At 44.1% G+C, this 144,179-nt stretch overlaps 5 protein-coding genes across 9 annotated transcripts; 3 read left to right on the forward strand and 2 right to left on the reverse strand.

Moving 5' to 3' along the window:
- Nucleotides 1-7,879: 7,879 nt before the first annotated feature.
- On the reverse strand, nt 7,880-28,348 carry ube3d (ubiquitin protein ligase E3D). The gene is made up of 10 exons (XM_079503037.1): nt 28,032-28,348; nt 26,501-26,700; nt 25,110-25,200; nt 23,320-23,545; nt 22,153-22,225; nt 21,888-21,966; nt 21,549-21,657; nt 20,062-20,252; nt 16,357-16,495; nt 7,880-8,145 (listed from the first exon to the last, which is right to left on the reverse strand). Exons 1-10 carry the CDS (start codon nt 28,109-28,111, stop codon nt 8,125-8,127), a joined length of 1,209 nt encoding a protein of 402 aa, XP_079359163.1. The 5' UTR covers nt 28,112-28,348; the 3' UTR covers nt 7,880-8,124.
- A 155-nt stretch (nt 28,349-28,503) lies between these two features.
- Nucleotides 28,504-73,613, forward strand: dop1a (DOP1 leucine zipper like protein A). Of its 5 annotated transcripts, none has more exons than XM_079503032.1 (38): nt 28,504-29,328; nt 30,987-31,176; nt 31,831-32,012; nt 32,311-32,481; nt 33,744-33,933; nt 34,847-34,945; nt 35,543-35,642; nt 36,060-36,169; nt 38,517-38,631; nt 40,389-40,509; nt 40,590-40,709; nt 41,442-41,559; nt 42,616-42,645; nt 45,021-45,290; nt 47,376-47,898; nt 48,561-48,844; nt 49,527-49,679; nt 50,133-50,233; nt 50,394-50,662; nt 51,046-53,182; nt 54,493-54,604; nt 55,992-56,180; nt 62,271-62,396; nt 63,893-64,033; nt 64,202-64,257; nt 64,802-64,906; nt 65,477-65,543; nt 65,943-66,087; nt 67,111-67,190; nt 68,783-68,892; nt 69,165-69,314; nt 69,462-69,523; nt 70,437-70,589; nt 71,081-71,217; nt 71,362-71,417; nt 71,595-71,759; nt 72,063-72,192; nt 72,965-73,613. In XM_079503032.1, the coding sequence occupies exons 2-38, from the start codon at nt 31,039-31,041 to the stop codon at nt 73,274-73,276; spliced, it is 7,527 nt and encodes a 2,508-aa protein (XP_079359158.1). In that variant the 5' UTR covers nt 28,504-29,328; nt 30,987-31,038; the 3' UTR covers nt 73,277-73,613. The 5 variants fall into 5 exon arrangements, with proteins under 5 accessions (XP_079359158.1, XP_079359159.1, XP_079359160.1 ...); XM_079503033.1 differs by having other exon boundaries at nt 41,445-41,559; XM_079503034.1 differs by lacking the exon at nt 42,616-42,645.
- Nucleotides 73,614-76,248: 2,635 nt separating this feature from the next.
- snap91a (synaptosome associated protein 91a) lies at nt 76,249-117,540 on the forward strand (the record flags this gene model as incomplete). Its single annotated transcript, XM_079502980.1, has 9 exons — nt 76,249-76,378; nt 104,717-104,859; nt 109,866-109,941; nt 110,218-110,320; nt 111,418-111,511; nt 112,468-112,579; nt 112,959-113,065; nt 113,154-113,195; nt 117,475-117,540. The coding sequence occupies 9 exons, from the start codon at nt 76,249-76,251 to the stop codon at nt 117,538-117,540; spliced, it is 873 nt and encodes a 290-aa protein (XP_079359106.1).
- Nucleotides 117,541-118,348: 808 nt separating this feature from the next.
- On the forward strand, nt 118,349-133,706 carry LOC306925106 (clathrin coat assembly protein AP180-like; the record flags this gene model as incomplete). Its single annotated transcript, XM_079503785.1, has 18 exons — nt 118,349-118,377; nt 119,072-119,084; nt 119,246-119,466; nt 119,947-120,035; nt 120,993-121,193; nt 121,829-121,906; nt 123,561-123,815; nt 126,123-126,206; nt 127,248-127,316; nt 127,585-127,710; nt 128,970-129,299; nt 131,607-131,807; nt 131,915-131,933; nt 132,133-132,223; nt 132,377-132,448; nt 132,664-132,783; nt 133,110-133,198; nt 133,638-133,706. The coding sequence occupies 17 exons, from the start codon at nt 118,349-118,351 to the stop codon at nt 133,188-133,190; spliced, it is 2,079 nt and encodes a 692-aa protein (XP_079359911.1). The 3' UTR covers nt 133,191-133,198; nt 133,638-133,706.
- A 2,321-nt stretch (nt 133,707-136,027) lies between these two features.
- On the reverse strand, nt 136,028-141,358 carry prss35 (serine protease 35). Its single transcript, XM_079504146.1, has 2 exons — nt 141,147-141,358; nt 136,028-138,543 (listed from the first exon to the last, which is right to left on the reverse strand). The coding sequence occupies exon 2, from the start codon at nt 138,522-138,524 to the stop codon at nt 137,238-137,240; it is 1,287 nt and encodes a 428-aa protein (XP_079360272.1). The 5' UTR covers nt 138,525-138,543; nt 141,147-141,358; the 3' UTR covers nt 136,028-137,237.
- Between the last annotated feature and the right edge of the window lie 2,821 nt (nt 141,359-144,179).

Consider the following 144,179-nt stretch of genomic DNA (forward strand, 5'->3'; position numbering starts at 1 on the left):
TGTATTGTTTCAAAGTCGTCGTAGTCAGTAGGGTATATATTGTTAAGTTAAGTTGTCACGTGGCGAGTCCTAGTCGGGTACAGGATGGTTCTACACCTGGTTGCTTTCTTTCTCAAGATCTGGCAACTCAGCTGCCTGTTTGTCTCCTAGCAGTTTCATTCATTTTGGAGCAAGACTTCAGTCACACTCTGCTTACCAAAGTATTCCTTAAAACACTTTCTATATGTGCTTTGGAAAGTGTTGTCTGTGAGGTAACTACCTTAATTGCAATCTTGATATAGGTTGGTGCTTTTGTAGCCATGTGGTGTTGAGGCTTCCTCATTGCCATGAGGGTTTGTTCATGCTAAACTAATGCTAAAGCTAGCACCCTTTTGCCTGTGATTTATTATGCTTCAGTTTTATGCCTGGTTAACACTAATACATTTATGCAGCTCTAGAAGAGCTTTCTGACTGTCAAGTCATATGTGGCATAGTTATTAATCTTAAAGTTATTCCATGTTTCCAATTCATAAGGACAGTATCATACGTTATGGTTAATTCATCTCAATCCATTTCAGTTATGTGCAGCGTCATTCTAAAGTAGGTTAAAATTGCAAATGCATTTGCAGTAATCTCATGTCAAGTGACATAGCCTACTGTCTACTGCTGTAGATCTGTAGATTTGTTTCTAGCTGTTTATTTTCGGACGTATTTCTCAATGGGCATCATTTAATTAGTGCTTTCTTTTCGTTGTATCATGTCTCAGCTTCACTATCCGGGTTGAGCTGTCTTGGAGAAGAGTTAAAAGCCTTAACAAACTGCTGCCTCCGTCCGCCTCTTAAAGCATATCCAGCTGTCGGTCTAGTCACTCCAGTGTATACCCCCCTCACTCTCTTTGAGGTCAGAAGTTCAGATCAATATATATATATATATATATATATATATATATATAGCGTCTTGTCACCGTGTGTCCCATTGCCCATTTGTCACCTTTAATGTTTCAGATTCATATTGTATGTTCTGTTGATCAGTCCTTGAGTAGGACTAGGTAATGGCAGTTGCTTTGTGGGACTGAAGATGTTTCAAAAGGTGGTAGGCTAGCAGCTTGCGTATTGCTTCATTTCTGCACAACTAACATCCACTGCCAGGAGCTCTAAAGTGAAACTCCTAAGCATTAATTCATCACTTATCCGTGAGGGGACCTGGGATGAAGGAAGGCAGCCATAGACGTATGTCTATGTTCGCAGCAAGCTTGGCTTCCGTGTCGCAGTGCTTGTGCGACCTATAGCGTGTGAAAACATGTACGTCACCAAGAGGGGGTGGCGTCTGAAAAGCTTGGGACGGCCCTCTCGTGGGCATTAAATTCTAGCCCACATCACTCAGAATAGAGTGACGGTGGTATGTATTTGTAAATATTAAGCTCGTTCTTGGCGACAACATAGTGAACCAACACCACGTCGGGCCCAAATACATTACAAGGACAAGTTAAATGTTGTGAACAAACACGGCTGTGCTTAGATACTTTGTTGAACATTATGTCTCTGCGCCCATGCGCCGATCCAAGCCATTCTACGTCTTTTGTAAACTCGTCAATCTGGGTTCCTTGATGCTGTCTCCATGCTGGAAAGCTGAACATCTAATTCCGTTTTCTGGCTCATTTCCTCGACGTGACCTGCTGTGGCACTTATTTACTGAGCAAGTCTGCACCATTGTGAGGTCAGTTTTGTTTTTGTTTTTCTCAATGCAAACAAGCCAGCAAGTATGGCGGCCGCTACCATGTGACACATGTGTTGATGCCCCCTCCAGGAGATTTTGGTACACCCTATTGGTTGTGTTTTCCCCGGTGCAGCCGGGAAATGTAGTCTGCCAGTTTGTATTCAGACCAGTAATCGATTTGATGTCGCTCAGTACCACTATAGTATTGAGTAACAGCATCAGGCAAATATCACAGTGATGACGTTTAATGTCTATTTAATTCCGCAGTGGATATATCATAAGTTTGGGTTAGTTGCAACTTGCATAGGAGGCCTTTGCTTGTTTCTCCAGTTCAATTGAAACGGGCCTCCACCCTCAGGGGGCCTCCGAGCGCTGGCTGACTGTCGGGTGTCCCCCGCCACCCTTGGCCTCTCGCTCACACGCTCACTCATATCTTGTTGTTAATCTACTTAACGTTGCAGTTAGTAGGGATGGGGCCGATTTTCTTCGTGGCCGCTTGGTAGCTACTATCAGGTGAAATATGTTGTAAGCCTTCATTTTCTGGTACCAGCTCAGGGGCCTCGCTGCTAGTCGAGTCCGCCCAGGGTCTGGGAGGTTGTGGCTCGATCACCGGCTGGGTCATACCAAAGACTCCGGGAAAATGGGAACCCAGTGCTTCCTCCGATCCTCGGCACTCTGCATCAATGGTCGGACTGGAGTAAGTCCCTGCGTCATTCCAGTGTCACGTCCAGGGGCTGTACGTGTACATCAATCCGCCTCACACTTCTGAATCAAGAGTTGGGCTCCTGCCCCGGGCCTCATGACTCTGCAAGGCTTGTTTTTCTGCTCCTCTTAGTTATTGCTTCAAATGGCATTGGATGGCAATCTAAATGAATGCAGTATAAGTTCATAGGTAATGGCATCGATGTCGTCAATTATCTGTCATCGCTTCCTCATAGAAGCTGTTTAGTGTCATGTTAAATAAATTAATACATGTATTAACATTATTAATTATTATAATAAAAATCACACCCGTGTGAACTGAGTGGTGCAAGGTCTTATATAGTCTGATCAGCTATGTCAGTGACGTCACACACTAACCATAGTAACCATGCTCACCTTTGCACGGACACGTAGGTATACAGGTACACAAATACAGACAAAGCTGGTTGTTGGAGTGGTTTGCACCACTCAAAAATAAGTGGCTATACAGGACAGGCATATATCTTGCTTTCTCTCAAAGCAGATCATGTTTTATCTATTATCTGTGGCTCATTTGTTCAACAGGTTCATGACCCTCAGATATTCTCTTGGTCCTAAGCTTTCTTTCAGCACAAGTCTCAGACGTCCTAAGGTCGCTCAGTCAGGAGATTCACCAATGCTTCTTCAGCTGGCGTTGGTCGGTTGGGGTTTCTTCGAAAGTGATGGTTCTAGTATCTTGCGAAGAAGTAAGTCCATCACCATCACCCTGACCCTGCAGCGCTGTTGATTCTGCAGCATGATTATAGATTGCTCGTATGGAACATAGTAGTGTATCTCATCCCAGTTCTGGACGAGGGTGGTCTTGAACAGTTCTCGGGTCTGTATGACATGAAGCTATTTTAACTTCTTTAAGCTCATATTCAATTGCTCAAAGGCCTCATGAAGAGCATATGCCGCTCATGTAAGTTAATTCATTAGGGGCATCTATCACGTGGGTGTCTAAATAGACTAGGATTAAGATCTAAGGCTTTTCTCTTTAAATATCGGTTTCTCTCTCTTTAAACGGCTTATCGGGCTCGTGTGGTGTGGGAAGTCTCTTCTGCTGATCTTGACCCTCAGCATGATCTCTGTTTCCGATCCGTGCTTAGGATCCCCTATTCACACTTTTAATCATTCAGCCAGGATGAAGTATAAGTAACTCTGTCTCTGCTTGTGTCTTTTAGTTCTGCATTGGGCAACCTGCTTTGGCTGCGTTCTGGACTCCGTAAGGTGGCGCGAGCCCTGCCTAAGCCAGGGCTATCGGTCTTCTCAGCTCATGCCCTCGCTACTCCTGATTCTACTGCCACGCTGATGCGCCAGTTGCCAACCAAACTCAGGCCATGGTCCTCAGCTGCCCATGAATCATTATGTGCATCTAATCAGAAGAGCTTCAGTTGTTTATTCAGGATGTAATGAATGCAAGTGCTGTATCCGATCAGGAATGGTAATCTTATTACCTTGCATATACGGTGGTCGCTGGGTGGAATGCTTACAGGTCGTTATCTCAAGCTTAAATGGCTATAGTAGCATACCGGTTCTCATCTCAAGCTTATGTTCATAGCGGCTCTGAAACAGCGGGCCGGTGGCGTTCCTCTTGCTGACAGAGGGCTGGTGGCGTTCCTCTTGCTGAGGACGTCGGCGTAACGGTGAATGGTTGCACTACACGCGTGTAGTGCAACAGCAGCAGCAGCAGCAGCAGCAGCAGCAGCAGCAGCGTAGAATATTCCTCTATAGTGGCAATAGCTCAAGCTTAAATGGCTATAGCAGCATACCGCTTCTCTTCTCAAGCTTGAGAAACAGCGGGCCGGTGGCGTTCCTCTTGCTGACAGAGGGCCGGTGGCGTTCCTCTTGCTGAGGACGTCGGCATAACGGTGAATGGTTGCACTACACGCGCGCAGCAGCGTAGAATATTCCTCTATTGGCAATAGAGGAATGGCCTATCGGCGAGCGCAGCCAAGCAGGCCTTTTTCAGCTAAGCTTAAGGTTAGTATGCCCCAGCCGATCCCAGATGGTTGTCTCTCATGCTGGGAGAAGAAAAAAGAAAAGAAAAAAGGGGATCGGCCGGGGCCCCACACATTATATTTTCTCAAGAGGTAAGCCTCACGGCTCGGCGTGCAGTCATGGCTACACATAGCTCACATAAAAGTTAAAATATCCGTGCAAAATCCAGAAATGCATAGCTTGCATTTCGTCACTATTCTCAGTGGGACATCTGCACGGATGTGTACCGGTTGAGTATTCCCGTAGGGCGTTCCGGTTCTGCTTTGTTGGGGGGGTTGGCATATCCGGCAGGTTCCAGAAATGCATATTTGCATTTCGTCACTGTGTATCCATAGTGGGTCACCTGCCCGGATCAACGGTGAGAGTTCACCGAAAGTATGTGTGTTGGGGGGGTTATTGTATATCTATCTCCCTGCTCTTTATATTCTGTGTTATTGCTTAACCATGCCGAGCAGGGAGAAATCCAGCAGAGCCGAACGCCAAATCTAATATCATATGCACACTTGTTACTCATTCTGCAATAAATATTGGTTTAACTATTCGTGAGTTGTCTGACTGAAATGAGACGTAGCTTGCGAAGTTAGTTCATTCAGACAACCTCAAGGGGGTTCATGCCATGCTCAAGGCGCATACTATACTCAAGGGGTTAACATGCTGCATTACTATGTGGGTGTACAGTGTGTGCAGTCCCTCACGTCATTCGCCGATGCGGCAGTCAGCTGACCAATTGGGCGGGCTACTTAAGCTCACCAGTCTGCATGCTCTTCCTGCCTTCCTCTGCATATGGTCCCCGGTTGTATGCGATGTTTTTTCCCACCTCCTCCCCAGCACCACCACGGCTCTGCTATGTATGTTCCCCATGGGGGGTTATTGTATATCTATCTCCCTGCTCTTTATATTCTGTGTTATTGCTTAACCATGCCGAGCAGGGAGAAATCCAGCAGAGCCGAACGCCAAATCTAATATCATATGCACACTTGTTACTCATTCTGCAATAAATATTGGTTTAACTATTCGTGAGTTGTCTGACTGAATTGTATATCAGCTGAATAGAGGCTCTATTCAAAGACCCCCCTTATTCTCATCCAGACGGGGGAAAAACTTGAGAGACACTCTTGTGCATGCTGACTTTCATTCTCCCAGGGTCACTCAAATACAGACCCTTCTGAGTCCCTTGCCCAAGGGAAACTATCCCTGTGGCAATTGTGCTCAGTGCAGCAATACTTTTAAGGCTGCTTCTTTCACTCATCCCCATACAGGCAAGAAGTTCAAAATTCAGAGTATAATCACTTGTATTTCCACACATGTGGTTTATATGATCCGTTGCCCATGTGGATTGGCCTATGTGGGCGGCAAAACCACTAGACAGCTCAAGCAACGAATTAGTGAACATAAGAGCTCCATTCGGAGAAACGACCGTGATTACCCTATTGCTGTCCATTTTTTTTTTTTTTTTACTTTGTTTTTATTTCAAAAAATGAAACACGAACAATGAAACAGAAATCAAACATAAATGTGAATACAAGAAAACAAAAATACATAACAAAAACAGAGACAATAAAATAAATCAAAGAAAAACAGAAAAACAGCTTGACAAACTTCAAAAATACAGCATTCGTCAGACAGTACAGGACAAGGCAGGGAACAGCAGGAGACATGACTCATAATATAATATAATATACAGCAGATATCCAACATTCAAAGCATTTTTATAGACTCAACAACCCCTACTCAGCACTCTTAGACCTCTACACATACACCGAAACACCCAAGTACAATATTACAGAAGTCCATTTAAGTATGAAACTTTCCATTTTTAATTGTAACCTTGCCGTCATTTCCTCCATTATATAAACCTGCTTCAGTCTCTGTTTCCATTGGGTTATAGTAGGTGGTTTTACCTCCCTCCAATCAGTAAAAGTATGCTTAATATGTAACTCCATCCACGCACCTCCTCCGGTATAATTCCCAGCAGAAATAACTCGGGTCCAGAAGGAATATTCAACCCCAAACATTTTTCAATTTCCTTTTTAACATTTTTCCAGAACCCTGAAATTATTGGACAATCCCAAAAAATGTGTGTATGGTCTCCAACTCCCCCACAATTTCTCCAACATAATTCTATGGATGGTGTTTTCACGTATGAAGAAATGACCAGAGGAGTATTGAAATATCTAGTTTTGAGTTTCCAATCAAATTCCTTCCACAACTGGCTATTTATTCCCTTGTGACAACCTTCACACATGTCCTCCCAGGTTTTGTCTTCAATTATTATATTTAATTCCAATTCCCATTTATCCTTAATGTACCATGTATTTTGAGAAACATCATCCAGCGCTTTATATAAATTAGAAACATGTTTTTTAGTTGGGAATTTTTTTTCTGCAATACCAATGAAATACACCTCAATTTCGTTTGGGGTTTTCCTAACCAGCTCTCTCTCTCTATGATCCATGATATAATGCCTTATTTGTATTGCTGTCCATTTGAATGACTCTAAACATGATATTTCTTCTTTTCGTTTTATGGGTATAGAACAAGTCTGCCTGCCCAACAGAGGCGGTAACCATGACCTGTTACTCAAACAACGTGAAGCATATTGGATCCATACCCTTCAAACCCTTAATGATGAACTGTTACTAAATGTCATGTTATAAGTTTGCATGTTTTTCAGTACTCTATAGTTGAGTGTCTCATCACCCTTACGGCCCTATTTGGCTCTACAAGACCCCCCCCCCCCCCCCCCCAACGCTATTTACTAATATGTAAAATATATAAGCACTTTAATTCAGAACTTCTTGCCTCGTTGAGTGAATTTGGTTTGTGTATGTATATATATTCTATGTATTTTTCCATTCTCATTGTCTGTATGTCATGAGAGCAGGACCTAGTGACTTTTTGTCTCTTATTGTTGACTATGTTGATTTCCTAATGTATTTGTACAACCATTAGTCTTTACATCTTTTCTCGTATGAGTTTTGAGTGGTGTAAACCACTCAAGTTCACACGGGTGTGATTTTTAGAATGAAACTGAAATGATGTAAAAGTTATTTGGGGTCCTTGTGCCTTTAAATTATCTATTGTGATTGGTTGATTCTTTTTCAAATGTTTGTATATAAGTAACTCTGTCAAAATGATGTGTTATGCCTGAGGAAGGTCCCTAGTGACCGAAACGTTGCTTCATTAAATAAGACAATACTCTTGTGCCGAGCAGATAAACAGTGTGCGGGTGTACCTTATTGCTTTCTCCAATACAATACTTAAAATAACAATTTGGACAATAGCCAATGCTGATTGGCTATGCCTTTACTTTGGCTATATTTTGTTTTGGGCATTATTTATTCCCCCATTTTCCCAGGGAAAAAACTAAGTAAGTAAGTAATATTCCACAAGAGGGTGTGCTTTACCGTGATTATTGGCACGCCAGCGATGTGATCAAGAACGAGGCTTTAGCAAGCATCACTGAAGTGTCACCTTATTTATTTTCAGATGGCAGTCAACAGGGCGAATATGCAGCCAATACCGATGTAAGGCTGATATATCGTTGCAACGCACGCACGCACGCACGCACGCACGCACACACGCACACACACACAAATCAGAAGGAGGAATGCTAAATCAGAAGGAGGAATGCTAAATCAGAAGGAGGAATGCTCCTGCAGCTGTGCCAGCCTCCTCTGTGGATGGGATCTGCTGATCTATGAACTCTCACAGCTTCAAGTACGCCACCTGTGGAGAACAGACAGAAAAGGGGCAGTTCTTGAAAAAGACATACAAATTGAGGATATCTAGCAACAAGATTAATGCAACTTATCTCTGCCAGGCAAAGATACCGGTAATCGTTCTCACCCATGTGTTTTTTCTGCAGCTAAAGTATTTCACAAATCAGCATCATATTTCATGTGCCACTATTTACAATAGACTAGGGAAGAGAGGCAGCTGCCTCCACAATTCCCTTTGAAAAACACTGACTGAGAGAAAAGAAGAGAGGAAAATAAAATAAAAACACTAAACCTGCAAACTATTAGTGGGCAGTGGATTGGCTCCTTGCCCATTCTGTATTCTGTAGCGCGACCCTCACCCATAGGAATGCAAATGTTTGCCTTTGTCTGATGGGGTGCCAGGTGTCCCCCAGACCTGGCATGCCATGAGACAAAGGCCTACATTTGCATTCCTTAGTGACTAAGGAATGCAAATGTATGCCTTTGTCTCATGGCATGCTTAGTCAACACCTGTACTCGCCTGGCAGCCAGGTACAATCTCTTTGAAAACCTGTTTAGGTGTTTGATTGTGAAACCACGAAATGCAATTGAAAAGTGTGACGCAAATCAAGTTAGAACAGCCTGTCAACACTTTGTTTTCCCACTCAATTTAAGCACAGTGTCATATACTTCCCTCTGAAAGCGAACAAGAGTCAATTGTGACGAATTACGCATCATGTTAAAACAGATAGTAGACGGACAACCTCTCGCCTAAATAAGTCTGTGTCTCTTAGTATTTGAGAGATTTAACTTAAGGTCTGAACTATTCAGTTATATAGATAATTTCAACTGCAACCCCCGCCATCTAATATTGCTGTTGTAATTGCAATGTTGAAATGAGTCACACATTTGATGAAAATCCATTAATTGATAACACTTGCATATTACCTTTATTAACATTTTTTAATTTTGTATTGTTTTTTCTTCTTTTTTGTTGTTGCGGACATGTTTGTTGCCCACGCAGGGGTCAGTGGTGACACAACAAATTTTCCCTCCCTAAAATGTCATTTCTGGAGATGCCTCTGTACTAGGCAAAGAAAATTCCCAAATATATCTTTCAAATCTGTCAATGACAACTACTGTACGTATGTTATATTTGTGAATTCATAATCTCAGACATAATCACCGTCCCTCCAGTCCAGGCTACGGGAAACATGTCTGCAAGGCTATGGAGTGGAACAAGCCGATCAGGCATCTACTTCTAGCCAATTACAACTGAAATGCCAAAAACTGGAAGAGATACTGAAGCGCATTTATGAATATATGAGTGATGAGTGATCAAAGCTACTGAAGCAGCACATGAAATAATGATTTGATCTTTATTTGAAAATAATGCATGGACGACAACAAACATGCATTCTTTGATGGTGTGGAAAATACACCAGTGCGCATACTGATTATCTGCTCGATACATGAGTCAATTCTTTAATAAAGGCAACGTTTCGGTCCCTCCAGACCTTCCTCAGTACTGTGATGCCCAAGATGACCTGCTTGTTTTCTAAACAAAACTAATAAAAATAAATCTAAGTGCATTATAGAGAAATACAGTGTCCAATAATAGAGGCTATGTGCGTGACATCGTACCCGGAAGTTATGTGGGAACGAGTGTCAAAAAAACACTTCTAGCCTTGACTGACCATACATCCAAACAGAAAAGTCCTGGTTGTATTAAACAACGTTAAACTCACCAACATTGCAGGTGTACAGAAAGCTTGAATTATTCTCTTTCTATCTGCAGTTTTTGTTTCATAAAAATCCACCGTAGACATGTTATGAGCTACTCTGTTTTTCCAGAGTTGCAGGAAAAAAGGACAAGTTGCGTTTTTTGGGCTTGTTTTGAAGATCTAACAAGCCAACATTTATTTGATACTATAATTCCCCATAGGTTTGGGAGTAGTGTGAATCACATTGAGTGACAGAGTCTGGTGTCTCTACGTTTTAATGCCCTGGCTAAAGTATGTGTTGTAATGTTAAATGACCTAAACATCAAATATTAGTATTTATTTATAATGATAAATGCATTGAATCTTTTTTATTAGGATTATATGGCCATATTATTGGGCTTGTTTTTCGAGGGGAGATTTGGCTTATTTATCTCGCAAGAGTTTTGGAGGTGGGTTGGCTTATTTTTCCTCACTAGAGTTGGCAGCACTGGTGCATACGATACAACATGACATCTGGAGGACGGAGGAAGGGAGCAGGCATTGGAGTATGAGGCTATATCAGTCCAACCTGCTCAGTTCCTTCGGACCGGCATCCAATCCTCACCTCCTCGCTCTGAGGTGGGACTACAACACGTGTGGAGAACGCAAGTAGAGTATTGGATTTAGGCGAGAGAGCAAGTGAGAACATCAACAACACACACAAATGTAGCACTATCGCCAATTTGCCAGAGAAAGGAGAGTGTGGTAATTGTGTTGTAAATCAGACATAACGGAATAACGTCTCTAACCGCTCCACTGAGCACAACTTTGTAATTTAGCTTTGTGGTGCGCTGCAAATTGACGATTTCTCCGACTAAAAGCTGAGACGTCTCTTTCACGCTCTATTAGTTAAATATAGCAGCACTTCAACACCTATTACAGTACCCATCTTCAAACAAAAAGCCACAGATGGCAGTGATTTAATGAACTTCATAACGTGAATTCACATAAAAACACAGCAAAAAAAAAAAGAAATCCCTCAAATTAACTCCCACTTCACTCTCATTCTTTCCCATCCGCTATTCCTGGGTCCTGCAGGGTCATAACAGTGCTGGGTGTGCTCCTGTGAGAGCTCTATATTGGGATGATGGATGAGGGCATTTGCACACACTCAAGGCCTCCCGTCTACTCTGCCTCTGTGCCAATGTCTGCTCTACGCTCCAGTGCATGAACGGTAATTCATACAAATGATAAACAGCGACCAAGAGGTGAAGCTCTGCAAGAGACGATACGTTTCTGTCTGCTACTAGTTCCTCCCCATCTATAGAAATGATAACCCTTTAGTCATAGAAGGAATGTACAAAACGTGGGCTTATCTCGCGAAGAATGTACCGATACAATATCAGGAGATGGGTATGAGGAGCCAGAGGCTCTATAAACCTTTCCCACAAACAGTCATTCTTTGATGCTCACAGGCAGGCATTCTGTTATCACAGCACTCAAAACTTGGCAACGTGGCAGGGGAATATTTCTCGACTTGAAGAGTGAGAGAGCGAAAACGAGAACTAGACAGAAAGGGAAAGGGAGAGAGAGAGATTGACATTAGGTGAAAAAAAGGATAAACTGTGAGCACAGAAATGTGGAAGAGATTCTAAACTCAATCCAGCTGCACAGAATACTAACCCATGCCCTATGAGGAAAACAAGTCAAACAGAATTTCTGAGTCATTACGGAGGTAGTGGAAGATTTCAGAAGGCCAAGGAGATTGTCCCAGCAAAGTGAACATAGCCACTGACCCACATAATGATGTGGAGTCTGGGCCCAATCGTCCAATCGTCAGATCATCCTGGGTGTGAGAGACCATTACGTTAACACCGAAGGGAAAAGAGGTCCCACTATTAAATCCAATTGCTTCTGGGTTTGTGATTCCATGGGATGACTCAAGCATGTCATTAAATTCTGCAGTCATTGAGTGCTATTGACCTGAACCGTGATTGTTTCTGCACCTACAGTATGACCAACAACATACAGGTAGCACTGCCTTGCCGGACCATATCCCAGCAAATTTAGAACCCATTCCTCAGTGTTCATTTAAAAATAATTTTTCTTTTACACTTTCAGAGTTAAATATTAATGAGCAAGAAATAAACCAGTAATGTAAGGCTTTGGTGGGAGTCGGTGCAAACTGACATGGGACATGTCATCCTCAAGTCTTCTTCCCATTAATGTTGATGTAAACACTGATACGACCCTGTGTGACAGCAGCAGCGCTTGCGATGCATTCCCGTCCCTATGCATCCGTTGGGCCACGTCTAATGAACCCAGACGTGTTTCCTGGGGTGGGGAGTAATTAATTTCAACGATGTGCAGCGGCTCCAAGTGTGACGTCTTGTGGACTGAAGGAATGTATCGATCAAACTCGTCCTCAGTTTTAGCTGCCCAGTCTATTCCGGGCCACGTCTATCTTACTTACCAGACGGTTCTGTGTGTGTGGGTGGGGGAGATTAATGAGGTGGGGTGAGGGTGGGGTGGAGGGCAGTCTTCTCTTTGGTGCAAGAGTGACACTTCTGAGTTGGGACTACTTTACGCCTCATTACGCTCCCCATTAAGGACGGAGGGCAGACCACGACCGGCCTGACCGGAGGTCATTACACAATACACATCAGAAGCGATGTGATTAAACGATACGAAAAAGCGATGCGAATATATATTTCACATCAAACTTTTATTTTAGTGATGCCTCCATTCGTACAGGTAGATGATTTTAATCAGGCTGAAACATTAACCCTGTTTCGAAACAATCTCCTCATTATAATCGCACTCAGTGTGCATATACTCATAACACCAATTAATCGCACAAAATAATGCATTGCATTTTTATAATGAATTGCATTTTTATAGCGCTTTTCCAAGTGCTCAAAGCGCTTTACAATGGTTCATTCATACATTGGGAGGTGAAGAGGCGAACAGTCAACACCAGTGTCCTCAAGTCCCACATTCATACACCAATGGTGGCGAGCTCACACCGACCGACTCATTGGAGGCAATGTAGGGTTCAGTGTCTTGCCCATGGACACTTCGACATGTGGACAGGAGGAGCCGGGATTCGAACCACCGACCCATGGATCATTGGACGACCTGCTCTACCTCCTGAGCCACAGCCACAGCCACAGCCACATCCACAGCCACAGCTACAGCCACAGTCACAGCCACCCCAAAATAAAACACTCCCGGTGTACGGGTGCGGACCTCAAGACAGCACATTCCATGCACAGTGTAATAACAGGCTGTTTTAGGCTGCAGCCTTTCATCTAGTTAAAGTAGGGACTCAAGCAAAGACATGCACACACCATTACATTAAACCTCACTCATACACACCCATGTATGTGCGTGTAATGCACACTTTGTTTCCATGGTGAGAGACAAACACACTTGACTTCATTGCTACTTTGTCTCCTCCTCTGTCTCTCTCTCTCTCTCATATCACAGATCCAGTGCTTCAGATCCTTATCAACCATACCCACAGTGCTATCCTGTTTAATGTCTCCTCCATGCCCAGTGTCAGTGTGTTGGAAGTGATTTGAACAGCGGAGGAACCCAGACTCTCCGAGACCATCTCCGGTAACTGGAGATAACCCTATGATCACATTACCCTATGTCCTCCTCCGTCTGCGGCAGAGCAGGCTACTATGTAGGAAGTGTTTGAGTGGATCCATTTATCACACTCTTTTTTTTTTTTACCATTGTCCCTTCTTAGTTGTCCAGACAGACACCAGCTGCAAAACCTCCTTCCATTTCAGTGCACCGTAATAGCTTCTCCCATTGTCGTGTGGCTGCCCAGATGATCGAAGGCAATCCCAATCCCCAATATAAGGATTTGCTCATGGGTTCTAGCCACAGGGTTTGATATTAGAGGCAGTCAGGAGTGTATCAGTCTGCAGTGAGACAGGGCCTGTGAAATTTAATTAGTCACCATCCTAGAGGCTTGTGGTACAGAAAACCCACTAGTAAGCATTTTAAGTATTAGCCTGCAGCGCAGCACCTTCATAATAACACAGCAACAACAGAATGACATTCTTATAACACCTTCACTCGCTTTAACCCATTAAGACCTGGCTGAGGACCATTCTACAAATGCCTTCTGAATCAGTGAATCTCAGATTTTGACCAAAGAAAAAATCACACACGGTGTGAAGTGAGTGGTGTAACTCCGTGTGGGGTCCCCGAAAGTTCCAGACGCACAGGAACGTGCCCAGGGTGACGGCCTGCGAGCCGCTCCGCATCCGAAACGGTCCAGAAATGACAGAGTTACCGTGTGGGGGTCCCCAGGGGGCTCCGGGGGGTCCCCGGAACATCCAGACCCCCAGGAATGTGCCCAGGGGGCCGGCCCGGTTGCGGCGAGCCTCCCCGCGTCCAAAATGGTTGAGAAATGACAGAGTTACCGTGTGGGGGTCCCCAGGGGGTCCCTATACTGTACTGGTCTGTCACTGTACTGTACTGTCACACCAGAAATCATCATATATATTGTTAATATGTGCGTGTGTGTTAGGTTGCACAACAGTGACCCTTGGTGGTGAAAACCAACCAAACGCTATTTCCGTGCTCGGCCGGACCCAGGGACGGACCTAGGGACACACATAGCTGTCTATAGGAGTGGTTGCACCACTCAAAAATCACACCCTTGAAGTGAGTGGTGCAACTTCGTGTGGGGGTCCCCGGAAGTTCCAGACCCCCAGGAACACGGCCAGGGTGCCGGCCCGGTTCCGGCGAGCCGCCCCGCGTCCGAAATGGTTGAGAAATGACCGTGTGAGGGTCCCTCTATACTGTACTGTACTGTACACCCCAAATCATATATATAGTTAATATGTGTGTGTGTTAGGCTGCGCAACAGACTGACACTTGGCTGTGAAAAACAACCAAAAGCTATTTTCGTGCTCAAACACAGCCAGCCAGCTTTCGTGCTCGGACACAGCCAGCCAGCTTTCGTGCTCGGACACGGACACAGCCATCCAGCTTTCATGTTCAGACACAGCCAGGGACAGACCCAGGGACACACATAGCTGTCTATAGGAGTGGTTGCACCACTCAAAAATAGCAGATGTACAAGCTTGCAGCACGGCATGAAGTGACGTGCTGCAAGCTTGAATATCTACTATTTTTGAATAGGAAAAATGTAACATGATGACAAAGACTCTTTCCCTGTTTTAACGGTTTCAATTCTGTAATTTAGATTAGATAGATCGGCTTCTATTAATGGTTAGATCAGCTTCTATTAATGGTTATGTGTAAAAATAATAACGACTCATAATGTCCCAGTCTCTGGCCCGCTCAGATCCTCTCTAATGAGAGCCACAGTCCATCCATAAGCTAGTTCAACAGACCAAATAATTGGAGCTCCACCCGACAGCTGCTGTGAAAGAAAAAGCTTACTGCACAGCTTTAATGTCACTTGGAAGAGAAGAAAGTGCCAGAAGTCACTTCCTTAACTTTCTGCACAGGACGTAGCAGATAATGTGGTGGTAATTACTCTGTAACAGTCAGGAAAATAGCTGGAAGAATAGTGTTGTCAGCACAGTTAACACCGCTCATTTTTCTAGTCAAACAGTTTTACAGTAGCTCTGGCAAAATGTAATTGCAACCATAGGTCGCAGTTCACCATGAAAAGAATTTTGTGTCTGTCTCGTGACACGCTCCATATATGGCCGCCTCAATATATGAAGATCACGACACTGACCTCATCAAACCCTGGATAGCCATACATGGAGAAGACTGGATCATCACCTAGATCTGCATATATGGAGCCGGCCAGCAACTCTACATCTGGCCTCACGGACACCATGTTGATCTGACCTCATCAAACCCTTAGATCTCCATATATGGAGCTGACCTGTTCTGACATTCCATATGTTGATCCTCCCCACCCGTCCATCCTCTTCGATGTCTCTCTTTTGACCGTTACCTGTCCCTTTAGGGCGAGGTCGCTTCTCGCCCTCAGGGCGTCTTACTGGTATTAATACTAATATTTGTCATTGTTGTTAGTTGTAGAAAAGGTATGGTGGGGAGTGGGGACCCCGAAAATATCGTATGCAAGTAATCAAGACTATATGAACAGGAGGCTCTGAATCGCGTAATAAATTGAGGAATAAAAACACTGTAAAACACTGGAGAGTTAGGGAAAACGATGTAAACAACAATAATGAGCTCTCCTCTCACCACCCAGAGTCCCTGCTGTGTGGAGCTATTGCTAATATAAAACTCAAGACAGAATAAACTTATCTGGTAGATTCTGTCAGATCACACATGGACACATGGCATCAACGCATGGTGTTGTGTGCTGGCACACTATACACTCTGTCTTTCTTTTTATCATTCATTTTTTAAGAGCCTGCCCAGGGACTACAGATGAAATTTAGCTTTGGCTAACTCTGGCCCATTTACATTGAGGTGAAAACTGACATGTTGATTAATGAGCTTTGTCCCTGTCAAATAAATAAATAAATAATCACATGACATACTTTATCCTTTGGTTGTCTCACCTGGTACTCGTTCATGCAACGCAATGATGTCGGAAGAGAAGAGTTGCTGTCATCCATCAATTGTTTTAGCTCTTCACATGCCTTCACTGGCAGGACCAGAGGATGGCCAATGGCACTGACCTCCCAACTGGTTAAGATTCTGAAAACACACATGCACAGTGCATTAGCTTTCGCCCCAAACAACAGCTAGTCTTCCTGGTGTCCAAGACATTACAATACAAAACATTACAATCACTGTGTAAAAAAAAATCACACGTGCTCTTGTCATACATCATCCAATAAAAAATGAATATACTTAATGTAGAAATTTGTCAACTTATGTTATCTTTTAACCATGATACAATGTTTAAAAAACTCATAGTCAATGGCAAATGTGACACGTGTTGGCACAAAGCTGTATATAGGAGGGGCTAGCACCCCTCAAAAATAAGAGGGTGTACAGTACAAGACCAAGACTTATTTTCAGAGTATGAAACAGCCAATATGGCTCAGTTGAAGCATAGAAGAGGCATATAAATTCAAGGCAGAAGCAATGAGTACCATTTTAATATTTAAATATCTTTAAATCCCTCAGAAAACAGGATGAATGGCTTCTGTGACGTGCACTGGTGCATGCATGTGTGTGAGCAAGAAAGGAAAAAGGGGATTGAGGAGAAAGAAAGAGATTTAGAGAGGAAAGATCGATGGCCCGTCTGAGCTTGAATGGCGCCGATCCAGTTTCACTGGGGGTGACATTTAGCCATCTGTGTGCCATTCCTTGGAGGAGCACACGTCTCACCTTCTGGAAGTGACAGATAACGGCCTCTCTCTCAGCCTATGTCCACCATGGCAGACCGCAACATGGTGACATGGTGGAAACACATGCATCATACAACAACAGTGGTAAACAACACCATAGGACTAAGTCACCCAAATAGATGATTACCTACCGACTGGCAAACCAGCTGGCAAACCAGATGGCAATATGGACAGTTATAGGGGATTGTGCGAACTAGTCCAGTGGGTTTTTTTGACAGTCCATTAGACCTTATTTGGAATTATTATATTCTGTTTCTGTACCAGGTTAAGCAACACAGGCCACATTCCTGTGGCACAGAGTATCATATGTGTTGGTGCTGTAACGATGATAGCGTCTTTCAATCAAGGCATAATTGAATAATTTGACAGTGGTTACAACCTGTATTAACCTGGCTCATTGATTCTGCGGTTAATTAGGAGTCAAACTTAACAGTGCCTCTGCAGTTAACACCCCGATCGCCCAGGACGAAGTTTTATCCAAAAGACGAAGATTATTGATATCAAAGCCGATCGCATCGCTCCACAGCCTAGGAGCGCCTGTTGCGCAATACTCGATGTTGTGTAACAGTGGGACGTCATCGAAAATGTTCCCCTCCTGTTTAGCCGACGAGACCAAAAATCTTAAAACGTTAATAACTCTTGATCTAAATCATCTCGTCCAATTCTAAGAAAAGATCATGTGTTAGACGGCCCACCGCGGTCCCGTCGCTAGTCGCGATAGAATTAATCATACCTCCCGTTGTTGTCGATCGGCTCTAGAGTGCTTTGGCTACATTTAGCTGCTACATCCACATCCGGGATAACATCCGGTCTGTCGGTAAAAGTGCTCCGCTGCTATACATCGCCGGGCGCTATGATTTAATGGATTAAATAACCCCGGGCAATCGGAGTGTTAAGTGTGCCCCGATTGTGACGGCCTCGATCAGAGTCATCCACCTCCCTTCACATCACGTTAGAATCCAAAAGGTCAAAGATGAGTGATTAGGTGTTATGTAGTCTCTCGAGACAGACTGTTGACTCCATCAAATTCAAAGGAAAAGAGGGTACTGTTTTTCCTTTATTTTTTGACGATGGGTTCTCAGATTGGGTGGAATGGGAAAGTTACAAGGGGAAATGGCAGCTGGACATAACATTCCCTGCAATTGAATGATGTCCATTCCGTGTCACTTTCTGAAAATTAATGGTTTGGAACTGAAAAACTGTTTAAGAGCCAACAAGCAAACAACCTCAGCCCCGATTTGATGAAATATGTAACAACAATGTCCAGAAATTCCTCCTGTGTGCTGGAACAAGCACATTTTCCTCTGCTCCAAATTGCTTCTTAATGGAGCTGTATCTCGATCGAGGACAAACTATTTTGTTGTCAACAGAATATAGTCACTTGGATAAATGTATCTCTTCTATGGTAATAGAATAAAACCATTCAGTGATATTAATCATATACAGGATTGTCATGACTGGAGGAATGGAAAAGGTACCACTTCTCTAATCATTCTCTTATTATCCTTGATCAGCTTTTGAAGTACTACAATACATTGTTTTCTGCTTTCGTCCAGTGGTGATCCACAACAATCAGTCCTTACAAAACCCCAGCCCCTACAATATGAACTACAGGGTAAGAGGTGTTGTCAGATAGCTAAATTGACAAAACCGCCTCATTTTGAGGGGCGCTATAACCCCTCCAATGTATGGCTTTCAGAGGTGATGTCATGTGGGAGCCAAGTTTATGGCCTTTTAATGTTTGTCTTATTCATGCTCCCCCAAAAATCAGCATGCCCCCGGCCGTGACGTCATGCGACAGCCAAGTCTATGAACTTTTTATGTTTGCCTCTGAAGCCAAATTCCAATACCCCAAATCTCGGCCACTCGCTCACTCACACTCGGTCACTCCAGCATGGCGGTGTTACGGTGAAATTGGTGACCTGCTGAAATATGTGACAATCGTGTTGACATCACTATAATGTCAGTGTCCGAATGTAAATCATTGCAGTTTGTTCATTAGCAGAGTTCAACCTATATTTAGGCCACGTATTTAAAGACTTCCATGTAAGTTGTGTGAAGTCCACAAGATGGTCACATATTTCGGCAGGTCACCAATTTCACCATAATCTGCCATGCTGGAGTGACCGAGTGTGAGTGAGCGAGTGGCCGAGATTTTGGGTATTGGAATTTGGCTTAACCATGCCTCCCTGTGATGTACAAAAGCAAACAAAGGCGCCCCTCACTTCAAACAAGTGTGATTTTTAAATAGAACAGAAACTCGCTTAATGTCAGGACAAATTCAGGGAAATCAAAGTTGTTTTGAAAGGCGTTTTCAAGATGCCTCTTGGAACATTCTAGCATTCTACACTACAGTAGGACCAATATTACAGCTCAATCTAAAGAAAAAAATCTAAATATTTACTGTTTTTCTGGATTTGGGTAAAGAGGAGGGGGACCAGATGCAGAGTGTTGATTCCAATTAAAATAATGAGGATGGAAGATTCCACCGGTGGGGTGCATGAAGAGATGCACTCATGTGCGCACAGACGCACACCTATTATACCTTTCAATGTATGACAGCAGGCACACAGAGGCTCGCCCCTTTCATAACAAATCCTACAGTGCATTGAACGGACACTGTTAAATCTAATGTGTTCTGACAACTTGGGAGTTGCCTTTGAATTGGTGGGTTAATTTGCGAAATGACAGACAATTAGGTTTGAATACACAATCGTAGTGAGAAATGTGTAGTTTCATCTCATATAAACAAATCATAGACTGTTATGTTCCCTTCCTCGCTGTGAGCCGTGAGACAGGTGGTTGCTTAGTATGGTTTGCGAAGGAAAGATAAAAGGAAAATATTAAGGACAGGGAAGAGACATGGATTGAGGGGGAGTGGGGGCAGGTTGAAGAAAGTGGCCTTACTCTCTTTGGCTTTGCATGAGGTCTTCATCAGAGCAAACTATGTAGAGGACTTTCTGGGCTCTGGCGGCTGTGCATGATCGAATGTCAGGCCAGAGCTGTTGGCCCGGGGTGACAGGTTCGTCATCATCATCGCCGACAGCCTGTCTCTCTGGAATGGATGCTGTGATGGAGTCGCTGTTCAACAGCCAGAGCTGCGGAGCGGACAAGTAATTTAACCCATTAAAACCGGGAACACATCTGTCTCATTTTATACACTTTATACCATGCTTTGATCTTGTAGATCAGGAAAATGTGCGAAAATCTTTATATATATTTTGTTTTTAAAGCCAACATTTTTAACTCAAATCTTTGCTTCTGGGGGTCTATATATTTTGAGATGAGGGTCCATGGCCAAATACATATAATTTGGGGGATCCTTCACATGAAAACGTTTGAGAACCACTAATCTACCAACATGTGTTTTTCAGAAAACTGTTAGAAGACAGAATTGGGTTCTCAGGTCTTAATTCGTTAACACAAACAGGTGTCATGTGTGCACCTGAGCGGTCAAAGTCACATTACAATTTACAATTTACAATTTAGGCATTTAGCAGACGCTCTTAATCCAGAGCGACTTACATTAAGCAATAACAAAAGCATGGCATACATCACATATATAAAAAAGTAGTTATCATGAATCATGCGTAGACTAAGAACGTAACAGTGGAGTATCTATGTAAACTATACATACTATACTATATAATATATTATACATGTGTACTATAAAGTGCTATGACTACATAAAGTGCAATTCTAGAGCTGTCTACGTAACAAGCTATAAGTCTGTTTAAAATACTATCTAAGTCTACATAATGTGCTATCTAAGGGGCTAATTCACATTCAGCGGCACACATGTCAATACATTCAAACCTTCACCGAGACAAACATCATAATACAACATTCACGTTACTCTTATGCTGTGTTCACTGGAAGGTACAAGTACAAGATACATTGCGACGCAGCATATCTGTAGCAGCTGTTGATAAACAACCACAACAGGGTCCCACCGTGCCTCAAGTCTAATTTAGGCTGGTCCGGTGCATCTCAGGAACAGGACTAGTCAATACATCTCTCGTCTGACGAAGATGCATTGACATCGAAACCTTGTCGCTTTTACCTGTACCCTGTAAATAAAGTCTGTAATTGTCTTCCTTCCACAAGTGTTGAAGATGAACAATGTCTGACGAGCGAGAAAAATATAAAGGGAAATATAAAGCTTGGGGTTTAAAAGAACACGGCCGACGACAGCAAGAATTGTGTGAGCGGGAAGGTGAGTGGAAATGGTTAAAAAATGTTGAAGCAGCTACAAACGTCAGGAGCCGTGTCGGGGGCCTCCATTGAAAATGAATGGCAGCCTGTAGCTTTGTCGCTGCCAGTCTGACTCTGTCTGAAGTCTGAACACAGCATCAACGTTACTTAAGCCTTCTAACATGTTGGTTTGTTCTTACCAGTAAAAAGGCATTTTCATCAGGTGTCTGGATAGTGAAGCGGAAGGAACTTAAAGTACTGGACAACGCCAGCAGCCTGGCTGCTATCGTCTGTTCCAGGAAACGAGATCTAGGAAAGTCGAGGACAGTGGACAAATAAAATGCCTGCATTTAAGCTGCACATTCCTCTGCTTTCATACCAGATGGCATGCCAACCTGGAGACTCGTCTTCTTCCAGTCATAAAGAAATCTCAGGGAAGCATCAACAGTAAAACATCTTTTCTTGTATATTCATCAGAACCAAGATAATGTGTTGCGAATAAAATTCATTTTCATATTCAAATATTAGATGAAACTCACCTGAGTAGGGACATGTCAGGTATGTAGTCTCCAACACTAGACTCCACCACTACCTCTGTGATGTACAGTTTCAGGGTTTCTAATATTTAAAAAAGGAGAGGTCATCAAATACTCCCAAAAATAGTAGTTGATTAATACAGTATGCTACTAATACATTATGCTACAGTATGCCCCCCCCGTGTGTGTGTGTGTGTGTGTGTGTGTGTCTGTGTGTGTGTGTGTCTGTGCACATGTGTGTGTGTGTGTGTGCGTGTGTAGAGCTAACCTGATGCAATAGCTTCTCCAAGTACTGATGAGCAGCTCTTACAGGAAATGAGCATGAGTCTGTGGCATGGCTTCTGAACACAAAAACAAACAAAAAATACATGGAAAAACAACATAAATCCACATCAGATTGGGAGGAGGCAGTGGAGAAGATAAAGAGATAAACAGACAGAGAAATAGCCAGATGGCCAAGAAATCCATTTCCTATTTCCCCCCCTTCATGTCAGTGATACCAACAACATTATGCACAAAGAGAGTGAGTGAGTGATAGAAGACCATCCAATCCACATAGACCACATGGAGGTATGTTGGTGTGTGCCAATAAAAAAGTGGACATGGGAGTACTTTGTCCTCCATTTATTTGACATTTTGGATGTGCTACCTTTAGGGGATCCCCCCCCCCCCACAAGATATTATCTTGTCCGGACGAGATAATAATTATCTTGTCCGGACGAGATAATAATTATCTTGTCCGGACGAGATAATATCTTGTCCGGACGAGATAATAATTATCTTGTCCGGACGAGATAATATCTTGTCCGGACAAGATAATATCTTGTACGGTCGAGATAATATCTTGTACGGACGAGATATTATCTTGTACGGACAAGATAAAATATATTTTGAATGCATGGCCATTCAGGGGCTCCGTACATTAGGCCTGCATGTTCATTAATAATTACTGTATGTGTCCGGACATCACTATGCTTTAGCACACATCAATATGCTGCAACAGCTCGTAAAAAGAATGACCTCCCAAATTAACTGCAGTCATCCAACTCAGAATTCTACTTTGGAAATTTGGGGTAAAAAAACCTCAGATTTCCCTGCCCTGGGCAAAAGATAACGGCATAGCAACCGAAAACATTGCTTTTAAACATATAACTGGATCGGTTATACGAAAGCAATTTCTGGGCGTCCCAAATGTTCTACAGTAGTGGTGAAAATAATGAGTTCTGATTTGTCCTGATTACAGCAATAAGCTCTGACATTTGTGCCATTTGTTCCCAGCCACCTGTTTTATACTTGCTCACGCATCATGTCGAGCTCCAAAATTAGTCAATCTATAATGCGATGCATTGTGAGCTTGCCGATGTACTATTTGGGGTGCGTAACACCGGCATGCATGCAGCCATGTATAAATCAGTCTTAGAAGAGTGTCTCTCACCTTCGGATCCTGGCTGCCTTCTGTGCCGACAGGGCCTTGTTCCTGGGTGAGAGTCTCTTCACAGCCACTGTCTCTGGCTAGAAGGATGAAGGTGTCACCTAGTAAACAGTCCTCTGGACGGGGCAGCAACTTCTTGTTGTTAGCAAATGGGTCTGGGTGACAGCACCAGTCATCTACAATGGCATTCCAGTTGCCATTAGGAAGAGGGAGCACTCGCTTAAACACCCTTAGGAGTGAAAGAGAATTAAATAACAAGTTATTCATAAGGCAACAGCCAATATTTGCTTCTATATATTATAATATTCTGGGTATGTTGGCAAAGTACAGTTGTGTACATTAGGATTAGGGCACAAGCACATATCACCAATCAAATCTAAGCCCCTTCAGATTCAAAGAAACTGACTGACTTCACCAAATTAATGAGAATGGAGACCATTGCATTTCTTAGTTTGGAACTGTTTCATAGAAGAGCAATAGCATGATTGTCCTGAATATTAAAAAATAGGAATACAAAAAATTCCAAAAAGGTAGCATATCCAAAAATTAAACAAACGGCGGACAAAGTACTCACATTTCCATTTCTTTATTGGCACACACCAAAAAGGAACGCTTACGCGTTTCGGCTATGCAGCCTTCATCAGAGCATTCACATCAAGTGAATTCAAGTCAATTTATACAAAAGGGTCAGAGTTCACCGACAGCTGAAATCTCAAGTCAATCAACAGGGTCCAATCACAAACTGATTTGAATAAGCATTTTGAGGCATAGTATATATCTCAGTTACACATCCAGGCATTAAAGCCAATCTTAACCCAAAAAGCATTTTAACCTATAGTCATCATTCAGTCATTGGGTGTCATAGTATTGAGTGTATATATCCACTGCATTTCTCTTTGGGCTAGTCTCTTTAGAATATCACCCTCTCTGCTGGGCATCTCGATTCTCTCAATCCCACAGAATTTTAATGAAGAAGGTGAACCATGGTTTGCTTCAGCATAATGTTTTGCAATGGCATAATCCATATTTCCTGTACGGATTGCAGTTAATGCCTGGATGTGTAACTGAGATATATACTATGCCTCAAAATGCTTATTCAAATCAGTTTGTGATTGGACCCTGTTGATTGACTATTGACTTGAGATTTCAGCTGTAGGTGAACTCTGACCTTTTTGTATAAATTGACTTGAATTCACTTGATGCTTGAATGCTCTGATGAAGGCTGCATAGCCGAAACGCGCAACCGTTCCTTTTTGGTGTGTGCCAATAAAGAAATGGAAATGTGAAAATTTGTTTAATTTTTGGATGTGCTACCTTTTTGGAATTTTTTTAATTCCTATTTTTTTAATGTATACTGGATTTGGGTTTGGCTGAATCCAGGTCTGGTGAGTCGCGGGCGTGTGCACGTAACGAGCACGCGCGCAACAAATTCACGGGACCGCGCTCACGTAAATACGCTTGCGTTGACGCACCGCGACTTCTCTGAGCAAAAACGCAGGTCTCATTGAAAATGAACTATAGGCACGTTTTATCGCTCCCCGTTTGCAAGGCCCTTTATGCATTTGACTTTTAAACTTCAATGACCTTTAAGTACTCCAATGACCTTTCTTATCAGCTTTCAATTTTAATTTATACACAATTCTATCACACTAAAAAGGAGATTCTTGCTACTGGGAGGAATAAAACCCTGGGGTTTCATCCACGGCTCCAAGACATCAGTCAGAGATGTTGTGTTTCTCTTCCTGTAGACAGAAGAAGTCATAAATAAACCTGTTTCCCATCAACAGCCACACCTGTCTTCCAGTATCCTGGTCTGGCAGCCCTGGCAATAGAAGCAATAACTCTCCTTTACCCGCAGTCTCTCGATCACATCGACTGAAGCCTCTGAGGAAAACACAAACAAATAAACAAGCCAAACTCAGTGAGAGGGTGTTAAGCTTATACTAGAGCACCAAGTTGATGAAATACTGGATGGGGAAGGCAGCTTGGGCAGCAACTGCACAATCAATCCCTGTGTGATTGGGTTTGTCAACGAAAACTCCCCCGGATGTGCTTCACCGTAGCATCCTCTCAGGGCAAAAGTTGGTGGGAGTGATTGTAAATGACCAACTTCACAACATAAAACAAGTCTGGAAGCACAGTGATGAAGGCATGGTTGTGATTCTGACCTTTCCACTGGATAGAATAATGAGCAAACCATTGTTCCTATATCATCCTCAGTGGAATGTACTTCGAATATATTTCACAATGAGCTCAAATAAAAACCCAGCCCTGCCCACTTCACCTTTAGGCCTATAACTCTTGAACCGTAGGTCGGACTCGGACAATATTCCCCCCCCCCCCCCCGGATTCCTTGGATCATGAATCTGTGGAGTCACGTAATCAAATAAAGATGTATCGGTCAGATTTGTCAGATTGCGTTTCAATTGGCTATGAGTGCCTTCAAAAGGTTAGTGGTGCAGATGTTTCTAGCCGTAGCCACACAAATAGTTTTTCAGAACATTTTGAATTTCACTGATAACAAATAAGCTATATTACAGTTAAAAAAACCCAAAACAAAACAACACTAAATAATTCATGAAAACTACACTAAAACTAAGCCTTTGAATAGTCAAGTATAAACTAAACTAGCAAACGGTTAAAATCTGCTTTAAAAATTAAAAACTAAAAAACCTAAATGAATAAAAACAAGCTAATGCAAAAATCTCAAATTATAATAACTTTAATGTGAGGTCAAGCTGTTTTGAATGAAACGTGCACAGCTAATTAGAGCAGAATGTTCTCCCCAAGTTAACTTCACGAGTACCTTCTCCCCAAGGATGTGAGTCTGTTCTTGGCATTCTTGGTATGGAGAAACAGTGAGTCAGATCAGATGTGTGGGATGAGGAGACTCCAGAGGGCAGAAGTCCTCGTTCACCGTCTCAGATGACCATACAAATATGTCAATAAACCAGAAGGGAGCGCAATCTCCAAATAGTTACAATAGACTTTGTACTTCACAGCACAAAAAGGACTGCAAATAAGGATGGCAAAGCATAACTTTGTGTGAATGTGCTTTAACCCATTAAGACCTGAGGCTGTAGTTCTCAAACTTATTCATGTCAAGGATCCCCAACATGTATTTGGCTCTAAAATGACACATTGCAGATGCTTTCCTGGTTTTAATGGGTTAAGAGGATATTACCTTCATCCAAGTGTTGGTCAATGTTGATGCGCAGTCTAAAATGTATCTCTTCCCCTCCTGCTGTCTGGATGCTGGACTCCGGCTCATAGCTGACTCCTGCTGGCACCTCAAATCGCACGGAGGCTCGAGGAGACAGGATGAGGAGGGACGAATCTCCCGCTGTCACACGCACCTCGGGAGGGTCACCAGCCACATCTTTCCTAGAAGACAGGGCGAGCAGGCAGGCACACACACACTTACAATTTACAATTTAGGCATTTAGCAGACGCTCTTAATCCAGAGCGACTTACATTAAGCAAGAACAAAAAGCATGGGAATACATCACATATATAAAAAGCATTTATCAAGAAACATGCGTAAGCTAAGAACGTAACTAGAACATATCTATATATAATGACACTATACATATAAGCTATACATATATATTATACTATGCTGTACTGTTATTGTGCTGTCTACATGCTATATGTCTGTTTCAAATGCTATCTAAGTCTAAAAAGTGCTGTCTAAGGGGGTAGGGTAAGTGCTATGGGCCATGGTGGAGTCTGAAAAGGTGGGTTTTCAAACTACGGCGGAAGATCGGGAGTGATGCTGCAGTTCTGATTGCAACGGGAAGTGCATTCCACAGTTTTGGGGCCAGAAGGGAGAAGAGTTTGGGACGTGTGGAGCGTTGTCCCGGCGTTTTTAGTGAGGGTACTTCCAGCTTCCCTGCGTTGGCTGATCTGATCTGACTTACTAATTTCTTCCAATACCAAATCTCGAATGTATCTCTATGTATATGTGTAACGCCCGGGATGCGGCTCAGAGCCTCTGCCTGATGGCCTCAAAAGTCTAATATCTTCCCCGGTCCAGAGGGATATCCCTACGCCGGAGGCCCGAGTTCGAATGCCGGGCATTACATTGGTGCCGTGGCCCGGATCGGGTTTCCCCGTGGGAGGAGGTCAAAAGGGAGGTGAGTGTAGCAGAGTGGCTCAGAGCCTCTGCCTGATGGCCTCAAAAGTCTATAAATATATCCTTAGTCTAGTGGTTAAGATGTTGGACTTTCACGCGGGAGGCCCGAGTTCGAATCCCAGGCGTTACATATGTATCGAAACATTATATTTCTACTCATGTCTCATAAATCAACAATAGTTATGTTGGACTGTAGACAGTAAATAAAAACCATCTAGTGCCAGTCATGTATTTCCATCACAAAACTAAACTGCTCTAAAATATATATGTAATAGCAACACCACCACCTGCTGGTGGTCCAGCTTTACTACCACCAATTTCAGTGATGGGTGCATCTTTAGCTCATGCTTTAGCTAGTATGCATGCACTGACTGTCTTACATGCTCAGCAGGGCAGTACATAAATTAAGAAATCCAGATTTAGTTTTTAGCGTATGTATATTAAATATGCGTACATCCGTTTATTTAATTTCATTGATTTTGTTTTACTTTCAGTTCCCTGATCAGAACTACTGATGTTAGCTTAGCTTAGGCTACAATGTTTGGCAAAATACAAGAGAACAACGTTACTATTAACTTACCCGACAATTAGAAGACCGGTTTGTAGTCGTTTCCTGAGCTCTAGGAAAAACCCAACTGTTTGTTTTGTTTTGGCTGACATGATTGTCCCAGAGGCGTGGGAAAAAATAAAAGAGTAGAAGACACGTGTAGTCTGAAACAACACCAAAAAATTTGTAAACTAACACGAGACAGGGCGGCTAGTTTGGACAGATAGAATAATTGAAACACAATTCAAAATGGAATGTTATTTTATTTGACTAAACTAAACCAATTCATTACACCGCTCATGAGGTCGGAACCTGTTTATTCCGCAGCAACAACAGGAGACTGGCGGACGATTGAGGGGAACGTGCAAGCAAATCTGCAATGCAGCCTGGGAGGCGGGAGCTCCCTGTCCCGTAAAACACAGATTTACAAGCTAACAACGCGTCGCGATCACAGTCTATGGTTGCAATATGCGACGCGCTGTTAGCTTGTAGATCTTCTCTTTTGGGGACGCTTGGGTCACGAAGTCTAACATCCCATGGTTTGGAAGGACGGTTGACTTTGATGTCACACATCAAACAAACCATTTTTTTTTAAAACAGTAACAAAGACAAATTCCTGTGATCATAATTATGTGGACGCCGGACCACAGCGAAATTGCATGATTTTAGAATATAGAATTTCAATTTAGAATAAGGTAAACTTAAAGACAAGTACTAAGTTGGTGTGAGTTTTCGAATCAGTCCAATGTTCATTTATTATTTCAAATTGTTCCTAACGTGGGCAATCTAAAAGAAAATAGGCTTTTAGATTCTGAGACCCACACAGACAAGATCTTGTGAAATGGGGGTTATATTGTGATATTAATGAAAGAAATTGAGAGAGAATCACATGGTTGCCTGACAACCAAGTATCCAATCACAACGCGGCCGTCCATCCGGGCTATAGTCTCTAATGTTTATAGGCTTTGTACTGCTGTTTTCAGGAAGCCACTGTGGCGGTCCAAAGTTGTTTTATTCATTCTTACATTTAGCGAAACGATGACTACATCTTGAGATATTAAAAGAACATGTAGAATTCCAGTAGCTGCTTATCTAACCCATGATGAGTTGACTAGTTGAGTGGGGTACAGTAGGGCTACAGCTGCTTGTGAAGACGAGAGAGAGCCGGTGGCGGCGGCCCAGCCATAGCAGCCCAGCCTCATCAGCATCAGTCAGATGTCCAGGTTGCTGCTAACGTCGTTAGCCTGCTGGTCATATTGATGTTGCTGTCCAGACTTTGTGCTCCATCATCAAGCCGAATGACAGTGTGTCTGACATCTAGGCAACGACGGTAGGCGTTCATATATGGTCTTCTTCCATCGTTTCTGTTATGAATGCAATGCAATGTTAGCTAAAAACAGTTGTACAGTGTACAGCTGCTGTATGGCTAAACATTAGCTGTGTCTCTCACGTCAGGTGATGCGTTGACGTTAGGACTAGGAGTCCTAGAGCAGTAGCTGTTGTTTGGATGCTGTTTTGGATGTATCGATTGGTTTTACCGTCAGGTGTAGTTCTTGTAAGGCATGTTTGTTTATCTGTACAGTATTTGTGTGCGTATGTCAGTTAGTTTGCTTCAGTAAAGGCCTATATAGCTCGCTCGCCTAGCTCAGCAAATGACAGGTGCCCAGGTGACGTCACTGACGTCCTGCTGTATACGGCAGGTGCGTCGTGTTACAGTATATGATAGATTTCTATATGATAACGTACATGATATTATATACAGTAGCTTGCCACACTATACAGTTTATAGATTAAAATGAGTGTGATTAAATACACCATATCACTGCTGATGACTTTGTTTTGTCTTAGTTTTAGCCAGCTCTCTAAACATCTCTAAAGTGTTTTTAATGATCATGTTAGCTTATTAGCATGGGTGTGACAGACACTACCTGACTACACCACTATGATCAAAAAGCTGGCTTAGTTTCCTTCCGGCCACCTGGACTTATTATAATCACTTCAGTCTTCACCAACAAGAGCCCATTTCATTGTGTGGTTGTCAGGTCATGTGATGTTACGTACCACACAGGCCCATCCCATGATCCCATGACTCCCTCCACAGCTCCACTGCTTATCATCCTCAGGAATTCAGCCTTCTTGGCCTGCTGCGTGAATGTTTTATAAACATCAGTCTCTTGGTGAAAGGGTGGGATTGTACTACTGCAGCGTGCTGCAGGGGCACTCTGGCTAACTTGATTATCAGTATTGTCTGAGGAAGGCATCTCTCTTCCTCTGACCTCCCTCCAGCCGGGTTAGTTTCAAATGGCATTTCATCAGTGGTCTTTTTCTCAGACTATTGTACTGTACATGCAATATGGTTATTTACTGCTGCTAGTACCACTTAAACTCTATCCTTAATTGACTGGATTTCCCTAGGGGTTTCCAAAAATAGCCAATCTACAAGCATAACACGTTGGGTTGTGAGCTTGTAGATCTGTTATTTTAGATCTGTTATTGTAGATCCCTTTATTTATGAGACATACAACGGAACGGAATTTCGTTGTATGTCTCATACAGTGACAATAAAGATCTTATCTTATCTTTTCGCCGGCTGTTCGCTCTGGGAAAGGGGTGATAAAGTTCAAGACAAGTCAAGTTCATGTAGTTAAGACATTGCTCCTCCTGATTTATGTTACTTTGTCAATAGACAGCCCTATACAGAGGGAAAACAACAACATAACCAGTTGCTCACAGGACAAAACGAGTAGTTAAAAGTATCAAAGGTGCTCCTGGATGAAACAAGAATAACACGATTTTAAACCATCTACAGTATTGACTGATTTATTTGGTGTGTCTGCAGCACTTTTGAGAAATACTCTGTATGAATATAACAAAGATCTTCTACTCAACAAGCAAGTGCGAAAAGTAAACCCTAATTATGTGTCCCTCCCTCCCACCGCCTCTCCCACTCTGATCCCTTCTCTGTTCTCTTGTTTCCCTTTGTTGTAGTTGTGATGTACGTATGTGAGCCTGGTGAGCAGTAACATTATCACCCAGGAGGATGAATGCAGAGGAAGTGGAGCTGCTCAGTGACTCTAAGTACAGGAACTATGTGGCAGCTGTGGATAAGGCCCTCAAGAACTTTGAGTACTCGAGTGAATGGGCCGATCTCATCTCTGCGCTGGGAAAACTCAACAAGGTACAGATGTTTCACAGCAATTTGAGCACATAGTTACAAATTGTATTAGCAGTTTGTAGAATTGGTACATTTCAAAGAAAGTACAGGTCAATACAAAATCTGCTGCAAGGATAAAAACTGCAAGGAACAAAGGTTAAAGGCTTTATTTTTATAACCTTTGGCTGATTGGTGACTCTTCTTAATGTTATTATTATTCAAAACAATTGGATTCAGTTCTAAAAGAAGCTGACTAAACAGATTGTGTTGTTGTACATCCCTTTTTTATATTAGTCTTGATTCCAAGTAATAAGTAATATAATATTATTACTTTGGAGTAATATGTAATAATATATGTAATAAGTAACACATTACTCTCTTGAGTAATATTGCCCAAAACTGGTCCTAAAGGTGGTTGCACACTGGACGCGTTTTTCGGAAAACCGACGGAAAAAACGCAGCTAAAAATCAGAAAACACGTCCAGTGTGCAGGGACCTGTCCTGAACGTCACCGGAGGAAGTCATCATGACGTCATTTGCCTTGCTGGGAAGTGACCACACATAGTATTGGAGGCCACCAAATTTCTACGAATCTCTACTAAGACAAAGAGGACCATGGTTATTGCTTAGAATATCGCTCTTGTTGTTTAATTTATTGAACTTTTTATTCTGCCAAAGGTATTGCACAACAATGCCAAGTACCAGGTTGTTCCCAAGAAGCTGACGATAGGCAAGCGTTTGGCCCAATGCCTTCACCCAGCCCTGCCCAGCGGCGTCCATCGCAAGGCCTTGGAGACCTACGAGATCATCTTCAAGATAATTGGACCCAAGAGGCTGGCCAAAGACCTTTTTCTTTACAGGTATTACTATGGTATCATTATCTGTTACTGTAGTATCTTGACAAATGTTGTTGTACAGTACAACATTGAGCTTGACATGAGTTTGTTCTGGATAACTGTGGCTTTCAAAGCATTGTCTCGCCTGGGAATCGGGAGGTTCCTGGTTTGATCCTGATTCCTACTGACATTTTGTTGAAGTGTACTTGAGCCACATGCCTAGCTCAGTAGTTCGGACATTTAGTTAGGATAAATTATGAGTATGTGGAAATTGTCCGTGGCCAGTGTATCTACCTACATCTTTGTTGTCCCGTGTCAACAGCTCGGGGCTCTTCCCTTTACTCTCCAATGCTGCTATGTCTGTGAAGCCAGTGCTGCTGGGGCTGTACGAGACCTATTACCTGCCTCTGGGGAAGACCCTGAAACCAGGTCTCCAGGGGCTTCTCACTGGGGTGCTGCCGGGTCTGGAGGAGGGCTCTGAGTATTATGACAGGTAAGAGGGGGGAGAGATGGGAAAAGAACAACCAGGGTCATATATGCATCAGATTAAAAAAAAAAAAATCCATAATGTAAAAAGAAATCAAAACAAGTTTAGCAATTTTGCATGAATAATACATGTTGTATGAATCACTGATTCTGCTCATTGTAAAGACACCCTGTGATGTTGTAGTGCATACTGTATATTGGAGCATTCGGAGCCAGTATCCATCTTGCTAATGAGTGGCTGCATGATGACTAATTTAGTCTTTTTAGACACCACTAGTCAGAGGATATTAATAAAATCTGGGAATACATTTCTTACCAAGAATTGTTTGTTTGTAAAGGTGTCCATGGCACTAACACATCCCACATTGGTTTCTATTCAACCACCCTAGGGGAATTTTTACAGTTTGACAGCTGCTGAAAGTTGGGGTACCATGTAACCATTATAAGGCAACATCTTCTAAATTTCATTATGCTTTAAGTAGCATGTGACGTGTCAAACTAGGGTGTTTTCATGATTCTGAATCCATTCCAAGCATTAGTTTTGCACGAAAAACACTCCTTGGGCTAAAAATGGCCATAGCCGTCCTCACAAATGTGATGAGGTCAGCACATTTGGGCATATTTGGGCAAGTGGCTATGGCCAAACTAGGGGGTTTTCATGATTCTGAATCCATTCCAAGCATTAGGGCACATTTGGGCAAGTGGCTAAGGCCTTTTTAAGCCCAAGGAATGTGAAAAGGGTGGGATATATTCCTCAGCCTACTGCCTAGTAGGAAAGTCTGTGAAATATTTCACGTAAATTGCACGCTGTGACGCTGCGTTCTTGATTTGAGGCTTTTTGTTTCAAACGGGCCAATCCTGCAAACTTTGAAAGTCTGGAGGAGTAATAGCAAAACAAGTTGGCCCCCTGGTGGCCAGAACAGGCCGTTTTTCCAGAACAGGCCGTTCTAGAAAATTTGGGGCAGAGGTTCATCGTTGGCATGCAGGGAGTGTGTGTGTGCAAAATGTGGCATCGGCCGGGTTAATACAATATTTGGTACTCAATACTCTTTCTGATTCGAAGAAGTATAAACAACACAAGCACTGCATGCTTTTGCTTGATTATGGCCCAATGCTGCTACTTGCCTATTCGTTCTGTGTTTAATTGACCACCGTTTGTAGTTTGAGATTCTGACCATGGTACAATATCCAAAGCACTGCGTATTACCGTACACAATATACAAAATACTGTGCTGGCCACGTTTGCCTGCCTGTTTCCTTCCTCTCTAGGACCAACACCCTGCTGGAGAAGGTGGCTGCTGCCGTGGAGCAGTCGGCCTTCTACAGTGCCCTGTGGGGTTCCATCCTGACCAGCCCCGCCGTGCGCTTGCCTGGGGTCTCCTTTGTCCTGCTGCACCTCAATCGCAAGCTCTCTATGGAGGACCAGCTCTACGTGATGGGCAGTGACATTGAGCTCATGGTACGTTTCAGAGACAATGCATTATCTACTGAACTCCATGGAGGGATAATAGACTAAGATGCGTGGCATATTGGTACGGCACTTTGATACATGAAAGCGTGCTTTGCACATGGCTGTTTTCTCAGTGGAATAATCTAATAATACGCTTGTAAAAGTCTGTTGACTTATTGTAGGTCACTTTTTTTTTTACATTCCAGTCTATCCTACTAGAATGTTAATGCATTCATAAGTAGGGATGGGACAAAAAAATACATCAATTTATCATACTTACTCTTGTGATATGTTATCAATACAATGGTGACAAGTACAGTATCAATATTGTATTACAACAAGCAGGGGCTCTATTATCCCTGGTGTACAAACTCACAAAAAGTACAAGAAGCCTGCGCGAGTAGGGTTGGGATCCAGAACCGGAATCAGTTCCATCACATTTGGAACCTTTTCCGGAACCGGTCTTTATCACACTGGTGGTTGTCAAACGTTTTAATTTCAAGGACCACAATAACTCTGAGAGTGTATAAGTGTAACCAAACACCCCGATAAGGCATAATGTGGTCAGCACGTTCTGTATTATATCTTATATATATAATATCTATCTTGCAAGTTATGTATTGTATCATGCCATTCATTTGTTCAGATTTATTCAGATTGACTAATAATCCGGTCAATTTATCTCTTGTTGCTACTAGAGATTGTTGTCGAGAGCTTGCATTGCTACAGTAGCAGCTGATTAAGATGGCTTAACATTGATCCCATCATACAGTATTTAACAATGTATTGGAATGCAGATTCAGAGTTTTTGATAGTTTGTGAATGCTTACAGAATGTAAAGTGTACATGTTTATAGTATATATTACGTGTTAACACCCCTGATGTTCAACATAGACCTGTGAAAATGTCCTGTTCCCTACAGGTGGAGGCAGTGAGCACTTCAGTCCAGGACTCCAGTGTTTTGGTCCAGAGATGCACTCTTGACCTGATTCTGTTCTGCTTCCCCTTCCACATGAGTCAGGTAAGGACATCCAGTGTCAGGCTTGATCTACTGCCCTGTCTGGAGATTTAAAACTCAAAACTCAAAATGTGTTTTTAACACATTTAGAGCACATCCTCTGTAATGTTGAGGCTCCTCTCTAACAATTTGTGCCAACTTTTTAATATATTTACCGTGTTGTGCCGAATATAAGACGACCACCATTTTTCAAGACTAATTTGTGGGAAAAGAACATTGAATGTCAAATAGACTAGTCCCCGATTATAATATGACCCCGTTTGTTAGGATATTTCCATTGGAAAAAAACACATCTTATAGTCTTATATTCAGGCCAATAGGGTAATTATATTTTCATTAAACGTCATTCATGTAATACAACATATGATTTATGCTTAATAAATACAATTTTGACTTATGGCTATTCTGTATGCAGTTAAATATACAATATGACTATCACATTACAAATGATCTCTTTTTTTCATCTTCTGAAATGATTTGAGGCAAGAAATAGGCAATGCAGTAGCAGATTCTTGATTCGTGTTTGTAAGCACTGTGAGTGAGAGAAAAGTGTTTAAGAAAAGAGAGTAAATAATTGTGTTTTTGATCTGTTGGGTTCAGGCAACTCGTTCGGATATGATCCGGATCCTATCAGCAGCGATGCATGTGGTTTTGAGGAGAGACATGTCACTCAACCGCAGACTGTATGCCTGGCTATTAGGTATGGTACAGTACACACACACACACACACACACACAAGTTACCTAAGTAAACGCACGTCTCACACACACACACACGCAGTGTTGCTGCTTAGGAGCTACAAGAAGTCTGCATTTCATATTGTGTACTGTATATTTAGCTTCAAATCATGCGGCAGTTTATGTTGCATTGTTCATTGTCTTACTTTTTCTCTTATTTGCAACTTGCGCGTTATGGATGAAAAATGCTGGTAAGTGTCTGCTTGGCACAGGATGGATAATGATTGTAACAGCAGAAAAATAAACTACCATTCGTCTTTTTGGCTTTTCCCCTTTGCTTTGTGTGTGTATAATACATACAGTACATGCAGGGGGTGCTTGTGTGTTAATGTATCTGTGTATTTCACTGTACAGGTGTATGTCATTCTGTGTCTTTGAAGGTTTTGATAACAACGGCGTGAGAACAGGCCCACGCAGCACGAGGCAGAGCAACCCGGAGGAATACGCTACACAGTACTTCAACACCTACTCCAAGGATATGCTGGTCCAGGTACAGCTTTACACATCAAACCTTTACCCCAATATACAGCAGATAAAACACGTTCTTATGTGTAAAGCTATTCTTCAAATTGTTTTCCCAAAACTCTGGGCTCTCCAGTGGGTGCGGCAAGGGTAGAAGGAAGGGTAGAAGGTTCAAATTGGGGCCCTTTTATGTCTTTGCGCTTGGCCTCTCCTTTCTCGGGTCTGCAATGATGTTGTCTCCCCCCTCTGTTGCCCCCCCCAACGCCTCTTATTCCCAGTGGCCTGGCCTGTTAATCCGCCTCCCAGTTCTTCAGCACGGTTAGGCCAGGATATCTCTCTCTCTCTCTCTCTCTCACACACACACACACACACACACACACACACACACACACACACACGCACACGCACACGCACACGCACACACACACACATGTATGCTTGTGTAATCCCCCTGTCATGTTTTGGAGACCTCAACTGTCTGAGGTTGGCAGGGGTTGGCAGAGGTTTGGACCGACCGACCAGGAGAGAGAGTTGTTTTTGAAAGTATTTCTGTGTATGTGTTGTATGCGCCATCTGGTCTAGCTTCCCCGGTGGGAGACACGGGTTACTGTGGGGACTGCCTGTCGCAGACCCATCTTGTGGCAGACGAAGTGTGAAACATGAGACAGACACACACACACACACACACGCACGCACACTCAAAACGAATGCAGTTTGAAGTAAATGCGGTTCACACTGGAAATACTGTATTGATCCTCTGCCAACGAGCACATTAAACAAAGATACAAAACAATAACAAACAGATATGACACTGATCTGTTATCCGTGGAAGAGAGAGATTTGGCCCCATATACATTTCACCCAAATACTTAACAATTTCCACAGACGTCCTGGGAATTACCACTATGTGGTACCCAGGACGTCTTTGGACGTCTTTGAAAAACAAACAAACAAACATTTTTCTTTTTTTTTGTGATTTTTATAAAAAATAAATAAAATGTCAAAAATAACATTGGGCACCCTGGGTCACTATTTTGAAAATGTTGAATGGGCACACAATGTGGTTTACCTAATCGCAAGTTATTTGTCATGTCTGCCCTGTGCAATTTGTGATTATGTAGCCTAAAAACCAAACACAAATTAAATTTGTATTCCTATGTTCCAACATTCAATGCCAAAAACAATAAAATTGTTAATCGCAATTGATCGTCAACTTAAATTTAGAGCTGGGACTCGATTAAAAAAATTAATCTAATTAATCAGAGGCTTTGTAGTTAATTAATCTCGATTAATCGCATTTTAATCGCATACCATTATTCAACCCGAGAACAGTGAGAAACCTTTTTTTTCAAATGTTTTTTGGTATCCCAGTGAATAGTGACTACGGGATTCCACTCATTTTCAACATTTTACTGTCATTAATATACCTTAGAGTTGTTGTGTGGATATAATAAGAAAGTCCCCCCCATTCTGTGTTGCCTAGAACTGGAGGTCTGAAAAAAATCAGTAACATTATGAAGTACATCTCAGTGACATCACAAAAATGTACTTCATAATGTTACTGTTTTTTTCAGACCTCCAGTTCTATAGGCAACACATAATGGGGGGACTTTATTATTTCCAGTGCACACAACTCCATAGAAAAATGTTGAAAATGAGTGGTATTCCCCTTTAAGCAATACAACTTTTTTTATCCCAACAGATAAACAAGAGCAGCAAGTGCCTATATAGTGTCTTCAGTGTGTATATGAATACTCAAATTTGCTTTACATGGCGGGGCATGAGAACAAATAAAAACAACTTTATTATGGGGGAAACATTTCACATGAGGTTGGGGCTGACCCACGCTTGCTACTTCAGTATGTTTCGCATCGAGGACAGCTTGACAGCGCGTCTCCGGTGGTCTGTGAGACATGTTAAACTGAAGCAGCTAGCAAGCCTAGCATATAAGCTAACGTTGGTCATAAATGGATCATTTCCCTCTGACATTGCACACAGCCATGCCGCTATCCACGCGTCCATCCGATAGCTTTTACATCTAAATGTCCCATCCATGGAGCAAAAGCGATATAAGCGGCTTCTTCATTCGATTCATTTGGGTTTGGGCTTTCTGACGGAGCTGTAGCCTGTAGTGCACTGTAGAGTAAACAACTGCTGCTGCTGCTGCTGCTGGCGTGCCGCAGCCTATTCAGTACTACTAGAAACGCACCCAGTGAGAAACGTTCCGCGGTGGAAAAAAAAGGTGCGATTAAATGCGTTAATTTTTTTAACGCGTTAATTTTTCTGTAGTTAATTAATCTCAATTAACGCGTTAAAGTCCCGGCCCTACTTAAATTTGTAAATTTGTTGTGTGCGTGCGTGCGTGTGTGTGTCAGGCGATGGTGGGCATCCTGCAGGGCAAGGCCCGTGGTGGGGAGGAGGAGAGCGTCCTGATGCATGACCTCAAGCCTTTCCGCATCCTCATCAGTCTACTGGACAAACCTGAGCTAGGTAACCCATATGTCTCTATCATCATCAGTCTACTGGACAAACCTGAGCTACAGTAGGTAAACCATATGTCTCTATCCTCATCAGCCTACTGGACAAACCTGAGCTACAGTAGGTAAACCATATGTCTCTATCCTCATCAGCCTACTGGACAGACCTGAGCTACAGTAGGTAAACCATATGTCTCTATCCTCATCAGTCTACTGGACAGACCTGAGCTACAGTAGGTAAACCATATGTCTCTATCCTCATCAGCCTACTGGACAAACCTGAGCTACAGTAGGTAAACCATATGTCTCTATTATCATCAGTCTACTGGACAGACCTGAGCTACAGTAGGTAAACCATATGTCTCTATTGTCATCAGTCTACTGGACAGACCTGAGCTACAGTAGGTAACCCATATGTCTCTATTGTCATCAGTCTACTGGACAGACCTGAGCTACAGTAGGTAACCCATATGTCTCTATCCTCATCAGTCTACTGGACAAACCTGAGCTAGGTAAACCATATGTCTCTATCCTCATCAGTCTACTGGACAGACCTGAGCTACTGTAGGTAAACCATATGTCTCTATCCTCATCAGTCTACTGGACAAACCTGAGCTAGGTAAACCATATGTCTCTATTGTTTACTCTAATCAACATGAAGTCATAAACACTATGTCTCCGTAAATGTAGCTTACAGTACATTTACATTTTAGTGTACATGACTTGTATCACCAGGATCTGAACTGCAATATGTTCTCGGATATAATGAAAATATATGTAAACTAGAAAAAGTGCCCTTCGGGGCACAGGTCTCCACCAGGGCAGGTCATATTGTGGCCTCCTGGTGGCGCTATAATAAGCCAATGTGAAAAGGGTGCCATTTCATTCTTACGCCTTTGATCGCAATTGGATGATTTGAGGCATTTTGTTCCAAAAATGTGTTTTGCAAAAATCCACCTGTTGGTGGCGCTATAACAGGCCAATGTGAAAAGGGTGGGATATATCCCTCAGCCTAGTAGGAACGTCTGTGAAAGATTTCATGTAAATTGCACGCTGCGTTCATGATTTGAGGCTTTTTGTTCAAAACGGGCCAATCCTGTAAACTTTGAAAGCCAATGTTAGCCAATCAGGATGGAATATAAAATATGACTATAGAGATAGTGTATAACGATTTGCAGGAATTTTGGACAAAATATGGAGGAGTAATGTAAAAAAAGACAAAAGTCGGCCTCCTGGTGGCGCTATAACAGGCCGTTCTGGAAAATTTGGGGCAGAGGTTCATCGTTGGCATCCAGGGAGTGTATGCACAAAGTTTGCCATCGAACAGGTTAATGGTGCCGGAGATTAGCTATACACACACAGACGGACGGAGTGCAAAACATACTCTCTCCCCATGTCAAAAAATAGTTTATGTGACATTTTGACTACTTTTTAACATTGTTCTTCATTTCTTATACATTGTTTGCAATCTAGAAACACTGATTAGACAGTAATTTAAATATACTTTGCCAATCAGATGTTTATTTTGTGCAGTGCCAGAACATATGGGCTAAAGTGGCCGGTGACTGGCACCATCTGTTGCAGGATGGATTCACATTTGGATACATTCTGTTGAGCTTTTCCTTTGACAAATGTAATCTGTGTACGGTAATATTTTAAATTGTGCAAGAGGCTTTATGGTGAAAAATAAACAAAAACCCCTAGGATTAAAATTAAATTGAATTTATACACTGCATACGACTGAATCGATTCCCCACCATGTCTCTTCAGGTCCAGCAATCCTGGAGGACGTGTTGATTGAGGTGTTCCGGACGTTATACACACAATGCCGGACTGAGCTTGACCTGCACACCCAGAGTCCATTTAGCAAAGACCACGCTCATCTCAGCAGGCAGGTCCAGTCTGCATTTAGACATTGTCTTGATGTGAATTGCTGTGTGAGGCAATGCTAATTGTGACTTTCGTTCTCAGCAAACTAAGAGAGAACAAGAAGACAGCAGAGCTAATTAAGACCGCCAACTTGCTGTTCAACTCCTTTGAGCCGTACTACATGTGGGATTACATCGCTCGCTGGTTCGAGGAATGCTGCAGGTTTGTTTCATGGCTTCATGATGTGTGTTTGGAAGTGATAAGAGAAATCTCACCCTACAGTCTTGTCTGCGTTATCACACTTGGAACCAGGACGTTTAAACATTTGTGTAGAAAAAAGCTCAACACATTGCAACTGTGTTGTCGCTAGCGGGTTTGTGCATGAGACAGGCTTGCACCCGCTTGTCACTCCGCCTGTCGGATTGCCAGCACCTCCCTACCTACCCGCTCGCCTCTGAAAATTGGCACGTCAAACCCTCATCGCCCTGTCAGATGGCCTCTACAGGTTTAAACATTCAGTTAGGTTGCGCTGCAGGCCACTCCCCAATGGCCCCCTGCTAAACCCCACCCCACCCTTGTCCAATGCTAGCTAAGCAACCGTTGCTAAACTGGCATATGATCTGGCATTGAATAGCAAGCTTCCGTCACCTGTCATAGCTGTCAGTGTTATTCCGCCCGCCACACACACACACACACACACACACACACACACAATTTACAACGTAATAGCAAGAATAGGAATATCACTAATGCGATGGTGACTAAGAAGTGAACCAGCAACCGATTCCACATGCATAAAGCTTGGAGGGTGTATTTTGATAGCAGAAGTATGTGCCAGTAACTTCTAAAGCCCAAGTTCCGAGGTCAACACACCAGAGTGGGTGGGTCTTAGTGAAGGGTCCATTGTGGCAACGTACCAGTTTTTACTCATGAATGTGTGAATGTTTTTTGCAGCAGGACGGAGAAGGGCAGCCCATGTGCGCCACGGCACACTGGGAGCATAGATTCTCCAGACCTCTCATTGGTGGAATTCTGTCAGCTGGTTGACTTCCTGCTGGATATTGTTTCCTTGGTGAGAGACAAGCGACCACACTTTCTTTCTTGTTATCTCTCTATCCGGTTTCTTTCTTTCTCTCCATCCTCTTTCTTGCGTTCCCTCTATCCTGTTTCTTTCTCTCTCTATTCCTGGTTCTCATTCTCACACGTCTTGCAGTCTACTCTCACGTAGCCAGATAATCAGAGGTCCCCGCCTACTAATACGTTGTCTAAGGAAATATAAATCCAATATATGGGCTAGTGCTACAACAACCTACCTAGACTCACTGCTTTGAAAACAAGACCCTCACGCCAACCCAAATCCCAATATTAAGGACCACCCTAAAGTCTTTGCATTGGTTCTGCAATGCTGTTATTAAAAAAAGATTTGAACTGTTTCCACGCAGTTTTAGCCCATTTGTTGAATTTGATGTCTCCAGAGACATAGGCAGAGATCTATGATTATCTGGTGACGTGAAACTACTTGCGATCAAGAAATATGTTCTGTCAGGAGTCAGGACCAGAGAGCTCTTCAAGGAAATGTGAATCTGGTGTCACAGCCGGCACATCGTGCTGTTTCCCTTGTGTGTGTGTGTGTGTGTGTCTGCGTGCGACGTGTGTGTGTGTGTGTGCGTGCCTCCCCCCTGTGCCTGTGTGCACACAATGCCTGTGTGTTTTATTTAGTCTTTCTGTCAGAGTATTTTATGCATTCTTTTAGAATTACGCTTCTGTGTGTGTGTGTGTGTGTGTGTGTGTGTGTGTGTGTGTGTGTGTGTGTGTGTGTGTGTGTGTGTGTGTGTGTGTGTGTGTGTGTGTGTGTGTGTGTGTGTGTGTGTGTGTGTGTGTGTGTGTGTGTGTGTGTGTGTGTGTGTGTGTGTGTGTGTGTGTGTGACTTGCAGTATAGAGTGGGTGTGTGTATGAGCAAGACAGAGAGTTCTGAATATGAGCGTGCAAGGGGGGGGGGCAGCATGCACATGTGTGCACTATGTACACTGTACAGTACTGTATGCGTCTCTCTCTGCATACAAAGTGTGTTGTGTGTCCTTATGCTCTGCTCCTGTCTGTTCAAACTGTGCTCTCTCTCTCCTTGAAGCCTACTAGAAGCATGAGGGTAATCTGTCAGGTAAAGTACTGGTCTTTCCTGCTTTCCTCACCTCATCCTGCTTCACTGAGGCGGTGATAACATCTCTGCAACATGACGCCAAACATCCCCATAAAAACCCATCCCACCATTCTTGCTTGTGCTTTCCTTAAACCCATTTTGGGCGGGAACCCCTTTTGGTGTTTTAATCATTATGTTATTGAAACATAATGCTGAAACATAGCAGATCTACAAGCTCATAGCGCGGCACCGAGTGCCACGCTACGAGCTTGTTGGTCTGCTATTTCTCAAAAATCTCGAAAATGTGGCTTCAAATCTTTGCTTCTGGGGGGTCCCTGGAAGTGGAACTACATATTTTCAGATGGGGGTCCACGGCCAAATAGCCGACAGATAATTCTGGGGGTCCTTGACATGAAAAAGGTTGAGCACCACTGACATAGAAGCATAGGTTTTTCAGAAAACCTTTAGGATTTAGAAGCCTTTTTTATCGGCCTCAGGTCTAAATGCGTTAAGACATCCGGTTGATTGGCTGATTTGGCCACTTAATTTTTGGCCAACCATTTTTTTAACAGTGCTATTGATCTACAGTCTCACCATTTTGCCGTTTTCTTTTCTTATGTCATTAAATTAACTTTTTAAGTAGTGCAACCACTTCCTTAAGTGACTATGTGTGTGGGTGGGTGGGTGACTGGGTGGGTGGCTGGCTGGGTGCGTCTGAGCCCGAAAACAGCATGGTTGTTTTTCACCACCTGTGCGCAACCTAACACACACACAAACACACATGCACATATTAACTGTATATAATGGGGATTTTGGGTGTGCCAGTATAGTACAGTGACAGTACAGTACAGTAGAGGGTACAGTATCGCCGGAATCGGGCCGGCACCCTGCGTGCGTTCCTGTGGGTCTGGAACTCCCGCCCCACACACGGAGTTGCACCACTTACTTGTTTTTTCTTTCTCGCCTACAATGTGGCATGCTCAGTAAAGTCAGCTGAAAGTAGCTAATTCTGTGACCAAAATAAAACTAAAGATGATCCCAAGAATTGGGCAATTAGGAAGGCAACAGTCATGAGTGGTGGAAACTGGAAACCCTGATATGTGTACTTGGTGTGGATGTTGTGGATATGACATCTCAGCACAGTGTATGTACATGTACTGTCTGCATTGCATGCATGTAGTCATTTGCTTCCACAGTATTCTGATTTTTTTTTTCTTTGCTCATCTTGGTTCATTCTTTTCATTCTTTTTCCTTTTCCATTTGTGTATATGTTTGTCCATTTAAAAACTCAAGATCAAACTTAGTGACAACTTATTTAAAGTGCAAAGTAACTGCTGTTCTCTAAAGATTACAAATTATAGATACAAAAAAGTGTTGACAATAGTCACAATACTATTAACTAAGCGTCTCCATTTGTTTTAACTGCACCTGTATTGGTAACATCTGTAGCTGTACTTTTAACCTTTAGAGAGCAGCAAACTTAAAAAGTAAAAGATGAAGGTGTCCTGCTCTGATGTTACTGTGTGCAGTACACAATGTGTTTCATACTCATACAGAGATGTGAGGAACATTATTTTGTTCTGAAACATTGTTAGAAAATGTAAATGCATTTAAAATGTATTAACCGTGAAGAAACAACAAAGAAATGGATACATTAACACTGAGGATTCAGTGTAAATTGATCAACTTCTTACTCTAAAGGTCCTCGACCCTCACACTGCTGCGTGTTTCGGTATTTTAGCGTTTTTCTGCCGGTTTTCCGAAAAACGCGTGCAGTCTGCAAGGACCTTAAGAGGTAAATTAACCCATTAAAACTGGGAAAGCATGTAATTTTGTATTTTAGCCATATTCTATATTTTTTTGGCTATTCAAAATAGCAGATATACAAGCTCGGGTGTCCCTTCGTGCTGCTCTACGAGCCTGTGTGCTATTATAGAAAAATCATGAATATGTGTGTAAGTGTTTGAATATATATAGTTTGTTAAAGCGAACATTTTTAACTCAAATCTTTGCTTCTGGGGGTCTCTGGAGCAAAATAGATGGGGGGTCGGCGGCCAAATTCATGTAATTTTGTGGGTCCTTGACACAAGTTTGAGAACTAGTCTCTCGAGACAGACTGCCAATGGGTTCCCAGATTGGAGAACTACTGACATAGAAACATACGTTTTTCAGAAAACTAAGAAGACATTGTAGAATCGGCCTCAGGTCTCAAAGTGTTAACAATAAGGATTGTACTGTGCACTGATCATAGCTCTACTGTTTTGTGGTATATTGCACTCACAAAACAGTGCGCATGCAGTACATATATGTCCTGTCAGGGTCGCCTACTCCCTAATGCCCACGTCTGTCGACATGACTCACTCACTGTGTTTTTCATACGCTATGCACTCATCCAGGAGACCTACATAGAGATCCAGACAGAGCACCTTCCCCAGCTGCTGCTTCGCATGGTTGCTGCACTTACCTCTCACCTCCAGACCCTGGGCCTCGAGGAGCTCACCCACTGCCTGCGTCTCTGCTCCAAGATCCTTAGCAAGGTGCAGCCGCCGCTGGTGTCCCCTCTGTCACTGCCCTCTGGGCCCCAGACGCAGGGTCTGTCCAACTCCACTGCCGTTCCCTCGACCACCACAAGAGAAAAGAGTGGAGATAAAGAGGAGGAGAAACGGGTAAGGAGGGAGAAAATGGACAAATAGACCAAACCTCAAACCAGGCACTGTCGCGGTAAAACAAAGTTCCCGTTTGTGCTGACCTTTCAAAGCGCAACCAATGTTTTTACGTAGTCAAGCGTTGAGGGGAAAATTATTTTACGCTTCCCCGAGGTCCTCTACAACAGAACATTAAAATAAAATAAAATAAAACCATCCATCATAAAACCATAGCATATCAAGGGGCTAGCTTCGTTCGTTGGAAATGACGGGTTCTCGTTGAAGCTGCTCTTCCAATTCATGGCCCAGCAGATGTCGCTATATCACATTTCTACTGTTTGCAAGTCATAATCTCAATGGGACTCAATCGGGTTTTGGGGTGAACTTTACACTTAATTTCATTACCGTAGTAAACCTTTTCATAAACACTATGTTTTCAATCGTTAGTTTAAAGTATTTTTTATCATATCCATTTATTTAGTAAATTGTGATCACATTCATTTTAAAATGGATGATAAAGTAAGGCTATGTTTCTAGTCATTTTACTGGTTCTACCGAGTGAAGAAACACCCTCGCTGCGGTTGCAGACGACAGTATTCATTTCTGGTTGTATTTCTGTTCTTGGTTAATTAGACTATAATTAAACCTTAAATGATGATTCATTTTAGGATGGATGTTCTTTCTGTGTGGGTTTGACTTCAGTGCCAGGCAGGAAGAAATACTGTGCTGTTCTGCCTGAAATTACCCTCATTTTTGCATTTGAAGATTATGTTTATGTATTTTGTTGATCGATAAAGGATCCCAGCATTTTACTTAATATTTGTATCCTCTCTGAGGCCTATCAAAACAGTAACTGTCTATGGCCATTGTTAAATTGTTCACAAACACCAAAAATCCAACTCTCTATGCAAACATTGTCTAGTCTTTGAATTCCAACCCCTCCCATGACTGGACTTTTTAAAAGTCCTTAAATAGACCAGGCCCTGTTATGATCACCTTAGAGACAAAACCCAGTTCAACACACTCCATCCCACGCCCAAAAACCAGACCACCTCAGGCTGTGATGGTGCGCCCTGGTTCCTGAACGGGCCCCATCTCCTCTACTCTCATTGGCTGGGTGATCCCATGCCCAACATAAGGCTTTTTGAAGAAATATTTTGAGTGCTCATGCCTCCTGCTCATTCCAGTCCACTACCTGACTGTTGGAAGCATTTGAGAGCTCATCGAGGCATGACTGAAAAGTTCAGAGACCAGACCTAGCAATGGATAGACAGACGGACGGATGGATAGATGGAGGTAGCCCCTGGGGACGGAAGAGAGAACAAGTAGTGAGACAAGGTGTTTAACCAACAGCTGAGCCCTGCTCTCTGTCTGTGTCTCTCTAAGGAGGAACAGGGAGAGACTAGCTTCAGTAACTCTCGGGAGGGCCAACTTCACTGGAGCGGAAAACCTTTCCCACCTCGTCCCTCATACATCGGTTGAATATAACCCCCCCACACGTTTTCCATCTGAGCCTCCGGAAAGAGTGTCACTGTCACCTCGACTAAAATGTATCATGGGGAAGTATTGTCGGAGCTGAGCAGTCTGTCAGCTGGCTGCTAGCTTGGTATACAGCTACATCTACACCTACAGAGACCCTAAGGTGTAAGCCCAACAGCTGTGCTCCATCAACCCTCGCTGAGCTGATTGTGTGCTGGAGCGAGGGAGGGGGGTTAGTGTATCTTTAGGGAGTTCATCACTCAGTTGAATTGATGATTTGCAAGTACTCTTGAATTAAGTTTAAAACATGTCTTGTACCAGTCAGGGGAAATTGATTGTGTCTCCCACAACATATAGTGCTATCCTCCATTAGTATTCAACTGGGTGGGAATTCCACCATGGTCTAACTAACCCATGTGTGTTTCTGCTAGACTGCAACAATGAATTAATTTTTATTCAATCCACCTTTTTTGTAGTATTTATTTTTGCAAGTTATTTTTTCCCCCCAGTATGTTGAGCATCTCAGCATACTTCCCTTCTGGTTATGTTCCTCATGCCTGTCCCAGGCTGTATTGAACCCCTTTCTTGTGTTAATGTACGTGTGTCTGTGTGTGTGCCCTGCCGTAGGCCCTTCCCGCCACTCTAGAGTTGCCTGGGAGTGGAGAGGTGTTCGAGGACACGGAGAACCCTCCCAACAGATGCTCCTCCGAGAGTGGCTTCACAGACTTTGTCCAGTACCAGGCAGACGGCTCAGAGGAGCCAGAACACAGCCTCCACCAACTTCAGTCGGGCCGTCGCTCCTCAGGCCAGGCCAAGCCACTGGACAAGCCAGTAATGCAGTGTTGCCTGGAGCATTTCCAACGTTTCCTCTCGCGCTTGATCACCCTGTATATCGTCCCTGGGGAAGGAGACGTGCCAGCGGCTGAGAGGGGAGAGGCGACACGCGCTGGCCCCGTCGCTCCAGACGGGATCCCACGGAGCGGCTGCGTGGACCAGCTAGCATTGCGCTTGGCTCCTCCTGGGGAGGGACAGAGGGAATGTGTGGCCGCCTACACCGCTGCCTGTCAGCTCTTCCTGGAGTGCGCCAGCTTTCCTGTCTATATTGCTGAGTGCAACGTCAAGTCTTCGTCCTCACAGGAAGAGCAGAATGGTAAGACACAAAAGTCAGTCTAATGTAATCCTCATTAATTTACTCAGTAAAGGAAACAAGACTTCTCTTTTAGCTGGTAATTACTGTGTGCATATTGTAGTGCTTTCCGTTACATGTCCCATTCCTTGCCTTTGTCCAGCATTTGTGAGGATATCATCAGCCAAAAGCTCATGCACAGGGATAAGCACTCTTAACAGAAACATTTATCATATGCACATAAGATATATTTACCGCTATTACACATTTATTTTAATGCATTTGTTTTATCAGTAAGCTGAAGCTTTTATCTTGAGTGGCTAAAAATAAATGGAAAGTAATTCAAAACATTGTACTGTACTGTACTGTACTGTACTGTACTGTACTGTACTGTACTGTACTGTACTGTACTGTACTGTACTGTACTGTACTGTACTGTACTGTACTGTACAAGCCCTCCTTCCTGGCCTGTGTGTCTGTGTGTTAGGCTGCACAACATTGACACTTGGTGGCGAACAAACGCTATAACGCTATTTCTGTGCTCAGACAGACAGACCAAGAGACGGACCCAGACAGGGACACACATTGATGTGCAGTGGAGTGTCTGCACCACTCAAACACATAGTTTGTAAAGGTTTTGCTGTGTTAATGCATGTAAATCTATATCATTCTCTCCCTCCGTCCAGACGGCGAGCAGGTGCAGCCGGCGCCGTGGCTCCAGACGCTGATGGACGCCTGCTGCCTGGCCGCTGACTTCAGCATGCAAGGCGTGGCCATCTCCCTCCTCATGGACCTGGTGGGCCTCACCCAGTCTGTCGCCATGGTGACGGCCGAGAGCTTTGCCTCGGGCACCAGCGGCGACTCCAGCCAGCCCCGGAGCCCCAGTCAGGGCCGAGTGTCCGTCGTGATCAGGCCACCTCTCACTCAGGGAATACTGAAGTACATCGCCGACAAGACTGACTTTTTTAAGGTACTGGAGCAGATGTGTGGTGGATTTGGTTGTTTTGGGAATTACCACTTGAACTCTTCTATTACTGCCATGTTGCGAGAGTATATATCGTTCGTGTTCGAATTACACTCCTGATGGGTCAGAGAGACAAGGAACTTGCCACCTTTGCTTGAATTCGGTCTCATGACGTTCGTCATATTCCACCTCTCAATCTATACTGTCATCCTCTATTATACTATCCTTTATTATAGAGACAACAGAAATTACTTTAAAAACGCATTTCACTGCCAGTTTAAGTGCATATATTTTGCGATACAGTAGGTCTTCTCCGCTAGCAGTCAATGAATTCTTGTGTTTCCAGATGTTATCTTACTTTTTTTTTTTAAGATTTTCTTTTTGGGCCTTTTGATGCCTTTATTGATAGGGAACAGTAGTCAGACAGGTAAGGGGGAGAGAGATGGGGAGTGACACGCGGCAAAGGCCGTCAGGCTCAGGAGTCGAGCCCGCGGCACGCACGGCTGGCTTGGCAGCCTAGGTGCCCAGACGGTTGAGCTAACCGTCTGGGCCTATCTTACATCTTCTGATAGTAGCGAACACCACACAGCGAAGGCAGGGTTTTCTCTCTTTCTACAACAATACAAATCACCTGCCTCCTATTACATTTGTCTGTGTCTCTCTGTATTCCTCTCACCCCTCTCCCCAGAACGTGGCAGTGATCCTTTGGGACCAGCTGGGTGAAAGAACACCTCAGCACCACCAGCGCAGCGTGGAGCTCTTCTACCAGCTCCACAACTTGGTGCCTTCCTCCAGCATCTGTGAGGACGTCATCAGCCAGCAGCTCATGCACAGGGACAAGGTCAGAGCTGCGCGAACTCGACTCAATTGTATTTATATAGCACATTTAACATGACAGTCAACCATAGTTCTGCACAGGTTAAAAGAAAAAGAGCAAACAATGCAATATAAACAGACATTAAAAGACAAATATAAACGGGCATTAGAGAAAAAAGAATGGACATATAAATGGTGCATTTATATAGCGCCTTTATCCAAGGCGCTTTACATACTGTAGATTGTGCATCGCATTTACCCATTCACACACGCATTCATACACCGAAGGCACCAACCAACCAACGGGAGCAATTAGGGTTCAGAGGTCAAGGACACTATCTCTGGGGGAGCCCGGGATCGAACTGGCAACTCTACCCCTGAGCCACTGCTGCCCCAGTAAATCACAGAAGTCACCCCTTCATTCATTCACTCACCCACTCTCTGATCTATTTGACAATTATTGTCCATGTCCTTTCAGAGAATTCGCCTTGAGGCCCATGTGAAGTTTTCAGTGCTGTGGCATTTGACCAGGGACTTGAACATGACTAAGTCTTCCCCTTTTAATCGCACCTTTGACAGGTAGGTCTAGCGTGCATCACCATTCTGTTCTCATTTCTGTTAGTCATATGTTAATGTGACGCTACAAATTCAGAGTCACATTTTCGTTCATTGTCTGTTCTCCGTCTCGTACCTTAAACTACCATCTGTCTTACCTCGTCCCGCTCCCTGTCTTGTCTAGGTCCTTGTTCATCATGCTTGACAGTCTGAGCTACTGGGACCCGTCTGCCAGCTCTGTGGGTCGGGCCTGGCTGAACCAGGTCTTACAGAGACACGACATAGCTCGGGTCCTGGAGCCTCTGCTCCTCTTGCTGCTGCACCCTAAGACCCACCGCGTGTCCATCCAGAGGGTCCAGGCTCAGTGCCACTGGGCCATGGCCTTCCCCAACCCACCTGAACAGGACATACCCTCGGAGGCTACCTATGCCAGAGACTCCGGCTTCTTAGACAGTGAGCACTGGCTTATTGATTGACCATTGTTCTCCTTGTGAATATGGTCAATTGGAGTTGAAAAGATGAGATTGTGTGCACATCTAGTACCTGTATTTAGGGCAGGTGCAGGACATCCGCGCACTGGTTTAAAGAGCTCCCAAACAATTGTTTTAATGGCGCAAAGTTTCGACCTTATGGCTCGAAGATATGTGACTTGCTCTACCTACCGTATTTCAGTCAAATGTCACTTAAGCTAGTAAAGAGAGGTTTTTGTCTGTTACTTGTACGATTTACTTATTATTTTACTTGAATTACTTGAATTTTAATTGAATTTTGTTTCAATTACAATTCCATTCACCCAGAAAATGCCTTTTTTACAAATCCCTTTCTTCTCCTCTCAGACTTCAGCCAGATGCAAGGGGAGGGTCTCAGGGCGGGACATGAGCAGCTCCGAAGCCTCCCGTTGGGCGACATGGAGCCCTTCTTTCTGACTGTCAATCCTCTAAGTGACAGCCTGTCCTTGCTTAGCCTGAGCAGTGAGAACCTGCAGCTAGCTGGTGAATATCAACCGTCTGACCAGCAGGGGGAGGCCCCGAGCTCCGAGTCCAGCGGCTCCCACTCGTCCACTGTGGACAACGGCAGCATCGAGGAGCCAGACGGCGACAACAGCACGGTCAACGGCTCAGACCAGCTGCCCAGCTCCTCGGACGCTGTGTCTGCAGAGGACGAGGACGTGATCGAGGAGGCTGTGTCCTGCGTTTTAGCAGAGCTTATTAGTCAGGTTGTGAGTTTGGAAGAGGAGTTGGATGGTGAAACCCACCCCGAGGCCTGGCCACAGACGGATTCAGACAGCACCTCCTCGGACACCGTTGACGTGGCCCCCGATTCCGTTTCCCACCACCCGACCCTGCCGGAGATGCTGGCGGGAGGCACCCTGGAGTTCTTCTCCGTGGCGGCGGCCGACAGTACGGCTGAAGAGGAGCCCAGAGAGGGCATGACGCGGCACAGCTCGTACCCGTCCATCGTCACGCTGCGGGACGGCTCCGGCCCGGCCACTCCCGAACACAGCCTGCAGGTGGACGACCCCCAGGCACGCAAACGCAGCCATAGCAGCACGCAGCTCAGCCTGAAAGGGAAGATCCTGGAGAAGCTGGCGGATAAGTCTCCGGGAGCAAAGCCCAAAATCAAGAAGGCCAAGAGGAAAGAGGTGGAGAGGATGAAGAAGGCCGCTTGTCAGGCCGAAAAGCTACGCCCGAGCATATTCTTCGGGGACAGCCTGGATCTGGAAAACTGGTACAGCTGCGGGGAAGGGGAGGTGTCTGAGATCGAAAGTGACACTGGCTCGCCCAGCGGGGGCGCGGCCGACCCCGTGGACAGCGTCAGTGGCACGGGAGCGCGTCGCAAATCGTCCGCGGCTCCGCCTCGCTTTAACATCCACCCGCTCTACCAGCACGTTCTGCTCTACCTCCAGCTGTACGACTCGTCCAGGGCACTTCATGCCCTGACGGCCATAGCGTCCATGCTCAGAGCCGCTCCCTCGGGCTTTGTGGGCGCCATCTCCACCACCAGCATCAACAACACCTACACTCCGCAGCTGTCGCTCCTCCAGAACCTCCTCTCGCGCCACCGGGTCTCCGTCATGGGCAAGGACTTCTACTGCCCCATCCCCCAGGACTCACACTCGCACTCATTCCGCAGCGCCATGTACCTGGAGATCATCATCTCGCTCTGCCTCTACTTCCTGCGCAGCTACTACTCGGCTCACGTGGCGGGCGTCGGCACCCATGACCTGGCCGGGAACCGGGCCATGCAGCTGACCAGCGTCGAGGTGCTGACGCTGCTCTTCAGCGAGCTGGCCAAGGTGACGGGCGGCTCGGCCAAGGGCTTCGCCAGCTTCATCAGCGACGTGCTCTCCAAGTGCAAGGTCCAGAAGGTGGTGCTCCACTGCCTGCTGTCCTCCATCTTCAGCGCCCAGAAGTGGCACGAGCAGCGGGCCGCGGGGGTCAACGCGGCCGCCGTGGAGGAGGGCCTGTCGGAGGACAGCGTGATCAACCTGTCCGAGGACCAGATAGACAGCTGCAGCGCCGTGCAGTCGCAGCTCCTCAGGCTGCTGCAGAGCCTGGTGGTGCTGGAGCACCGGGTCCTGGTGTCGGCCGAGGAGGGCGGCGAAGGAGGGCCCGGCGGCGTGGTGGGGGGCACGGGGGTCGGCGGAGGGACGGGGGGCGCCGGGGCGGGCTTCGAGCTCCTGGGCGGCGAGGTGGAGCACGTTAACCCCCAGCAGCCGATGACGTCGCTGCAGTACCTGCACGGGCAGCCCATCACGGCGCAGGGCATGTTCCTGTGCGCCGTGATCAGGGCGCTGCATCAGCACCACGCGTGCAAGATGCACCCGCAGTGGATCGGGCTTATCACGGCCACGCTGCCCTACATGGGGAAGGTGCTGAGGAGGGTGGTGGCCTCCGTCACCCTGCAGCTGTGTAGAAACCTGGACAACCTCCTGCAGCAGTATCGCTATGAGACGGGCATCACTGACACCAGGTACTGTAGTAGGCCTACCACCCCAATCTCTGTTCATTACAACATGTTGACACCAGGTACTGTAGTAGGCCTACCACCCCAATCTCTGTTCATTACAACATGTTGACACCAGGTACTGTAGTAGGCCTACCACCCCAATCTCTGTTCATTACAACATCACTGACACCAGGTACTGTAGTAGGCCTACCACCCCAATCTCTGTTCATTACAACATGTTGACACCAGGTACTGTAGTAGGCCTACCACCCCAATCTCTGTTCATTACAACATGTTGACACCAGGTACTGTAGTAGGCCTATCACCCCAATCTCTGTTCATTACAACATGTTGAATGCCACAACTGTCAGACATACACATCAAATGACATTGCACTTTGATCGAAAGCACATTTTGTTGGACCATTTTGTAGATTGAACTACCGTATGTTCTAATGAACATGGGTGAAGCAAACCATGGCAAGAACCTTTACCCCATCCACACACATACCCACTTGTTCTTTTGTTTCAATGCACACATTTTACAGTACTTGTCCAAAATGTGTCTCTGCAGACAGCGATGGGCAGGAAGTAATGATTCAATAGGATCTTGTGTTAATGCTGCAAAGGAGTGGTATCCTGCTCAGTCTACATTTCAGTTCAAATTTGGAATTATTGCAATCTAAAAATGCAATAAAGTAAATATTATGTAAATACTTGTATGTGTTCTTGGTATCTGCGGTTATCCAAGAATAGAGTACTTGTAGTCGGGCATTAAAATATCGGTGCAGCTAATTTCTGATGTTTTAACCAAGATTATGTGGGGCCCAGGATATCGAAAAACACAGCCTTTATAAATTATGAGATAATTTATAAAGTTGATAATACATACAGGCTTTAATATGATTTTGTCACTAGGTGGCACTGTTGACCATCACATGCCTTGCTCATCCACCACTACAAATTACCATTATATTTACAAGCATCTTAAAGCGTCATTCCTTGACTTATTTTAATGAACAAAAGATTATTTTATTAAGCAATCTGTATGGTAGAGTATGTTAATACAATATACTAGCACATCTTCAGTGGTCCGAGGTGGTCTCCCTACTCTTCTTTGAGTGATTTGGACCCTGGTGTCAGGTATTTGACAGTGACACTGCCATCTATATTGTATGTTGGGTTAGGTTTTAATTACATATTTTTGTCGCGAAAGGGAGACGATGGACATAAAACGGACAGTAGTGTAACTTTGAACACTATAGATACAATTAAATGATGACCAAGAAGAATGATTTTACACATTCAAACCACGTTATTCTCTTGACATTGTAGACCTCAGTGGATGGCTCTGTGCATCCCTCCTGACCTGATGCTCACCGTGCTGGAGGGGGTGACTGCCATCATCCACTACTGTCTACTGGACCCCACTGCCCAGTACCACCAGGTGAGGGTGCTGGACACCACAAAGTGATCTTAGCCACTCTGGCCCACTGGCTTTTCTCATACATTAAAAAAACAAACAAAGATGTGTATTTAATGAATCAACTGACAATGCCATTTTATGTTCCGAACCTTTATGTACTTTATGTACTGGTTTCTTCTGGAACAGGTTGCATGTACCCCATTTAGGCTTTAATTATTGAAAACTAGAGTTACGTTGCTATGGGAAGAAGGAAATTGTGGGATTTGACAGACTCCACTTCATGTTTCAGCTGTGTCACATGTAACGGATGGCTACACATCGTAGACACACACACGCTGGGTAAATAGTGTGTGTACTGCGCGCACGCACGCACGCACACACACACACTCACTCGTTGACTTATCGCGATGTGATACAAAATTCCCCCCCCGCGCGCGCGCGCACACACACTCTCACTTGTCAGTTAAAGTCCCCCGCGTTGCGATACAGAAGTCCACACAGTGTACTGTGAACCCATGTGTCTGCAGTGACACTGCGTTGTACGCAGCTGTTTTGTGTTGCAGCGCGTTGTTGCAGCGCGCGCGCGCGCGCGCGCGCGCGCGCGTGTAGTGTTGGTCTTGTTCTTCTTCTAATGTGTGTGTGTGTAGTGTGTAACTTCCGGTTGGCTTTTCGGAACTGTGCAATGTAACATGGAAACTCGTGGGTCACGTGGTGGGGTTACAGCCAATGGAAGAGGGCATGTTAGTGTTGCCAGGTCCGCGTATTGTAAGCGAGTGGTAGTGTGTGTAAGTAGCCTGTAGGAAGTCAGGGTTTGCGGGCTTGTTTTCTTAGATGTGGCAACAAATTAGCAATGGTAGCCAATGAATGCAGGATGCAGTGTTGCCAGGTCCGCGAGTTGTAAGCGAGTTGTGGTGTGTAAGTAGCGTGTTGAATGGCATTTTTTCTGGGCTTGGGTACAACTTTTCAAATGTATAATATATATATATATATATATGATATGATATGATATGATATGGTGATGTTGTGCATTCTATAGTATTATACAGCATATTTTTGAGGGGCACTAGCACCTCCTATGTGCAGCTTTGAGGGGTTTTGTGTAAACACAAACCTTGTCCTAACGCAAACATTGAATGCAATTGACAATGAATGGCCAGTTTTGAGTGTTTGTGCAAACACAAACATTGCGTAAACACAAACATTGAAGACAAAAGTGAGGACGCAAATTGTGATTGGCCGGAATGAGATGATGTATGATGATAAGAGCACCCCTCACTTCACACGGGGGTGATTTTCATCCAGTACTTTTGTCAAAGCCTGTTTTGCATAATACCATACAACATTGTTATTGATCAATATCAATCAAAAGTATTGACTGGCTTGGGCATATGCCACTGTGTTCACCTAGTTGCAGGCAATAGAGAGCGTTGACCAGAAGCACCTGGCAGAGGCTCGCGCAGGCATCCTGTCCATCCTCCATACCATCATGTCATCTGTCACCCTGCTGTGGAGCGTCCTCTACCACGCCGACAGCACTGACAGGCCTGTGGCTGCCTCCGCCGCCTCCACGTCCAACATCAACCTGGGCTCCACCAAGGTATGCTGGGAAAACGGCGCCCAGAGAGAGAACAATTTCATTATTAAGTCAATGAGCCCATAATTACTCTTGTCTAGTTGCGAGATAAATACTCTCAGGCAGTGTTAGTGTTAATGTTAGTTATTTACTAATTTGTTGTTGAAAATGAAGATGTGAGAGGAGTGAGCTTTCTAAAGTTCTACATTTGTACAAGCTTCATCTCGTATGCTACTGCTGCTACTGCTGCATGCTTTGTTTCACATTATAGTGAGTAGAGTAGACGGAAATATTTTGTTATCATGGTGTTACAGGAATCTATAATATATTCCTAAATTGTACCTCCCTCAGGAACAGTTTGTTGTCTGGAGCCTTGCCCAAATAAATGGAAGATGAATAACAGAGGACATAATATAATAATATTTAATATAGTGGTACTCTCAAAGGACTGCAGTGTTCTCAGGAAACTTGAGAACAGAGTACAGTTAAACACTTGGCCTAAAAGAATTATCACCACAATACTGTGGCTAACTAAATAAAATAAAATCGTCATGACATGGTAGCAACTGTTAACTTGTGTTCCACTTTACGACAGTACTCCTTTACGGTAATGTACCCTCTGAGGGAGATACGCATGCGCAGTGGGCGCAGGTAATCAGATGTGAATTGTGGAGGGAACAGCGTTTACATGTCGAGTCAGTGAACGGTGAATAAAGTGATCTACAACTGAATAAACGTCGTGTTTATTAAGACCTAATCAACATTGGTAGCAGAGGATGGTTTGAAGATGGCTGCAAACTACAGAGTACCGCCGAAGTTTGACGAATCCAGGCCGTATGAATGTTGGAAAAATGAAATCAACATATGGTCGCGAGTTACCGAACTCGACAAGAAGAAGCAGGCGCTTGCAGTGGCTTTGGGGCTGGAAGGACGAGCCAGGGAAATCGCTATGGAGATATCAGCAGAAGACTTGGACAATGATGCTGGTATGGCGACATTAATAGCAAAACTGGACGGCGTGTTTCAGCAAGAAGAAAAGGACCGCGCGTACGAAGCGTATTCCCAGTTTGATCGTTTAATGAAAGACAGTTCGGTTTCCATGGCAGACTACATAATCGACTTTGAGCAGCGTTACAACCGAATTAAAAAGTACAACATGGTGCTTCCAGATGCGGTGTTAGCCTTCAAGCTGTTAGATACGGCCTGCCTCGATGAAAAAGACAGACAACTTGCACTAACGGCGTGCCCCGACTTAAAGTTTGCATCGATGAAGTCAGCACTCAAGCGGATTTTTGGAGGGAAGACGGCGCCAGGTTCGTCACACGGGATACACCTAAACCAGGATGCAGCTTTCTTCACTGAACAACGACAACGACAAGGACAAGGAAGACGGAACACGACATTTCAACAAAGGAGTGAAAGGACATTGTTGCCGGGCACCAACCCATTGGATAAGTTCGGTAAACGGTCAAGATGTGCTGTGTGTCAAAGCACATTCCATTGGGCCAAAGACTGTCCCCACAAGAAGAACGAACAAGTAAGATTAACTGAAGACGAAAATGTAGATGAAGTTAACATCACGTTGTTGACAAATAACCCCATGTCTGACGCAGAGATTTTCATAACTGAATCAGTGGGATCCGCCATCATAGACACTGCATGCACTCGTACTGTATGTGGGGAGAAATGGCTTGACAGTTATGTTAATGGGCTTAGTCAAGAGCAGGCAGACAAAATGATGAAGACAGAAAATTCCAGTTCCAGACCATTTCGTTTTGGAGATGGCAACTTGGTATATTCCACCAGAAAAGTGAAACTACCGGCCAAAATAGGACGCACAAAATGTCAAATTGAGACAGAAGTGGTCAACGCTGACATTCCACTGTTACTGAGTAAATCTTCACTGAAGAGGGCAGGAACAGTTTTAGACATGGAGAATGACAGAGCAGTAATGTTTAAGCAGCAGATTCCTCTTGAGTTCACTAGCTCAGGACACTACTGTGTGGACATAAGAGACAATGACGACACAACACGGCGAATGAAAGATGACGTGATACTCGCAGCGACAGCTGAAGATGAAGTCCTGACTGTGACGGAAAACATGTCTTCAGCCGAAAAGCGCAAAGTCCTTCTCAAGCTACACAAACAGTTTGGCCACGCATCTGCAGACAGGCTGCAGAGGCTAATCCAGAGCTCGGGAAACAAAGACAAGGAATGCCTCACTATTTTGCAACAAATAGTACATGATTGTGACATATGTCAGAGATACAGAAAAGCGAAGCCGAAGCCAGCTGTTGGTCTGCCTCTAGCGTCAGAGTATAATGAAACGGTGGCGGTGGACCTGCACGAGTTGGAACCAGGAGTATGGTATCTACATGTGATTGACCAATTCACACGCTTCAGCGCAGGAAGTATTGTGAAAACAAAGAAAGCCTCTGAAATAGTCAACTCCCTCATCCACACATGGATAAGTGTTCACGGTCCCCCTCGGATTCTGTACAGTGACAATGGTGGTGAGTTCAATAATGCAGAGTTCAGGGACATGGCAGAAAACTTCAACATCGAGACGAGGACGACAGCAGGATACAGTCCCTGGAGCAACGGGCTGTTGGAAAGACATAATCAGACTCTCACTGACATCCTTCTGAAGGTGAGACAGGAAAACGGATGCGACTGGCACACTGCCCTAGACTGGGCTCTTATGGCTAAGAACTGTATGCACAGTGTTCATGGTTATAGCCCTCATCAACTGGTATTTGGTCAAAATCCTAATCTTCCTTCTGTATTAATTGATAAACTGCCTGCACTGGAAGGCACTACAGTAAGTGCAAGGGTAGGACAACACATATCAGCGTTGCATGCTTCTAGGAAAGCTTTCACTGAAGCTGAATGTTCAGAGAGGATAAGGAGAGCACTACGTAAACAGCTCAGACCCACAGGTGAAAAATATGAGACAGGAGACAAAGTCTATTACAAACGCGCTGACAGTACAGAGTGGAAGGGACCAGGGGTGGTTATTGGTCAGGATGGGGCTGTTGTATTTGTAAGACATGGTGGTATCCTTGTTAGAGTACATCATTTAAGGCTTAATAAGGTACACACACGTGTTCAAGATGAGGTTCTTACTGACACAAACAGTGAGACGATGGTACAGAACCAAGCAGCAGATGGTGAAAATACAGATGTAGTGAACAGAGCCACGGGTAGTTCATTTACTGAACAAAACACAGGCATTGACAACGAACAGGAAAGTGACAGGGAGTCCAATGCAGGAGAGGGAGCACATACATTAGTGACTCAAAATGATGTGACACATACTGAAATGGAGCACAATGTCTGTGATGATAACCCTGTTATTTCTGCAAGTGTCAATGTGAAAACAGGACAGACTGTAACTTTTATGAAAAGAGGTGGAAGTGTTCCATGTAGAGCTAAAGTCCTAAATAGGGCAGGCAAAGCCACAGGAGGGTACAAAAATTGGTATAACCTGCAATTTATTGAAAATGATGGGGGTCATGGTCAAAAGGAGGCAGTTGATCTGTCACGTGTGAATAGTCTCAGCATTGAATCCAATTCAGAAGTCAGGGATGCTGATGTACTTATAACAAAAGACATATCATTTGATGAGGCCAAACAAGTAGAGATTGATAACTGGATCAATAATGATGTTTTTGAAGAAGTTGAAGATGCAGGCCGTAAATGTGTTTCCACCCGTTGGGTCTGTAGTCTAAAAGAAACTGACAAGGGTATTGTACCTAAAGCTAGGCTTGTAGCCAGGGGTTTTGAGGAGTTTAATATCCAACAGCTGCAGAAAGATTCACCAACCTGTGCCTCTGAATCCCTGAGGTTGTTGCTAGCAGTGATTTGCCAAAATCAGTGGAAAGTCCATTCTATGGACATCAAATCTGCCTTTTTGCAAGGCATGGAGTTGTCAAGGGACATTCTTGTCCGCCCACCCCCAGAAGCGAACAGAAAAGGGATTCTATGGAAACTTAAAAAATGTGTATATGGTCTTGCTGATGCATCACTTTATTGGTATAATAGAGTGAAAGAAATCATGCTTAGCACAGGTGGTAAAGTGTCACAAGTGGATCCTGCAGTCTTTTATTGGTTAGATGACCAATGCAAAGTTAAAGGTGTACTGGCATGTCATGTGGATGATTTTCTCTGGGCTGGCTCTCAACATTTTGTAACTGATGTGATTCCTCGACTGAAGTCTGCGTTCCATGTGGGACGCGAGGAACATGAGAATTTCTGCTATGTGGGATTGGATATAGTCACTATAAATGGTGTAATAGAGTTGCATCAGCAGAGCTATATTGACAACATGCAACTCATTAATATGCAGCCAGCACGTGCTATACAAAGAGATTCAGCTCTTAGTGAAACAGAAAGAGAGCAGCTGAGATCGAAAATAGGACAAATTCTTTGGGTTGCAAGGCAAACCAGGCCTGATGTTATGTTTGATGTTTGTATTTTGGCATCCATTCTAAAAAATGCTACTGTACAGTCTATTCATGATGCAAATAAGGTGATTCGTAAGCTTAAAGCTGAAAAGGTTACTCTGAAATATCAACATTTGGGTAATAATGATTCTTTGAACTTGACTGTTTTCAGTGATGCTTCGCTGGGAAACTTGCCAGATGGAGGTACACAAGGGGGAACATTGATCACACTCATGGGGGAAAGCGGGAAGTTTTCTCCTCTCTGTTGGCAATCTAAGAGGATCAGACGCGTGGTGCGAAGCACCCTTGCGGGAGAGACTCTTGCCATGTCGGATGGAATAGACAATGCCATCTTCCTTGCCACCCTCTTTTCTGAGCTTACTACTGGGACTGCTGGATTGAATGTTCCCGCTTTGGTCTGTGTGACTGACAATCACTCCCTTTACGATGCCCTTAAGTCGACAAAACAGGTCACAGAGAAAAGACTTCGGTTGGACATAAGCGGCATCAAAGAGCTCATTCTGAGTAAAACGATCAAAAAGGTGCTCTGGTCAGTGACAAAAGCCCAACTTGCTGACTGTCTCACGAAGAAGGGAGCATCACCTCTAGTGCTCTTGAAAGCACTCGCTGAAGGACTATGGAATGTGGCTTAATTTGTTTAAAAAAAAGAAGAAAAAAAAGACTGAGATTGCTGATTGTATTTTTGTTATTTTCTTGAATGTTATTGAAATGCACTTTTCCTCTTTGCACTTTTTTATTTTAAAGAAAGAAGAGGGAGATTGTTAACTTGTGTTCCACTTTACGACAGTACTCCTTTACGGTAATGTACCCTCTGAGGGAGATACGCATGCGCAGTGGGCGCAGGTAATCAGATGTGAATTGTGGAGGGAACAGCGTTTACATGTCGAGTCAGTGAACGGTGAATAAAGTGATCTACAACTGAATAAACGTCGTGTTTATTAAGACCTAATCAACAGCAACTACGTACAATATATTGTTGCAGTCAGCCAGAAACCTGGTATCTCCATAGTTCATCTATTTATATATTTTAATAAATAGCCAGTATTGAAAGTAGAAAAACATAGCTGATCTACAAACTCATAATTCACCGTATTCAAAAATGTAAACATTTCAGAAAATGTAGTCTTGTTTGTTTTATAAATATTTAACCAAAGAAATGTATTAACGCAAGTCTGTAACTACGTTGGATCATCCATTGGTTCCTTTTTATATTTCCTGACAAGTTGCGGTTTTTGGACATACAAGGTTTTCACCCGACGGGGACGATATGCAGCACTCTCCGGCTTTTAAATAAGTGACCTCTTTGATGTTTTCACCATTGACTATAACTGGACAAGCTTTAACCAGGGTTTATTTGTGTCTACTCGGCATCATGGATTTAACCCATTTTGGGGCGGGAACCCCTTTTGGTGTTTCAAGCATTCTGTTATACTTTAGCTATTGAAAAATAGCAGATCTACAAGCTCATAGCGCGCCACCGAGTGGCGCGCTATGAACTTGTAGGTCTGCTATTTTTGAAAAATCGTAAAAATGCGGCACAAATCTTTGAATAGTTATATATTCTTTCAGAGGGAACGTTTTTATTATTTCGAGGTCAGGCCTAAATGGGTTAACACGTGTTTTATTTCCTCCCGGCTCTGTCCCATAGAACCTCCGGCAGCAGATTCTGGAGCTGCTGGGTCCAATCTCCATGAACCACGGGGCTCATTTTATGGCTGCTATTGCCTATGTCTGGAATGAAAGGAAACATGTCAAGACTCCAGCAAGGAACAAGGTTGGTCAAACACTTTGAACTGCCCAGCGTCAGTTGGAACCAGTAAATTGGTGTGCCCTGCTTCAGAGCCCTTTTCAAGGTGACAGTGACTCCATCTTGTTGTGCAGATATAGCATAGAATCTAACCGAAACATTCGCGGGAGGATCGCCGACCACCCGAGGCATGAATTCTTCGACCGCGATAGGCCGTCAAAAACGCATGTTTTGATTAGAATCGAAATCAGTGAATTAGATTCAGAGATATTAGCGTTGGAAGATCTTTCCTCCCGTCCGCTATAATGGAGGGGGAACACTTTTGATGACGCACCAACCGGAAGTGGTTTCGAAAGATGCACAACAGATGCGCTCAGACTGTAGTGTATCGCTATCGCTTGCCGATATCAAACAATTAAAAACAGAGCTTCAAGACAGAACTCCGTCTTGAATCTCCGTAAATGGTGCATTTATATAGCACCTTTATCCAAGGCGCTTGGGCTGACTGCCCAAGCGCCTTGGATAAAGGTGCTATATAAGCTTCAAAAGATGGAACTTCCGTCCTGGGCAGTTAACATAAAACTGCAACATATATCAGGTTGTCTTCTTGGCAGCACGGGCAACACGGTTGGTTCTTATGAGACTTTATTGCCACATAAACCCTAAAGTGTATGTGGCACTGTTCTTGCATCATACACACGAGCCATATGTAAAATCGACCGGCTTCATCGGGAATCATGTGTCATGTTTATTACCTTATTTTTCCCTTTGACTTGAATGGGAACTCCCTTTCAAGTAATTGTTTATCTTTGAAACTCTAAGGTCTACAATTACCACATTTGGTAGAGAAGTCCAGGGGCCTATGCAAGAACTTAATCAGTCAGCCTCATGGTGGGGCTATAACACTTGAACAAAATATCTCTTCCCTGGATTCCTTGGGACGCAACTCCCCATATATATGTGACACCATTTCGAATTGTATGCAAAAACACCTTTTGCTCCTTTTCTGACAGATTTTGTCCAAATCTCTCAAAGCATGTCGCACATGATCTCTGGACGTGTTAAATCGCATCACACAGATTCTTTATAGTCCATACCGTTTGGTCAAACCGTTCAACCGTCCACCGTTCAACCGGTGCTGCAAATGTGCATAAAAACCTGTTTGTTGCAAAAAACATGATTTTTTTGGGGGGGGGGGGGCTCAATCTGCTCCGTATTATTGCTAGCGAAAGTGGAAGGGGCCTATGTCTTAAAAAGAAAAAGTCATATATCATGAACGCAGGATCCGATCGGCACCAAATTTAAATGCCGTGTTGCTCGGCCTCTAACACAACGTCTCCCGGCGGATTCCTCGGTTCCCTGGCGGCGTCTGTGCAATCGAGACAACCACACTTGGAATTTCCCCAAATTCCACCTTTCTAGTTATCGTACTGTATCTGGTTATCTATTTCCTTCTCTTAGTTTCTACTATTCTTACAATATACCATATGTGTGTGTCTGTATGTTCCTGGTTTGTTTGGCAGGTGTCGGTGATACCTGTTGCCAGTGAGGAACAGCTGCTACTGGTGGAGTTGGTGCGCTCGGTAAGCGCCATGCGCACAGAGACGGTCATGCAGACGGTCAAGGAGGTCCTGAAACAACCTCCAGCTATTGCTAAGGAAAAGGTTAGTCATTTCCATGAAGGGCTCACAATATATACTACTACCGACTTTTGCCAGTGCAGACATCACAAAGGAAAACTTCAGAGAGTGTACCAAATGGATCCACAATATCACACTGGATTTTATTGAGCAGTCCCTCATCTTAATTTAACTGTAGTTGTTCTCCAACAGAAGCACCTGTCTTTGGAAGTCTGCATGCTGCAGTTCTTCTATGCCTACGTCCAGAGGTGAGATCTGTGCAGAATTCTCCTGGCTCATACAGTAGGACCCTATTCTCTCGCTGATTTTAAACCAGTAGACATTTCTGAAAATGTCGTCATGCTTTTTTGTTTAGAACCTCATATTCATCGAACCTTGGACCTGTGAATTATTTGCTATGATTAAGTTTCATGGACAGTAACACCTCAGTGTTCACAGGAGTCAGAGCCCAATGGAAACATGCCATAGTGCTATCTTGGGTTCAATCCTTTTAGCATTGTATTTGTATAATGATTGATATGCGACTGTGGCTCAGGAGGTAGAGCAGGTCGTCCAATGATCCATGGGTCGGCGGTTCGAATCCCGGCTCCTCCTGTCTACATGTTGAAGTGTCCTTGGGCAAGACACTGAATCCCAAATTGCTCCCGATGTGCTGGTTGGTACCTTGCATGGCTTCCGCCGCAATCGGTGTATGAATGGGTGAATGTAATGCACAATCTATGTAAAGCGCCTTGGATAAAGGCGCTATATAAATGCACCATTTACCATTTATATGCTGTTTATTGTCCCTAGGATTCCTGTGTCTAGCTTGGTGGACAGCTGGCCATCTCTGCTTGCACTGCTTAAAGACTCTGTACAGCTGGGACTTCCTGCCCCTGGACAGTTCCTCATACTGGGGTTAGTTTGATCTCCTCCAACTGTGGAACTAACTGTTCTCTCTTTACACTCCCAGCCCATCTGGCTTAACCTCAAACTGTAACCAGCCAGTGTGTGGTTGTGAATATACAATGCAGCTTTTTGACCATTTTTGACCTGAGAACGATTCTACAAATGTCTTCTAAATCCTGACAGTTTTCTGAGAAACCTATGTTTCTATGTCAGTGGTGCTCAACCTTTTTCATGTCAAGGACCCCCAGAATTATCTGTATTTGGCCGCGGACCCCTATCTGAAAATATGTTGTTCCAGGGACCCCACCAGAAGCAAAGATTTGAGTTAAAAACGTTCGCTCTGAAAGAATATATATTCAAAGATTTGCGCACACATAGCGCGGCACTCGGTGCCTCGCAATGAGCTTGTAGATCTGCTATTTTTCAATAGCTAAAGCATAACATAATGCTTAAAACACCAAAAGGGGTTCCCGTCCACTGGTGGTTGAGTAGCTCAGAAGCATCCAGTCCTTAGAGACTCAAACCTCTCACACCCCACCCAGCATTCAGCATAACTTGTTGGTTTCTTCTCCTCTTTAGGGTTCTGAATGAGTTCATCTTAAAGAACCCCAATCTGGAGAGCAAGAAGGACCAACGGGAGCTTCAGGTAAATCCATCCATAATGTTTTTTGTTGTGTGGTGCAACCACTCCTATACAGTAGACAGCTATGTGTGTCCCTGGGTCTATCCCTGGCTGGGTGGCTGGGAGTCTGTCTGAGCACGAAAATAGCGTTATAGCTTTTGTTCACCACCAAGTGTCACTGTTGCACAGCCTAACACACAGACACACACACAGGTCAGGGAGGAGGGCTAGTACAGTACAGTACAGTACAGTACAGTTGTACAGCACAAGTACAGTACAGCACTACTTTTTTGATGATATTTTCTCATTTTCTGTTTCTCTCCATCATGGTGTCTTTCTCTCTACGTTGAACTTCAGTAGTTGCTCTCTAGGAATTTAAAAGCTTCCACTGCTGCATTCACTGAATATCACTCCTATATGCAGGATGTGACCCATAAGGTGGTGGAGGCTATCGGGACGATCGCAGGCTCCTCTCTGGAGCAGACTACCTGGCTGAGGAGGAACCTGGAGGTCAAGGCCTCTCCTCAGATAGTTGTGGAAGGGAACAACCTGGAGTCTGATGTGGAAGGTGAGGATGCTTATATCTGCACAGCAGCCTTATGGAACCATACAATTGTAGCTGTGAATGTGTCATTGCATATTGTGTTCATTACTGACAGCTGCTGTAGTCTGCTAAATGCCTAAATTGTCATTTAAATGTTGGATAAACGTGCACACTTGAAACTCTGTTAGTACATGTTTTGTGGTCTGGACCTGTGACCTGACTTTATGAATATTGAAGTAGATCGATATTAAAAGGTGTGTTACTAGAGTTAAGCGTGCAGCATTTGTTTTATTGTCACGTTAAAGGAGAATTCCATACTAGAAGGCTTTCTTACCTTTATTTGTAGTTGTTACGTCCCCACCAAAGAGGTCCAGGTGTTATTTTGTGCAAAAGTGCATTATTGGCTATTTCCCCTAATATAAGCCCTCAATGAATTGCATTGAGTTGAATGGGGCATTGGGGTGTTGTGCTAATTCGCTTATTTCCATCGCTCAAATCCCAAGCGGCACACTTTACTACTTATTTCGATGGAAATAAGCGAATAATAATAATGCACTTTTGCAAAAAGTCACACCTGGACCTCTTTGTTGGGGACGTAACAACTACAAATAAAGGTAAGAAAGCCTTCTAGCATGTAATTCTCCTTTAAGCTGGTTTGACACCAAACTAGTCTTGCTCTATAGAACGAGAACACCATTCAAAGTCATAGGGCGGCTGTTTAGAACAGCGCGGCCATGTCCATTCAGTTCAACTGTCCTTCCTCAAGCTCTATAGCGGTCTCCAAGCGTCCTATTGGATTCCTCAAGCTCTATAGCGGTCTCCAAGCGTCCTATTGGATTCCTCAAGCTCTATAGCGGTCTCCAAGCATGGTATTTTATGTGAATGAAGTGTGGTATTGTGAGGGGGAAAAAAGAACGGGTGTGTCTTTTTGGTAAAGTGCGCTCGATATGTTGAAGTTATCAGCCCACTGTGGTGCTGTCTGCTCTCACATCAGCATGGCTGCATGGCATGCTGTGCTGTACTAATGGTCGCTGTGTGTCTTTTTAGATATAATGCTCACAGTGACGGAGATGTCCAGCTTCACTCCATCAGTATACAGTGTTCACGCACTCACACTTCTGGCCGAGGTAAAACAACACACTCCAGCCTGTCATCTGGTTCTGTGCACTGCATCTTTCTTTCTGTCCGCCGATTATTCATATCCTTTTCACAATGCATCTCGATCATGTCGGGCCAAGTTTGTTTTACTAGGCCTGTGCACTTCTAAACATGTACAAGTCTGGACACGGCCATACACTAATACACTCCCTCTGTACCCCTAATGGCTGATTTATGATCATCTCCCCGCCCCCACTTCAGCCATTATAAGCAAACCAATAGATCAATGGGGTTGAACTTGGAGTGGTGCTGAAGAAGTGGGTCCCCTGGCTGACTGCTCCTAGCTTGGCTCTCTTGGCTGACTGTGTATGGTGCAGCTATTTGCTGCTGATTGCAGCTCTTAGATTAATGTGTTTTGTTTAGCGCAATATATTAGATGCTGTGCTGCAAAGCGCAATGCCATTATGCTTTGTGTTTTCATATTGCTGCAGTGTTGTAATGCTGTGGCCATACTGAAATTTAATCTCCAGCCAAGGAACCTCTTAGAAAACAAGGGATGGAGAATTATATCTCTATTTAAATAGAGAAATATAGTAAGAGCCAATTGCCGGGAACACTTTTGGCTGGTTTGTGAGTTAATCTATCTGGCCACCAATGTATGCACTTTCCTATTAAAGCAATTTCTCTGTGGAAATATAAATAATCCAAGTGTGTGGTAAACTCTGACGTCTGCCTTGGTGGTTATAAAAATACCTTTGGAACTGGATCCAGTGTGTGTAGTCAGTGTGAAGTCTACCAGCCACTGTGGGGACTAGATTCAACACGTGAACCTTACGGTCCCTATTCTGGGCATGTTATAACGGGCAAACCTTCTGTGAGAATAGGCGAACATTCGCCGGGAAATAGCTGATCTACAAGCTCACAACGCATCGCATTGTGAACTTGTACTGTAGATCGGCTAAGATATTTGGTGTAGATCGGCTATTTTTGGCTAAGATATTTGGTGTAGAGGAGATGGGGAAAAAGGAGGGCATCAACTATAGATCCCTGGGACCCCAATTAATTAACTATATAGGGTTAAAGTAGTTTAAAAGATCCCTTGCCCTATTTTGGAAGCATGGTGCTGTACATCCATGCGTCCAACTAACGAGTGACCAGACCAACTCCATGTCCAAATCCATTACCTTTTTAATGGAAATTAAAAAAATAACCTGTTACAATGGCTACCGAACGTAGCACAAATACAAGCTTGTGAACTCGTAGATTTTCACTACTTTAATGTCATACGTTCTTATGACGAAGTAGAGCATTCATTTCGAAAAAAATATATATACGTTGAAATATTCTGCCCGACAGTGATGGTACATTGGTGATGAAATGGTGCTTTGAGGAGTGAATGCTGAATTCTCTCTCTCTGTGTGTGTGTGTGTGTGTGTGCGTGCGTGCGTGCGTGTGTGTGTGTGTGTGTGTGTGTGTGTGTGTGTGTGTGTGTGTGTGTGTGTGTGTGTGTGTGTGTGTGTGTGTGTGTGTGTGTGTGTGTGTGTGTGTGTGTGTGTGTGTGTGTGTGTGTGTGTGTGTGTGTGTGTGTGTGTGTGTGTGTGTGTGTGTGTGTGTGTGTCAGGTGCTGGCTCATCTCCTGGACATGGTGTTCTACAGCGACGAGAAGGAGAGAGTTATCCCACTGCTAGTTAACATCATGCACTACGTGGTGCCCTACCTCCGTAACCACAGGTTTGGACTTATCTTTGAATTTGAATGATCACATGAAGTTATATAATACCAGAGGACGATATGGCTTTTGATATTGAAAGTTTACTCCGTTTACCTTTGTTGGCAAAGTATAAAAGAGAAATATTTTCTAATGTTACTGGACAAGAATCAATACTTCCTCATTAAGAAATGAGAGAGATAAAGCTACTTTATTGGCAAGTGTGACCATGAGTCACATTGTAATAAATGGCAGTTCAGAGTGATGCATTCTGCCGTTCCCTTCATCTTGGCAGTGCCCACAATGCCCCCAGTTACCGGGCCTGTATCCAGCTGCTTAGCAGTCTGAGTGGGTACCAGTACACCCGGCGCGCCTGGAAGAAGGAAGCGTTCGACCTCTTTATGGACCATACTTTCTTCCAAATGGATTCCTCCTGTGTCAGCCAGTGAGTAGGGAGAGGGACGTGTGCGTGCGTGCGTGCGTGCGTGCGAACGTGCGTGCGTGCGTGCGTGCGTGCATGCGTTTGTCAGTCTGTGTACCCACAATGGAATATTGGCCTGTTAATTTGCAACACAATTTACTTATTTTTCAGTTGGAGAGCCATCATTGACCACTTGATGACTCACGATAAGACCACATTCCGAGACCTAATGAGTAAGCTTTGAACATCCAATTTTATTCCAATTCAATCTAAGTGCTTGTCTATGTGTACTATGACTGGGTATTATTGACATACACCAGTTGCAGATAATGTTTTCTGGGCAGAGGTGTATGCTTTTTCTCGTAATCTAAACTTGTTTTAGACTAATCACTCATCATAGCCATACAGAATCATATACTGTAACTGTCCTCTGCATTGTTTCTCTTCTGACGTTCTGTGTCTCCAGTCTCCACTGCATAATTAGTCTAATGGTGTACAATACATCCCACACAACAGAACGGAACAGATTGTGCTGGCTAGACATTGGTGTTTGTCATCAACACATTCATTTCCTCTGTTGGAATCCTGGAGCATGCAATCAATTTAATGAAAATATCCATGTAATATAGATAGTTATATCTGCTAGAGCAGTGGTTCCCAAACCTTTTAGCCCGTGACCCAAAAGAGATGTCTCCGCGGGACGCAAACTAGTGAAAATAGCAGATCTACAAGCTCACAACGCTGCACGAATGGAATTTCTTTGATTTTTTTTCCTTTTTATTTCTTTATGAAATTACTGAGAAAAAAATTATTTAATTTGTTTTGAATTGCTTTTTTTTTAATGTTTCGAAATAATAATAATTAAAAACTAAAATGTGGGAAACAATAAATAAAGGGACCCATAAAAATGTGTCCCAACCCAGTGTGTGGGCGGATCTGCACGTACTGTAATTCCGACTGAGCATTAATCTGACATGCGTCCCGCATGTCGGACATGCGCTGCTCCCGTGCTTGCGGTTATGTTAGTTATGGACTGTTTGAGGTAGGTTGTCGTTTGTCGGACCAATGACTAACTAAGTACTGCACCAGTGTTTGGGAACCAGTGTGCTAGAGTCACGGTTTCTGTGTGTGTGTGTGTCCTTCCAGCCCGTGTGGCCGTGGCTCAGAGCAGCTCTCTGAACCTGTTCACCAACCGGGACGCTGAGCTGGAGCAGAGGGCCATGCTTCTCAAACGGCTGGCCTTCACCATCTACAGCAGCGAGGTGGACCAATACCAGAAATACCTTCCCGACATACAGGGTAAAGAAAAGGAGATCTTAATCCCCCGTAAAATATATGCTGTGGGATTTGAATAAAGGTCAATTAAATCAAAGAAAAAATAGTTCTCAAAGATGAATCTCTTGTTTTTCAAACAAACTTCCAAAAAGTGTATGTAATTCTGATTATTTTCTACTGAGAACTGAATCATGGGTATTCTTACTTTATACTGTGTAACTTACACATTGCTCCATGTATTCTGAAGTTGAAGTTGTAAATGAAGTCGTGTTCAAACGTTCCCATGAACAAGTTTGTGTAGTAAATGTTCCGGTTGCTGTACAGAACTACAAAAGTATGTTCAGTGCTCGTACGTACATACATGCACTAGGGCACAGCCACACACAAACATGATACATCCTTGCTTTTCTACACCCATTGTCACAAAGTAGTAGTAGTAGAATTGGTTTTCTATTCACGTGCCCATGCATGAGGCAGATCCTTATCCTCTCTGTTGTGTTCATGTGTGGCTTCAGAGCGCCTGGTGGAGAGCCTCCGACTGCCTCAGGTGCCAATTCTCCATGCTCAGGTGTTTCTGTTCTTCAGAGTTCTGCTGCTGCGCATGTCTCCACAACATCTCACATCACTGTGGCCCACCATGATCACCGAACTGGTCCGTAGTACTAGACTAGAGTGTCCCTTACAGTCTTGTGCTCTCACACGCACTCACCCAAGTTTCTCTCACACTCTCACTAATTCTGTGCCTCATGCTGCAGTAAGTGACGGCGCTCATATCTCTGAAAACCTCTCTCTGCAGGTCCAGGTGTTTTTACTGATGGAACAGGAGCTAACGGCAGATGAGGACATATCCAGGTAACTGTTAACAATACTATGAGTGCATTGCAGCAGCAACAATTGAGTCAAGGGGATATTCTCCCTTCATTGGAACATATTGAATGAATTCTCAAACTTGTACATACCTGTCTGTATTTAATGTGTCCTATTATTATTTCCCCGTGTAATGAATTCTCCTTTCCTCTCCATCTCCAGGACATCAGGGCCATCTGTGGCCGGGTTGGAGACCACCTACTCAGGAGGGAACGGCTTCTCCACGTCCTACAATAGCCAGCGCTGGCTCAATCTCTACCTGTCTGCCTGCAAGCTGCTAGATCTGGCTCTGGCATTACCCTCGGAGAGCCTGCCACAGTTCCAGATGTCAGTACAAACATGCCTCTTTCAGAAGTTGCTTATAATAGAGAAGCAATGAAAATGTGTCCATACAATTTACAATTTAGGCATTTGGCAGACGTCGACATTTGAAAAATGTCTTCTAAATTCTGACAGTTTTCTGAAATACCTATGTTTCTGTATCAGTGGTGCTCAATATTTCATGTCAAGGACCCCCATCTGAAAATATGTTGTTCCAGGAACCCCCCCAGAAGCAAAGATTTGAGTTAAAAACGCTCAAGGACCCCTACAATGGGAACCAGTGTCTTAAAGTGTGCTATCTCATCTCAGGTACCGTTGGGCATTCATCCCTGAGGCCTCAGATGACTCGGGTCTTGAAGTGAGACGCCAGGGGACCCACCAGCGAGAGTTTAAGCCCTATGTGGTCCGACTGGCCAAGCTGCTGAGGAAACGAGCCAAGGTATTTTGACTGCCTCTGTCTATTGTAATGAGCCTGCAGGGTGACTTGCTGATTGAGACAAAGTAGATTTTTCAAAGCACATGGGGCAATACTCATTTTTTTTTTTTTTTTTCAAAGATATTTTTTTGCGGCTTACGCCTTTTATTGGTTTTTTGAAGGGACAGACAGTAGGCTGACAGGAAACGGGAGAGAGATGGGGGAAGACATGCAGTAAAGGCCGTGTCGGGCTCGGGAGTCGAACCCGCGGCACACTGCGACTGGATTACCAGTCGGGTGCCCAGACGGTTACGCCACCGCCTGGGCCGGGGCAATACTCATTAACTGTTCCTTCTGAAGTGAAACCTTCTGCCTAAATGTGACTCATTCTAGGTGCACCCTGGCAGGGCCCGTGAGTACTATGAAGAAAGAGATAAATGGCCGCAGTGTTGGTCAATGTCACAGCCCTGTTGATGTTCAAGTGCGTTTGTTTGTTCTATGGCTCTTCATCTGCCCACAGAGTAAATCCTTCTCAGTCTATTAATCTCAGTTTCATGGTTCACATGACGCTGGAAGTGAGGACTTCGTAATAGAGTTGATCAGTGGCCAGACTCCTGTATGATGCACTGCTGGCTGAGAGCCATTTGACAGCCGCATTAATTGGATTAAACGCAGGAGGGGAGGGGCTGCTTTGAAAGACCAAGTACAGTAGGTGATGGAGGTGACATTTATAGGAGCTTTTACCTTTTACATTTTGATTCACCTAATCTTTCATCGTCCCCACCCCCTGGCACAGAAAAACCCTGAGGAGGACTGCTCCATCCGCACCCTGTCCTGGGAGCCGGGACACCTCACGCTGACCCTGTACGTGATCCGCAGCATGGAACAGCTCCTGCCTTTCTTCAACCTGCTCAGTCAGGTGTTCAACAGCAAGGCCAGCAGCCGCTCGGGTCCCGGCTACGCCCACGGCGCCGGCAACGGGCCTTTCTCCGGACACAAGGACGCCGGACACAAGCTGGAGAGCCAGAAAGTGTTCTGGAGCCGTGCTCGGCAGGACATTGAGGAGATGGTGGAAAAGGACTTCCTAGAGGGTCTCATCAAGACGTGAGGGTGAAGAATGCAGGGACTTGGGAAGGGAGGGGGGGGGGGGGGGGGATAAATCATCAACACTAGTGAAGAAACTCAACTTGTATATACGTAGTGAAGGGAATATCAGTGGGATGCTTTTAAAGGTTTGTACATTTCTTTTGTTTGTTTTTGTATTTATAATGAATAATTTTACTTTTCAAAAGCTATTCTATTTAATTTTAATTATTTGTATATAAGCAGCAGCTTTGATGACTACTTTGACATTTGGTGTGAGCCCTTCGGGGACAATGTGAAGATGCTGTGCCATTCCATATCGATGTGACTTAATAAAATAAAGACTTATTAAGAGAGCAACATTCAATCTCTTCATGACATTAATCAAGTATTGAGTTTCGTTCTTTATTCTAAAAGGAGTCTTACACCTTGGTAGCCTGACTGGGATGGTTTACCAGGCTACCACCTTGGACAACTGTTCTAAATTGTTAGGTTGTATCATGGCGTTTCAACTGATCACTGATAGAGTATATAGCCTGAGCTAACGTGTCAGGTTTCTGGTCTAGAGGGGCGGGTCGCGGCTGAGATTTGCGCACGCCCTGATTGGATCTCAAAGATCTGTCGGTCAGCCCCCTCCTCTCCCCCCTAGTGCAGCGCTACGTCACATAATTTGGAGCGACGCCCACCCCTGAAGGGTTGACTCCCACTTCTAGACCAGAGCGGCCAATGCGTTCCCCCAGGCTTTCAATTATTGCGCCAACGAAAATGAAAGCCTGGGTACCGAGGATAGAGAAACTAAAACCTAGAAGCAAGAAGAACTTGGAGGAGGTGCAGTGCATATATTGAAATTCTTTATTTGGAATACCCCTTGAGATACAATATCTCGTTTTCGAGAGGGTCCACAAGTATACAGTCACACAGTATACAGTCAGTACAAGGTAATTACAGGTAATTACAGTACAAGGTAATTAACAGAAAATAAAAAAAGGAAAACAACAAAACAAAACACAAAACAAACAGTTACAAAATGGTGCTCTCCTTTCCATGCCCTGCTGGCTGTCTGCAGACAGGTCCATACAGATGGTCAATAACTACTGGTCCGGGAAACACCGTACAAAATACGACCAATTATCGGTCACAGATGTTTTTCAACAGCCTGATTGCTTGGTGAGAGAGGCCTGAAAATCTAGCCTACAAGCTCACAATACATCAATGTGATGATTTTGCTATTTGCGTGTGCATTGTGCAACACTATTGTGTTCATCGTGTGACTTTCAAGGCAGCTTAGTGAAAGAGATTGATATACAGAACATGTCACTTAGTTCAGATTCTAAGCCTGCTTCCTTTCTGTGGCTAGAATTTTTATCCCTAAATCCATTTCTCCCTCATTGTAGCAATCAACAACCCTGACAGCCTGAAATTCCATTTTGTTTCACTTCATTATTCAGTCTGAAATTGCTCCCAATATTGCAGGCATTTCATGAGAAGAGTGATCAGCAAGTTCCCCTGTCTACAAGCCACTGCCAGCGAATTTGGACTGAATTTGGTGACACAGATATAATTTCCGATTTCAGTAGTATCTGAAGCCTGAATTTCCAATTAATTTCACTTCATTTCAAAATAGCATCAATAGCAACATTCTATCCGCTAATATTGTAGTCTATCCCCCGCCCCCCCTCCTACACACACACACACTTTCAGAGGTCAGTATTTGGCCGTGGAACTGGAACCCCATCTGAAAATCTGTGGTGCCATGCAGGGAGAAGATGGTCTACATTTGTCAAAATGTTTCAAAATGTCTATTTTTGAATAGCCAAAGTATACATTGAAGGATTTTGATGCTATATATGACAGGATTGTGATGCTATGATTGTGATGCCCCCCCCCCCCACACACACACACACACACACACACACCACTATAGGCCTATAGTATTGAAGAAACTACATTTTAATATTGATGTCAATAATACTTTTATTCTACGATTTTTCTTTTATCATAGAATATAAATAAAATAAAACCTTGGTAATCTCTTTCCATCTTTCCTCTGGTTTACTTTATATTTCCTTAATTGGTTCTCTGGGGAATAAAGGCTTTTAGTTAACAACATGGCGGGGGTGTTGGCGCTGATGCTGATGACGCGCCACCTGACTCAGTCCAGTGGGCGGAGTGATATATGCGCGAATATAAATAAATTAATAAGTGAACGACAGAGAGGATGCACAGCGATGAGAACACACCAGCCATCCATCCGTCCACGGCGCACGGTACTGTTTGACTGACGCTTCGCCGGTGGTTTGGGGGCTCTTGGTGGGCCTCAGCTCAGAGAGAGGACGCGACGCGTTGTGTGGAATTTAATAGATGGAGGTGGTACTGTACAAGAGAAGCGATATTCTCCTCTGATATCAACCCCAACCAACAACCCAGCAGCGAGTGTTGTGGTGCTGAGCTGAGGTGAGGAGGAGGATTATCCAGGAGGCGGAGGAGGAGAGAGTTGGGACCGTCGAGCAGCATCATCCCGACCGGAGCGCATCGCTGTCGTTAAGACGCTAGGCTACAGTAAGAGATGGATGCTATTTAAGGGGGTGAGGGAATAAACAAGGATTTTTTTTCATGAGCTACTCTTAAATGCGTTTTTTGTAGCCTAGTCTTCATATAAATCATTGGCCTCGTTTCTCTTCTACTACACACCAATCAGTATAGGCTATACATCAAGCTCATGATTGTGCGAGAAATGCATGTGAGCTATACAGTAAGCGATGGCCCACAGTAGCCTGCGGTGTAGACTGTAGAGGAGCAACATTCTATATCTGATATTGTATGTCTATACCACCCCTCTTAGACAGTACAGTAAAGCAGGGCTGGTCGCCTATCCTCGCCTCGGCTCCTATAGTATATCGTGACGGCAGCCTGGAAGCCTGGGACTGCCTGTCCGTTCATTGGTTGGGGACCAAATCTGACGTTTGATCCTCGGAGGTTTGACGCGGAGGAGAGAAGATGTCGGGACAGACGCTGACGGACCGCATTGCCGCGGCGCAGTACACTTTGACGGGATCCGACGTGGCCCGGGCTGTCTGTAAATCCACCACGCATGAACAGACGGCACCAAAGAAAAAACACCTGGAATGTAAGTAACCCATGCAGTCACTCCCGACTCCCCCCCCTCTCTCATCCCATTTTTATCCTATCCTACTTCCCTACCTCCATTAGGCCTGAACTAGGCCATGCACAAGAGGTGTGTGTGTGATGGTTACACACTCACTCACGCGTGCACACACGCACACACACACACACACACACACACACACACACACACACACACACACACACTTGGACTTTGGAGGCACCGAGGCAGCCTTCCTTTACATTAATTAGTTTGGTTTGAGATTCTAATTGAAAGGGCCGCCAGAGTCAGACCAATTCCAGTACATTCTGCACTGTAAGTAATGACAGAATGCCATTACAGTGCCACCACACCACCAAGGAGCACAGGTCCTCCCTTAAACAAGTACAGTCCCTGCTGGACTTTACTGTACCTCCTTCCTTCTCATGTCTCTCTCAACGTTTAGCGCTGCACTGCACAATGAAGGCCTATTATTGCTCCAGTGGTGGTGAATGCATTATTGAAAAGGTCATGGGTATGGGTATGACTGATGTCACACACATGTGTGCTTGCATTGTTAGGCTATATTTAATACTTAATAAATAAATACATAAATAGACCAGTCATTCCCCAATAGTGCGCGGACATTCAGACCCAAATGACCCCCTCTCTGGCGCCTATGCCAGGAGGTACTGTATAGGAGGATATCTTTCTCACACATTCCCGTCTCTAGGTTTTGTTATACATTTTTAATGATGCATATAGGTAAAGAGAGATGCAAAATTAATGTGCTAGCGGGTTCCCATACATGTGTTCAAAAGCATCTCTACAATATAGAGATGAAAATATTATATGTGCAGATGATATTTTGTAAGATAGGAGATGTTAAGTTTCGAGCTGAATGGGTAGAGGGGCCACCTGGGAAACAGAAGGTCCCAGGTTTGATTCCCCCCCCCCCCCTCAATCACAGCGACTACTGGCCATTCACAGCAGGGTTTTCCTAGAAGTCCAGGAGCCATCTGCTGGGTGAAGCTGAATTTCCCCTGTGGGGTTAATAAGGTCAATAACCCACACCACCTGACCTAATCAATACAATGCTTAGACCTTTACTGTAGACCCTTTCAGCTGGCACTCATTAGACATTAGAATAAAGCTTTATTGTCCCAGAGGGGCAATTTGGCTTGCAAGTAGTCAATAACAAGTAAAAGTTTGAATCCGTTTGAGGTACAACAGTAAACCAAACTAATCTAATCAATCAATTGGTTTGATCTAGAGTCCGGGCCGCTACACTAGCCCTCACACCTACGTCGCACCGTCGATCTGACTGATATGCCCATTATGGAGATTTCTGTATCTATCAGTCCTTGTCCCTTTTACGCCCATACTGTATATGGAGATCCCTGATGTCATCAGTTATATGCCCATATATGGAGATCTCTATATATGTCAGTTTTTGTCCCATTTATGCCCAAATGAATTATGAAGATATCTGTATCTATCAGTCTTTGCCCCTTTTATACCCATACTGTATATGATGATCCCTGATGTCATCAGTATCCTTTTGTGCCCATAAAATGGAGCTGACTGATTTGTTTGCCCCGGATGACGACACACTGAGGTTAGACAACACACTCCATATTTGGGTGTGCATTGGGAACTCCTTATATGGTTATGGCTGAGTCATGGTGACATGAGTATGATGTCAGAGGTCGGCAGGCCACCCATTTTGAACCAATAATCAATAATAATTGAATAAATATTAGATTAGATTAATCGAAAGGTCATCCCAGGCATGCATTGCATGCACGCACATTTCCAAATTCCAAATAAACATGGCGCAAGGTAAACAGAAGTTCAAATCGCAGCGCCCTGGGACATCAAAGAACCCCACACAAAACAAACAGAAGGGACCCAAGAAAGGAGGGAGGAAAATTGCACCTAAAAAGACACAAGTGGTCCAGCAACAGAAACTGAAGAAGGTCCTCGAAGTAGCGATCAGGAAAAACATTGAGCAGGAGATAACTCAGAAGGCCAGCTCCAGCCTCCATAAGCGCCTCAGTGTACTCAAATGCCCAGACCGTAAGGGCCCCCCTGGAGCCCCCCGTCCAGCTACCAGCTCCAAATAAGATTAGATACACAAACTGCTCACCTAGCAGACATAAGTAGAATGGTATTAAAAGATCACACCCATGTGAAGTGAGGGGCACTAATATATTAAAGTCTAACTCATGTTGATGAGGTGATGTAATGGTGATGTAAAACAAACGGTGACAAAACAAACATTAAATTCTCTTTATTGTTAATGGTTTGTGTTAGGGACAAGATGATGTAAATTTTCCCTTCATTGTCAAACATTAAACCTGTATATAGGAGGGGCTAGTGCCCCTCAAAATGCTGAGCTGCTAAGTGCAAGTGCCTGAGTTATGATCACCTATTTGTCATCGGATAAGATGTTTCTTGACTTTATTACAATGTCCTGTAAGATGTAAGATGCCTACAAGTGTAAAGAGGCATGAAACCCCAGGCTGGTTTTGTAGTTTGTTTTCCTGTCCATATCCCGTACACCTAGAAGAGGCTAGTAAGCAAAACAGCTGCAGCTAATGAAATTAATAATGGGTGTGTTGTATTTGGGTTTTCCATTGTGCGAGCATAGATGTTAGTAAAACGTATTGCCAACAGGGTCATTGTCCGGAACATTTTTTGAAGTGGTGGTCAGTAGTAAGAGGCGGGAAACGGGAATTACATTATGACAAGGTCCCATGCAAATCAATGAACCAGCTGTAGGCTATACAATGCTTAGCAATCAAATTACCATTATTGATGTTAGATTTGGGTTTGCCCATTTGCAAGCATTCACAATCAGTGGCACCATAATAGGGGTGCAAGAGGAATTTTGATTGTCAATGCTTGCACACTGGCACATCTAGATTGATCATACCCACCATTATTGATTTTATTAGCTGCTGCGTTACTTACATCAATGTACTGTAAGATGAGCCTGCCATGTTTTCACCCACATGGTTTTGAACCTGGACCGGAAAACAAACTACAAAAACAAAAATGAGTATAGGGCTTCTGGAAGTTCTGGCCCTTTTAAGTTAATTGATGGACAGCGACAGGCTTTGTCTTTCTTTCAATTAAGTGTAGCCTTGGACTGTGAGATGATTCCACTTCACCAGAGGGCACCACGTGGTCGATCAAACCTTATGGAACCTTATGGAGAGTTTGACCTGTTGGACTGGTTGTTGCTTTCACCTTGCAGGAGTGCACCTCAGTGGCCACCTCGGAAGAGCTTAGTTTCACTTTGGTGGCATTCTATCAACATTTGTATTTTTTTGTATGAAAACCATGTACAGAAAATGAGGGGCACCATTATCACTTCACAGATAGGCACACTCCCATTTAGTTTAAAAGGTCAATAGCTGATGGAATAAATTGCATTCCGCTAAAGACATTAAGGTAATGAGTCTATGACTATTACAGTAGGTCAATGGTGGCTTGTGGATCCACACAGTAAAGTTAAATTATCTATTTGTTAACTCTTTAACTCAGTCAATGTACAAATGGAACCAAATGGCACCATAGGTCCATTTAGTTACATTTTTCAGGTAATGGGCAAACAATATAACAGTATGCAGAACTCAAATCCACTGAGGGTAAAAACTCCAGTCGGGCATCTTTCATTCAGTACTCTTTTAATCATTGAAAGTGATTGAAAAGCACTGCCCAAATGTGTCAGCGTTATTTTGACGTCTCTAAATGCTGACAAAGCTTCCCAGTGCTTGCATAACTGCCATTGGTCACTCTTGTTTAGTGCCGATGTCGCTCACTATCATGGGCCAGTGAAGTAAAACAACAAGCTGTCGCAGACTACATACAAACACCCAGCAATACTTTTGGGTTCCCAAATCATTTTAGCTCGAGACCTAATACCTGTAGTGAAAATTGCCAATGTACAAGCTCACAATGTGCCGCATCGCGCCACGTTGTGAGCTTTGTAGATCGGCTATTTTAACTTCATCCATCCTATGTCTAGCTCATTGCTGTGCAACCACAACCTCGTCTTTGGTCCCATTTGGAAGAGGCCAAAACTATAGATCCAAACACTGATCAGAAGGTTACATTTCGGTCAAACCACCGATGTGCTTAACACACAGCATGTGCAGGCGACTGTGGCTCAGGAGGTAGAGCAGGTCGTCCAATGATCCATGGGTCGGCGGTTCGAATCCCGGCTCCTCCTGTCTACATGTCGAAGTGTCCTTGGGCATGACACTGAACCCCAAATTGCTCTCGATGTGCTGATTGGTAGTGGTACCTTGCATGGCTTCCGCCGCAATCGGTGTATGAATGTGTGTGTGAATGGGTGAATTTAATGCACTATGTAAAGCGCCTTGGATAAAGGTGCTATATAATGCACCATTTACCCAGAGGAAAAATTACCCAGACGGTCATGTCTGGCAATGTACAGAACTTTATAGTGGCTGCAACCATTAAAGGGACACTTCACACCTTTTGCAACCAGATCTTATTTTAATTATGTTTGGGAGACAAGAAACACTTTCCTGGGGTTTTTATGTGGGTAATATATATATTTTAGTATTTCAAAGAGTCCATGATGTCATGGACACTGGGCTCACATCGTTCCTGGACTACAGTATATGTTGTCTCAGTAAGACAGCCCTCCCCCTATCCACAAGGAAGAGCAGTGCACCAAAGCATTATGGCCTTATGGGAATTGTAGTCCAGGAAGGAAGTGATCTCGGTGTCATGGACACTTTGAAATACTAAAATATCTAAAAACACATATGACATATGACCCACATAAAAACCCCCAGGAAAGTGTTTCTTGTCTCCCAAACATCATTAAAATAAGATCTGGTTGCAAAAGAGGTGAAGTGTCCCTTTAAGATGTGTGCGACTGTTTCTTCTTTGTTGATATATTCTACCAGTTGGTAAAGCGGCTTTAAAGGCCAACTTTATCACCGCAATGAGGCACATTGCGAGCAGCATCTGGTTACATCCATATTAGTAACCTTTCTTCCCTACATTGACGACGGTAGTTACGACGGGTGTGTTTTAACGTGGCATTAGTGTATTTTGGCTGGAGAACCAGGGTTCACTCCTGCCGCCATCTTGCATCCATCACACACACACACACACACACACACACACAGCGGCACAGTGACTATAACACTATAAAAGTATAGTTGCACCGCTCACAGTTCGCACAGGTGCGATTTTCCATGCAGCTTGAGCAGCATAATAGAAGTCTTCTGAAGCCAAACGATCACACTGAGAGCAATTATTCACTACAGCCGTTGTTTCCAAAGATGTTTCTGAGATCCAGGCCTTGAAGAGATCTCTCTATTTGTGTGATGTCAATCTCTGCGTAGAAGTGTAAACATGTGTTTGGTTGGCTTCATATTTGAATTCAGTAAGTTACACTACTCGTTACTGCATGGGGAAAGTAATTGTGTAGAACTCCAGACACGAGCAGACATTTTAGTTTCTCCAAAACGAAGTGCTTGTAGACAGGATTTGATGTTTCAAGGTTAACTTCAGGTTTAGGCTTAAGGTAGCTTTTCACATCATATGTTGCAGGGTACCATACAGACATCTTTCTTTTAAAGATAGCGGGGTGCTCTGACCTCTGAATCACACAGATTGATGCTCAGAATGATCAAAAGCATTGCCTGTTAATTTGTCTTGAAGCAGGCTCCTGAAATCTTAGAACTACACTGGCTGTGTGTGTGTGTGTGTGTGTGTGTGTGTGTGTGTGTGTGTGTGTGTGTGTGTGTGTGTGTGTGTGTGTGTGTGTGTGTGTGTGTGTGTGTGTGTGTGTGTGTTGGTAGGGCGTGCGTGCGTGCGTGCGTGCGTGCGTGCGTGCGTGCGTGCGTGCGTGCGTGTCTTATGATGAATTCCTGTTCTGTTCTTTGACTATATAGAAGTGTCTATTTGTGTGTGTGCGCGTGTGCCTGCATGCGCAATGTCTATCTATATGTATAATAATTTATGTACGAAGGCCAAGCTTCTCTGGCGATTTTCTAAAGAAGTCAGCTGAAAAAGGCTCCTATACTTCTGTGTAGGAAGATCAATACAGAGTTCTGATCAGAGACTTTGTTGAAATCTTTCTGCAGCTTTCCACAACAAGTGTAGAGAAAGTTGGGCTGTATTATCGATTATCTTCATGGCGATTATTCTATTGATCACTTAATTGAATAATGGGGTAGGGCGTTTTAATCCTCATAATCAGTTAGTCTGATGACCTTTTGTAAGCCCTATATTGATATTCTTTCACCAAAATAGCTAATCTACAAGCTCATATGGCATTGCGACACCTCCAAGAGGAAGAAGCTGTTTAGATTCTCTCCTCTACCCATCGTCTAGGCTAATTCAATAGAATGCGTTTGCATTTGCTCATTTGGTACTCTGACCATCTGCCATGTTGGCATGCATGGGCTTGTGGGCACAAATTTGTCTCATTCCAAAGATCCGAAGATATGGGCTTTGCTAGCATCTTTACTGTCTATTGGTGCTGCATTTAGCATCTTTACTGTCTATTGGTGCTGCATTTGGGATTGTTGTGGTGATGTGTGATGTGAAAGTAAGAATAGAAGAAGAAAAAACTATTCAGTGCCATTCTTCAGGAAGAAATACTAGCTTTAATTAAATTAAAGAAGTGCAAGTAAGAAGTAAAATAGTTAAATTATTTTGCTGAATGGCACAGTGCTGAAAGGTTTGATATTGTAGAGGTTATGGCATGTCAGAATTCTATTTGGCTACAAGCCAATGGAAACAAATTACTTGTGTTATGGGTTGGTCAGGCTAATAATGATCTGCTTTCAGAGGACTAGATTTATGATCAGTGGACGTGCAGGTCAGTCACAGCCCAGTGGAAGAGCCATGCGGCAAGTGGGGTCTGGGACCCCCAGGGGGATTAGAAGGGGGTCCCCAGCAAAAATATAATGTGCTTTTAACCCTATATACATTTGAAATGTTTAATATTGAAACATTTTAAAAGGCTAGACCACTTTTTGGGTTGTGTAGTTACTTTTCCATGATGTAACTCCAAATGTGGGCAAGCAATCTAAAGTAGATGCTCCATAGATTAGAAGTTGATAATTCAAATGATGTTATACAGTGAAGAAGCGTTTGACTGTCTGCCAAATGAAGATGGCTCATATTCTAAGCCAAAGACAGGCCCCAAGTGATCCTAATGACCTCCATCCGTATAGGCTGGTGATCACATTATCACTCAGCCTCTTAATCCTCCTCACTGGTGGTAACACACTTATGGAGGATGTGTGAAGGCTGTGTGAAGGTTAAAGCCATCCTTATATACAATTGAAAACATGTCCCCAAAAGCACGCACAGGAACAAAAGGCACCAGCTACTACGTCACTGACACGCTGCAACACGCTGCAACACACACTGCAACAACACACTAACACGACACAGTCTTACCCTCCGCGTCGATCCACGGCTATCTCCTCATGTCGCGCCGCACGCCCACAGTCAACAACACCCGCGTAAAAACTGTCATTGCACTGCCACTACAGCCGCCTCCCGTCCACACTCACAAACAACATCAATATCAATAATAAACACAAACACGCCACAAGCACCGACACCCCCGCCTAATTTGTTGCCAGGTCTATGAAAACAAGCCCAGAAAAAATGCCATTCAACACGCTACTTACAACTCGCTTACAATTCGCGGACCTGGCACCACTGCATCCTGTTTTCCCATTGGCTACGGTTGCTACAACACGCATTTGCACTGCATCTTGGGAGCAACACAGCTTAATGTAGGGGTCACCGATTGCTGTGCTACATCCCCCTCATGTCCTCACCACCCCGTTCGGCTACACCACACACACTCACCTACACAATTCTCCACATGCAACACAGGGCCCTTATTGGCTAGCCCCCTCACATGGCGATCCCCACGCAACAAAACACAGCCAGCCACACACACACACACCCACCCACACACACACACACAACGCCCACGTTCGGAAATATCGCACTGAGCGCACTGTGCAAACCTGGCGTGGTACAAGCGGGACAAACCGACGCGCAAATATCGACACGAACAACAACAACAACACTACACGCACACGCGCGCGCTGCAACAACACACAGCTACGTCCAGTGTGTGTGTGTGTGTGTGTGTGCGTGCGTGCGTGCGCGGGGGGGAATTTGGATCGCCTCGCGATGCAGCGAAAATGCCACTACACTACACAGGGCTCGACAGTGCGACTAGGTACTCGCATTTGCGCCTTACAACATCACCGTGCGAGTTGTAACATTCACTTTGTACCACCGGTGCGACTACACAATCCGAACTTTAAAGCTACAACTTGCGCAGTTTACATCCACAAGAATGTGTCACTCTCTCGGTTCTGCACCGCTGCTGGAGAAGTATAGCACTGTCGCAGGCAGCGCCACTAATCCCCCCCCCCCCCCCCACACACCCCAGAGACGGAGGAGAGAGAAGAGAGCGAGAGAGACAGAGAGCACACACGTGAGTCCTGCAAATTATATTGACCCAATATTAATTTGTACAACCTAGCAAAGCATAAGATATCATGCTTTGGAGAATAGGCTGGTCTCTCTTTTTACAAGACATAAGCCATTGCATACAGCTTCTCAACCCTTTTAAATTTCAAGGACCCCCATAACTCTGAGAGTAAAACCAAATGGACCCATAAGAGTCCCATTTGATTCCATTTGTACAGTATCACAGTTAAACGTTATAACAGAGTCCATTTGGTTCCATTTGTACACTCTCAGAGTTACAGACCTGTAGGGTCCACTTGGTTCCATTTGTACACTCTCAGAGTTACAGACCTATAATGGGTCCATTTGGAACCCCCTCAAGGAACCATGAGGGTCCCTGGATCACACCTTTGACAGCCACTGCTTTAAATCTATACATAACTAATATAGAGCATATTTGATCCATTTATTGTTATGGATAAGAACAACAACACTACACGCGCGCGCGCGCACGCGCTGCAACACAAAACAGCTGCATACAACGCGTGTCACTGTGGACTTCTGTATCTGTGGACTTCTGTATCGCAACGCGGGGCAACGCAACTCTGGGATGAGCGGGCCGAAGGCCCGCGACATTCTAGTATTTCCACAACTATTAAAATAGGGCTTGATATCAAGTGACCAATTTATTCAATTACTCACCAAGATGCTCATGCCTCTTTGAGGAAGAGGCAGTATTTGGCTGGGTTTCCCAAAGGACATTATGCGTAGGGAGTATGCCTGTGGTTCTTCTCAACAACACCCCCTTTCACTGTGAACATAGATATTCCGTGCATAGATGTGCCACGCAATGGTAGGCCTGAGGCCTGGTATGGTACCGGCCTGACCGATCAATAAAAGAATGCTGAATTAACTAGCTTGTGGGTTCATAAATATAGGCCTATACAAGGAGTTTAAATGGGAGGCTATTGTGCAGTCAAAGTTACCAATACAAGCTAGTTAATTCAGCAGTCTTTTATTGATCGGTCAGGCCGGTATGGTTGATTGTTGATAAATGTTAACATCAGAGTATTTTGGAATCTCCAGACTTGAAACACGACACTCCTAGTTAGTCTTGAACCTTCAACCATCTATCTTTGAAAGATTTTGAATAATTAAAATTTTGATTTTACATCACTGATCTTCTCTGCTGGAGGTCCCCTGGCACAAAATATTTTCAGATGGGGGTTAATTTGGGGGTCTTTGACATGAAAAGGGTTGAGAACCTGCTGTAGTAGCAGAACATCCATCTGTGTGGGTTGCTGCGTTAATTATCACCTGCTCTGCAAATACACTAAATCTGCTGTCGTCCCAAGATGTCTTGTGTGTGTCACTTATGTATACTTATACATACTACTGTTCGTGTGTGTGTGTGTGTGTGTGTGTGTGTGTGTGTGTGTGTGTGTGTGTGTGTGTGTGTGTGTGTGTGTGTGTGTGTGTGTGTGTGTGTGTGTGTGCGCGTGTGCGTGCATGTGTACGTGTGACTTTTGGCTGCTATGTCAGGTGCAAGACACGTGTTACATCTGTTTTTAGGGGTGTTTGTACACATTATTACATGGTGCTCTAAACCTGTTGAGTGCAGTTCACTACCATGTGCTTGCTAATCTGTTTATGCAAGTGAAGTATTAAATATCAGTTTTTCTTTAACTTCTTGATTGCTGATAACGAGATCAATTTAATAATGCACAGGTAGCCATAGACGAGATTTGATAAATGAGCATTAATCCAGAATTATTAAAAATATTATCTTCCGTCGCTAGCCACCGCTTGCTTCCATGGTAGAAACAGCCGAAATCCCAAATCCTCCATTCACGCGCACGCGGTCTTTAGTGACTTTAGGGCTCATAATCGGTACGATGTTCGGAGCTTAATAAAACATCAATTCGAGCTGCCGCTAACCATATCAATGGTTCGATTGCCAGAACACTGCTGTGACCCTGGCACGAAATTGTAGATTTGTACTTCCGGTTTTATTGTTTATTGTTTATTACGGATCCCCATTAGTCCTCACTACAGTGAAGACTATACTCTTCCTGGGGTCCAAACACTCATACAATCAAATTAAAACATAATACAATGTAATTATGCCGTTACATACCTAGTTAAAAACAAAACAAAACAAAAATAATTGAAGCTTTCAGTCTTCATGCATTCTAGAAAATATATTACATTACAACAAATTTACAAACTAAATATTGTATATCCTATTATTAATAATTGAAATCAAACACTCAACAATCTAACTGAACATGATTTCTTTCATAATCACTGCAGCCTTCAATTTATTTTTAAAGCTTGATTTATTCTCTATGTTTCTAATATGTGGCGAGAGCTCATTCCAATGTGCTCCTGCTCTATACATTACTGTTCTCTTAAGTGCATTTGTTCTAGGTATTAAAGGTGGAGTAAAGTGACGACCAATAGCCTGTCTGGTGGCATAGCTATGTCTAGTATTGGTGGGTTGTATCTGTAGAAACACCTGTAGGTTTACCAGAACAATATATATTAAACAGAAATGTCACAAGGCTACAAGCCTACCTTTGATCCACTCTCATCCATGACAGTGCAGCATGCAGGTCGTCCAATGATCTGTGGGTCGGCAGTTCGAATCCAGGCTCCTCCTGTCTACATGTCGAAGTGTCCTTGGGCAAGACACTGAACCCCAAATTGCTCCCGATGTGCTGGTTGGTACCTTGCATGGCAATCGGTGTATGAATGTGTGTATGAATGGGTGAATGTAATGCAATGAATGTAAAGTGCCTTGGATAAAGGCGCTATATAAATGCACCATTTACCATTTTACCATTTAACACGGCTCATATTTCTTTGCTTATTTCGTGCATTTCACTGGCACACTGGTCACTATCGCCCCTATGGTAACCGCCGTTCAAGGAGTTACAAAACAAACAAAAGCAGTTGGATAATGAATGTGAGCTGCGTCTATCATGCTTCATTAATTTGATTGGATTGGAGTCAACACATTGCTGAGTGACTACAGTACATATCTCCACTGTAATCCACTGTATGGATCTCACGTGCGCACGTGTGTGTGTTTCGAGATCAGTTTCAATTTGTCTCCACGTTTCCCCATTTACATTACTATGAAGTACATGTACTCTACCAGTCCAACCATCCTGGTGCTCCACGCCCACGGTAGCTAGCAGAGACGCGTGCTCTGAAAACCTATCCAGGTTGTGCAAGGCCGTGCTGTGATTGGCCAATAGCCACTTTGAGTGGCAGTCGGGGCAAACACTCTCGCCAGAACATGATTTACTATTCTGTCCTTATCGGGTCGCCACTCGAACGGTCCTGAGTCGGCTAAGCGAACTTCGCAGCGCTCGATGCGGCAGCTCGCTCGCTTTAGCTCGCTCGGTGGTGTCTCACGTGGCTCAAGTTCGCTTGAGGCGGCGGGCCTCCGTTGCGGTCTAGACCATAGAGTAATATATTTAGGTCTAGTCAGTTGTTGAAGGCAAGAGGCCAAGAGGCAAGAGGCACTTCCACATTGGCCACAGAAGCAGGTTGTGGAAGCAGGGCTAGGATTTCGAATGTCGCAGCAGAGACAGAGACACCATGTAGTAGTAGTATCTGTGCTGCGGTGAGCAATGTATGATGAGTCCGAGAGAGAAAATAGGGGGCTTTGCAAGAGGTCTCGGCTGTACATGCTGCAGTTAGTATCCTTGAAATCCCAGAATACCTTTGGAAAGTCATACATGGTGTGGAAAATGGCGGTAACATTGGCTATTCGGCTATGTGTGTAGCCACTAGCCAGATAATACATGAAGCAGGTGTGCATGCTGCACGTACAACCACACTGCTAGTGTCAGACCTCTATCTGTTTTCAATCTGCACATTGATTCAGTCTAAATTGATCGGTCTGTCCTCCTTTCCTAATATCCACCTCTTCCCACCCCTTTCTCTCAGCCGTGCACGCACGCATGCCTGCACACACGCAAACACGCACGCACGCATGCAAGCACACAATTTACACACACACACACACACACACACACACACACACACACACGTGTGCACACACACGTGTGCACACTATTTGGAGGTCAACATGCCCTTGAGGCTGCCACTGCAATGATAGTACCGTAGCATTCATTTTCTAGTACATGTTTGATACCTCAGTATACGCCCTTGTGTTGCTCATCCCTCATTGCATCCAACATTTGAGGGAGACGCTTCCTGCTAGATCTGCACTTGATTTGAACACAAACATCTTTATACTCAGAGATGTGCACTAGGGGTGCAACAGTTAATCAAACTAATGTTTGATGTAATCGATTAAGAAAAATAATTGATAAGTTAATAGAAGTATCGATTAATAATCAATCCCTTTTTTGGGCATACAGTATATCATTATAGGTGAAAACTTATAAAACATTAAATTGTGAAAATCTACAAGCATTTAGATCTTCACTGTTTTTGCACAGCACTGTTGAGTAAATTACTTAAGTGCGGAAAAGTAATCAGTAGAATAAAAATAAAAGTAAATAATCGATAGTTGCAGTCCTAATGTGCACGTCTGTGTTTGGTAAACTAAAGAGCAAACTGCTGTGTTAGCATAGCGGAGACTGGCCCCATCCAGTGAGTACAGTGTGTGGATGAACAGTGGTGTCCCAGTAGTACAGTAGAGTAGGCCAGCAGTGCACAGCAGTAGAGAGCCATGTCTACACACAGGCTGCTCATTAATAATGCAGGGAGGCTTGGATGTCCTCCTGTTTAATCAGCCTGTCTGCCTGGCTGCTGAGCACTGCCTCAGCACCACATCTCTACCTGCATCTCTACTCTACGCAGCTGCAGCACGGCCATAACACCTACAATACAGTACAGTACAGAGGTGCTGATTGCATATGGGGGGAAAACTGGCAAAACCACAGAAGAGAATTCTTTGACTTTTAGTTGTTTGTTTGACTTTGACCACAGTATATCTCCACCTGTTAAAATGCTAATTCCAAGGCTGGCCCCATTTAGACTGGCAGCCAAATCCAGCCTGAATCAGATCTATGCCACATCCAGATTGGAATCTGATTTGTTTAAATATAAGTCTAAACACAAGTCTAAGTCACATGGAATCCGATTTAGATCAGAATGCTGCGTTCAGACTGAGACGGATCTCCTGAAATCAGACTTGAAGTCACATTTGTAAAGAATCTGATTCCATGTGACTTGTTTGTGTTTAGATTTATTTAAACAAATCAGATTCCAATCTGGATGTCGCACATACGTATCTGATTCAGGCTGGATTTGGCTGCCAGTGTAAATGGGGCCCAATAAGTGTTGACGCCAAGAAAGGTTTCTGCAGTATAGCTGGTCTCTGGTACTTTTACTAATCCTGGTGCGTTACTACCTGCTTACTCTTATTATTTTGTAGTAGTATTTCGGTATTGTTACTGATAATTTGACAATAAGCGTCTCGACATACTTATTTACTTATCGTCCTAGATACAGGAGTGGGCCGACTGCTCTGGGTGGGTAGAAAGGCCATTCTGGGAATTTGAAGGTAGCCATTATATTATGTAAAAGTGTCCCGGGGGTAAAGTAGTATATGCTGAAACCCTAACAGCCTCCAACCCTTTGTGCACTTATCATAGCCATCTGAGCGGCCGTCAGTTGGGTGAAACCGAAAAGCAATTTTCCCTCCTCAGAGGACCAGAAATTACTCCATTTCCCTTTAGGACCAGCCTCTAGATATACATACATCAAGCTGATACTTTATACCGGTAGGCTTGAAAGGATGTGAGTCAAATGCTAATAAGCGCGCACAGGGAGCTGGAGCTTAAATCGAGACAAAATGTGCACAGAACAAAGTACAAAGTAGCAGACAAAGTAAATACCTTGACGCGAGCCATGTTTATTCCTTTGTTTGAGCAATTAGGAACACAACAAATGTGTGGAACCTTTATTTTTTATCAGAGAAATGTATTGATCGGGGGAACACAGTGAGCAAAGGTGGACAGGCACCGCGGGAGGAAAGATTAAACAAAAGTCCATGTAGGCCGTAGGTTTTCAACCAGTGGTCTGGGGACCACCCGTGGTCCTTGAGGCGGTTCCAGGTGGTCCCCAGCTAAATGATGGAGAGTTGGTAACCAAGAACTTTAACTCTTGAGAGCGTAAAAAGAAACCAAATGGCCCCTTACGGGTCCATTTGGTTAGGCCTATATTTGTTATTTGTTATGAGTTAAAACAACACAAAATATATATTGTTACAATTACAATTACAATTTAGGCATTTAGCAGACGCTCTTAATCCAGAGCGATTTACATTAAGCAATAACATAAAGCATGGCATACATCACACATATAAAAAGTAGTTATGATGAAACGTGTGTAAGCTAAGAATGTAACAGTGGAGTATCTATATTGTGAAACTATATATGTAAACTATACATACTATACTATATTATATATTATACATATGTACTATAAAGTGCTATGACTACATAAAATGCAATTCTAGTCTACGTAACATGCTATAAGTCTGTTGTTATTTTCTGAGTTAAAATCACACAAAACATTGTATCTGTGTAGCAGCACTGCACATCGTAGAGAGAATGCCAGGGTAACAGATGATGCATTGAGATTGTGAGAGTGTAACAAACACTCGGGACTTTGCTGTGTACAGTATCAAGCCTCTATGCTCACTGACCCTATCATCACCTCCCTCATGCATTATGTTCTGAAGTGGAAAAGCCTGTGAGATTTGACAAATCCCTTATGGGTCCATTTGGTTTCATTTTACGCTCTCTAGAGAGTTACATTGTTGTTAAACCACTATGCGATCAGTTCAGTGAAAACAGCACTGGGGCTTTCAGCTATTTTTTTTTTTTTGTGGTGTAAACCACTCCTACAACTGGCTTTGTTAGTTTACGTGTCTGTCTGTCTGTCTGTTCGTACCAAAAATGAGCATGGTTGCTATGGTCACCCAGTTCACACGGGTGTGATTTCATTACGTCAGACCACAGCTGATCAGTCTATATAAGACCTTACACCACTCAGTCCACACGGGTGTGATTTTTTACTTGTAACGGAGTACCTACTTCAATATTGTGGTCTTGCATCCTGTGACGTCAATTGGGTATGGCAGGGTATGGCAGCTGCCATACCTTGGCTCCAGGGGAGGGACAAATGGAGGAAAATATGCCCAAAAAAGAGGCAAATTACCGCAAAAATGCAAAATGCGCCGTGAGCTTGCCATACCTTAGCTTTAGCTGAAATGACACCACTGATTGCATCATCTGAGTACTTCCTCCTCCACTGATAGGCTGCAGCCTTGGGTGGTAGATGGCAGCGTTCTCCTTGGACATGTAGTCCTTCCTCCACCAGTCTCTCTCGCACTCTCCCTCTCACTCTCTCTCTCTCTCTCTCTGCCAGCTTGGCCGCCACGCTGGTGCCACTGCCACAGTACACTGGCCTGGCTGAAATGCATTCTGGGTAAAGGAAAATATCCCCCTCTGAATGTGTGCTGCTTGGGGGTGAGAGGAGCTATAAATAAACCCGGGTTTTTTTTCTTCTTTTTTTTCACGCTTCATTCATGTGCAGTCAGACCCATGCAGCCTTGCGTTAGAGCTGCTCGCACTGATAATAAAATGTTTTGATGGTTTCATAGGTTAACCTCATAAAAAATGATTTAATGCGGCCAGGGGTTACTTAATTTATGCTGTGGTATATATAGGAAAGGCATACGGTTTTGAACCAACTGATGTATATCTTTCCGTAAGTCCAAACATGTCTGTTAATAAATATCCCCCCTCCGCAAATTCAAAACATTCCCAATTGCACATCCTGCACAGCTGCTCAGGTTCTTTGAAGGTTTATAGACAGAAGGTCCTTTTCTGTGCATTTTAACCTTATTTCTATCTTCGCAACCTATTTTTTTTCCTTTTAATTAAAAAAGAAATCTCTTCATTGAATTCTTACTTTTCTTGATTCTCACCGGTTGCTTGATACGCAGTATAACATAAACAGGTAGTGTTTATTTATCCATTCATAACTCAGACAGTAAACCAATGTAATCAAATGGCCCTGTAAGAGTCCCTTTGCCTGGCCTGTATACCCTCAGAGTTAAATCAACACTGACATCCTCTGACGCAGAGTGGGTTCAAACAGCTCTAAACTCATTATGTGTGAGTGGAGAACTCCTTCAGCTCCCTCCATGAAAGCCTGGTTTAGTCAGCTTGGCCAAATGGCCAGATAGTGGTTCTGGAAAGACTCTTTCAGACGAATTGAAGTTGACACAGTAGCTACCTGTTAAAATTGGAGAAGTGGGAGGCATACACTAGTTTAAATGTGGACATAATTGACTCTTGTTTTTTTTTGTTTTTTTTTTAAGATATTTTTTTGCGGCTTACGCCTTTTATTGGTTTTTGAAGGGACAGACAGTAGGCTGACAGGAAACGGGAGAGAGATGGGGGAAGACATGCAGTAAAGGCCGTGTCGGGCTCGGGAGTCGAACCCGCGGCACACTGCGACTGGATTACCAGTCGGGTGCCCAGACGGTTACGCCACCGCCTGGGCCATAATTGACTCTTGTTGACTGAACTGTATTTGTTCCTTTATTTATTTTGACCATCGCCCTATTATTTCTGTGTTGTGCTTTTTCACTCTGTTACCCTTTCCTCCTTGATAAATCATTAAAAGAACACTAAGGATTTCACAGTGTAGTGATTCAAGATTTCACATTTGTTCAGTAGGCCTATACAGTGCATATAGAACCATAATTATTTTTGACCACAATACAAACAGACATTATACCAGTAAGATGCCTGAGGGCGAGAAGCAACCTCGCGTGCACGCATCCGCCTGGGTGACAGCAGACTGCTGGTCGAGCGCTGGCACTTTGGCATGGGGGGTCAGATCAACATATGGAATGTCAGAACAGGTCAGCTCCATATAGAGATCTAAGGGTGGCAGCGGGGGCAGTGTCTTGAGTGTACAGGGTTTGATGAGGGCCCAGGTAGGGCCAGGCCTTAATTTTTGGGCCTGTTGAGAACTCCAGTTTTCGCCGGCTGCTGGGCGCGGCTGGCTGCACTAATAACTTTAGGGCAGGCCCGTCTGGAGTTTAAATGGACAGGTATCAGTCAAAAGGGAGACATCGAAGAGGAAGGATGGATGGGGAAGGATCAACATATGGAATGTCAGAACAGATTAGCTCCATATATGGACATCTAAGGGTTTGAGGTGAGATTTAGAGTTGCTGGCCAATATTAATGACATCAGAGATCTCCATGGGCTTAATATTGATGACATCACGTGATGCCACGAGGCATGACCATATATGGGGAGTGACCAACCAAACATAGTAAACATAGTAAATGCGACCTGCTGTCGCAATTAAACAAACAGAAAGAGAAACATATAAATAAAAATCACACCCGTGTGAACTGAGTGGTGCAAGGTCTTATATAGCCTGATCAGCTGTGGTCTGACGTAATGTCAGTGACCATAGTAACCATGCTCATTCTTTTGAGGGACAGGTACAGGTACACAAACACACACACACACAGGTACTAACAAAGCCAGTTGTTGGAGTGGTTTGCACCACTCAAAAAGGACAAACAAATAATGACATGATTGTCAGGTCAGTCTAGAGGGGTCCACTACATCCAAGACTGGTTGCCATGCCATACCTTCCAATACACTTGTATCTTTGTACATTTCCAAAACGTATGCATACGTACCAACTTCTGTGTCACATGTATTACAGTTAGGAGAGCTGTGACCAAGCTTGCTTCTCAGTGGAGGTGTTTAATGGAGTCTGTGCAAAAATGTATCATTCATATTGCAGCTCTCATTTCCTATAGTTGTCCAAGTCTTCTATCTGACATTCCAGAATCCAAATAAATTTGCCACTGTCTTCAAATATGATCAGTGGAATAGTTTGAATTTACATCAAAGCATTCATACAAATAGGAAATAAATCTTTTTTGGCACAGGTTGTGTAAGAATAGGACATGTAAGCATGTCCTAGGCGGGGCTTGCATGTTATTTGTTACATAATGACATAATTTGTAAAAATCGGAAGAAACGTGACTGTTGTAAGGAATATTTATTCTTCAAACTCCATTATGCCTCCCTCATAATAGTGTAGCAAGCTGGTCCAGTCCCTCATCTAGCCAGGACTTGCTTACAGCGAGTCTAGAGACTTGCTGTAAGCACTGAACCAGGGCTATCCCTCATCCTGCCAGACCCTGAATACTGGGTCCTCACACGAGGGAAGAAAATCTCACAGTGAGTAGTCATAATGAAACGTGTGATGGTGCACTGGTCATATGATCCACCCTGTCAGTCTGCAGTGTGTGAGAGAGAATGGACCTGCATCCTTGATGCCACAGAGCAACATTACAGCTAGTTGCCAGGGAAACCGCCTCGGCCCGTCCTCATTGGTACTCAGGTGCAGTGGTTCTCAAACTTCTTAATCAAGGACCCCCAGTTTGGTATGCGTTAAGGGAGCTCCGTTACAGACCAGTATGGGTCCATTTCAGTCGAGATGCTACTCACCTTAGCATTGGGTTGTTAGCTGATGTTGTCAACAAGACTGGGGCGCGCCATCCACTGAATTATCGTTCACTACAGGAAAACCCTTGAGAACCACATTGAGTGTCTACTAAATTCACAACAATGACAAATGATGATAAAATATATTGCGTGTGTGTGTGCGTGCGTGCGTGGCTGTGTGCGTAGTTATCTATATTTAATTTATATGCATATTATCTGCTCCTGTCTCATGCATACATGCTTGGTTGCCTGTCTGCAGTTGTATCTTTGTCAAACCCGGTTGCTCTGGTATCAGTTACAACATATCGATGTGTTCATAGTGATTTGAAATAGGAGTGCTCAGTGCTGCCAGTGGTGTATCGGGTACCGGAGGGCATTCTGATGTGCTGTTCAGTAACTGTGATTTGACACCATGTCTGTCAATACTAACTCACTAGGTCACCAACCAATGCGATGCCACAAAGCAGTATAATTAACCACTTAACCTATTGTTGCTGACTTTGTTGTAAATTAAGACCCTACACTTGATCATCATATTGCTTTCCACAAAACGGCCTGGCCAATCAGCGGCAGCTAGAGGCGGGATCCCACCTCTAGCTGCCACTGATTGGCCAGGCCGTTTTGTGGCCTGGGCATCAAGTCTGCCTGAGAGTTCCCAGATGGGAGCAGGAGGGGGGAACCCAGTGTACTCTCTGCTGCCCCATCTGGCGGAGTCAGGTTAGGTTAGTGTTACTTTCGGTCAAATCAGACGGCACACCTGGACATATCAAACGGCACACCGCGGCACACAGGTTGGGAAACACTGCTCTACTCTACAGTGTCACACAAAAGCATCAACCCGCCTTGTCACCCAGAGGGACCGGGCTTTTGCGGCCCGGGCACCTTTGCTTTGGAGTTCATCATACTATACACAGTATTACACACACACACACACACACACACACACACACACACACACACACACACACACACACACACACACACACACACGGATAGTGAGGATGTCATATCCACAACGCTCCCCTCCTCTTGATCTGCTGCACAAAGACGCCTGGGGCGGCAAGTCTCTAAAATAGAGCAAAGGGAGCTTTATCGGCTTGAAAGAGAGAGTGTGTGTGTGTGTGTGTGTGTGTGTGTGTGTGTGTGTGTGTGTGTGTGTGTGTGTGTGTGCGTGTGTGCGTGCGTGCGTGCGTGCGTGCGTGCGTGCGTGCGTGCGTGCGTTGTAAAGTGTGATGTAACCTTGCATAAGTGCTGAAAATCCAATATGTGTGTATTTGCATGCGTGCGTGCGTGCATGCGTGGGTGGCTGGCTGGCTGTGTGTCACTGCATATACCTCCAAGCCAACATGGATGCACATCATGTTGTATTGCACAGCATTGCTCTAACGAATGCCATGGCTGTGGACGACGGAACAAACATGTGGCTGTGTTACTGTCATGGCCAGATAGTACTGTCCAGAGTATAGTACCCTAGCGCTGTCACCATGTCCTAGGCTGTAGCTGGCCTGTCTGGCGCCGTCTCCACTTCAGAGCAGCCTTCCCTGCCTTTCCCCTCAGCAGAGCTACTCGTCACTGTCATGGCTGCCTTCATGCTCCTGTCCAAGCTGCCACAACACATTCATCTTGATGATGTTTAGCATGGGGCTCTGTTCTCTTAAGCAATTAAACCATATATGCTCCCGTTGACTGGAGTCCCCCAGGGCGCTACACTAGGCCCTGTCCTTTTTTCCCCCCTCTACGCCAAATCTCTTTGCTGAAAATTTAGCCGATCTACAAGCTCATAACGCTTCGCAAAGCATTATGAGCTTGCAGATCTGTTATGACTTTTGCCCAGCATAGGGATGCTAAGGTTCATGTGGTTAAGGCTGTCTTGAGCTTATTCATCATTAGTAGTCTGCACATGGTCCATACCCTTTGTTGCCATTGTACCCATTGTCAACATAATTATACCGTTGTACCTGTCCTTTTCAACTCTTGGGTTGCTATATCAATAGTTGAATATAATAGAAACATTGTTGTTCCAAGCCACTGATATACAGTACTGTATACTAGACACAAGATCTGCAGGTCAGCAGCATTTAACCACATAACTTAATTGGTCCTCCTCACTAATGCTCATTATAAGATGGTACCACTTTTGTCTGCTCGCTCTTGGTCTCAGAGGAGGCTGCCAACGATGACATCGTCGGTAGACAGGTTTGGTCATTAAACGGTTTAGATGGCTTTAATTTCAGCCTGCTATCTTTCCAGGAATTTGCTTTGAAGTTCCTGAACATCCACAGCCCCCCCCCCCCCCCCCCCCCCCTGCCCCCACAGAGTTGACGTCACTGACTGTCAACTGATCTTATATGAGCTTAAGTGAAAACCAATTGAAGATAAGGTTGAAAATCAAAGAGAGCAACAGTGGCATCAGATTTTTGACCTTGTGCATGAACTGCATTTTGGTCTTTGATACCATGACAGTACCACTGATCTACCTGATTATTTCACGGAACCTGCATCTCACTAACCTTGATCGTGTCACCAGGCTTTCCACCTCGGAGGAAAGCCTGGTCTGTGTTTCTAAATCGCCGTGTGATCCGATCTAGACCGGATGGTAAAATCTAAAATGGGAAAAGAAACCTCTCTTATTCCCGTTTGTGGTTTTCGGCTTTTTCGGCGTCGCTTTGTTTTGGTCCCCCCTGTTAGTTTTTAGTCTCGCCAGTCGCTACGAGTTTGAATAAAATATGGATATACCAAACAAACTATTCCAAGACATACAAGAAACGTGTTGGATTCATACACCGCACGATGCCCTTGATCACAGGGAATTTTGGCTACTTCTGATTCCAGTTTGTGGTTTCCTCCCTGATAACTACAAATCAGTGTCAACATGACGTAAGTTACCATCCGCTCCCGACTGGATCATAAACCCGAAAAGGAATGCTTCCCAGGCTAGCGGTTCACAAACTTCCCCCTATCCCCCAAACAAGCAAGCAGACCTTTCTCTCCCAATGGAGATTTGTCGTGCTCCCTTGAAAAGACACTATTCGCTCAGGCTTATGGCAAATAGTTGTTTGTTGTTGTTGGTTGTTCATTGTTTGATGTAAAGTGTCCTTGGGTTGATGAAAGCCGCTATATAAATTTAAGCTATATGTGTCCAAGATCACCTTTTTAGTTCTTCTCTTTAAGTGACATGAATTGTGAACAACATTGATAAATGAATGGTGGCTTTAGTATTGAATGGTGAGCTATAGGTCAGTATTGACGGACATGGTGTCAAATCACAGTCACTGAACAGGCTGCACATCAGAATTCCCTCTGGTACACGATTGGCAGGACTCCTATTTCGAATCACTATTTAACACATTGATAAGTGTAAGTAATACCAAATTTATTTGAAATTCATAGTTTTTCAACTTATTCTATCTGGACACATAACCAATTTAGACATTTAGCATAAGCTCTTATGCTAGATTGGAGTAACCGGCAAGGACCCTCGTCAACAAACGTCAGGGTAAATGGTCAAAAAGTAAACAAGAAAACACCAGCCAAACAGGAATACACTCTGAAGCCGTCCTCACTGTATTGTTTGTAATTATTAGTATTTTCATGATTGTTGTAGTTGTTATTTAGCATTATTTGGTTACTTTATTGGTTTATTGGATTATTTATGGGCACGCCTCCTCAGGCCTAATTGATTGCCAGAGCAACGGTATAGGCCTGGGTGATTGGGGAACGGCATTCTGGGTGGACAAATGTTTTTTACCAGCACAGAGAGAACAATGCCATAAAGGAACTGAGAAGCTGTTTGTGCCAATGATGTAATGGATGATGCAAACCAAAATGATATTCAACCTGTGGACACTATCTGAATTCCAATACCCAAAATCTCAGCCACTCACACTCGCTCACTCCAGCATGGCGGTGTTACAGTGAAACTGGTGACCTGCTGAAATATGTGACAATCGTGTAGACATACTAGACAACTAGACATCACATAACGTCTAACGTCATTCTGAGACTCTGAACTTAAATCATTGCGGTTTGTTTATTAGTAGAGTTCAACCTAGCAGTATTTAGGCCACGTTTTTAAAGACCTCCATATAAGTTATATGAAGTCCACAAGATGCTCACATATTTCGGCAGGTCACCAATTTCACCATAACACCGCCATGGTGAGCGAGTGGCTGAAATTTGAGGTATTGGAATTTGGCCAATGTGTATTTTATGCCTTCGCACAACTACAAGTCTGGGTGCATCAATGGGTTTGATTTGTTTGGAACTGACAAACGCCATTTCACACTCAAGGTTTGGTCTGATGGTGGCGCTAGACTAAAAGGTCATTGTAAACCATGATCAATAGTGCACACAGCAAATTTCATGTCAATCCAGCCATTATTTTTTCGAGATAACAGACTGACAGACAAACGTCATTACGTAATCCCATGGGAATGAACGTATTTGACAGCCTTTTTCCAAAAGAGGAATAGCTCAGTGATTCAAAAACAGCAGCAGAGAGAGACAGCATTATATAATAGCACATGTTTTGTTTTCATTTGGGGATAGATGCCATGTATAGAATGTCATAGCCTTGTATCTGCAGGTGCATGTTGACATTTGCAAGAGGTCTCAGCACTGTGATCTTTGTGTACTGGGGTTGTTCTTCTTTTGTCCTTGTATTGCACAGCATTGCTATACCGAATGCCATGGCTGTGGACGAACAAACATGTGGCTGTTAGATGGCCAGATAGTACTGTCCAGTGTCCAAGGCGACTGTGGCTCAAGAGGTAGAGCAGGTCGTCCAATGATCCGTGGGTCGGCGGTTCGAATCCCGGCTCCTCCTGGCTACATGTCGAAGTGTCCTTGGGCAAGACACTGAACCCCAAATTGCTCCCGATGTGCTGGTTGGTACCTTGCATGGCTTCCGCCGCAATCGGTGTATGAATGTGTGTGTGAATGGGTGAATGTAATGCACAATCTATGTAAAGCGGCACTATATAAATGCACCATTTACCATTTATTTACCACTAGCGCTGTCACCTGTCCTGACTCCTGTACCTTGTTGACCACTGTACAGCACTTTGTAACATTGTTTTGAAAGGTGCTTCATAAATAAAATGTACTTACTTTACTTACCTGGCCTGTCTGGCGCCGTCTCCAGAGCAGCCTTTCCTGCCTTGTTGTTCTTCTTTTGGGGGGTCTGTCTGTGACACACGGAATACATTTTTAGAGGCTTTGTTCGGAGGAATTGTAATTACCATAGGCTTGTGTGCGTGCGTGCGTGCGTGCGTGCGTGCGTGCGTGCGTGCGTGCGTGCGTGCGTGCGTGCGTGCGTGCGTGCGTGCGAGCAAGACTCATGTATTATTGAAAAGAAGTGAAGGTGGGAAGACTGTGAGTCAGGGGTTCCTGCCGAGTGTTGTTCAGCACTTCAACCAGACCACCTGAGACTCTTTCTCCCTCCCTCCATGTAATAATGGTGCTGCTCTCCATCCGGAGTGAGATTATTGGGACATGATTCTGACGTGATTTGTGATAATGCATCTCCCTGCTGGTAGAGTTTTGTGTTGAGATGCGTTGTGTGCCTCGCATCGTCTGACACAAGAGACAAGAGACAAGAGAAGGAGGTACCGTAGAGGAAGAGAGTGAGAGAGAGAGAGATAAGGAAAAAGGAGAGAAAGCTCACACTGCGAAATTGTGAGTGTTTACACGTGCTGTACACTTGTGTTGGAAGCTGCGATCCTTGCTACATGATGATTAGCATGATGATAGCGGAAGCCTTTAGCGCAGCTGGGAGCCAATCCAGGACATCGCTTTTACATGACTAACACACAGCAGCACAGTGACTGACCACGTCATCTCATCTGACTCTCTCTCCCACATTATTCACCCCTCTGTCCTCTCCTTTCCTCTCACTGCCGTGTGCAAAGAAAAAAAAGGCTTTCACAACACCATTTGGCCCTGAAATGGATGTGCGCCAGGGGAGGAGTGGGTATGAATTGAATGACAGATGGATCTGGACGTGAGGTGTCTTGTTAATGATAGTCTGCAGTGTAGAATTCAATACCGGGCCTGTCTGTTCATTGTAGGGCTGCAACTATTGATTACAGTATCTTAGTGAATACTCAATCTATTATTTTTGCTGTTAATTGAATAATCGATTTTACCCTTTCATTTTTATCCCACGATTTTGCAACCCATTTTTTCACCCAGTGTCAATTATCCAATGTAATCCTGGGCGCTACACTTCCTCTGCCAACCTGGGGGGGCAGCGGATTGGCCTCATGCTTCCTTCTATGCATGAGGAATCCAAGTTGCTTCTTTTCACCTGATAGGGGGGAGTTTCCCCGGCCGGACGTAGCGCGTGGAGGAACATGTTATTCCGACCAGTTCCTTTCCCCTCCATCAGGCGCCCCGGCTGACCAGGGGGAGGTAGCTTAGAGACCAGGATTACTGCATGTTTTTTGTGAGGGTACCTACCATAGGGGACACGGGGAGAACATGCAAACTCCACACAGAAAGGCCCTTTCGCCAACCCCACCTCGGGTATGGGCACTGATGACGCACGGAGGAGGGAACACGCCCACAGCGTCCCCAGTGGGAATCGAACCCAGGACCTTCTAGCTGTGAGGCAACAGCACTACCGACTGTGCCACCGTGAACAGGGTTGACGATTATTTTTTGAGACGCCCCTCCTATGTTTGTTTTTATTTCAAAACATAAATGTGAATGCAAGAAAACAAAAATACATAACAAAAACAGAGACAATAAAAGAAATCCAAAGAAAAACAGCTTGACAAACTTAAAAAATACAGCATTTTTCAGACAGTACAAGGCAAGGCAGGGAACAGCAGGAGACATGACTCATAATATACAGCAGATATCCAACATTAATTGTCACAAGCCCGGCCTGCATCCAGCCCTTGCTCGCACCCCGAGGAGACAGAAGCTCCGGTGACCTCCATATGTCCAGCTTTTGGTGTGTGTGCACAAACTTTGTCTTACACAAACATCAAATCCCATTGACAATGAATGGACAATTTTGAGTGTTCGTGTAAACACAAACATTGCGTGACACAAACATTGAGACATCGAGGCGAAGGTGCAGGACGCAAATTCTGATTGGCCGGAATGAGATGATGCATGATGATGTACGATGATAAGATCGCCACTCACTTCGCACGGGTGTTGAGTTTTTAGAATCTATTAAATTGATTGATTGGTTTGAATAACTGTCAGTACTGTTTTTCCTCTGTTCATTGGCAGTGAATGAAGACAACTATCAGTTATACACTGTAGTGTATAAGCTGTAGTGTATGTAGCCTATACTGTATATCAGTTATACACTGTAGTGTATAAGCTGTAGTGTATGTAGCCTACTGTATATCAGTCATACAGATGTATGGCACTATCTGTTGAATCCCAGGGCTTGAGAGCAAATTGCTTTATTTCCTGCACTGCTGATTCAAGGATTTACTGTGACTATCCACCTCCCACACACACAAACACAGTACACACAGTACACGCACGCACGCACGCACGCACGCACGCATTCACGCACGCACGCACACACACACACACACACACACACACACACACACACACACACACAATAGCTTTCCTTCACTGAGTCAATGCTGCTATCTGATGAAGGCCGGGTTGGAGGAGGAAGGAAATGGCTTGAGAATCCTCTCTCCTCCTTCTGCCAAGTATCAGCCTTAACATCTATCCGTCGTGATCTCTCTATTTCCGTCACGCTTTCACTCTGTCTGACAACAATGTGTCTGACTCTTTTCTTTGTCTGTCTCCACCTCTGTCATTTATCTCTGTCAGTCTGTCTCAGCTTAGTGCTCTTTCTCTCTCTCTCTCTCTCTCTCTCTCTTGTTTATCTCTCCCTCTGCAACATGGCTGAGAATATTCCACACTTCCTCTGCTGATGCCAGGTGGAGCTGTGATTGGCTACAAAGTGACTATGACTCAGAGCAGACTAGAGTGATTCACTCAAGGCTTATAATCATCCACAGCATCCATCCATACCATTTCATATAGTTGAAATTAGAGTTACTAGTAAAGATAATGGATGGAAATCAATAGATGCTCCCATTAGGTAAAAGTTATCAGGTGGTATGTCTCCCGCAGATAAAAGAGCCGTAAACACCACCAAGCACAATAACACTATTGTTCACCATTGACTTTTTTTATAGTTGTGATATAGACTCTGTCATGCTTCAGCACGCCTCTCACTGAAAATTAATTACTAGGCATGTCAGTCGCTCCCCGTCTGAAAAGGCCTTAAGAACGTTTTTAAAACTATATCTTTATAGTTATATTTATGGTTATAGTGCTTGGTGTGAACAGCCCTTGTTACCAATTATACTAATGAAGGCTCTGTTCCATTTAGTGTATGACAGTGGTTCTCAAACTTTTGAATTTCAAGGACCCCCACTCTCAGAGTTACACACCCATAAGGCCATTTGGAACCCCCTCAAGGAAGCATGCCCTGGACTCCAATTTGAGACCCAGTCTTTCCAAAGTGCACCCTGACTCTGTTTGACCAGAATGGAACAGAGCCTTCTCATTGGTAATACTTACCAGTTATAGGAAGAAAGGAAGAGGCCCAGTTTCTATCCAATAGAGGGTATGCGCGTGACATCATCATCAAACCCGGAAGTTATGCAGGAATGCCTACTGAGTGGTAAAAAACTACTTTCTGGCCTTGACAACCCATGCATCAGAACATAAAAATCCTATCTGGTTGCATTAAACAACGTTAAACTCACTTTGCATGTTTCTTTGCCACTCGATTTGCCACTCGATGTGCCATTCACTTTAAGCTTGCGCATACCCTCTATATGGCTGCTGTGCATAGAGCCTATCGGAGCGTGACAGGATCAAGTCAGTGTGTTAGTGTGAAGTCTTGAAAAGACAAAGGTGGCCGCACACACTCGTAGCCAAAGTGCCGATACTTTATTAGAATAGGACGCAGAGGCTAAAAACCAACGTTTCGACAGATGCAACTGCCTTCTTCAGGGTATGTCGGAAGTCAGTGTGTGAAATGTAAAACCGCATGGTCTTATACTGCCATGGTCTTATACTGCCACCATGTAACCAATGCTACTTACACACAGTATCTAACGTTTCCATGGTCCTCTGTCCTTCACACAGTATCTAACGTTTCCATGGTCCTCTGTCCTTCACACAGTATCTAACGTTTCCATGGTCCTCTGTCCTTCGCAGTCCTGATCCAGGACAGTATCTAACGTTTCCATGGTCCTCTGTCCTTCGCAGTCCTGATCCAGGACAGTATCTAACGTTTCCATGGTCCTCTGTCCTTCGCAGTCCTGATCCAGGCCACCCAGGAGTCCAATGTGAACGTCCCCGCGATGGCTGACACATTGTTTGAGCGTGCAGGCAACGCCAGCTGGGTGGTGGTCTTCAAGGCCCTGATCACCACGCACCACCTCATGGTGCACGGAAATGAGGTGAGCAGAACACACGCACTCCACATACCGTAGGCACTGTCTGGGAAACACTTCATTAAACCTGACACCGGTGTACAACGGAAATAGACTACCTATAAGCTCACAATGCATTGCGAAGCGACAGGTTGTGAGCTTATAGGTGCATCTGCAATTTTTGCTGCGCAAAAAACAGACTTTCCACCTAGCCTTTACAATGTATACCTACAAACATAATATTCATGTCTATTGCATACACACATGCATGCACGATTGCACGCACTCACAGACACTCACACACACGCACGTCGCACGCACGCTCTCATACACACATATACTCGTACATGCATATGCACACATCCACACACAGATCCATACCCACTCACTCACCCAGGGTGTTGGTGTCGATGCCCTGCTGGGGTCAACAAAAGGTAACTCTGACAGATAAGCAGATGTCGTCTGTAGCGCTACTGCCAACTAAACACACTACATCACTGCCACTTGATAGAGACGAAGGATGTATTGATCTGAGAGAGAGGAGGAAGGGGAGAGGAACATTCGATAGAATGAGAATCAGACAATTATTCCTTTATTGTAATCGCACAACAAAACTGTGAAGCAGAGAGAAGTGAAATAAACATTCAGACAGAATCGGGAATCGGAGAAAGAAAAAATAAATAAAATCGGAAAGCATTCACACAAACAATCACTTGGAATGAAATTAAGACGGATGAGCAGAGAGGACAGACATGACAGGCAGATGCTGGGGGTTGGAGATCCAGCTAGAGAGATGTGCTGATAAGGTGATAATCCTATTAACCCCTGTTGTGTACAAATGGCAGTAGTGTGTATTATTGACGTTGCCATTGGTAACACACAGTGACGGTGGCTCTCTGGTGAGGCATCTTTAACACAGATGCGCTCTCTCACAACATCAGGTACATCTCAACCCACTGGGGGCTGGTTGCAAATGTGTGAGTGTATACATTTTAGTAATTGTATTTCAGTGAGTGACAAAGGGTATTGTTTGTTTTTCCTGTGCAAATGCTCATATCTATGCTCCAATGCTCCTATCTATCTACCCATGTGTATTCACTGTACATGCATAGCATATTATGTACCATATACTGTATATACAGCAGGCGCGTAGCGTGAATCAAATGATTGACCTGGCAATTTAGTATCGCGGGGGGAGGGGGGGGGTAGCGCATCTCCGGCCGATAGGTGTGAACGATTTTGACGACGTGTTAATGGGGGACCATTTAAAACAAAGGCGGTTTTGCATGCTGTAGTTTGCTACCAAACTGCACAAGGGCTGCCAAAGTAGGCTATCTTTTGCTGTTTTTCTTGTTTTTTCGCCCCCTCTCTTCGTAGTTGGACTGGGCCAGCTCTAAACTGACTGGGCCACGGCCCGCGTGGCCCAATGGACCCTACGCCGGTGATATACAGTCTAATGAGTTAATTTTGCAAACCACTGGACAGCTCAGCACCACATTTCTTGTGCATGTTGCCACTAATCCAAAATGCCGCAGCTCGCTTGGTCTTCAACCAGCCAAAATTCTCACAAGTCTCCCCCCTTCTCTGCTTCCTCCATTGGCTCCCGGTCGCTGCCCGCACAGAATACAAAACTCTGATGCTGGCATTCAAAGCAACCAAAGGAATGGCACCCCCATATCTTGCAAGTATGATCGAACCCTACAAGCCCTCTCAGATCAGCCACCGCAGGGAAGCTGGAAGTACCTTCACTAAAAACACTGGAACAACGCTCCACACGTCCCAAACTCTTCTCCCTTCTGGCTCCAAAACTATGGAATGCACTTCCCATTACAATCAGAACCCAATCTTCCGCCGTAGTCTGAAAACCCACCTTGTCAGACTCCATCATGGCCCGGAGCACTTGCCCTAGCCCCTTAGATAGCACTTTATGTAGACTTAGATAGCATTTTATACAGACTTACTCTATGGCCAAATACATGTGAAGGGGATCCTTGACATGAAAACGTTTGAGCGCAATATCGGTTTTCAGAAAGCTGTTAGGCTTAGAATCTGCCTCATGTCTTAATGCTAATGGACTAATAAGCAACCACTTGGGAGGAGCGTATACTGTAGCTGGTGGTAACTAGCAGAGCAGGGACTGAGGAGGTTAGGTTCACCTACAGTAGCATCGCTTTAGATCTGAATTAGCCTTTTACAATGCACACATTGCTTACATGTGAAGTATTGCAAAGGACCTGCTTAGTGGGGTCAACCAGAGGTAAGTGACAGATAAGCAGATGTCGTCTTTAGCATCTATTTTGCTCTTGAACAGCCCCGCCCCTGGCTGCATACAGACATGCCTGGCGTATAGTATACACTACAGAGGGTGTTGTGTACTCTATTGGCAGGTTAATTTACATCTCCCCCCTGTATGTCAGTCTCCCTAGAGAGTCCTGTTTGTATAGGGACAGGTGTGGGGGCGATTATGTTTGCATGGAGCCAGGTGTTTGGGGATTAGTGTTATGTCTGTACTCTGTACCACTTCTGATGCTGCTGCTAGACAGTATAGAGAGAGAGAGAGAGAGAGAGAGAGAGAGACACACAGACAGACAGACAGACAGACAGACGTGCACACACACACACACACACACACACACACACACACACACACACACACACACACACACACACACACACACACACACACACACACACACACACACACACACACACACACACACAGGTGGAGGGAGGGAGGAAGTCTCGCCCTTACTCCAGAGGGGATTCTCATTCTCCGTCTCACCTCATTTAATTGGGCTGCTGTCTCCTAAATCTAGAGCTAATAGTGAACAAGTAGGATGGGAGTCTGTATGCCTGCGAGTGGATGCATCGATCTATCCATCTATGCATGCTGATGAGTGTGTGTGCGTGCATGAGTGTGTGTGTGTGTGTTGGACGTGTGTGTTGTACTAGTGTAGAGTCTTTGGAATAATGTTGTTCTTGCTGGGCTGTCTAATATCTCTGCTGGGAGAATCCATTTGTCAGTATTTGATGCTTGTCATGTAACTCACATACACACTGTCTGCAGCAACTCACAAAGGCTGGTGCTTTGCTCCGTTGATGCCGTTTTCTCTCACATAAGCCACATATGACACATATACTGTAGTAGGCCTATCTGTAATTTCTGCTTTGATGCAGTTGTTATAGCATCTCAAAGGTCACAGCTGTGTACTTTGAGATGATTTTGATAAAAGGTTTGATCACTGTTTATGACAGTATGGCAGTATCTCCCCAAAAACAGTTATTTTGAATGGGGAAAAAATAAAAAATATATAAAAAATGAATTAAATTGTGAAGGTCCAAAGCATGTGCACATTTTGTCCTTTGTTAGGCTTTGCATATTTTATATAAAATGTCCACCTAATACACTATTTATTTGGCATATGAATAGTGGATTATTAGTTACTGTCTCTTAAATGAGACACTTTACATTTTTAATTAGTCTGTTTTCACCACCATGCTCTCAAGTATTGCTGTTAACTTTGGCAAACAAGCTAATATTGGCTAGGGCTTTTTAGCATCATGCCACAAACAAGCTGCTTTTATGTTAGGTTAAACTGTTTTCCCTTTCATGTGCGGGGGAACAACAATAGCTAGTCGTGAAGGTAACTATATTAGTAATTAAAAGGTGGGATGATGAGACACTGATTTCCACATTATTTACTGGAGATTTTGCTTTTGCACCTCTGTATTTCAGTATTTCAGGGTGGGGAGTGCCACTGTGTGGCAGTGGAGGGTGGGGAGTGCCACTGTGTGGCAGTGGAGGGTGGGGAGTGCCACTGTGTGGCAGTGGCGGGTGGGGAGTGCCACTGTGTGGCAGTGGAGGGTGGGGAGTGCCACTGTGTGGCAGTGGAGGGTGGGGAGTGCCACTGTGTGGCAGTGGCGGGTGGGGAGTGCCACTGTGTGGCAGTGGAGGGTGGGGAGTGCCACTGTGTGGCAGTGGAGGGTGGGGAGTGCCACTGGGTGGCAGTGGAGGGTGGGGAGTGCCACTGTGTGGCAGTGGAGGGTGGGGAGTGCCACTGGGTGGCAGTGGAGGGTGGGGAGTGCCACTGGGTGGAGCTGGAGCAGCGCTGAACACCTGTAATTAATTGAGCTTATTGTCAGACTGTAAAGGATCAGCATCATCAGTGAGCCAAATGTCTCTGTTCTATATCACACTGACATACCACAGAGAAAACACTAACAGACTCATTCGCCAGAAACGAGGAACACGGAGGGTTAAATTAGTACCTATAGCCCGCCAAACACAAGACTCTCGTGTTCCAGGGTTTACATTCTTTAATCCATGTTTTGATCCGATTGTATCGTTAGCCACCGATCGCTAACACAACAACATCAAGTAGGACAGTGGCCGCGGCCATTTTGAAAATGCACGCGCATCCACTTCCATTCTAAGCCCTGCATTCAAAGCCCTGTATCTCAGAAAGACAAGCGGTTTCAACGGCCTGTAGCAGGTGCTGTGATACTCGCGGTCGGGTTTTTCCACCACCGACCGAGATAACAGCAACCGGTCAAGACACCACACACAGCAGTTTGTCACTGTAATATGCGATTACGGTTATTTGGCTCTTCAAAGTAAGTGTTATGCGCGATAAAACCCTGGCAGTACGCTATTAATGAATGGCGGCGGATTAAGAGTTAAGACCTGAGGCAGATTCTAGAAATACCTTCTAAATCAGTAGTTCTCAACCTTTTTCGTGCCAAGGAGGATCGACCCCCAAATTGATACAGTATAGTTTGACCCCCTCGTCTGAAAAGGGTTTGTTGTGCCATGAAGGGACCCCCCAGAAAAAAATAAGTTGTGTTCAACATTTTTCAAGCACTTTCAAGATTTTTCGAATAGGTGTCAAAAATAGCAGATGTACTGTAATCACCCTTATTTTCTCAACATGACCAGCTCACCATTAATTACAGTATCCCTTATAGCTGCCTAAAGACTCAACCTTTGCCTTCAACCTGTTGCATACTTGATGTGTGTACGTCTTCTTCTACAGAGGTTCATTCAGTTCCTGGCCTCCAGAAACACACTCTTCAACCTCAGTAACTTCCTGGACAAAACTGGGTCCCATGGTGAGTACCGCTTTATTCCCCCATCTCTTGATGCTGGAACAGTGTCAGTCAGTCACCCATGGTGATGTAAATGGCTTTCATCCTCCTGCTGATGTAACATTTCCTTGGGAGGCCAGTCACATTGTGTTGTCCTAACACTGGGGTTACTTTGGTGTGTGTGTGTGTGTGTGTGTGTGTGTGTGTGTGTGTGTGTGTGTGTGTGTGTGTGTGTGTGTGTGTGTGTGTGCGTGTGCGCGTGCGCGTGTGCGTGTCCGTGCATGTGGTTGTCTCCCTCAGGCTATGACTCGTCCACATTTATCAGACGCTACAGCCGTTATCTCAACGAGAAGGCATTTGCCTACAGACAGATGTCTTTCGACTTTGGCAGAGTCAAAAAAGGGTACACTTTTTTTTCTACAAATACACTGTGCTGTGTTCATCATCACGTTTATTGATTTTAGGTATGAAAAGTGCAACATTGTGTGTAGTGTAGGTCAGTGGTTCCCAAAGTGGCGTCCACGGACCCCTGGGGGTCCACGACGCATTGCCAGAGGGTCCACGAAATACTTTTTTCTTTTATTTTTTTATCTTTTGTGTGATATGTGAGCTTACCATAATCACAGTAATCCTTAATCATATTCCATCATTCAAGGGCCTTTGGATAGAAATGAAACAGACTCCATGCAGGCACTTTCAGTTAGAGTGCTGCAGAGGCTGAGTGTCTGTGACTGTGACCAGCTGATGGTCGTTGACGCTTAATTGATGCATCAAGGAAGGCAATTATGTTTCTGCACTGTCAAATAGGTCTACATCCATTCTAAGATAGCATCTTAAATAAATGTTCAAAATGACTTTGATTGAAAAGTTTTAATACAAATGTTCCAATTCTAAATGTAAGGTTGCAAATATGCTTATCGGTGTTGCGAGGATGAGGGGGTACCTGGAAAAAAATCTTTCCCCCAAGGGGTACCTGGGCCAAAAAAAGTTTGGGAACCCTTGGTGTAGCTGGTTGTACAGCACCCATTAGTATTTGGCATCTGACTCCTACAAAACCCTTGTCATCCCTTACAACTCTCAGGTGCTTGTCAGTGCATGGGGGGGCCTGAGATAGGAACCAGTCTGTCTCAGGCCAGAGTCCGTTCATGGCTGTGCTCAAGCAGAACAGGGACCTGAATTCAGAGCACGCTAGCAAGCTACTCATGTATGCAACACTGACAGCTCCATTTACCCAACAGGCAGAAGGTCACTGATATCCGCACCGGGTGGCAGTGCAAATACACACATACAGATGGCAGATAGGTGCTGCTGTGCAGGACAATAATGGGTCACAGAGTTGTTCACTTGTTGACAATATATAATATATAATATCAGCTACTGTACTTTACTGGGCCCACCCTGGAACCATTACAACTTTTATTATAAATGCATTCTCTGTCTATATCCCCCCCCCCCCCCCCCCCCCCTCTCTCTCTTACCCCTCTCGCTCTCTTACATCAGAGCTGATGGCGTGATGAGGACCATGTCAGTAGAGAAACTGTTGAAAGCGATGCCAACCCTGCAGAGCCAGATAGACGCGCTGCTAGAGTTTGAGGTAAGCAATGCCAATAATAATCATCTTTGCCATTTGACTCCATTAGCTGTTGACGGATTTCACTGCTTTCATATGAAAAATGCTGTCTGGTTGTGAAAATGTGCTTATCTGAATTCTATGATGAAATGTTAGTCGTATCCATTATCGCAACAATAGCCTCGGAAGTTGCTTGTACTCCCATCAGTGATGTGTTCTTCACAAAACCACTCTGCATGTAAATTCTAGATTCTATCCATGCTTGTTAGGTTCTATTCACTCTCTCGACTCTTGATTCTCAGCCTTTTTTGTTTCAAGGACCCCAATTATACGATATGATTTCTGGGACTCCAATCCATACTTTAAAATCCTCCGTTATTTTTACTCTGAGAGTATACAAGTGTAAAGCTCAGAGTTAATTAATGACTCTAAAGGGTCCATTTGGTTACTGACCTAACCTCACTTCACCAGGCTTTCCACCTCGGAGGAAAGCCTGGGCTGTGTTACTACAGTAAATCGCTGTGTGAACCGGTCTGGAGCGGATAGTAATTTGCGTCATGTTGTAGACACTGATTTGTAGTCATCAGGCAGGAAACCACAACCAGAATAAGAACTACCCAAAATAATTTCCCACGATCATAATTTTAGGGCCTACCCAATAAAATAGAATTTCCCCGTGGGATAACAAAGGTATACAGATACTAAATTGTCTCTGGAAAGTACACTCACATTTGCGGCAAACTATGCCGCATCATGGATTTTATTGGGTAGGCCCTAAAAGTATGATCGCGGGAATTATTTTGGGTACATTACATAAGTTACCATCTGCGCCCCGAAAAGGAACGCTTCCCAGGCTATTTGGTTACTATTAAAGTATCAATCGTTTAGCTGGGGACCCCTGGCGATTCTGCAGACCACATGTTGAGAAGCAACAATGATTTGACGTATCTCTTATTGACTCCTCTCTTTGTGTACTCTAGGTTCATCAACAAGATCTTAACAATGGGGTGATCAATGCCTGCTTCCTCCAGCTCTTCAAAGATCTGATCAAGTTATATGCTTGCTACAGTGATGGCATCATCAATTTGCTAGGTATACAATATCTACACAAACATGCCTATAAAATACTACTCAAACTAGGGCTGGTTGTCTGGGTTAGGACCCACTGCAGTGGTGTCCGGTGAGAACATTACCTGAATGTCTAAATCTCCCGACACAATGATATCTGGGTTGTAGGGCCAGGTGACATTTAGAGGGGCAGGTGCTCAAGTGAAAAAATGGGCACCTTGTGCAGCGCGTGGAACCGGCCGGTTGCCTTAATAGTGTGAGATTTATAGATTTTGGGGCATAAATAATATATTAGAAACTTTTTTTTGTATCAAGAATTGATCAATGTCACCATGGTCCACATACTGTACACTTTTTCCACCACTACATTGAATTGAAATTGTCCAAAATATCTGTTTTCCAGAGAAATTCTTCCAGATGAAGAGAAGCCAATGCAAAGATGGCCTGGAGATCTATAAGAGATTCCTGACACGAATGACCAGGGTTTCTGAGTTCTTTAAAATCGCTGAGGTAGGCTGCTGACTATACTGTACATTGACTGTTGATTATGTTTACAGCTAACTTGAATGCCAATTGAAAAGTTCCTTTTATTTTACAGCAAGTGGGAATTGACAAAAATGACATACCCGAGCTTACCCAGGTAAGACTAATGTGCATGTTTATGTGTTCTTTCATTTTCTGTTACGTTGAATTTTAGGCTGTGAAGTACGTAGTTAACTATAGTTTCCCTACTAACAGAGCATGTCGTGTTTGTCTAACTGTTCTGCATGTATTTTGTAACCTGTCTAAATCTCCCATTAACATATTCTCCTGCAGTGCAAAAAGCAGACATTCGTGGACAACATCGTCTTTCACTCGTGGTGGTTGTTAAAGAAGGGGCATTATTTGCCATCACTGTCCCACGTGTAAATTCCATACAGCCAATGAGCCTGGTGATTATTGACAGGCGTTTTGCCCCCCCCCCTTCCCTTCTCTTCTTACTTCCAGAGATGCAGAATGATCATACATGCTGAGAGTGTGAGTAGCGTGTAGCCTACTGTGTAGTGCACAGAGCTATAGCTTCAGGGAGCACAAAAACAGCCTATAGGGAAGATGAACTTTTGAACTCTGTTGAATGCATTGACTTGAACCACACTGCACAGTGAGTCACATTGCAGACAGACAGACATGCAGGCAGACAGACAGCAAGAGGCGCTGGTGAAGATGTGACTTAAAGAACAGAATGGGCAAAGCTGCAATGCTGCTGACAGACCTGCTGTGGGGTGTAAAATCTCATCTACTGTAATTATGGTTTTAGCTCAACAATCATATCAATCAATATTCTACTGTACAGAACTGTGGAGTTTCCATGGCAGTTGGAAGGCTTAATTTATACTACTTTGAACGACCATGTCGCTCGACAAAAATAACAGATTTCCAATTGAAAAACTAGCTGTGAGGCTTGGCAAGTTTATTTGTATTGCACATTTCATCACACAAAGGAAATTCAAGGCATAAAACAACATTTAAAGACAAAAGGTACTTAAACACATAAGAATAGATCAATTATATTTGTCGAGTGACATGCTTGGTTGAAGTATAAATTATCCTGAGGAATTGCAACATCAGCTGGCTTCTTGGGTCCTGAGCAGACCAGGGTTAAACAATCAAAAATAATTCAGTGTAGTGCCAGGCAGGTTGTCTACCGGAGATAAATAGATTTTCCAGTATTTACTTTCAGCCACTCATTAGGCTGTACTGTGTGGTAAACCTCAATCACCTGCTATGCTAGCCAGGTAACAAAAAGGTTATATGGATTGTTTACCCTGGTCTTGTATTTAGACTGAGACCCATTTGGAATGAGACTGGTGGGCATCCGGTGATGAAGAAGGTATAATTTAATGAATGATGATTGATGTTGAACTTTGTTAGAACCTTGAACTGGCCATGTAAGTCCAAACATTGTCGATCGTGTTTTGCCTGTGTGCTTTGTAAGCGGTCTCAATGAATGGTGAAACGGGTCTCAAAAATAATGTTTTCAGCACATAAATGTAGGCAAACAATTTAAGAAGATTGCTGCTAATACTGTATATGGTGTGTTAAGCCGACATGGTGGTGCTAGAGAACTTCCGTCAAGGATTATATAACATGAATACAATCATTTAACTTTCCCCCAAATAAATATGAGGACTTATCGTAGCATACAATTGGCAGAATCTGCTTTGTATTAATTTAAGTGCAAAAATGTGACTTTTAGACCTGTTTTGCCAATGAAAATGACATGGAATAGCTAGTTGCAGTACTTTGATCACAGATCACAGAACTTAGAAGCAATAGATAAAGATGATTGACACTATTTGGACTTATACCATGCCCAGGTAGCTACAACCCAAGTTTCTTCCCAAGTAAAACATCACTTTTAAGCACTCAAGGCCTCTAGACTGTGATGTCATGGAAACTCAACAGCTGAGTCTGAGGTTAAGTTAACCCTCGACTCTCCAACGTGACAGTAATGATGGCAAGCATTGACAGCATGTCACTATGCTGCTGTAGCCAACATAAATCATGCTTGACAAGGTGGCTGGAGAGCTATTGGTGTATAAATGGGTTTTGGCATCGCTCTTACATTTGATTCAGCATATTCAATTGTGCATTGTGTAGAGCTGGTGTGTTAGACCTTGGAGTTGACATAATGGTCACTCACCAGCAGTTCTCCAGAATCATTAAAGCCATTAATTCAGCCCTTGTCGTGGGATTTTTTTAAATCTCAGGCCTTTGTGCAGACATGTGCTACTGCTAGGCCAGGTACATGACTGGCTTGAATCGCAGCTTCTTCACAAAAAGCTACACTTTGTTAGTTAATTCAATTGGCACGCTCAGGCTAGCTCAATAGGCTGGCCAGCTTGATCAATAGGATAGCTATTGATCAGGCTGACGAGTCCCTGTGGAGGGAAAGAGCATGAGGATGCAATGCTACAGTATGCCATGTGGATCTGTGAGGTATAACACTGTGTTCTCTTCAAGGTCACATTTTATCAGAGGTGCTTCGCCTGTGAGAAAAGTAGAGGAAAAGTAAATCCCAGACAGCATTTAACCATTACTGCCTATTTTGTCAAATCCTTTGCAGCAAAGCAAAACATATATTTTCCTTTTGTTTCGTTTTTTCTTCAGGGAGAGGGGCACTTAAGAAATATTGTGTGTTCAGCCAGAAGGCTCTCCTTGGTACCAGTCCACACAGTCACCTCCAGTGTTTATAGAAGTGATCAGTGACCACCCTAAATTAGTCAGAAAACGCCATAAATCATCAAGGACAAGGTACAATCCACAAGGGGCTTAGAAGACAGTTGTTCTTTTGAAATAAGATTCACAAGTGACAAAGTACAATTAGTGTCAGTGTGTTGTGTAGAGCAAACCTTCTAAATCTCTGGAATCCCTGGATTTACCTGACAATAGTCATGCAGCTTGGTGGTTTAATCTCTTGTGTGGAGAGAGCAATTTGAGCTCTCTCCATGTCAACAGGGATTAAATAAGCAAAGATAACAGAGAATTATCTGTAATTCACTTTGTCAAGTTGATTAAAGTCCTAAGGGAGTAGAGTGAAGGATCAAGCAATGCGCTGGATGTTACAATAATATGATCGTAATGATGTTGCTTGTTCATTCCAATAGCTATGCTCTCATTTTGACCTTCTCCACAGTGGTCTGTCCACTTTAAGATAACTGCTGCTTATCCAAGCTTGGCAGCTGTCCTCAACAAGTAATTGAGTGGACTCAGCTGCAGATCCTCTGTTAAAAAATACATAGGTCTTTCTTTGACCTGAGATCAGAGTCTAAAAATGTCTTCTACATCCTGACAGTTTTCTGAAAAAGCTATGTTTCTATGTCAGTCGTTCTTCGATTTTTCAAAAATAGCAGACCTACAAGCTCGTAGCGAGCTTGTAGATCTGCTATTTTTCAATAGCTAAAGCATAACATAATGCTAACACCAAAAAGGGTTCCCGCTCAAAATGGGTTATAGTAGAGGAGTCAATCTTTCGATTAAACAAAAAAGTTTTTTCCTCTGTATATATTTCTTTACTTCGTCTTATATGGCTTCTGGTCCCATTTATTCGATGGCCAAGAACATAAAGTTGAGAGATGTATTTATTTTTCATAGAATTTTGAGGTAGTAAGAGGAACGGGGAAATTAGGGTGAGTAAAGACCCAAAGACACTTGTTTACTTATTTATCTCAATTCTCAATGTTTGGCTTGCTAACATAATAACAGGTGTACTATCTTTCCTGCTTGCATGTATATTAACGAGGATGTTCTATTTAGCATGCATTGATGCATTGTGGGTACCCGGAGCATTGATCTACACCTACAGTATGACCTTTGCATGAAGACTGAAACTCGAAAGTGGATTAAACTGCTGTGTGTGTGTGTGTGTGTGTGTGTGTGTGTGTGTGTGTGTGTGTGTGTGTGTGTGTGTGTGTGTGTGTGTGTGTGTGTGTGTGTGTGTGTGTGTGTGTGTGTGTGTGTGTGTGTGTGTGTGTGTGTGTGTGTGTGTGTGTGTGTGTGTGTGTGTGTGTGTGTGTGTGTGTGTGTGTGTGGTGATCAGTGACCCTCAATAAACATCATATATTTCCAGTCAAACACACATTCTATTGCAGTCTGCCAACACGGTACAGTTTCCCACTGAATACATGGACCATGTACATGGCAAATACATGGTTTCCGTGTGACTGTGTGTGGTCAGACCTGTGTGTGGTCAGACCTGTGTGTGGTCAGACCTGTGTGTGGTCAGACCTGTGCCATTATGCTTTCCTGGAGCATACTCAACATTCTAAACCTCTATGGACTATATGGCCATAGAGTCACATACCCAATATGTGACTCTCTCTCTTTCTGACCTCTGGCTCCTGTAGTAATAGCTACCTCATCTCTGTATGAATCCTCAGGCCCCAGAGAGCCTTCTGGAGTCCCTGGAAACCCACCTCAACACCCTGGAGGGGAAGAAGCCGTAAGTAGTCAGCTGTCTGTTTTGTAGCGTGTACTATTGTTGACTGGTTTGCTAGCATACTGTAGTTTAAACATCTCTGTTGCAGTGCATTTACCAGAGGCGTCAAGTACCGTGACCGTGACGCAGCCAACACCGTTGCGTTGGGGCCCGTGACATTTAGCGCCCACCCTGTGCTGTCTGATAGGCCTACTGTATACAGAGATGCAATTGCAGTTGACAGAATTGGGGCTAGCGTGGTGCTAGTAATTAATTATCAAATAATAATTAATACATTATTATATAATAAAATGTGTATGTACACGTGTACAGTTTTCAGATTTTGTCTTCTTTTCTTCACAATATTTTAGTTTAGAATGCCAGGGCAAACGTGCCTCAGAATCGACCAGTTCTTTTTTTATATACAGTATAGATAATATTGTTGGTCTCGTGAGTCGTGAGTGCACTTTTCATGAGTGAGCAGTTCCCTATTACTAGATTAATACTGTATACTGTATGTGTTTTTCTCTATTTTCTCCTAACTCAGAGAGGACAAGTAAGTATGCTATTCTGTCAGTAGTAAAGGGACTGGTTTTGTTTTGTGCACAATAATATTTTTTCATTTTTTCCCCCATTTATATTATAGTTGTCATATTACAATTCAATAGAACTAATGAGCAATCTAAGTTTTGTACGTACACATATATATTTCTCAGTAATCTGTCACATATTTATGTTTTCTTGTACTGTTGCTCAAGATGGAGTTCTATGGAAACATTCATTTTGTGGCTGTGCTACTTGTGTTAATCCTTACTGTATCACCTTATTATGACAAAATGAGGATCATTCTTGTCATGGGTATACAGTTGGGTGCCACCGATATTGTCCCTTATCATTTGACCCATTTAGGCCTGACCTCAAAATTTAAAAAAATCCTTCTAAATCCTCCAGTTTTCTGAAATAAATATTTTCACGATTTTTCAAAAATAGCAGACCTACAAGCTCGTAGCGCGCCACTCGGTGGCGCGCTATGAGCTTGTAGATCTGCTATTTTTCAATAGCTAAATTATAACATAATGTTTAAAACACCAAAAGGGGTTCCCGCCCAAAATGGGTTAACTGTCCTTTTGCGCAGATCACGCAAACCTCAGCAAAAAGAAAAGGACAATATCGACATGGATTGTCGCAGCTGATCCCATTACCAACGCCCTTTACCATGTTTTGTTATACTTTGTAATGAGCCCAAGCTTTCACAAGGCCAGAGGAGCAAATCATTTCAACTCACTGCTGTGTGGCTCTGAAAAGAAAGGCCTTGTTGAAAGAGACTAGAGAGATGGGCCACTCTTGTTTTATTCAGTGATGAAGTAGTGTGAAAAAAACATTTTAGTGTGGGTGTTTTCTAAATGGAATCGCCTCTCTAAATGCTGCCTGCCTGCAACTACAAACCGATATTTAAACTGTCACTTTGCCCCCTGTTTCAGTAACATCTCAGTCATTATGCCTCATCATGCAAATGACAAAAAAAACCTTTAACCTGTGTGTTGTCCTTGTTTTTGCAGGTCGCCCACCAAGGTAAGCACTGTTTAACGTCAACCATTTCACAGATTGCAGTAGCGGTTTGTTGTGATTCATTGTGAATACGCATAAAATTGCCTCTGAATCACATAAGCTAATGTGACTGGCTTGGTCACCATACTAACGGGAGGGGGTGTGTGTATGTACACTCTTCTCAGAAGGAGTCGACAGCCAACGGCTCGCCGGCTACCGCTGCCCCGGCTGCCGCTGCCCCGGCTGTCGCTGCCCCTGCCGCCGCTGCCCCCGCTGCCCCCGCTAGGCCTGCGCCTTCTGCCCCTGCCCCCGCTAAGCCTGCGCCTCCTGCCCCTGCACGTCCCCCAACGCGTCCCGCCAGGCCCCCAGTGACGCCCACCACCAACACCACTACCACCATCAATAAGTGAGAACCACTCATCATTAGTACAAGTTGGTTTTTGACTTACCCATAGATATTACATTACAAATTACAGTACACAACACTTTGCACATCACATTTAACACTGCATTCAACTAGACTCGTTCCCAGCCTATACTCCTGGTCACGGGTCACAACCTAATGCATAGGGTGTCTATAAGTTTCCCCCGGAAACTATCTTTTTCGACCAATCACAACACGGAGAATGAAAACAGATTGGTAAAACGTCAACTTAATTTCCTTGGACGGTACTTCCGCCTAATTCTGGTACTTCCGTTTAGACGCTCAACCGGCTAGGTCTTAATTGCCATGGCATTCTCCTTCGGTCTTTAATTCTTCGGTCTTGCCATGGCATTCAACACACTGCATACAACACTGCATATGAATTATGAAACTCAACACATAATCCTGTTTCCTGACAGTCTCTCTCCGTTGCATGTGTGTCATCCCTCTGTCTCTCGGCAGTGCACTTGACGATGGCTTCCTGTTGGATCTGGACCCCATGTCCTCCTCGGGAGGAGGAGGTGCTGCTTCATCCACCAGCGCATGGGGAGGTGAGACAGGGAGATGAAATGAAATGGAACAACTCTCAATTAGCAGTTAGCTGTTATGAAATAGTCTTTCTATGGGCCACATCGAATATTCTTTCTGGGCCACAAACATGGCTCAAAAACCCAAGGCTACTTACTTACTTAAAGGACTTGAAGCTACAGCACATTGCACAACATTCCCACTGAGCTGGCTATTAGACGTCCGTCTAAAACCAGGCTATAACTCGTCTAAAAATGCTGTCTAGGCTTAGTTTATAGACGTTATCTGTTGTTTCAATGTCTAATCTAAACCTAGACCGCTACAAAACTTTCATTTTAGACCAATTATAACCCATTTATAGACGGCCATTTAGACATATTTTAGCCGGAAAATTCAAGTCAAGCTGTACAAGACAACTTGAACTACTGTACATTGCACAAAATAGTGAAAAAATAAAGCTACAGTATATGGCAGAATTAACTGAATCTAAAGTACTGTAACTTAATCCTAACTTTTTTTGCACTTTCTTTTTCTCTCATGTACGTTTTTTCTTTTTTTTTTAAATAAATTCTCTCTCTCTCTCTCTCTCTCTCTCTCTCTCTCTCTCTCTCTCTCTCTCTCTCTCTCTCTCTCTCTCTCTCTTGCACAGATCTTCTGGCTGAGGGTGAGTAGTACAGCTCATGTTATTGTGTGACAGACAGCTGCGTTCCTCTGGGAAAATAAGACAAATGCCTTTTAGCGTGAACAAGTTGCAATGTACCTGGAAATGCCCTTATGGTCTTTGTGACGAGATCCTGGCCATATAGGGAACAAACACCTTTTCTGCATGCCCCCTCCCTTTTTCTTTTTTCATCTTCCTCTCTCTCAATCTCTCTCTCTCTCTCTCTGTCTCTCTCCCTCTCTCTCTCTCTCTTCGTGGTTTTTGTGACTGGGGATTTGTGGGGTTTGGGTGTATGTTGCGTCTGCGTCTGCATCTGCAGCGCCCCCAGCAGCAGCCGCATCCGCCGTTGACAATGGCACTGAAGCTCTCCTGGCGGAGGGCGACTCCCCCGTCCATGCTGACCATGCTGCCCCCGCAGCAGCCACGGCCACGGCCGCAGCCAGCGTGGCCGCACCTGCGCCAGCTGCTTTGCTGCCCGCGCCCTCCACCACCTCCGGCACAGACATGGACCTGTTCGGAGGTCAGTGGAGAGACGGTTCAGAGGAGGGGAGGGTGGACACTGGACAGGACCCCCCACTGCACACAGTGGTCTGTCGTGTCTGTCTATCTGCAAGGAGCCCACTCCTTCTCTTAGCAAGCTCTTGTTAGACTTCCGTCCGCCTGGTGCTACGCTCCAAGTAAAAAGCGGAAAAAAATTGTGTGTTCAAATGCTGTATTGGGATGTCAACAGCATCACAATCTTAGCTAGATTAAGTAAATGCTAAATGGCTGTCAAAGAGAGACTTTGCTTTTCCCATTGCTAAGCTTGACATTTCCTTCCTTGTCACAGTGTACAAGCTTGTGACAACGTCCATGGTAACCCCTCATTAACCCAAGCCTGCACAAGCTGTGTGCTCACTGAATGCAGCATTATGCAGCCTTCAAAACATACCATTTCAGCAATGGTATCAGTCACACCAAATGAGTTTGGGCTGCATATTTCTTGTATTCTCTGACTTTTTGTCCTCCCTAATGCTGATCTCTAATTCTTGTTTCATCCCCATGCCCTGTGTTTTACTCACCCCTCCTTTTTGTTTGGTTTGGTCCATTCCTCCATCCGTTCGTCCGGTCTGTGTTATGTTTTGCGTTCCTTGTCGTCCGTCTGCGTTGCCCTAGATGCGTTTGCGCCCTCCCCTGGAGACGGTCCTGTTGCTGTGGCTGCGGGCCCTGCCACTGATGCATTTGGTGGATCTGGTGGGTGATAAAACAGCTTTGTATGCATGTGCGAATACATGCGTGCGAATACGTGAGTGCAAATACGTACGTGCGTGCGTGCGTGCGAATACGTGAGTGCAAATACGTGCGTGCGTGCGTGCGTGCGTGCGTGCGTGAGTGAGTGAGTGAGTGAGTGAGTGAGTGAGTGAGTGCGTGCGTGCGTGCGTGCGTGCGTGCGTGCGTGCGTGCGTGCGTGCGTGCGTGCGTGCGTGCGTGCGTGCGTGCGTGCGTGCGTGCGTGCGTGCGTGCGTGCGTGCGTGCGTGCGTGTTCGACAAGATGACAGTATAACCATTGGCCATGTGGTGGAAGTTGAGGCCTGCTGTCTCGTCACAAACCCTGGTTACAAGGAGCCCCAGACATGGACCCTCTCCGCCTCCTCTCTACTAAAACTTTTCCTCGCAATATTCACCTGGTGAATACTCGAGTAAAAAGCACAGCACAGCTATTAACTCGGGTTTCTCCCAAATTAATATTGAAATGCCACTAACCTACCACTAATCCTACTAGATGACAATGCTGGTCATCGTTGAACCCTATTATTATTTATCCAATAACTAACTACGTTAATTCTCTCTTTGGCTTGATTGTGTAAGTAGACAAGAGTAAGGAAAGGATAAAGAAGCCATAGTAAGTAAGAAGCCAGAGGACAAGAGCAGTCAGTACTATATATATATATATATATATATATATACACACACACACACACACACACACACACACACACACACACACACACACACACACACACACACACACACACACACACACACACACACACACACACGGTGCATATAGTTCCTTTACTTTTTTTGAACCTCTGATATGTTTAATAGCATACTGTGGAAGCCATGACATTAATGAAATGACCGTTTTACTTTCTGACATGCTTCTTCATTAACCTTCTACTGCACCCACGCAAAGCCTGCCGTTGTCTACATTCCCCATCCACGATGTACGTGAATTGAGTCCATACTACACTGTAGTGTGTATTATTTGTAGACTCAATTAGAATGTATGAAACACAGCTTATTGTTCACTGTGGTCTGTCTATGTAAGTCCTTTTACTATAGACAGGGCCTATTGTACACTGAGCTGATTCTTTACTATAGACAGGGCCTATTGTACACTGAGCTGATTCTTTACTATAGACAGGGCCTATTGTACACTGAGCTGATTCTTTACTATAGACAGGGCCTATTGTACACTGAGCTGATTCTTTACTATAGACAGGGCCTATTGTACACTGAGCTGATTCTTTACTATAGACAGGGCCTATTGTACACTGAGCTGATTCTTTACTATAGACAGGGCCTATTGTACACTGAGCTGATTCTTTACTATAGACAGGGCCTATTGTACACTGAGCTGAGTCTTAATAAAAGGAGCCTGTGGATGCAGTACGAAGGTTAATGGGTAACGTTTGCATTTTAATTGATTCAATTACATTCCTATGACCTAACCCTCATTTGAAACTAAGCTCTTAAGGCTTTTTTACAGTGTTTGTTATTTAACAAACCCCCCCACCCCCACCTCTACCCTTTCCCTCCTTCCTTCTCTGATCATAACCCCAAACCCCTTACCCTCCACCCTAACCCCCCCCTCCCACACACCCTTTCGGGCTGCTTTCTGAAGACCCCTTCGCTACGACAGAAGGGAGTGCAGCCATTGCCGCAGGGCTGGACCTGTTCGCTATGATGCCTACCGACACGGGGGCCTCCGCCCCCACCCTCACCCTCACCTCTAGTGAGGCGGGGGCCATCGCTGCCCCCATCGCTGCCCCTGCCGCCCCCACCCCTTCCTCCTCCACCACCACCACCACCACTACTACTACTACTGCCATCACCACCACAGACTCTGCAGCTCCCCCGGCTCTAGATCTCTTTGGTGGTAAAGTCCTCTCACTCTCATTCTGCCTCTCACTGCATTGCCCTGCATTATGCATTATGAATGATGATGATAATGATTGATGATTAATGTGTTTGCTCTTGTTAAGGATGATACCGAAGATGATGATAACTTAGCCACTCCCTACATTTCCGATTTCTTTCTCCATGACACCTTTATTCCCCCATTATGGTTTATTTAATTTGATACACAAACCAGTGGGTCGATCGAGCATTTTGACCACCTCTGCCAAAATGACCATCAAAAGTGAAATCTTGGGGGCACGGTCGGTAGTGCTGTCGCCTCACAGCTAGAAGGTCCTGGGTTCGATTCCCGCTCGGGATGCTGTGGGCGCTGGTGGCGTGTCCTCTCCTCCGTGTCATCAGCGCCCATACCCGAGGTGGGTTTGGCAAAAGGGCCTTTCTGTGTGGAGTTTGCATGTTCTCCCCATGTCCCCTAGGGTAGGTACCCTCACAAAAACATGCAGTAATCCTGGTCTCTAAAACTACCTCCCCGCCTGATGGAGGGGAAAGGAACTGGTCGGAATAACGTGTCCACGCGCTACGTCCGGCCAGGGAAATTCCCCCCCGCCAGGTGAAAAGAAGCAGCTTGGACTCCTCATGCATTGAAGGAGGCATGAGGTCAGTCCGCTGCCCCCCCCCCCAGGTTGGCAGAGGAAGTGTAGCGCCCAGGATTACATTAGATAATTGGCACTGGGTGAAAAAACTGGGTTGCAAAATCATGGGATAAAAATTATTTAAAAAAAAAAAGTGAAATCTTGCTAAATAGTTTCAGTAGTTCCACTTAATTACCACTTTCATTGATTCATTGATAATCCAATCTTTTTCTAAGGTAATATTGAAAAAGGTCTATCAAATGCATATACTTTTATTCTGTCTATGCATACTTAGCTAGACTTCCCCCCCCCCCCCCACACTGCTTTCATTGACAGATGTGGCTCAACTTGTCTTGACTCCTAACCTGCTAATAGCACTAACAAGCAGGCTATACGAAGGAAGAAAGCAACAGTTTTGTCTGGCTAACTTGGCTTTCTTCTCTTCCTGCTTCATGTCTACGGTGTAGATATTGGCGGAACGCAAAAGCACATTGTTTTCGTGACAGTGGAATACCACTCAATTTAACCACATGAACCCTAGGGTCTCTATTCTGGGGACGTAGTTGAGCATTCAGCGAACATTCAGCAAAAATAACATGACTACAATCTCACAACGTGTCACAACACAATGCATTGTGAGCTTGTAGATTGCCTATTTTTGGTGAAGACTTTTGGTGTAGAGTGAAAAAAGGAGGAAGCAAAATATACACCTACAGTATACCGTATTAAAGATGGAGTGCCATGATTTTTTTCCACCCTAAAACATAATCATCAGGTCTTATTGTTATATAAGGAGGAAGATTATTTGTTTTGAAAGTGTACAGTATTTGTTAAAATGTCGTTTTTATGTGGGCACCCCCACCAGTTCATTAAGTATGCCTGGTTTGCTTGGTGGGTGGTGATGGGTGCTGATCCACCTGAACTGAAGCCACACCCACAGATGTATTTGTATGATAAAGGGGGAGGGGTTAGGGGAGGAGCTGATAATATGATGTCACTATATTAATGTTTTTTTTCATTGGCACGTTTGACTGTCAAGGGTTCAGCCTCCAGGAAGAAACCCTAAATACAAAGGGAATACATCATTGTACATAAAAACGACTCCAGGGTGTCTAATGAAGTACTGTCACCTCATAAACACATGAAAAACTGGAAAAGTACAAAAATTGTGGCACTCCATCTTTAAGTATTTACATAATGCTGCTCCTTTCGTCTACACTAGCACAATTCCGTATTTACACTACTTATGAGCATGTAAGAAAATAATTTATATGCTCAGCTAATATGTAATGTCATTGCCGTACAACTGTACATATTGACATATTCTACATGGAACGGTCAGTAGTGTGACATTACAGACTGCCCTCGTTTGTATTGACGGTAGTGAATGTTTGCTAGTGCAAAGTCAACTGTCTTGGGGTCTCTGGGGAATCATATTTAAATGCTGAAATTGTCTGGAATTCCACTATGATTTTTTTCTTCCATTTTTGTAACAAAAGTGGGAAAAATAAAAAATAAAACCCAATGTATCGTTTTGTAATGCAACACAAGTTGTTGTATTACCAAATCATGCATCTGTAGATTATGATCCCTTATTCTTTATTTTTTTCTAATTCTCTTTCTTCATCATTCTGTTTGCTGCACTTGACTTGAAAGCTGGAATGTCCATTATAACTGTGTGTCCTTGTTTGTAGATATGTTTGAGTCTATGCCTGAGCAAAGCCCTACCACAGAAACCAAAGCTGCTACCACTCCTAGCGTAGACCTTTTCGGTTCAGGTACAGGAGGTTCATCTCCCCTTTCTCTGTGTGTGGAACCTCTTCTTCATCTTCCTCTGGTGTCCATGCATCTGCTCCTCTTGTCATAATAGTTGTGATGTTTTTTGCACACGTAATTGGTTTGTCCCCATAGTGGTATGACAAAATGTGCATGCTAAACCACTCGTCGACTATGACTATTTGTTTCCTTTCGGCTGCTTTTATGTCAATGCTACACAGTCAAATCCGCATAGTGTTCGTTTAATTCAGAAAGTGTGCCAAGTAGTTAACCCATTTTGGGCGGGAACTAGCCTGATTATCAGACTGTAGCTTTCTTGAAGCTTCAGTCTGACATTGTCTCCTGTCTGAGAGATTTCAAGGGGGAGGGGATTAGAATTTCCCTCAACCAGTAGCCATTGGTGTTGTTTTTCCCTCCTTCCTCTGTGTGTTGCGCTGCGTGATGACACTGAAAACGGGACTCGGCACTGATTGGTTGTTCGTTAGACCCACCCCCACCACCGATTCTCATTGGATAATACATTTTTGTACCGAAGAAATTATAGGTTCACAGTGCAACACCAGACCAAGAGACGCAGTCCACTCAGAGAGTGGGCGGGGTCTTTGGGCTGGATCCAGGCTAGGCGGCAACCCCTTTTGGTGTTTTAAACATTGTTATAATTTAGCTATTGAAAAATAGCAGATCTACAAGCTCGTAGCGCGCCACTCGGTGGCGCGCTACGAGCTTGTAGGTCTGCTATTTCTGAAAAATCGTGAAAATATTTATTTCAGAAAACTGGAGGATTTAGAAGATTTTTTTTTAAATTTCGAGGTCAGGCCTAAATGGGTTAACCTAATGGACCCAATAAGTGTTACCATGTACACACGGTTACATTTGCACACTTTCTGAGTCACAAATGTAGAAAGGAACACTCAGGATTTTACTGCGTGCCGTATGTCAGCTACGCTAACGCTTTTCTGTGCTCCCCCGGCCCCGACCTCTCTTCCTCTTTCTCCTCTTGCTCCTCTTGCCGCTGCTGCTGCGCCTTATCGCTGCCGCTGTAGACCTCCCCACCGTGTCTCGTGGGCCCTCTCCTTTGCCCGGACCCGCTCCGGCTGGAGACATTGTGACCGGTGAGTTTCGCTGTACAGCTCAGCTCGTCATCTCATCTCATTCATAATAAAGTAGGGACTATGGCGAGTGCATGTCCACAAAGTGGCGCTGTCGACCGGGACATGGACACCAAATTGAGATGATGGAACCCTCACACATGTGACCTCATTTTCTGATCCGTTCCACCACGATCCTGGCCCTCTCTCATTGTAACAAAGCATGTCATGGAGATGGGCTCACATTCATTTTCTTCCATTTCTCCATGTCTCTCTCTCTCTCTCCGCGTAGATTGTTTCTCCTCCCCTGCAGAGACCCCAGCTCTTGCTGTGGCCCCTGCTCCAGCTCTGGCCCCAGAGGCCCCCCAGAGACCCTCTCCACCCAAACCAGAGCCTGCACCTGTTATCGATCTGCTGGGTACTGGACCTCAAAGCACACATACTAACTCTTGCACACACGTCTTGGTTTGTCCCCATAGTGGTATGAGAAAATGTGCTTCCAAAAAGGACAATTTGTACCTTTCGGCTGCCTATACATCTGTGCTACACAAGTACAAATCCTCTGTGTTGCTTTAACCCATTACAACCGGGAAAGCATCTCTCATCTCTTTAACCATATTTTATGCATTGGCTATTAAAAAATAGCAGATATACAAATTATAAGCCCATAGCATTTTGTGCCGTGTTATGAGCTTGTAGATCTGCTATTTTTAACTGAAATCTTTGCTTCTGGGGGTCCCTGGAACAAAGTATTTTGAGATGGGGGGGACGGTGGCCAAATTCATATAATTTTGGAAGGTCCTTGACATGAAAAGGTTTGAGAACCACTGATATAGCAACATATGTTTTTCAGAAAACTGTCCTAGAAGACATTTTTAGAACCGGCCTGACGTCTTAGCCTAATGGGTTAACTTTGAGAGTGTACAAATTGAACCAAATGGACCATAAAGCTGAACATTTGACTGTGTGGTGAGTTGTGTCTCTCATGGTCGCGACTCCTCTGCCCCTGTCCGTGTCTCAGTGAGCTGCCCATGCCATGGCTGACCTCTAACCCCTTTGTACCCTTCATGCTGCCTTCTGGATTCACTGGACTGACCATAATGCAGACGGCTTCGGTGGTCCTGAGGAGCAGAGCCAGGGTTCTGTCCCTGCAGCACTTGAAGATGACTTGCTGGGAGGTATGTGGGCTGGTTAATTTTGTCTGTGTTGAACATTGCAGCTCTAGCCTGGCCCCAGCCCTGAATCGCTAGCCAGGCTGTCAGGCTATAGCAGCTTACAATTCAAGCTCACAATGAGCTTGTAGGTCAGCTATTTTCAAATTGCAGAAATGTATGCCCAGGATGTATGCCCAGGATGAAGTGGTTAATGTATGTTTTCAAATAATTGTAGTGGAGTAAAAGTACAATGTTTGCCTCTGAGATGTAGTGGAGGAGTAGAAGTAAAAGTATAAAAAATTGGAAATACTCCACCAGTATAGTAAAAGAACCTCAAAATTGTGTTTAAGTACATTACTTGAGTAAATGTACTTAGTTACTGCCTTTTATCGCCATATTCTATCACATTATGGAAATGCTATTGTGTTGTTATATTTGAAAAATGGCTCTCCGGCGAGGCTACAATTGAACGTGGCATCGCAATTGTTTATGCTTTCTGTTGCTGCTCCAATTGTATATCCAGGTTTGATATCTCCTAGCCTGCCAGCTACGGCGGCCCCAGCTCTCGCTCCGGCCCCAGCTCTCGCTCTGGCCCCAGCTCTCGCTCCGGCCCCAGCTCTCGCTCCAGCCCTGGCCCCCGCTCTCGCTCCGGTCCTGGCCCCCGCTGCGGCTCTAGTCCCGGTTCAGAATGACCTCCTGGAGTCTGGCTTTGATGCCTTGGGTCCGCTGCCTTCTCCCACACCCCCAATACGCGCTGTACCCGCTGCAGTGGCAGCTGTGCCACTAGTACCAGCAGCAGCAGACATGGCAACATCCCCACCACTGGCGCCCTCTGGTGGTTTTGATGCTGCAAGTAGTAAGTAGTAGTAGTAGTAGTAGTAGTAGTAGTAGTAATAAAGTAGTGATACTTTATTGTAGTACATTGTGAATGAAGCTGTTTTTAGGATTCTTTTTTCTTTTTCTAATCTAACTTTAATCTAACTGGGCGGCTGTGACTCAGGAGGTAGAGCAGGTCGTCCAATGACCCGTGGGTCGGCGGTTCGAATCCCGGCTCCTCCTGTCCACATGTCGAAGTGTCCTTGGGCAAGACACTGAACCCTACATTGCCTCCAATAGTCAGTGTGCGCTCGCCACCATTGGTGTGTGAATGTGGGAAGTGAGGACGCTGGCGTCGACTGTTCGCCGCTTCACCTCCCAATGTATGACTGAATGAACCATTGTAAAGCGCTTTGAGCACTTGGAAAAGCGCTATAAAAATGCCCCCGGCCCCGGCTATTATAGATTAGTAAACATCCACATTTTCTTTGCAAGATGTTCAAGATATGAGAACATATATCAACACAGTTTCCTCCCTACTGAAAATGATTATTTTCAGGCCAGACTAAATTATGTCTCTGATCTGATTAATGGCCGATGGACCAGGGCAGTTATAGATCAAAACATTTCAAATACGGTATACTAAACTAAAGCATGGTAAAAGCATGGCTTAGCTTCATTTAGCAAGGTGTGCGTTTGTATCAGTCCTCAGCTCCTCGCCATGTAGTTCAGAATGTATTTCTGTTTATAGTTGACAGTGAATGATGGTAGGTCTTAGCCTAAACTAGCAGACATGGTCAGAAGGGAGCTAGCAGGGTTAATTAGACTAAAACTATGACAAAAAATGTTGGTGGACTACCCTTTTTCACTAAGCTATGATGAATAAAACTAAGACTAATATTGGCAATTTTGTCAACAAATAGAAAATAGACTAAATGTTAGGGAGGGACTAGTGGAGAAAGAGATCCAGTAGAACGTGTTACGCTTGGAAAATAGCGCTGCGACGCGCTGTGAGCTTGTAGATCTGCTATTTTCAGCATGCGACCAAGTGTAAAATCAGCCATTATGAAGCCATCAAGGCAAGCCAAAACACAAAAGGCGAAATTATATTTAGTAGACTAAAACTAGACTTTTCAGATGACTCAAATATGAAATTTAAAGACTATGACTAAATAAACAAATTGGCTGTCAAAATGGACACTGCAGCGCTGCTGCTTTCGCTGCTGCTTCATGTTGATCTTCTGCATGAGTGCCGCTGACACGCAGTACTGCCACGCACCGCTGCCACTGGCCTCCTTGCATAACACACAGGCCTTTACGCTCCCCGCCGCTGACGGCTTAACTCCTCCTCACTGCTTTGTCTTTGCTCTCAATTTCTCGCTCAATCTGTCTCTTTTTTTCCTCCCCCTCCCCCTGTTGTTTCTCACATGCACACACTGATGCTTTCTCTGCTCCCCCACACTCACCCATCACCTCTTTCTCTGCTCCCCCACACTCACCCATCACCTCTTTCTCTGCTCCCCCACACTCACCCATCACCTCTTTCTCTGCTCCCCCACACTCACCCATCACCTCTTTCTCTGCTCCCCCACACTCACCCATCACCTCTTTCTCTGCTCCCCCACACTCACCCATCACCTCTTTCGCTCCTTGTCATGGAACCCCCCCAACCCCCCCATTTCCATTTTCTCTGCTGCCCACCTGTCCCGTCCGCACAACTTTGTCCAAATCCATCTTCCACATCTGTTTCTTGCCCTCCTTCCCTTTCCCCCTCTCTCTCTAACCCCCCGCCCTGTCCTTTCATCTCTATCTGCTGGGTCATTGCTTGCTGCTACTATATATAATTGGTGAGTTCAACCCCCCACGGTGCATCGCAGCATGAGCAGTCCTCACCTCCCCCTTTAAAAAAACAATGAAATAAATACATACTGTACATATATGTCCCAGTTTTGCATGTTGCAACTATTTAAACCCTTTTTTGAGCTTTATATTTATCCCTATAATGCATTATGCATCCTCACCTCAGTATAATGTCAAAATAGGTTTGAGTGTTTGAGTTCATGAAGTATGGACGCATACACATGGGTGACTAAAACTCAATTGGGCACCACCACCACCGCAGTCCGTTCCAATGTTGATTCCATTGTTGCTCCCGAGTGGTGCATGCAATGCACAACTAAAGCTGTGGCGACAACAAGGATAAATGGGTCCCTGTTGTCGTACGGTCTGGTTACACGTCTGCCCCCTTTGTGTACAGTAGATTATGGTATTATGAGTAGTACTGTAGTAATCCGCTGTGTCTCTCTACTAACGACCTGCCCCCCTCCCTCTCTCTCCCCTAAAGTGTTCGATGGATTAGGTGACTTGATGATACCTGCCTTAACGCCCCAGAGCACCGGGGGCAGCTCCGCAGGCAGCACGGCTGGAAGCACAGCAGTAGGCGGAGGAGGAGGCATGTCAGCCGCTCCACCCGCCACCCCACCTCCATATCCTACCAAAACCATCGGAGGAGATCTGGACTCATCACTGGCAAACCTGATTGGAGGTAAATTGGGGATATTGTGAGTTGGAGGGGAAGCATAATGGTTTGATCAAAATAGTTACACGGGTTTTGACGTTTATATATATATTTTTTGTGTTCTTCTTTTTCAGATCTTGGAGTGAAACAAAAGTAAGCGTGTGTGTTGAGTGTATGTGTCTAATGTGGGTAGAATATATGGACGTGTGTGTCCCTTGTGTCCACTGTCCATCCTACAGTTCGTGACAACAAATGCTCTGCAGCTGTTAGTACAGTATGAATAATACAATTAATAATGGAAAAATCCATGTTACAGTAATTGTAACATGGTTAAATCTATGTACGCTTCTAGGGACCCACAGATTGAGAAGAAGCTAACAGGAGGTTCTAACTGGATGCCCCATGTCGCCACCTCAAGCTGGGGTACACCTGGTGCCCCCATGGTAAGACAATGAATTAACCCCCCCTTACATTAAGGCTTCCATTTGGCTTAAAAATTAACAAAACTCTTTAAATGCAAGTAATTCATCATTAAATAAAACGTGTTGCACACCATTACATTTAGATTGGATTGAGCCTGTTTGCTGAGTGAATAGCCTAAAGTTACTTCCTCTGTCCAGGGTGGAGCCATGCTGCCACCAATGGGAGCCCAGTCTGGCTTTGGCATGGTAAGCGTATTCAGCAGTAATTCCTCGTTGGTTGATTTTGGATTTGATCACAGAGATGCCACGCTTGCTTACACCAAAGGGAGACATAAACAGTATGACGTGAAAAAAATATCGTTTTTTTATGATCATGTGATTTTGTGACAAAGAGCTTGCTTAGCTTCTTAGGAAGATATGTATGCTATAACTATACGGCCACATCTTCCCTTTCTACCCAGCCCCCCGCCACAGGCCCTGGAGCTCCCATGATGCCACCTATGATGGCCCAGCCGCTGATAGGGCAGCCTATGATTAGACCAACCTTCGCTGCACCCGGGGCTGCTGCAACGGGAACACCAGTAATTCACTACAGATATTAATCCCACTCGCACACATAACACAGTGCATGCATGCCTCTAAACACATCTTCAGTGTGTTGTGAAAAGCTGTTACTTTTGCAAGCGTTCATGGACATTCATAAATACAATACAGTACAAGTGTTGCCTCTTCAACATGCAACACACACATGCACCCACACATTGTTACCACTTACCAGTATTGCTGTCAGGCTCCATTAGAGCCTACTGCGCTCTATGGGGTACGCACCTTAACCACTCAGCCATCGGCGCCCCCACATTATGGTATATCTAAAGTGTTGTTCTCTTTCATTTCGCTTTTCCTATAGCTGTCTCCAGGACCTGCCAACCAGAGTCCCAAGAAGCCTAAAGATCCCCTGGCAGACTTCGACCTCAAGGATTTCTTATAATCCCACAGGTGGGTAATCAATCACAAATATTACCACTTGTAGAAAGAGCTTCATTGTTCACACAACAGGGAAACAAAACACCTTGAATGCTTTCTGTCTGAGTTTGTCTTTACATACAGTCATACTTGTCTTTGTCATGAGTTATAATAATGTATCACACGACACACACTGTCTTTTTTTAAACATTGCCACTGGGACAATCATTTTGCCATTTGTCATACCTTGCTTTCTAAATCAAATGTTATCTGTGGGATGAGTACAGGCCCTGTGCTCAATATTGTCCAAAAAGCAGGATGATTATATTAACTTTAAGTTAAAGGTAGTAAATTCATTCTCTTCTCTTCTCTTCTCTTCTCTTCTCTTCTCTTCTCTTCTCTTCTCTTCTCTTCTCTTCTCTTCTCTTCTCTTCTCTTCTCTTCTCTTCTCTTCTCTTCTCTCTTCATATAGCTGCTTTCTTTTCTGGAGCAAGGCCCCCTCAGTGTTTGCCTGGTGGTTGTGAACAGCTCAGGATACCAGAGCTATTTCACCTAAAAGCCTCCCTCTTCTCCACCCAGTCCATCTCTACCACTCCCAGCCCCGCCCTTCTCCTGTGTGATGTGTGTAGCACAAACTGTGAAGTGAACCATAGCGGTATATATATACATATTTTAAAAAAGCAGAAAAACTGAAAAAACAAGCGTGTGCTTAAATGTAGATGTGATAATTCTTTGTCTAAAGAAGACCACACAAAACCCTGAGGGAAAAAAGTCCACAAAAGTAAGTGAGAGAAAGGTGAAGGTGTATGTGTTTAGATTCTTTATTTCCAGTGTTGGCGTTTGAGTTGAATGATGGATGTGCGTTTATGTCCTAAGCTCCACCCTCAACCCTGTATTTGACCTTGCCTCTTTCTTAGAGCAGTGATTCCCAAACTTTTTATCTGGAGACCCAAAAGGGAGATTTTGTCTTTTTGTGTCTCCCCTGGAACCAGAATACATTCTAATCACTTAAGCCCTATTTCAGAAATAGTGAAATAAATAAAAATATTTATTTTTATTTTATGTATAGTTTATCGTTTGACATAACTAAGAGAAAATATATAGGAAACGTAAAAAGCAGGACACACACACACACACACATGCGACCCATACAAATTGTTGCGTGACCCAAAAGTGGGTTCCGACCCATTGTTTGGGAAACACTGTTCTGAAGGGGCGGGGGCTCTTCTCCTGCCCTACTCAGATTGGATGAGAGTGGTAGGTGAAGTGGCTTCTGTTCATTTTTATGGGGAAAACATGACATGTGTCATTTACAGAAGGTCTTATCTTGATGTACATATTTCTCTGGCAAAAATCCGAAGATTATGTCTATTCTGTATGTCTGTTGAAGAGAAATATAAATGTGAATCCAATATGAAACTGTAAGAAGTCATGTGAGCGTTATGTTAATTCCCATCATCATATGAAAGTGTTTGGAAACAAATGATTACTGCTATATGATTGATATACTGTATAAGAACATGTATGGGCCTCTGAATAATCGCAGACCATCAAGTGATCGATTTTTTTTATTTATTTTTTTTAGTCGTGAGTAGTTTTTCTAAAAAAAAAAGATTATTTTTTATTTATTTTTTATTTTGTTGGTGCATCTTGTCCAGCATTGTTCATATGGTCGTTTTCCTTTAGAAAGTGGTGTTGATGATATTCACTGTCATATCTGATTACGTATATTTTCAGAGGAAACCTATTATTAGGCGAATCTATACTTTGTCACACGACTCTTTTGACAAGTGTCGCTTGACAAAAATGACATATTTTCAACTGGAAAGTGTCACGTTTTAATTGAATAAGTGACACCCCTTACTGTATATAAGTTAGCCTTCATTCATTGCAGAGGTGAATTCAAACAGTCTTAGCATATTATGACAATTTAACATAAGTGTGTACAGACGTCTACCTGCTATTTTAACATTTTCCTTATGGATCTATCTCTGCCAGCTCTCCTTTGTTTGATTTTCATTGTTACGGGTGATTTCTTCATTACTGTCACCAGTTCAGTATCCATAGGGTATCAATAGGGTTATTTTTGTATTTAAAAGGAAATGCAATAGATTCCTTTACCATTCACATTTCTTTGTTCTTCATTTGATCATGTTGACCCCCTTAGAACCATTGTTGGTGAAACAGTGATGTTGTTCAGTATGTTGCCACACGAGAAAGCCTTGGAACTGAGGCTGTTTAGTGTTTACCCAGAGAAGGTACACTGTTAAACAGTGTGCCTTCTACCCAAGGGCAGCATCTTTGCATCAGGTTAATTAATAATAATTACATTATCTTGTTGTTAAGATGCTATTAGTAAACCTCACCCATGTCTCTGTAGGCAGCCTTGTAGAACCATTGACCCAGTCATGTGCTGTAAACCCCCTATAAAGGATACTCGGTGTGTGTGTTGTTGTCATCTCAATAAAATGTTTTGGCAATCGTGAGGGGAAAAAATATGGTTGAAAGACAATGAAGGAAGATTTTTTTTTTCATGGCTGAGTTAAAATTGTATTTTGATTAGTTTTTAATTATTTTTTATTTACAATGGCCCTTCCCAGTGCATGTCTGCCCTTTGAGATGCAATAAACTCAATGACGGAGTGAATCCTCTGTAAATGCTCTCCTTTTTCTTAGCGCTTCAAAAACAACCAGACACATCCTCACAATGTTCTCTTCTCATCCTCTCAACGATGGTCTGAATGCTGCTTTGGTGGAAACACAACTAAATCACTCTACGTGTATACGTGACAAATACACACCGTGATAATCCCATAAAAATACAATCACAAAGAGTACAATCATAAACAGGCACACACAGAAGTAGTAAATCTTGGTTTTAATGGTTGGTTGGTTTTCAATCCGCATTATTAATCTAATGAATTTTGTCAATCAATATGACGTTTGTCGTTTGAGATTTGAAATTGACATTACACAGTATTGTGGCTTCTTTTTTCTTTTGTCATCGCTATACTCCTAGAATTACAGGAATCTATATTGCTCAAGTAAGTTTTTAAGTAAATCAGTCAGTCCCATTATCAAACCCCAGTATGTAGCCACACATTAAATACATAGTTACAGTTCTAGGCTATCAAAATATATTCTGAAAAGTCTTCCCCCCCAAAAAACAAACAAACAAAAGTGTACAATTTATTAAATTAGCACCAAGTCTCTGGATAAGCACCAATATAATTATGTGCATAACAATGAAACCACATTTCACTGCATTGCGAGAATAAACAAAGGATGATGGCAGAACTCAAAAGAATCTGAATCCAGGATCGATCAGGACCCTTTCACTAGAGAGAGGATAAAGTTATAAAAGGGAGGGACAAATTATATGAAATTCAAAGATCTAGATATATACACAATGCAACACCAGCCATTTGATTTAGAAAATGTTCATAAAAACAGGCATCATTTCAATATTCCTAAATGGTTTAATCGTAAGAAAAATATATTTATTTTTCCCGGGTCTTTTCGTCAAGGCCAATGCACAATTGTTTCCTTTTTACAAACACAGTGGAGAACACCTCAATGTGGCAATGTTTGTCCGTACAAAACCTGGCCAAAGTACAATATAACAAGCCTTCGCTCATATGAAACAGTGACACAATTGAATCTACACCTTTTCAAACAATGTATCCAAATTGGTCAAATCCAAAACAAATCTCTCTGTCTGAACAAAGCTACAGACCTGGAAGGTCTTTAAATACGTTATCATGATATTCGGTATTTCTGTAGGAGTGTTTTTATTTTTTTAGCAAATAAATTATAAGAGCTGAAAAGCCACAGTTCTCTTTTATCTGTTGACAAAATCCTGTTGGTGTCAACATTGAGTCTGTATGGCTGTGTGTGTGAGTGTGTGAGGCTGTCACGCCACTGGGAGGCACAGGAGGTATAACAGAGAGGCAGGCAGAGAAGAGGCAGTCAGCGGGCCCCTGGTTGGTCATGGGAGAGGGTTAGGGTATTAGGTTGGGGGAGGTTGGGAGATGAAGGAGTCTTTTGGTTTAAGGGAAGTGGGTGTGGTGTTTTCAGGCCACCCGGCACTCACTGGAGTCCCCGTGGACCCAATAGCAGATCTGGGCATACTTGAGCGGCGTTATTCTCACCGCCACGTTGTAATCCTGCTGCACACCGTTCCCACTAACATCCACCCACTGGTGGCCCGAGAAAATGCCAATGATCTTCCTCTTCCACTTCTTCTTGCCGGGCTCTTTGAGGCGGATGTAGACCCCTGAGCCGCTGGACCCGGGCTTGGCGTCGCAGTACTGGTAAAGAAGGTCGTTGGACTCCTCCGAGACGGAGCAGAAGCGGTACACTAAATTGCCAGGTCGGTCGTCATCAAAGCCAGAGAAGTGGATCCTTCCAGCGGGCAGCTTCTTCACCGAGGGAATGACGCCCAGGTCCATGTGCTTGACCTTCTGCGCTTTCTTCAGCTCCAGAATGGCGTAATCGTAATCCGCAGCCACGCCCTCAGTCACACCTTTGAACCAGCCCTTGGGAACTTGAGTCTGCTTGACCCTGGTCCACCTGAAGGAAGGCTTCTCCGATTCAACGCTGCGCCGACTGCGGCTCTTTCGGCCTTTCCCTTTCCCTTTGCGTTCTCCTTTCCCGTCTTTCTCTTCTTTTTCTTCCATCTCCACCTCCTCCTTATCTCGCTCTCCCTTTCTCCCTTTTTTGCCTTTCCCTCGCCCTCCCCTCCCTTTGCCTCCTTTACCTCGCCTGGACTTCTCCTTCAGGACACCGACACGCAGCTTTTGTGCCCCGTGCAGATAATCCCGTCCATCGTGGATACAATGGGCGGCTGTCAGCACATGTTTGGGGGAAACCAGAACCCCAGAGCAGCCGGTGGAGATCTTGACAGACGTGGAGAAGGGGTACTTGGCGGAGAACTGCTTGTCAGAGATGGTGAAGCGTGTGTCAGTGCCGTACACCTCCCGTTTGCGGCGGCGGGAGCTGGAGTTGAAGCTTGAGGACCAGCTGGTGACCTCATTCAGGCCCTGGACCGACACGGAGGTGAACGTGCGCGATCCATTCTCGTACACCGTCTCGTAGGACAGGAACTGCTCCAGGTCTTTCAGAGACGGCGCAGGGAGGTGGCGCTGGCACTCGATTCCACAAGTGCCACTCAGCTCTGCCTGAGGCTGCGCTGAGAAGCTGGGGATGCTCAGAGGCACGGTGCGCCTGTTCCTCACCAAAGGGACCTTCCACTGCGGCCAGGTGTACTCGTCATTGAACGAAGCCTCCTCTGCCGCTACGGCCACCACCATGGCCAGCACCGTCACTGGGAGCAGGACACACAGGGGTACAGGGCCCATTATTATGGTGGGCCTGGCTCTGAAACACAAGAGAGAGATACTGAGGGTCAGGGATGGTGCAATGTATACTGTAATGTAGATACTTTAATTTAATTTGCTGCTAATGTTTAGTGTAAGGGCCAAACACAGCTCCAGTTAAGTCCACACGGGGGCAACATAGACCACAGAATTTCGAGACAGCTTTAGTGGGTTCGGTACAACTTGCTGTAAAGTTTCAGTAGTCTGTCGCTACACAAGAATCTCAAAGATATGCAAAGCAGCATGTTTCAACCACAAAACAAAATGCACAAGTCTGCAGAAATGATGGATAGCATACAGTACCATTTTCATTAAGGCTTAACTTTGGACATGGCTGAGCGAGAAGGAAAAATAAAACTAAATCTTAAGGTATTTCTCCTGAGGTGATACAGTATAGGCCTACTAGCTCTGTGGTTGAAAGTAGATTTACTGTCTGTGAGCGTGGCTGGAGGCTGTGGGCAGCGAGGAGGAGAGGATGAACCTTGACGCTGTGACTGGGCTGAGACAGTGGCTTGGAGGTTTGCCACAATGGTTAACCTTCTCTCCCAGTAATGACCATATCTGGTTTCCCCAGCCCGGCTGTTCCTTCTCTGAGTGCGCAAATGACATCACACGTCGTCAATTTACTGTGCACTGCTGCACTGCCAGAATACGGTTGTGAGCTTCTTGAAATGTTGCGTTGCTAATGATCCCGATAGTCCTACACAGGAAATTTGACTTTGGTATATATGCCTGCATTTTGATGTATTCAGCAGCAGACCATCACTTTGTGTACCGCAGAGAAGACGATCATTATTTTGTCAGCAGTGCTCCCACACCGGCACACAGTCACATCCAAACGCAACCAGAGAAAGACATTTTAGAGGTTGGGGGAGCAAAGGCTGATTTCAAACAGAAGCAAAGCCACAGTAATTCCATTCATCCTGATTGTTGTTGGAGTTCAAATGAGCTGTGACAGGAGGCCCAGCAACTGGGGCTTGAGAGGGACAGTCCATTTTGTCCAGGTTAATAGTGCATTGCAGCATTCCCCAACAATTTGATGTTAGTGTAGCGTGAAAATGAGAGGATGTCAGCTCTGCAACAGGCACTTCCCATGAACACAGAACACAGCTGAAGCAAAAGAATTCCTGTGCTATATGAATAAAAGCACTGCACTGCATGACCCCCCACGCTTCTCCAAGTCACTCACACACAGTGCTTGTGTCACAGGAGGTTTTGAAGGTCAGAGAGTCAGCAGTAGGCTACAGCAGCCAACTGCCCTGGCCGTGGCCTAACCAATGTCTCCAAATAATAAAACATGAATAGTGGTCTCACTGGTCTTCATCAAACTAGTCAGAACCAGACTATATTAAATAAATGCAAGCCCAGAGAAGCTATAAAACTGTCCCTATAAAACAAGAATACAAAAGTTTCAAACCCACGCTTCTGGCCCCAACTTCACCAGCTTCCCCCCACACTGACGCATAGCGCGCATTCAGCAGAAATGTAATCATCCTGCCCATGCGGGGACAGAGTGGAAACTGATATGCTGCCATTAGAATCTTGGTTACAGACGCCTCTCATTTCAACGAAATATATTTTCCATGACTTATGGCCTCAGAGAAAACGCAGCGCGCACCCGCGCACGTCGATCGTGCGCCTTCTCCATTCAGCATCCCAGCCAATCTACAACTCCAGTCCAAAAGAAGCTGTCGCGCTGGACCTGAAAGCCACCAAAAGATGGCGCTATGACGCAGTCCTATATCCTCATCATCACATAGCTTACTTGAGTTAGATCATAGCCAAATGTCTAATTGAACTTCACATTTATTGGAATAGATGATTTCATCCCATTTGGCATTTTCTCTACTACAAAGTGTCATCCTGTCAAAACATTAGGCCAATATATGTAGCCTAATGTAGCCTATTTGAGATAATAGCTTTGAGGTTGGGAGAATGTAAAAAAAAAAAAGAAAAGAAAAGATGATTCAGTTTGTTTCTTATTTATAATTGAATATAATCACTAAAACCAACGTTTATTCTTTCTTCCATTAAAAAATTAAAAAAATTAAAAAATGAATTAGTATAGGCCTATAGCTACTACCAATTAAATCAGCCCATATAGTAGCCTATACCAGTCGAAATAGGCTACATCAATTGTAATAAACAATAGTTAATTAACCTACATCTGGTAAATTAATACATCTATTACACTACACCTCTAATTGCCTATAGGCTAGCTATAGTACATCGATTGGGAAGAAACCCAGGACAAATAATTCAGTTAATAATTTAAACATTTTCATGGTCTATTATGATCTATACTGATCATTATTGAATGCATTCTTAGAAGGTAAAAATAAATAAATGAATAAATAAATACAAGTCGATCTTGATTGAGTCAAGGCTAATTGTTTCTTCTTTTTTCCACTTCAAGTGCACCAGAATTAATCAAAATACACATGCCTAAAAGAGAATAAAACATTCAAGTAAAAACTAAATTCCATTATGATTAAATCCTTTGGGGGGGAATCCGTGCATCCGAACAAAAAGCCTCGTGAAAATCTCAAAGCTATACTATTTCTCAGTTTTTAAAAAAATATGATAAATGAGTAGGATTCATACCTGCTTGCATTCGATTGATGTGTTTGCCAAATCCGCAAGGTATTGTTTTCTTCTTTAAATATATAAATATGATCCCTCTTTTCCAAAAAAACAAACTGTTATTGCATCTCAGTCGTCCTGTTATCAGTCGGTGATACTTTCCCTCTCCTCATTGCATTTGCAAGAGGCTGCGTGCAGTCTCCGACCGCTCCGCGCGGGCTGCACTTGATGCAAGGGAAAGGGAGGGGGAAAAGAAAAAGTCTGAAAAGGCTTTTTCCCAGTTAGCTTCCCCCCCTTCACTCGCGACAAAAGCACATTATGGGTGGGACCAAACGATTTAACCAAACGCTGAATTGAAGTGAAGTCAGTCGCCTATTCAGCAGAGCAGCCGCCCGCAGCCCCATGCAGTCCAGTAGGGGAGGTGAGATGATGCATGCCATGCCACAGCCCATGAGAAAAATCCCAATGTAAAGTGTCGTTTGTGCTCGTCCAGAATCAATGGCACTTTCAGTGGACTGTGAACGAATTAGTTCCACGGGCTCCACAATAGCCCCTGCATTGTCAGCCATGAGTCTCAACATCTGCAGTAGGCCTACTTTTATTTTCAGTGCTCAATGAAGTGGTAAACATTTTAGCAGGGGGTATTGGTGGTGCAGTGGGAGGCTGGAGCCCTGGTTTGACAGCACATGGGAAAAGAAAAACAATGAGTCATGCAGTGAGTAATTTTGATTGTAGAAGGAGTCAAGGACACAATCCGTCATTAGAAGATTCCGCAAGAATTGTTAAAAGCATATAGCCAAAGCCAATGTTGATTTATATAATTATATCATCTGCATAACAAGACCAAGATTCCAAAAGCCATGCTAGCACCCCTAAAGGCTGCTATTACACCCAACTGGATACTTGAGTCAAAGTGTGGCAGCTTTATTAGATTATGAGATATATTGTGTGAAAAGTAGAGGGTAGAATATGGGTCCCAAAAAATTGGAGGATATTGAATTAGTCCCATACTGGACCGGATGCACATTTATGCGCATTCAGTGGTGTGCACAGACATTTTGAGGGGCAGGTGCTCAAGTGAAAAAGGGCACCATGTGCGGCCTGTGGAACCGCCAGCGGCATAGTGTGTGACATTTATAGATTTTGGGGGCATAAATAATATATTAGACACTTTTAATCCAGAATTGATCAATGTCACCATGGGCCACATACTGTACACTGTACAAAGCACTGTACAAAACAAACAAACAAAACAAAAAAACGAACTTTCAAAAGAGCACATTGCTTCCCATTGGGCAAAAGGGCAGGTGCTTTAGCACCACTTGGTGTCTATCTGTGCATGCCCCTGTGAGCATTGAAACTAGCCGTCTGTGTGTGTCACCTCCCCCCGCCCCAGCCGAGCCTCAGGAGGAGAGGTCTCAGTCACAGACAGAGCAAGTTCAGACAGACATATTCAGTGCCGAGTATATTTTCAACGGCTTTCTAAACATACTCAACACCACACCATATGATGTTAATTCCTGATGGTTTCACTCCACTAAAGAAAACCTCAATGCTGTTCAGTAGGCAGTGTACACTACACACTGCATTGAACTTGAGATTGGCTGCATTTTAATTGGCTGTTAACATAAATCGTGGCGTTTTCTCTGGGGTTTGGAAGCCTTTTGAGCTGCAATGAAAACAGGCAAAACAGTGAAAACAGTGACATCTGCTGGCAAATCCCATTCACATACAGTATATGACAAACAGCACGAAAATCAGAGCACTTGTATGAACCAGAAAACCCCAGACCACAGAAAATCTACTGAATGTTAAAAGTTCAGGTTTTACAAAAACTTTTTTTATGTCACAATCCCTTTAAAGAGTTTAATAGGGAAATAGATCCAACCGGTACCCGATCGGGACAAGTCTATATGTTGGACCCGACCCACTCAGGTCTCTGGTCGGGTCTTCGGTTTTTGCTACCCTCGAGTCTAGTGTAAAGTTGGCATTTTGGAATGCGTGTGAAAAGTTCATGATCTCTTTTAGATGTTCTGATAATTATGTGCAGGGTTGCACACATAGGCCTATACATGTACAGGTGCACCAGTGTGCATGCTTCGTCAAATGCATGCTGCGCAGCAGATCAAAGGCATGGAGGCGCTTTTTTGACACAACATATTCCGCTGCATTACAGCCAGGCACTCGAAGAAGCAAGCCCCATTACGAGCTCTGGTGTCACGTACTACAAATGTCTATCCATGTCCATGTCCTGTACTTATAAATACAACTATTGTTGTCTAATCATAACAAGTCGCTCTTGTTTTGAAGAGTTTCAGTTGTAACCAAGCTGCCATGACAAGACGTTTAAACGCTAGTATAACCAAGTAAACAAGAGCCCACGTGAATTAAACAAGCTTTTAGACAAAATGCATATATTTCAATCCATCCATCTTCAAACGCTTAGTCGGGTCGCGGGGGCAACAGCTCCACCAGAGAGCTCCAGACATTCCTCTCCAGAGCAACATTAGTAACTTCCTCCTGGGGGATCCCGAGGCGTTCCAAGGCCAGTGAGTCGATGTAATCCCTCCATCTGCACCTTGGTCTGCCCCGAGGTCTCCTCCCAGTGGGACGTGCATCGAGGACCTCCCTAGGGAGACGTTCGGGAGGCATCCTAACCAGATGCCCGAAACACCTAAGCTGGCTCACCTTAGTTGAACCTAAGCCTAAGCTGGAAAATTCATATATTTACAATATGAAAACCATGCATCTGTCACTTAAGTACAATGTACACACTTTGGAATTACGTACATTAGGTGAGTAATTCATTTTATCTGTGTTGGAGCGCCTCAGTAGGCTGGCTGCAGAGATCATGTGCAATATCTCATGCTGGCTAAAGTAACATTGTGGTAGAGTAGAGACGCCCCCCACCGTGCACACCAAGCAACATCTCCAGCCGGTGCTCTGAGAACTAGCCCCAAAAAAGTTATGTGCACCCCTGGTTATGTGCCATTTGAAAAGTAGGCCATAAGGAAAGTCATCAGGGTCATCAAAATCAGTACGATTCATCTTCTA

Source organism: Electrona antarctica, assembly GCF_951216825.1.
Source record: "Electrona antarctica genome assembly, chromosome: 6".
Classification (NCBI taxonomy): domain Eukaryota; kingdom Metazoa; phylum Chordata; class Actinopteri; order Myctophiformes; family Myctophidae; genus Electrona; species Electrona antarctica.

Bases quoted from the DNA above. Each gene is read 5' to 3' on its own strand.
- ube3d (XM_079503037.1), bottom strand. From the start codon at position 28,111: ATGTCAGCCAAAACAAAACAAACAGTTGGGTTTTTCCTAGAGCTCAGG. The intron at 25,201-26,500 runs GTAATATCCTCT...TGTTTTCCTCAG, and splicing joins TGACCAACACTTGGATGAAG to AGGCTTCAGTCGATGTGATC. The intron at 21,658-21,887 runs GTGAGTTTCATC...CGACTTTCCTAG, and splicing joins CCTGACATGTCCCTACTCAG to ATCTCGTTTCCTGGAACAGA.
- dop1a (XM_079503032.1), top strand. From the start codon at position 31,039: ATGAATGCAGAGGAAGTGGAGCTGCTCAGTGACTCTAAGTACAGGAAC. The intron at 36,170-38,516 runs GTACAGCTTTAC...TGTGTGTGTCAG, and splicing joins CCAAGGATATGCTGGTCCAG to GCGATGGTGGGCATCCTGCA. The intron at 62,397-63,892 runs GTTGGTCAAACA...TTTGTTTGGCAG, and splicing joins AGACTCCAGCAAGGAACAAG to GTGTCGGTGATACCTGTTGC.
- prss35 (XM_079504146.1), bottom strand. From the start codon at position 138,524: ATGGGCCCTGTACCCCTGTGTGTCCTGCTCCCAGTGACGGTGCTGGCC.